The sequence below is a fragment of the Papio anubis genome, chromosome X (assembly GCF_008728515.1).
Source record: "Papio anubis isolate 15944 chromosome X, Panubis1.0, whole genome shotgun sequence".
Classification (NCBI taxonomy): Eukaryota; Metazoa; Chordata; class Mammalia; order Primates; family Cercopithecidae; genus Papio; species Papio anubis.
In genome coordinates, this window is record NC_044996.1 from 52,106,116 (window position 1) to 52,250,294 (window position 144,179).

Here is a 144,179-nt window from a genome sequence, read left to right on the forward strand (position 1 = left end):
ATTACAAGCAATTTAAACCAGCCTTCCACCTTCAGATTTTAGGTAAAAGTCAAGTATAAGTTTCCATCTTTTCATAGTACTAGAGGACATATGTGAGGTCGTCTCATGAACCCATCCTGTTTCAGTAGCAACAAAAGCTAAAACTTCTGTAGTGCAGCAAGCCTCCAGCCTGGGGGTAAGATGCCAGTCCCTCTTCGAAAGGCTTAATTAGGATCTTTTTTGCTTGTCTCGAGCAGGGGAACCATAGTGCTTTCTACTCCAATGAGTTCCCTTCAAAAAATCCTCTTTGTTGCTTCAATTAATCTCTAGAAATATCTTATAATAATTCTGGAGTTGAGTGGTGGGGATTAGTAATTGAAATACCAGTTTGGTTACCTCTTAGCAAGTCCTGTGGGAATCTGTCTAACACCCCTCTTTAGAATGTGTGACTATCCCTGGTATGTATGTCTTTAACTTTGAAGCCTCAGTCAAAACTTTGGGAAACAACAGAAAAAGTCCCATTTAACATCCTTTTCCAAATATATGTAGCAATATACACATAACCCCATATACATACAAATATACATCTTGTGTGTATGTGTGTATATGTATTATATATATATATACACACACACAGAGAAATATATATATTTATTTATTGCTGAGAAGCAAAATAGAGTACTAGTTAAGATTATGGAATCTGAAGTCACACTATCTGGCTTCAAATACTGAGTTAACCATTTGACCTCTCTGTGACTTAGTTTCCTTATCTGTAAGATGGGTGTAATAATAGTATCTGCACCATAGGATTTTTGTGAGGACTAAATGTGTGTGTGTGTGTGTGTGTGTGTGTGTGCATGTGTGCATGCATGTGTTTGTGTATCTTAGATTAGTACCTTAGAATAGTAGTAAGTGCTATATGCATTTGCTATTAGTGCTATTATTTTTCTCTGACTTATAAGTTGCATGTGTGCAAGACTTTACTGCTATACTTCTAACTCCTAAAAAACAGTGCATATAACAGGCACTAGTAAATGTAGTAAATGTTAGTGCTCTCAGATTTTTCATGAATAAATTAATATGACATTTAAGCCTTCAGTGTTAAGATATTGGCAGAAAAAGTGGAATCCAAAATATTAGGAAAGACAGTCAGAGAGATAGGAGAACAAGGAGGTCATGATGTCCAGAAACCACAGGAGAGGAGATTTTAATAAGGCAGGCATGGGCAATGGTGTCAAACATTGCTAGAGGATAAAAGGAAAATAAAACTAAAAAATTGTCATTGCCTTGTGTAACAAGCAGCCCCAATTTTTACTTTCATGTTCTGGTAAATATTGGCTTTCTTTCCCTGAAAGATGCTTTTATTAAAATGAATTACCAATGAGAATAAATCTTTGAAAATAGGTCTTAAAAGTTTTCAGCCCTGCATTTCCAACCTCCAAAGAACAAACCAGCACGTACTTGGCATTAACCGTAAAGGACCTATCCTCAATACAACTTAGTACGTTTTCCCCTGACTTGGACTCTCCTCTTGAATCAAACCATAAAACCTGCTATTTATGTCTGCATACAACTCCATGAGAATTCCCCTCCTAAGGATGTCCTTCTCCTTTCCTCCTACTCACCTCTCTTTTCAAGAATATAAATAAACTATATAAAGAACTCTTATAACACAACAACAAAAAGACAACCTAATTAAAAATGGACAAGGGTTCTGAATAGACATTTCTTCAAAGAAGATATACTAATGGCTAACAAGTACATGAAAAGTTGCTCAAAAGTATTAGTTATTAGGAAAATGCTAATCACAACCACAATGGGATACCAATTTCCACCCACAGGGATGTCTGTAATCGAAAAGACTGATAATAACAAGTGCTATTGAGAATGTGGAGACATTGGAACCCTCACATATTGCTGATGGGAAGGTAAAATGGTGCAGTCACTTTGGAAAGCAGTCTGGTGATCGCTCAAAAGGTTAAACATAGAGTTACCACATGATCCGCAGTTCCAATCCTAGGTAGATACACAAGCATTTTGAAAGCATATGATCACAAAAACAGCATGCATGAATGTTTATGGTAGCATTACTTGTAGTAGCCAAAACATGGAAAAATCTCAATTATCCATCAACTTCTGAGTGGATAAACAAAATGTGGTATTATATCCACATAGTGGAATATTATTTAGTCACAAAAGGATGAAAAATTATTTGAGTGATGTCACAGAATGATGGAGTAGGGAATTTCAAGGCTCCTCAAATGGCTGTAATTAGCTACTGGATAAAGTTCAAATTCTTTAACATGACTCACAAAGCCTCTGTTGTTCTAGTACCTACCTACCTGTTATGGATTGAGTTGTGTGCCCCCAAATTCATCTGTTGAACTTACAATCCCCAGTACTTAATAATGTATGCTAATTTGGAAATAAGGTCATAGCATATGTAATTAGCTAAGATGAGGTCATTAGGGCGGACCCTAATCCAACACGATTGGTATCCTCATAAGAAGGGGAAATTTGGACACAGAGACACATACACAAGAAGAATGCCATGTGAAGATCAGGACAGAGATTGGGATGATGCTTCTACAAGTCAAGAAATACCAGAGATTTCCAGCACAGCACCAGTAGCTAGGAGAGAGGCATGGAACAGATTTTCCTCACATCCCTTAGAAGGAACGAACCCTGCAGATAGCTCGATCTCAGATTTCTAGCCTCCAGAACTGTGAGAAAACAAGTTTGTGTTATTTATTCCCTTCAGTTTTTGGTACTTTCTTATAAATTAATACATCATCCTTTTAGCCTCATCTATCATCACTTTTTCCTTTCACCTTATGCTCCAGCAACTTCCTTGCACCCCCTTTGCACATATCCAGTGTTTCTAGCCTTTCTGTTTTTGCTTATGCTCTTCTTCTGCCTGGAATGCCTTTCTACCTTTTTGGTCTAGCTAATTCCTACTCATCCTTTAAGATTCAGAGAAGCAATTTCCTCTTCCAGGAACCCTTCACTGACCACTCTCCAATCAGGCTGATGTAAATGGCCTCCTGAGGCATTCTCCCATACCCTGAGCATCTCCCCAGCTTTGCACTTTCCACACTGTATTGTAAATTTATGTTTTTGGTTTGCCTGCCTTCACCTGCCCCATTCAATAAACTGTGAACTCCCAGAAGAAAGACTCACCAAAACCCCAGTGCCTAACTAGCACAGTATATTTATATTTGAATGAATGGCCTTTTTTTTTTCCCAGTGTTTGTTCATCTATTTTCCCATAGTACCTATTAAAGTGCTTCACATGTAGTGGGTACTGAGTACATCTTGACCAGTGGTTCTCAACTGGGGACATTGGTCAATATCTGGAGACATTGGTGGTTGTCACAACTTGGAAAGTGATCTAGTGGATAAAGGCATTTAGTGGATGGAGGTCAGATACATTGCTAAACATCTTGCAGTGCACGGGATAGCACCTTCCCCCGACCCCAAGAAATATCCATTCCAATATATCAATAGTGTAGAGACTGAGAAACCTTGATCTTGACTGAATGAGAGATTTGAATTTACTTTTTATACTTTATACTCACTGTAGACCACTGGTGTACTAAATATGCTTGTTAGGAAGCCTGTTTTTTTTTTTTTTTTATTTTGATTTTTACAAAAGTAAACTCAACATGAGATGAAAAGGGAGTGTCCTGGCAACCAGAATTAAAACTTTGGCAATTAAAAGGTACCTGATCAATGGCAAAATAGATATATAAATTGCCCTGGAATGCTCTATAGCAGTGAAAATAAATTTACCCCTATCAACAGGGATAAATCTCATAAGAATAATATTGAGTGAGGAAAGCAAATTGCAGAAGGTACATACAGAAAGATAATATTTCTGTAAGGTACTACGTATTGTTTAGAGATAGACACATATTTAGTAAATGTGTATAGACATACAAGGAATTTCATGGTATCCTGTCACCTGGGGCTGAGGAAAATCTCCATTTTTTTAGGTTTGCACTGGTCAGAACTTGCTCAGTGTGGCAAAATCAGATTTCATGGAAATAATCAAGACCAAATCTGAGATTGTGAAAGCCTTAGGATGGAGGAGGACACAGAGAGTTTCGATTGTTTTGGTAATGCCTTACTTCATAAGCTGGGTAGTGGGCATGTCCTTGTTGTTATATTATTCTCTATATGTTTACATGTTTTTGAAAAATTTAAAACTGTTTCAAAAGAGTAATTGCTCAATACCGAGGTATCCTTTCACCTGGGGCTGAGGAAAATCTTCATCTTTTAAAGTTTGCACTGGTCCAAACTCTCTCAACGTGGCAAAATCAACTCATTGAATTCAATCATTCACAATGGGTCAGGACATCATATACTATACATGGGGTGATAATCCATACATTCCTGTTTACATTTTTGCCAGGATAGTGCCTGGGTTTGCTCTCATTAGACCTCTCTCAATGTTTAGCATAAGAATTTGAACTTTGATGGGTGCAGCACACCAACATGGCACATGTATACATATGTAACAAACCTGCACGTTGTGCACATGTACCCTAGAACTTAAAGTATAATAAAATAAAATAAAATAAAAGAATTTGAACTTGTGGCAGACGAGGAGGATAAAACAGAAATGGGCAGCAGTTTGCAAAGCACAGAATGTATGTAAACAGGCCACTGACTAACTTTGCTTTGGTTCATTAGTTATGTTTGTCTCTCTGTGTATTTGAAGCTGGTCAGTGAGACTGTCTTAGAGAAGAGGGGTCAAATCCTCACATCCTCTTTAGTGAGGGGTACCTTGGACAGTGAGAAACTGCACACATATAAAGAAGTAAAGTTTAAAATTTTGCTGAGGAATAAAGGAGTTGGACAAAATGTTTCCGAAGTTACTTCTGGCTGACAGTGTTTCCAGCTCCTGCCAAGCACCAGCTGCAAAGAAGGAGCAGAGAAGTGCCTGGTCTGAGTTCCCACAGGCCAGATTTGGGGGCCGGAACACATTCAAAGTCCAAGGCTGAGTAGAGGGCTCTAGAGGGTGAGCTGAATTAGCAAAGCTAGACAGAACAAAAGGATTTCCTTTTTTTTTTTTTTTTTTTTTTTTTTTTTTTTTTTTTTTTTTTTTTTAAATTTGCTTTAAGTTCTGGGATACATGTGCAAAACGTGAAGGTTTACATGTGCCATGGTGGTTTCCTGCATCTATCTATCTATCATCTAGGCTAAGGATTTCCTTTTCAAAGTGGCCTCACACTTCAGGGTGGGGCAGTGTATTGAAGGGCTAAAACATAAAAAAGCCCCAGAAAAACAAAAACAAACAAACAAACAAAAACTCTGGGTAGAGCCTGGGAGATGGATTTTTACTGTTTTGTCTGCTAGAATTAATTTTTTTTTTTTTTAGCTTTTGAAGATTTCTCAAGAAGATTTAAAAAATATTATCAAAGCCATACATGCTCATTAAAAGAAAGTTGAAAAAGACAGAAAAGTAGGAGTAAAACTAAAAATTTGTTTAGTTCCATCCCCTAGAGACATCCACTATCAATATTTTAATAAAAATTCTTGCATACAGATATACCTTGGAGATATTGTGGGTTTGGTTCTAGACCACCACAATAAAGCAAGTCACATACATTTTTTAGTTTCCCAGTACATATAAAAGTTATGTTTACACTATACTGCAGTCTATTAAGTGTGAAATAGCATTCATTATGTCTAAAAAACCAACGACCTTAATTGAAAAATATTTTAGGCCAGGCACGGTGGCTCATGCCTATAATCCCAGCACTTTTGGGAGGCCAAGGCAGGAGGATCACTTGAACTAAGGAGTTTGAGACCAACCTGGGCAACATAGTGAGGCCTGTCTCTAATAAAAATACTAAAAATATATATATACCTGCACATGGTGGTGTGTGCCTATAGTCCCAGCAACTTGGAGGCTGAGGTGGCAGTATTACTCGAGCCCAGAAGATAGAGTCTACAGTGAGCTACAATTGTGCCACTGCCCTCCAGGGTGGTGACAGAGCAAGACCTTGTCTCAAAAAAAGAAAAACTTTATTGTTAAAAAATGCAAATGATCCTGTGAGTCTTCAGTGAGTTGTAATTTTTTTGCTGGTGGGAGGTCTCGCCTTGATGTTGATGGCTGCTGACTGATCAGGGTGATGGTTCCTGAAGGTTGGGATGGCTGTAGCAATTTCTTAAAATAAGACAACAATGAAGATTGCTGTATTGATTGACTCTTCCTTTCACAAAAGATTTCTCTGTAGCATGCAATGCTGTTTGATTCCATTTTACACGCAGTAGAACTTCTTCCAAAATTAGAGTCAATCCTCTCAAACCCTGCCACTGCTTTATCAACTAAGTTTATGTCACATTCTAAATCCCTTTTTTTTTTTTTTTTTTGGAGACAGAGTCTTACTCTGTCACACAGGCTGGAGTGCAGTGATGCGATCTTGGCTCACTGCAAGCTCAGCCTCCTGGATTCATGCCATTCTCCTGCCTCAGCCTCCCGAGTAGCTGGGACTACAGGCGCCCACCACCATGCTCGGCTAATTTTTTGTATTTTTAGTAGAGATGGGGTTTCACCGTGTTAGCCAGGGTGGTCTCTATCTCCTGACCTCGTGATCTGCCCGCCTCGGCCTCCCAAAGTGCTAGGATTACAGGCGTGAGCCACCGCGCCCAGCCTCTAAATCCTTTGTTGTTGTTTCAACAGTGTTCACATCATCTTCACCAGGAGTAGATTCCATCTCAAGAAATCACTTTATTCACACAGGAAGCAACTCCTTGGTCAGTCAAGTTTTATCATGAGATTGCAGCAATTCAGTCACATCTCTGGGTTCCATTTTTTTTTTTTTTTTTTTTGAGATGGAGTCTCACTCTCTCACCCAGGCTGGAGTGCAGTGGCGCAATCTCAGCTCACTGCAAGCTCTGCCTCCCGGGTTCATGCCATTCTCCTGCCTCAGCCACCTGAGTAGCTGGGACTACAGGTGCCCACCACCACGCCCGGCTAATTTTTTTGGAGTTTTAGTAGAGACTGGATTTCACCATGTTAGCCAGGATGGTTTCGATCTCCTGACCTCATGATCCGCCCGCCTCAGCCTCCCAAAGTGCTGGGATTACAGGCGTGAGCCACTGCGCCCGGCCTCTGGGTTCCACTTCTAATTCTAGTTCTCTTGCTATTTCTACTACATGTGTAGTGACTTCCTCCACTGAAGTCTTGAATTCTTCAAGTCATCCATGAGGGTTGGAATTAACTTCTTCCAAACTCCCGTTAATGCTGATATTTTGCCCTTCTCCGATGAATCATGAATTTTCTTAATGGCATCTAGACTGGTGAATCCATTGCCTTGAGTGGCATGTTGCCATTTACTGATATAGGAAATACTGGAGGAGGAACAAATTTAAGAGAAAAGATGATAGGTTTAACTTTGGATGTGTTGAATTTGAGGTGTCTGCAGGACATTCAAGTGGAGATGTTAAGAAAATAGAACTCAATAAAGCGGTCTGGGTAGAGTTGTAGAATTAGAGTTGTGACCATATATATGATAATTAAAGCCAAGTGAGTGAAAAAGATTATTTGGGGGAGGGAGTATATGTATCCTAGCCCTGAGAATGTCTGACTTTCAGAGGTCAGATAGCAGAAGAGTGGCCTACAAAGGTCACTGAGGAGAGGGCAAAGGAGTAGGAGGAAAAGCAAGAGTATAATGTCATAGATGCCATAGAACATTTCAAGGAGGAGGAAATGGTTAACAGTGTTAAATGTAGGGGAGAAGTCAAGCAAAATAAGGACCAAAAATACCTTACTTATTTGTGGATGTATCAACACTGAGGGTCATTGGTTTTTTATCTCATTGAGAAGTTTCAGTGGGGGAAGGAAGCCAGACTGCTGAGAGCTGAGAAATGAATGAGACGTAAGGGAATAAAAATTGCAATTTCACCTGTAAAGTATGTTTTCAATACATTTGCCCATAAAGAAGACCTGAAGAGCGACCTCCTGTGTAGGGAGGATATTGTTTTAAGATGGTAGATACTTGAGCATGTTTAATTGCTGATGTGAAATGAGGGGGAGAGGGATGGGAAAGAGAGGGAGGGGAATCTGCAATTACTGGGTAGGTATAAACATTTTAAAGTCTATTGATATATACTGCTCACATGCTTTCTAAAAGGGTTTTTAACCAACATATGCTCCTATCAGCAATTATGAGAGCTTGTTTGGTGGCTACTTTGTCATCATTAAGTGTTATTTAAAAAATAAAAAACAAAACTCTTTGCCAAATAATCTCATTATTGTTCTAATTTGCTTTTCTTTGATTACTAGTGAGTTGAATATTTTAACCAGTTGTGTTCTTGAGTGTGTATGTGTGAATTTAGTCTACTCCTTTGCCCAAAACGTTTCTATTTTAGACAGACAATTTGCCATAAAAGGCCACAAGTTAAAGGATCAGAATGGTATCATATTTTACTTACTCAAATTAGATAGTTCATATTCTTTTATCTCCTTAGAAGTGTGAGACAATTTGACAACTTTTGACTCAGCAGAACGAAAGGGGCAGGTGATTTCACCATCTAAGGGAGCGACCAACAGATGGAAGTAAGGGGGTGGGGAGGCACGGCTAGTGTTAGACCCCTATCCTCGGTCCCTAGGCTCCCACTTCTAACCTGGAAGGACATTCATTCCTCTTGTGTCTCAAGGCTTTGGGTCCCAGAGCTCCCTTTCGGGCTGAGCGGCCCCCTACTAAGGAGCCCGGGGCGCTGTGCGGCCCCTTTAAGAGTCCAGCTCCTCCCAGCTCCAGGGAAAGTTGCAGCTTTTTCCGCCTCCCGGGAGGGTGAGAAGGGCCGGCCGCCGGAGCTGGGTGGCGATCTTCCCGGAGCCAGAGACCCTCCCTCGAAACCGGCACTGGGACGTCTAGCTCTCTGGAGGCACCTGTTGCAGGTGACAGGTAGGTCAGCAGCCAGCGGCCGCCCCCTCGCCCTCGGTTGGGGGCTCCTTCTGGACCCCCAGCTCCTTTTCGCTGCTGAAGCGCCCCCACCCCCATCTCGGGGTCGTGCGTCTTCCCTACCTGCTCTCTGCTCCCCTAGTTTTTCCTTCTCCCTACCTGACCTCGTCTTCCCTCTCCCCGTCCGCCTCTCCCGACCGCACCCCCCAGGCTTGGACTCCCGTCTGCTTGGGCGGTCCCTCCCGGCCACTTTTCTTTCTCTAGGGCTTCTTCTGGCCCCTTCCCTGACCCACCTAGCACTAACGCGGGCTGTGCCCCTCTGGGAGCCGCCTCCCCTCTCCTCTCCGGCTCCCCTCGCGCGGAGTGCACGGGCTTTTCCCGCCAGCCCGAGCTGGTGCCCCTCCCGAGAGCTGGCCCTGGGGGCGGGGGCGGGGCCGAGCTCCTAGCGGGAACTGCGCCCTCCAAGGCGTGCAGTCACCTTTTCGTGGGTTTCTCTCGCAGCGCTTGGCCGTCGAGCGGGGTCGCTAACCCGCACTCTCTTCGGACCTCCGACATCTCGGCGTCGGCTTCTCTGGCGTTGGCCAGTCAGCCACAGGTAAAGGCTGGAGGCTGGTCGGCCGGAGTCCTGCCTCAGTGGGCTCCCTCTGCGCTTGGGGCTGGGGACCTGGCTACGTGCTGTGGAGCTGTTTATCTTGCCGCTCTTCAAGCAGGCTGTGAGAGACCTGGTACTGGAGGAGGGTCCTCGAGATCTCAGAAGGGGCACAGAATGCTTCTGTCTCCTGTGATGGTTTGTAATGGGGCAGAAAAAGGTGTTCCTCCAACCCTTAACATTGAGATGGGATTTGGGGTGGTGAAATCATTTGGTTAGAATTCTGGTGGCTTGAAAAGTGGTGAGTTTCTAATTAACCAAGCTTTTCTTCCCCCAGTACCCTTCTTCTTCAGGACTAGAGGATGTAAAATTCCAGAGTACTGCTCTTGGCAGGGTTGACCCTAGACCTTGTGTATTTGTGGCAAAAAAATGAGTCTTCTGTACATCCTGGACCTCCTATGTTTAACTGGCTTCTTTTCTGCTCTTTAAGCTCCCCACCCCCATCTCTCATAAATCTATTAATATTGCGGTATTAATGACTTAAGACTTTTGTCGCTGTGGGAACAATGTTCAGTGCAGAGATGTGGCCTTGATGAAGTTTTCCGCATTTTTGGTGGTTTAGTTTTTAGCACCCTAGTAGAAAAGCACCACCAACTTGGCTTGTGAGGCTCTTTTTGGGCAGGGGATGAACATTTCTGCTAACACGATTTCAGGTGTCTCACTCTTGGTCAGAGCAGTGAAATGGAGCTCGGAGGCCTGTTCTGGGGTAACTGATCTGTGAGTATATGTAGCATTCCGGCTCTCTGAGCTTGTTAGGCTCTGATTGTTAGGCTCCATTGAGCCAGACACTGTGATAAGTTCTTTACATAAAAATGCAATCCTCACAGTAACTCTATACAATAGGTGCTACAGTTATAACCATATTATGATGAAAAAGAGACTTAGAGGGTAAGTGCCTTGCCCTCACAATCTCGGAGGCAGAGCTTGTGTTCCTATCCTGTCACACCACCTCTATTGTCTTGGATGTTGGGAGCACTGAATAGCTCATGAATGAGGACTAAATGATTAAAAAATTTCCTTCCAAGTATATGTTTTGCTCCTTGATTCCCCCTTAGATTCACTGCCGATACTATGGACTACTTACCTTACTGATGTCTTACCCACTTCATTTCTGACATGGGCCAGTTGCCACATTACCACTATAAGTACACATCCCTGAGTGTACCTAGATGAATGAAATCTCCCGGGTTCTCAGCTCTGTGGTAATTGTCTTGAAGTTAGAGGAGGGTAACCCTGGATTCCAGGGATGTGCGCCTGACTCAATTTCTTCCTCTCCTGCTGGCTAGGGGAGAAATAAGTGATAGGGATTTCCTGACAGCCATACCAGAGAGCTTGAGGGTGATCGTGTGCTAGTTTTGTCATGGGATGGATGGAGTACCACAGGCAGGGATAGGAAGAAAATGTCCTCCCTATTCCCAGCTCTGGGACCTTGCTCAAACTGTTCCTTTTTTTCTTCCTAAAAAGCTAACTTTCCTCCCCCATGCCCATTCCCCTGACATTAATTCCTATCCATCCCTCAAGATTGAGTTCTAGACTATCCTGGCTAACATGGTGAAACCCCGTCTCTACTAAAAATACAAAAAACTAGCCGGGCGCGGTAGCGGGCGCCTGTAGTCCCAGCTACTTGGGAGGCTGAGGCGGGAGAATGGCGTGAACCCGGGGGGCGGAGCTTGCAGTGAGCCGAGATCGAGCCACTGCACTCCAGCCTGGGAGACACAGTGAGACTCCGTCTCAAAAAAAAAAAAAAAAAAAAAAAAAAAAAGATTGAGTTCTAAAGTCACCTTCTTTGGAACGGCCTTACTGAACACATACTTCTTCCCCCAAGCAGAATTGCCAGTTATCCTGTGTCCTAAAGCACTTTGTTTACACCTCAGTACAGCCCTTAACACTGCTTAGTTGTTTTTCCACCTGGAAGGCTGTAAATTCTCTAAGGGCAAGGTCTGGATCTTGGAGCTCCCTTTGTCTTAAATATAAGATATTGGCAAATATTTGTGCCAGTAACCGGATGTACCATGCCATTCCTTCAAGGTGCTGAGGTGTAGTGATGGTGGGGTTGAGAGTACAGAAGACACCTTCCTGAGGCGCTTGAAATACCACGGCTACAAGTTTGCCCTGATCACCCTATTTAAACGTGTAATCCCTTCTCTGAACGTTCCATATGCCCTTTCCCTACCTTATTACATTTTTCTTGCTTATTGTCTGCCCTGCCACTCCCTCACCCACCATAACATAAACACCCTGTGGGCAGGGATTGCTGTCTGTTGTATTCACCGGTAGACTCTTGGACCCAGAACAGTCCTTGGTACATCATAGATGCATACTAATATTTGTTAATGAATGAATGGCATTACCATTCTAGGAATTTGGCAGTCTTGGAGTTAGGCACTCCTGGACCTGAAACTAAGCCTACCCAGTTTGTCACCCTATAGGTGTAAGTTTGCCCCAGGCCCAAAATTCAGCTTTACTTCTGCTGATTTTTGCTTTGAGACTGCATTACTGATGCCAACTTTGACCTAGTTGGAAGTACTTACTCTCTCTTACTTTTGGTTTTTTTTTTTTTTTTTTTTTTTTTTGAGACGGAGTCTTGCTCTGTCGCCTGGGCTGGAGGGAGTACAGTGGCGTGATCTCGGCTCACTGCAAGCTCTGCCTCCCGGGTTCATGCCATTCTCCTGCCTCAGCCTCCTGAGTAGGTGGGACTACAGGTGCTCGCCACCACGCCCGGCTAATTTTTTTGTATTTTTAGTGGAGACGGGGTTTCACCGTGTTAGCCAGGATGGTCTTGATCTCCTGACCTCGTGATCCGCCCGCCTCGGCCTCCCAAAGTGCTGGGATTACAGACGTGAGCCACCACGCCTGGCCTCTCTCTCTTATTTTTTAAAAGTATGGGTCTCTGGATGGAAATCTCTAAAGTTTAAAAGTGGAAATGTAAAAATGTTGTGCTTCTTGTTGGTAGAAACAGGGCCGCACTGGGAGGAAGGGGTGTGGATTGTCAGATGTCTTGAGGCCTTTCAGTCTTTTTGCAAGATCAGTAAGAGCCTGGAGAAAGTTACTGTGCAATGGGGAAGCGAACAGCTCAAAAGAATAACGGATGGCACAAATTAGGCTTCTGGTTTCAAGTTACCCATAGCCTTTTAGGTATGAGGTGGTTATTGGATTATGGAACTTTATGGAAAAGCCGTAGCTGAGTGCTGTTTGTGTTGTATTTAACTAGTTTTCTACCAGGACGATTGTGCAGTGTGAAGAAACCACTGTGTAACATAAAGGAAAAAAGTGCTATTCTGTTTAAAAGTGTTTTGAAATGTTCAGAAAGGAAGAGGCCAGAATGTCTTAGAAGACAGACTTGGAAAGAGTTGGGCCCTTCATAAGGTGGTAAATATGTGATTCTCATCATTTAATATATGTTAACTTATTTGAAACTCAAATTTGTACAAAAAACTGACCAGCTTCTTTTTCTACTAAATTTGTCTCCCCTGCCTTTGAACATTGCAGTGACCCAGGTTTCAGTCCCTGGACTTTTCTCCATTTAAAATCTTCAGAGAGGCTCTCTTCCAAGCTGCATGGCTTTGAAGAACATCTGTCTAGCTACTCGTCACTCCCAAATTTATGTTTGTGACCCAGGCCTTTCTTCTAAGCTGCAGCTTCATATATCCAATGACGTATTCGACATCTCTCCTTGTCTATCAGATAGACCTCTCAAATGTAACGTGGCCAGAACGGCACTCCTGATTGCCCTTGTATTCCCACCCTCTTCCCTCAGCACTCCCTGTCTCAGTAAAATGTCACCATCATCCATTCAGTTGCTCAAACCAAGAACCTAAGATCACCCTTGATTCTTCTTTTTCTCTCACTGCCCTCCACCCAATTTAATTCATGAGGGAGTCCTGCTGACCTGATCTTCAGACTGTGTCATGTATTCTGCCACACGTCTCCATCTCCTCTGCCTATCACCATAGCCCAAGCCACCACAAGTCTGCCACAAACATCCTTGCATAATGCTCAAGGATATATATATGCAAGTATTTTTGTGGGGTAGCTTTCTAATAGAATTGTTAGGTCAAAGGATATATACATTAAACAATTTAAGTAGGCATCACCAGAGTGACATCCAAGAGGGTTTACCCTTTCACTATTGCGAGTGATTTTCCTCCTGCCCTTGCTGAGGATGGATGACACTTTTAATATTTTCCAATCTGATAGGTGAAAAATAGTATCTAACTGATTTAACTTGGCATTTCTCTGATCACTAGTGCGGCTGAGCATCTTTTCATTTGTGTTAGCTATTTGTATTTTTCCGAGACTTGCTCCTTTATATCCTTTGCACATTTATCTTTTCGGTTATATATTTGATTTGTTTGTAAGAACACTATATTTATTAGTTATATTTACCCATTGCCTGTTATATAGTGCAAGTTTTTTTCTCTCTAGTCTGTCATATGTCATAACTTTGTTCATGATGCGTACCCCTCTCGTAATCAGATAAAACCCACTATAAAACATTTAAAAAACATGTTCATTAGATTTGGCAATTAGGAGGCCAATGACAACATCAGTACAGCAGGAGAGAAGGCAGATTGTGGAGGGTTGGGCAGTGAGGACTGAGAAGGACTGATAAAAAATGTGGTAGATACACATGGACATGGAGAGTGGGGTGATAGACAGTGGAGACTCAGAAGGGTGAGTGGTGGGAGAAGGGTAGATGATGAGAAATGTCTTAATGGGTACAATGTATGTTATTCAGGTTGTAGATACCCTGAAATCTCTGACTTACCACTGCATATGTAACAAAATTGCATGTATACCCCATAAATTTATATTATTAAAAAATGTAGTATATACATTGAAGAAGCTTGGCTATGATGGGAAGGAGAGAGTGTCCCTTATAGACGGTAAGGCACAGGGGATAAAAAGGCTGTTTTATTTAATTTTGTTTTACTTTAAATATAAGAGAGAGATGAGCCCATTTATGTGCAGATGGCATACAGCTTGATGATGCAAGGTCCCTGAGAAAGTCAGAGGGTGGGAGTGCCAGAGTGAAAGCGGGGAAAAGGCTAGCCTTAGAGAAAGAGTGGTGGCTCTTCCATTGAGACAAGAGGATTCACTAATCCTCTTGGTAAAAACTATGGAGAAGGAGGGAGCTGTAGAGGGGCAGGATTTTGAGAGAGCTCCTGCGCCCTCAACAAGAGAGTGGAAGGTTGACCAGAGAGTAAAGAGGGGAAGAACAGTGAAGGGTTTAGAATAACATTTGAGAGAGATGAAAAGAGGAGTTCTTTAGCGGCATATCATCCAGGTTATGTATATGTATTTCAAAATATCATGCTGTATACCATAAATATGTACAATTTTTGTCAAGCATACCTCCATAAAACTGGAAAAAATTTTAAAATGGCTTGGGTAACTTGAATTTGTCTCCACCCGAAGTCGCAGAACCCTGTATCCATTCTCTCCGGCAGCACTCATCAGACCAGGAACACAGTGTGGACAATCTAGTATGAGGGATTTTTTCTGGGTGGCTGTGACAGAAATAGGGAGAGGGCTGGAGATTGGATGGCCCTGGCAGAAGAATAGTTGAAATGATGGACCACTGTGGCTTTCATATTCATATCTGTGAGTATCTAAACCTAACTTGAACTTGAATAATTTTTAAGAAGTAGAAAATTTCCATGGCATCTACACTGCTTCTTGTTTGTAGCTCTATCAATTCAGGCATCAGAATACCATTAGTACCAGTATCTTTAAACTCATCAGAAAACATGATTTGATTTACTGAGGGCCTACGATGTGCCATGCTCTGTGTTGATTTACTGAGGATTTACATTGTACCAACTGAGAGCCTACAGCCAGGATCCTACAATGTAGATTTATCCATCTATCCATCCATCAACCCAGCTAGATGCTTGAGGTATGGCTGAGAAGAAGGTAGACAATGGCCATTTTTCTCCTGGAACTTATTTCGGCAGGGGAAGTGTGTATTAAATATTGTATCACATAGTTTTTAAATTACAATTGTGATAAGTTCTGTGAAGTTCAGTTTTTTTAGAAATCAAATTGTCACATTGCTTTTTAACAGGTCTTCCTAATTTACATTTGCCAGCAAAATATGAGAATATCTCTTAAATCCTTTTTAAAAACTGAAAATTGTCTTTCTAAAATTTTGCTGAATCAATAAGCAAACATACAAAAATCTTTATTGCCAGTAAGAGTGAAACTTTTTCTTTTTGATATCTATTGGACATCTGATTTTTCCCCTTTAAGAATTATCTGTTCACACTCTCTGTCTATTGGATACTTACCTCTTCTTGTTTTTAGTAGATCTCTCATTCCATGTTTGAAACCATTAGATACACTTCTCTCCTTTCTCTCTTAGCCCTGGCGACCTTAAAATATTTTCCCCCAGTCTCTACGGCCATTCCCTTTTGATCTCCTGTGAAATTTTTTTCTTACCTTGAAGTGTTGCTGTGCTTAGGGATGGGACTACATTTTTATTACTTGACCCAATAAAAGGTAACATATAAATCTTCTGTTCCTGCTTATCCCACTCTACAGAGCTAACAAAGTTAAGATTGTATTTCTTTCTAGACATTTTTCCATTCATCCATGATCTAATCTGTCTAAAATGTAAACAAATAAAATTGGAATCATAATATATATGATTTGCAATTTTTTAACCTAATATGCTTTCAGTGTCAGTATAAATAGAACTACAGTACCTCCTTCTTTTTAACAAAGGCACGATATTCCCTAATATGTGTGTACCATAACTAGTCAGTTTCCTATTGGTGGATGTTTATGTTCTTTAATTTTTTTTTTTGCTGTTTCAAATATTGAGCATCCTCACAATATATATTTGTGAATTTACTTGAATATCAGTAGAATAAGTTTCTCAAAATGAAATGGCTGTGTTAAAAATATAGTCAGTGGTACTAAAGATCCAGAGAAATCTAGGAAGACCAAGAACTATCTGTTGGATTTAGGAAGTTCTTGGTGACCTTAGAGCAATTTCAGAGAACTGTGAGGCAGAAAGCTAAACTATGGTGGGTTGAGAAATGACTGGGGAAATGAGGAAGTGGAGGCAGTGATTATGTACAATTCCTTAGAGAAATCTGTCTGGCTTTGAAGAGCAGAGAAAGGGTAGTAGCAAGCAAAGAGTTAAGATCAAGGACCTGTTATTTATTTAGGAGGGACTTGAGTTTCTTTAAAGGTTGGTGGGAAGGAGGGAATAATTCATAGAGCAAAATCCTTGGAGGGCAGAGTCCTTATGCCAGATGGGAGGGGATCCAGATTGAGAGAGAGGATTATGCTCAATAGGCATAGATGAAAGTAGGTTCATAGATTTGGCAGCAGGAACTTGTCTGATGGTATTTCTATTTCTCTATGATATAATAGTTAAGGCCAACCTCTTAGAGCAGGGGTTAAGATGGGACAAGGTTTCAGTTAGATATTTGTGGTGTTTGAAGAAGGTTTGAAATAGTTATTGTGGAGAACAGGAGAGCAGCCTAGGGAAGCATAGTTGTAGTGCCAGGCAGGGTTAAGGTGAGCTTGGTGACCAATAATTCATATGGATAATAATCTACCAGAGTGTGATTTTCGTTTTTCTCCAGTAGATCTCAGGAGTCCTTGTACATGCATAAAGTATAACAGTTGGGCTTAGAAGAGCTATAGTTTTTTAAAATCAGATATTTGCAGTGAAATTATGCATTATTGAGGATATTGACAAGAGTGCAGTTGAAACAATAGAATTGGCTGGGTGTGGTGGCTCACACCAGTAATCCCAGCACTTTGGGAGGCTGAGGCGGGTGGATCACCTGAGGTCAGGAGTTCGAGACCAGCCTGGCCAACATGGTGAAACCCCATCTCTACTAAAAATACAAAAATTAACCAGGCGTGGTGGCACACACCTATAATCCCAGCTACTCAGGAGGCTGAGGCAGGAGAATCGCTTGAACCCAGGAGGCAGTGGTTGCAGTGAGCTGAGATCACACCACTGCACTCCAGCCAGGGCGACAGAGAAGTCTCAGGAAAAAAAAAAAGGAGAAAGAAACAATAAAATTTAAATTGTCTAGGAAAGGAAGTAAAGGTGGGAAGGAGCTGACAAGGTGAAAGCAGAAGGGTCTATGGAAGACTGCCCCCACCCAAGAAATCTGAGAATAGGAATGGGGCTAGTTGGGGGGCTCATCGACTGAATAGGCTAGAAGCACAGCAGGTTGTGGTCAGAGAGGGGGTGTTGAATCAATTATATCAAAGGTGGAAGAGTCCTAGATGATAAGCTCTTGGGTGTGGCTGAATATGATATATGGTATTCTTGATGCCAGCTCATTCATTCAACAAATATTTATTTTGTGCATATTATGATCCAGGCAGTGCTCTAGGCACCAAAGGTACAGAGATGAACAAAACAAAGTCCCTTCTTTCATACAGCTTACAATCTAGTGGGGAAGATTATTTTTATAAACTAAAAGAACATCCTTATTGATGTGCTGATTCCGGTATGTGTAGCTCTATTTGTAACTAATGATAATATTAGGATCAAATATTTACATATATAGGGCTAAGAAGGTCCATCTAGGCATTTTGAATATCTTGCTTTATCTCAAGTTATACTAACTGAATTATGAAAACTCGTACTTCTTGTCCCCTTACAACTTTTTAAGGTGTTTTTACTTACTATGTCAATATTGAAAATAAATATATACAAATCTAATTTGAACATTTTATTGGTTTTAATTTTTTATACTTTATTTCTTTAAAATATTAGGATATTGCTTCTAGCTGTAGACCAGATGTTGATAATGCATGTACTAATCTTGCTCTAGGGATTTGATGTAATGTGTAAAGTAATTATGGTTAAGCAGTTTAGGAGGGAAAGAGGGCTTGTAATAAGTTAATATTTTACATTTATTTTTATATTGTTCTCCAATTTATACCTACCTTTTAATGTACATATGTTCGTGTATATATTTATTAATATTTTATTTGAAAGAAATTAGCATTTATTTGGCATCTTATAGGCCTCAAGTAACACTTTAAAATTACCTGCCACATATGCAGTTCAATTTAAATTCAACTACAGGTTATTTTTTATTGTTTTAAGGTTTCTGTGGCCATAGCCAGATCACAGCATCCCTAAAATTAAAAAGAAACCTAATGCATGAAATCACAGTTATGTGTGAGCATGGGTTGGATTAGTCATGAACCATGATGATTTCACATTTAAGGGGACTGTGTGGGTAATTTTTAGGTGACATGGTCTGCAAGAAATAATCAGATGCCAGCTAGAGTTCAGTTTAGAAATCCCCACCATCTGTGATCCTGGCAGGAGAAGAGGGTCTTCCCTGTGGGGGTGCTGCATTATCAAAGCTTGTTGACTAAGGAAAGATAATAGTGTTCTGCGTGGGAGGTGATGAGGCTTATTGAAAAATAACAATGTGTCAGCTCTCACTGGACTTAAAAATGTTTTATACATATAAATGACCTAGATTTTAAAACAGGCCATTCTTTTAGTTGGGGATTTTAGATTTTTAAAAAAATCTAAAAATTGGGGTGTCAAGGAAGGGGCCTTTGTCAGAGAAGAGGGTAAACTGGCCATCCTACACCCGTCAACCTTATGAGGCTCTTGTGTCTGGCTCATGTTAGAGGAAGCTTCAAATGTAGATTTTGAAAGCCGGAAAGCTAAATGGGATTTGCTTTAATATATGTATTTTCCCTGTTGCCAAGTAGGGTGTTTGGACACATGGTCTTGTTTTTATAATATTTTAGATTTACTTCTATGTACCACATTTATGGAAATCTGCCATCTAGGATTGGTGGTGGGTTTAAGGCATCTTCTAAAGTTGCTGAGGAGCAAGGGAAAAAATGTGTGAATTCATGAAAGACCACATTTCCACATATCCAAAACAACCATTCTGCAGGAGAAGTGAATATATAGTATTAAGATATATGACTTCCTTCTGGGACTTGTTTTAGAGTGTTATATATTATTTTAAGTGGGAATTTCTACAAACCATTTATGAACAGAATTTGTTGGCATTGAAAGGTAGCTATGTGAATTCCATCTGGAGGAAATTGTCCCCACATATGATTCTAAGAGCTAACAAAAGAGATATTTTAGTTACTACCACTGCCTTCTTCCACCCTGCTGCCCACTCCCACCCCCTGCCCCACCATTATGCACCTGCCATCTTTTAGGAGGGATGTCCCGGATGAGGGGAATGAGTTATTTTCTTGTGTATAATGTTGCTTTGAGCTAGAGTTGTCTGGCCTGTTTCACATATTGCAGGACAAGGTCAGGGGTCTGGGAAAGTAAGCCAGACTCAGGGCCTGTCAAACATTATGTTTGTTATTAGCTGAAGACTTTTAGAAACCCCACCTCAAGTTCCTGAGGCTGATGTCCCCTTTTCCAAAAATCACTATATAGAGCAATATTGCCAGAATATGAAGAGACAGTATAATATAGTATAGCGGTTAAGAGCTTGGACTGTGGAACCAGATGGCCTGCGTCCAAAAACCAGACTGTCACAGGGCATGTGACCTTGAGCAAGTTATTTGCTCAATCTGTGCCTCACTTTCCTCATTTGTAAAGTAGACATAATAATTTAGTACCTACTTCATAGTGTGATTGTGAGGACTAAAGTGCTTAGAAAAGTGCATCGTAAATAATACATTATAGAAGTGTTAACTATTATTGTCATCATCTTCATCAGTTGGTGGATATCGTAAAAGGAGTGAAAACCAGCCAGATGAGATGGCTGACGCCTGTAATCCCAGCATGTTGGGAGGCCGAGGTGAGCAGATCACAAGGTCAGGCTTTTGAGACCAGCCTGGCCAACATGGTGAAACCGCATCTCTACTAAAAATACAAAAATTAGCCAGGTGTGATGGAATACGTCTGTAATCCCAGCTACTGGGGGAGCTGAGGCAGGAGAATCCCTTGAACCCAGGAGGTGGAGGTTGAGGTGAGCTGTCACCACCTAACTCCAGCCTGGGCAACAGAGTGAGACTCCATCTCCCAAAAAAAAAAAAAAAAAAAAAAAAAAAAAGTGAAAAGCACAAAATGCCTCAGCACCTGCAAACTCTACTTTTGTAGAATCTATTTTGAAAAGGATTGTAGGGAGCCACAACCTTAGTGCAAAATCAGAATTTTGTAAAATTAAGAGCTGATTGTAAATTTCTCATTGTTAGGGAAAAATACAGCTTTGCTTCCATACAGCGTTTGAGAATGGACTCAGCAGGCCCTAGGGGATTTTATGTGAGGCATAGATGTGCCCCATGGATGGACAGGTGGGGGTCTGGACCCCAGCTGACTCCTAGGAAGCCTTAGTTGCCCTTTGGTTTTGGAGCCTTGATACTGACTCTACCAGTTTGTCTCCACTCCTATTTTTCTTCTTTTATATCCTATTTTAAAATGTATGCTATTTTTTGATGTTTTATGCATCTTTGTAAGTCACTTTAAATCTTGTCTGGAACAGTATATAAATAAATATCCTTTAAACTGATCATATCTAATTACTAACATTTGCTTCATATTTATGCTTGTCAGCCTCCCTCCATGCAGAGAGGTACGGTGACCTTCCATCTAGGCAAGAATACTGATTAGATTTCTCAAATTTCATAGAAAGATGTCAAAACTGCCATATGCTCATATATTTTCCAAAGCATATGGTTAATAATAATTAAAACTAAACAGCTACCAATATTGGGTGCTTACTCTAGGCCAGGCACTATGCTATTCCTTTTACTCATGATGCATGCTTGAATCCTCACAGCCGTAGGCAGGAGCTCTTATTATTTATTTATTTATTTATTTTTTTTTTTGAGACGGAGTCTCGCTCTGCCGCCCAGGCTGGAGTGCAGTGGCCGGATCTCAGCTCACTGCAAGCTCCGCCTCCCGGGTTCACGCCATTCTCCTGCCTCAGCCTCCCGAGTAGCTGGGACTACAGGCGCCCGCCATCTCGCCCGGCTAGTTTTTTGTATTTTTTAGTAGAGACGGGGTTTCACCGTGTTCGCCAGGATGGTCTTGATCTCCTGACCTCGTGATCCACCCGTCTCGGCCTCCCAAAGTGCTGGGATTACAGGCTTGAGCCACCGCGCCCGGCCAGGAGCTCTTATTATTAATCCTCATTTTTACAAATGGGGAAACAGACTCACGGAGGTTAAATAACTTGTCCAAAGTTAACTCAGGGAAAAAGCAAAGCTGCGATTTAAACCCAGGCAGCTCAGATCCAGTGCTTTTAAGCACAATTCTATGCTATACTGTCGTTGATTAGAAATCTAGCACATCAGAACTCCAAGTCCTAGTAGAAGAGGCCGTACTTGTGTTACAGAACATTCACAGGTCCTGCAGATTTTCTCTCTGTGTTGTCTTTAATATGCTCCTTTCCATCTCTAGTGCCACTGCCATCTACTTTTGGCTCTTGTTATCTTTCCCCTGGATTTATGCCACAGCCTCCTCAAATCCATATTCTGCAAAATTGTCAGTGTGCCCTAACAAGTCCTTGCCTTACCTAAAACTCTTCAATGATTTCTGTTGTCAAAGGCTAATTAGCCATGTTTTTGAGCATAGCATATGGAGCACCCGCCAGCCACACGTGATGTGATTCCCCACCTGGCTCTTCCGCATTCTCCCTTACAATTTTTTTTTTTTTTTTTGAGACGGAGTCTCGCTTTGTCGCCTAGGCTGGAGTGCAGTGGTGCAATCTCGGCTCACTGCAAACTCCACCTCCCCGGTTCACATCATTCTCCTGTCCCAGCCTCCGAGTAGCCGGGACTACAGGTGCGCACCACCACGCTTGGCTAATTTTTTGTATTTTTAGTAGAGACGGGGTTTCACCGTGTTAGCCAGGATGGTCTCGATCTCCTGACCTCGTGATCCGCCCGCCTCGGCCTCCCAAAGTGCTGGGATTACAGGCGTGAGCCACCGCGCCCGGCCTCCCTTAGAATTTAAACCAACCAGCATCATTGTACTACTTGCTTATACCACGTTGCTTTATGCCTCCATGCTTTTGTAAATGCTACGCACTTTGCCTGGAAAGCCCTCGTTCTCCTGCTTATCCAGCTGAAACACATTAATTTACAATCAGTTCATATGCTACTGCTGGATATTCTCTTTCTAGTTCCCTTTCCCCAACCTGAATTACGTGCCCTCCCTTGGTATTCTTATAATATATCATGCATATATTTCTTTGGTTACCGTGTTTTGTTTTTTTTTTTAGGGATTATTTAGGTGTCTCTGCTACTAAACTGTGAACTCTGTGGGCATGGACTACGCTCTGTTCTTTTCTTCTTAGCCAGCTAGTGTATCACTTAGCACATAGTTGGCCCTCCTAACTAGTTAGCATTCTGTAACAGTGCAGAATACAGAGCTCTAGGACAGGGAAAGAAGTAGGATTTGGAAGGCCTGAAACCATGCACACATTCAAAGATAATTACCAGGACAGCAGAGGGAGCTCTTGCAGAAAAGTCTTTGGGGCCAGGTAATTTACATTATTTAACCCAAGAGCCAGAAAGGATTTGGGGAGATGCGAGCTGGGTTCTGAATCCAAAGGGAACTTTGAAACTTCTAAGAAGCCAGACTTAGCAGATTATAATTTGAATCTTCTTTGAATTTGTGTGAGTAGCCTGGAATAGGTATCTAAGACAGATATATTTTAATAAACATATTTATAGTTTTCTAGGAGAGACATCACCCTAAAATTGAAAGGGGCAGTTGATAAAATAACTAACACAATATCCCAAAGCAAATATTTTATTGACTGTAAGCAATGTTGTATGCTCACGCAAATGTTACCAGTAAGATGTTATCCATTGGCATTTTTGTGCATGGGTGGCTGGATGCAGACAAGGGAATTTTAGGAAGCCCTGCATCCCTGGAACCTTTCTTTTCTACTTGAGTGTTTTTCTTTTTTCTTTTTCTTTTTTTTTTAAGTTTTGCAGACCACCATATACTCTGGATTTGGTCTCATTTTTCCGTGCTCTAAAATCAACTTTTTTTTTTTGGAGAGGGAGTTTTGCTCTTGTTGCCCAGGCTGGAGTGCAGTGGCATGATCTCGGCTCACCACAACCTCTGCTTCTCGGGTTCAAGCTATTCTCCTGCGTCAACCTCCCGAGTAACTGGGATTACAGGCATGCGCCACCATGCCCAGGTAATTTTGTATTTTTTGTAGGGACAGGGTTTCTCCATGTTGGTCAGGCTGGTCTCGAACTCCCAACCTCAGGTGATCCACCTGCCTTGGCCTCCCAAAGTGCTGGGATTACAGGCATGAGCCACCGTTCCCGGCCAAATCAACTCTTTTACCTTTAGATTATCAAATAACTAGTCCCCCGCCCATGGGTACTGGATTTTGCTACCTTTTAGGGCTATGCTTCACCCATGTTCTGGAAACCCACACAAATAATGGATATTAGTTTTGACAGTACTTTAGCTTGATCTGCTTTATATACTGTCATTGCCTTTGTCACAATTAGTTAATAGAGTCCACTTTTTTTTTTTTGAGAGAGAGATTGAGAAAGGGTCTTACTCTGTCACCCAGGCTGGAGTGCAGTGGCCCGATCTCGGCTCACTGCAGCCTTGACCTCCCAGGCTCAGGTGATCCTCCCACCTCAGCCTTCCAAGTAGCTGGGATTACAGGCGCACACCACCACACCTGGCTAATGTGTGTGTGTGTGTGTGTGTGTGTGTGTGTGTAGAGATGGGGTTTCACCATGTTGCCCAGGCTGGTCTCAAACTCCTGGACTCAAGAGATCCTCTCACCTTGGCTTCACAAATTGCTAGGATTACAGGCATAAGCCACCTCACCTAGCCTAGAGTCCACTTTTGAATGTGTCTTATGACAGCAAAAATTCTTATTCATTATGCTGTACTACTTGCATAAGAACAACTGCATTACAATCATCAGAATGATTTATTCTTTCCTAATTAACATACATCATATCTCTCTACAAGCAGAATCATGAAAATATATGGCAATTTGTGGAATAGTTTCCCTTAACCAGCCTTTAAGTAAGGGACGTCCCAGCTTTTTTGATTACTCACCTTTATCACCCCAAATTTTTATCACTCCTAAAATAAGTATTTATAAACTACATTATTTACCACTGTATTGGTCACATATTATAAAGCATGCACAGGCCAGGTGTGGTGTCTCACGCTAGTAATCCCAGCACTTTGGGAGGCCGAGGCAGCCTGGGCAACATGGTGAAACCCCATCTCTACCAAAAATAAAAACAAATTAGCCAGGTGTGGTGACTTGTGCCTGCGATCCCAGCTACTGGGGAGGCTGAGGTGGGAGAATTGCTTGAGTCCAGGAGGTCAAGGCTATGCTGAACTACGACTGTGCCACTGCACTCCAGCCTGGGTGACAGAGTGAGACTCTGTCTCAAAGAAAAAGTACAAAAATAGAAATAAAAGATGAGAGATTAAATGAACTTTTTAAAATTAATTCTAATATTTATTAATGGTGCAATAACCTTTGCTCTCATTTTGATGAGACCAATGACATGAAGTGTGCTTCATTTAAACAAAATTTTGGTTTATGATACAGCTACTTGAACATCTGATTCTAACTTCTCTTTATTTTTATACTTGATTTTAAAGACTGATGCCTCACAAAGTATATACATTTTAAAATAAAGTATATTGTTTGGATGCACTTACTAAATAATCATACTCATATTACAGTTCCAGGCACCAGTTATGCAAACATTTTATTGCTGTTCCTGAACCTGGTGTCTTTTACATTTTTAACAAATTGAAAAGTTAAAAGGTGAAACATCTTTTAGATAACAAAACTGTATAGTAAGGGAAATATTTCAAACCTACTCTGTATTGTTTATTCTCTATTAAAAAACCTTGACATAAAATATTTTAGTGTTTCAATTAATTTAAAGGCTCCTAGTGTCTTGTAGGCATTCTGGGATTGGGAAACATGATTACAAGAAGAAACTTTAGTTACATTTAATACTAAAATGTTTAAAAACATTTTATTGAACTACAATAGACAAATTATATATAAAGTATACAATTTGACAAATTTTGATATCTGTGTACATCCATGAAACTATCACCAGAATCAAGATATTGAACATCTGTCACCTCCAGAAATTTCCTTGTGCCATGTTGTAATCCTTCTTTCTTGTCCCTCTGTACTGTTACCCTCCTCACCCCCTGTCAACTCCTGAAACCACTGATTTTGTTTGCTGTCACTATGCATTTTCTAGAGTTTTATATAAATGAAATCATACAGTGTTATTTTTTGCCTGGCTTGTTTCAGTCAGCATAATCATTTTGAGATTCATTCATGTTGCTGTGTGTATCAGTAGTTCATTCTTCTCTGTTGCTGAATAGTATTCCATTGCATGGGTATACTACAATTTGTTTATTCACTTACCTCTTAGTGGGCATTTGGGTTGTTTCCAGATTTGGGCTATTACCAATAATGCTGTTAACATTTCCATGCAAATCTGTGTGGGCATGTGCTTGCTTCCCCCCGCCCCTTTTGAGGTGGAGTCTCGCTCTGTTGCCCAGGCTGGAGTGCAGTGGCGTGATTTCAGCTCACTGCAACCTCCACCTCCCAGGTTCAAGTGATTCTCCTGCCTCAGCCTCCCAAGTAGCTGGGATTACAGGCGCCCACCACCACACCCAGCTAATTTTTGTTTTTTTTTTCTTTTGAGACGGAGTTTCACTCTTGTTGCCAAGGCTGGAGTGCAGTGGCACAATCTTGGCTCACTGCAACTACCACCTCCTGGGTTCAAGCTATTCTCCTGCCTCAGCCTCCCAAGTAGCTGGGATTACAGGCACCTGCCGCCACATCTGGCTAATTTTTTGTAGTTTTAGTACAGATGGGGTTTCACCATGTTGATCTGTTGATCGACTGGTTTGAAATTCCTGACCTCAAGCGATCTGCCCACCTTGGCCTCCCAAAGTGCTTGGATTACAGGTGTGAGCCACCATGTCCGGCCTACATATGCTTTTGCTTTTCTTGGATAAATACCAAAAGTGGAAAGCATGGATCATATGGGAGATATATGTTTAACTTTTTAAGAAACTACTAAGCTGTTTTCTGATACGGCTATACCATTTCACATTCCCATTGTAGTGTATGAGAGTTCCAGTTGCTTCAAATGCCTGCCAACATTTGGTGTATTTGAAATTTGGGTCATTCTAATAAGTGTGTAGTGATATCTCACTGTGGTTTTAGTTTGTATTTCCCTAATGATTAATGATGTTGAGCATGTTTTCATGTGTTTATTTGCTATTTGTATATCTTCTTTGGTGATATGTTTATTCATATCTTTTGTCTATTTTTAAAATGTGTGTTATTAAAAAAATTGTAGAGTTCTGAGAGTTCTTTATATATTCTGGATATAAGTCCTTATCAGATATACTAGTTGCAAATATTTTCTTCCAGTATATGGCTTATCTTTTTATTTTCTAATAAAGTTCTTACAAAGCAGAGGTTTTAAATTTTGACAAAGCCTAATTTATCAAGTTCTGGATCACGCTTTTACGTGTCATGTCAGAAATGCGTGCTTTTTTTTTCATATGGATATCTAGTTTTTCCGGCACTACTTGTTGAAAAGACTGTCATTTCTCCACTAAACTTCCCTTAACCTTTATTAAAAAAATCAAGTGACTGTAAACATAAGGGCTTATTTCCATACTCTCTATTCTGTTCCTTTTATTTATTTGTCTATCTTCATGCCCAATACCACAGTGACTTGATTACTGTGGATTTATAGTGTCTCTTGAAATCAGGTTAAGTTTCAGCTTTGTTCTACCATATGTTTTGAACTTCACAATATATCGTTGTTTTTCCTTTAAACTGTCGATTATATTTTAAAAGAGATTTAAATAATAAGAAAAAAGTATTTTTACCTACATTGTTACCATTGCATGTGCTCTGTATTTCTTTTTGTAGACCTATATTTCTGTGCAGTACCATTTTCTTTCTGCCTCAAGGACTTCCTTTAACATTTTTTATAGTGCAGGTCTGTTGGTGATTAATTCTTTCAACTTTTGCATGTCTGAAAAAGTCTTTATTTCACCTCTGTTTTTGAATAATATCTTGCTGCGTGTAGAATTCTATCTAGGTCGATCTTTTTTTTTTTTTTCTTTCGGTATTTTAGAGAGGTCGTTCTGTCTTTACACTGCATTGTTTCCAATGATAAATTTGCTGTTATCATGATCTTTGTTCATCTGTATATATATAATGTGTCCTTCCCCAAGACCCCAACCCCACCCCACCCCACCACTCTAGCTTCTTTTAAGATTTTCCCATTATTTCTGGTTTTAAGCAATTTATGGTGTGCCACATGGTGTATTTTTCTTTATGTTTCTGGTGCTTAATGTTCATAGAGCTTCTTGGATCCGTGAGTTTATAGTGTTCACCAAATTTGGGCCATTATTTTTGGTGACATCAATGACATGTATAGAAGGTAGCTTGAAGTCCTACAGCTCATTAATTCCTTTTTCTTTTTTTTCAATTTTTTTCTTTCTGCGTTCCATTTTGAATAATTTCTATTGCTATGTCTTCAAGTTCTTAACTCTTTTCTACTGTAATGTCCAATTTGCTGTTAATCCCAAGTAGTGTATTTTTCATCTCAGATATTGTACCTTTTATCCGTAGGTTTGATTTGAGTCTTTTTACATCTCCCATGTCCCCTACCTAACTTTTTGGACATATAGAATGTAGTTATAATAACTGCTTTAATGACTTTGTTTACTAATTCTAACATTTGTGTCAGTTCTTGGTCTTTTTGATTGATTTTTCTCATTATTATGGATCATATTTTCTTGCTTTTGTGCATGCCTGTGAGTTTTTTTACTGGGTACCAAATATGACTTTGACCTTGTTGAGTACTGCATATTTTTGTATTACTATAAATATACTTGAGCTCTGGCATGCACTTAAATTACTTAGATACAGAGTGACCCTTTAAGGTTTTGCTGTTTATATTTGTTAGGCAGGACCGGAGCAGTGCATAATCTGGGCTGTTTCCCACCACTGAGGCAAGACCCTTCTGAGTCCTTCAGCTCGTGTCCTGTGAATCATGAGGTTTTCCAATTTGGCTGGAGGAAACAGGCACTATTCTTAGCCCTGTGTGAATGACAGGCATTGTTCTTTCGAATCCTTTCAGGTAGTTCTTTCCCTGGCCCAGAGTAATTTCCTCACAGGCATATCATGGGCTAATCACTCCTTTGCTAAATACTTGAGTGAAATCTTCTGCAGGCCTCTGAAGATCTCTTTCTCTTTCTGTGGAGCTCTCTCAGGTCCTCTGTCCTATGAACTCCAGCTACCTGTTTTTTTCCCAGACTCTCAGCTCTGTCTCCAGAACTCAGGGAGTTTACTAGGCTCTACCTGGGTTCTTCCTTTCTGTACCATTATCTGGAAAGTCCCTTAAGACAGTAAGCTGGGAAAATCAAAGGGCTCACCTTATTTGTTTCCCGTCTCAGAAATCATAGTCCTTGATTGCCTGGTGTTCAGCGATTTGAAAACCATTGTTTCATGTGTTTGGTGCATTTGTTGTTGTTGTTATTGTTTCAGGCAGGGTAGAAGTTCATTCCACCTTGACATTTTATAATCCCCAATTATGACCAATTATAATTTGTAGCCCAATTTAAATTCTCATCTTTTGAAAAAAGTGTAGACACCATCACATTTCTTGACATAGCTAAATCAGTTTTAAATACCCATGTTCAAAAGTATACAGAATCTGGCATGCAGCAGTGTAAATCTCACATCAGTATAAAACTCATTAATCAGTTTCTGTGTAAAACAGTATCATTTTAACAAGAGCAGTTTAATTCAGGCTTCTTGGTTAAACAAATATATTTTGAAAGACTCTGGGTCACTTTTTCGTGTTCAGTGAGGTATAAAATTGTCCATTGTCTTTAGCCTAAACAGCAAAATACTGTTATTATATCACTTTGGCAGGATATGATAATCCATTAGAAGGTATTTGCAAAACCATCATATAATTATTACTTATAACTTTAGAGAAATAATTTAATACCAGTTCAGCCTTTTGGTCCTTGAGCATGGGTCAATATTTAAGAAAATTTTCTGTCATCTATAAGACTGTGAGCATGGTTCCTCACTTCAAAAACAGTGACCTCTGATGAGTGCATTGAAATTAATCACTATAAATTCATCCATGTAACCCAGACTACTTGTACCCCAAAAGCTATTGAAATAAAAAAATTTAAATAACAAAAACAATAGCCTGAAACTTTAACTGATGTCTAGACAGTTTAACTCACAATTCATCTGCATGCTTTAAAAGAAAATAAATGTCATTTTCTAAGAGCTAGTTTAAGTCTGAAAGCACAAATGAACATATACAAACTGACAAAAATAGGTAACACTTAGCATTCTTTGTGTTCTCCTTACTTTAAGCACTTTACATATTTTAAAAACGCATTTAATCTTTATAACAACAAGCCCCAAAGGGTAGGTACAATTTTTATCTTCATTATACAAGTGAGGAAATTGAGGTACTGAGAGGTTTAGTAACTTACCCAAGGTCACACAGCTAGTAAATAGGGAAGTTGGGATTCTAGTTCACGCAGTCTGGCTCGAGTCCAAACTTTTTTGTTGTTTGTTTTATTGACACGGAGTCTCACTCTGTCGCCCAGGCTGGAGTGCACTTGCACCATCTTGGCTCACTGCAACTTCCGCCTCCCAGGTTCAAGCCATTCTCTGCCTCAGTGTCCTGAGTAACTGGGACTACAGGCGCCAGCCACCACGCCCGGCTAATTTTTGTTGTTGTTGTTGTTGTTGTTGGTTTTTTGTAGAGACAGGGTTTCACCATGTTGGCCAGGCTGTTCTCGAACTCCTGGCCTCAAGTGATCCACCTGCCTTAGCCTCCCAAAATGCTGGGATTGCAGGTGTGAGCCACCCACCCGGCCCAGAGTCCAAACTTTTAACCACAGCTCACACACTGCCTCAGGAAAACAAAAACATTTTTCTCTCAGCTCTATTACAGCTCTTCAATTTCCATGGGTTTAAGTTTAAACATGCAAACACAAATAGATTTCTGGATAAAGACATTCACTAAACTTTTGTTGAACTCATACTGTGTGTCACATACTGTGCCAAGCTCCTGGGGCTATGATATCCAGATATAGTACCTACCTTCAAAGATGTTACATCTGGTAGATGTTTCTAGTTTGAGCATAAGTACAATATATTACCATCTTCACATTTATGTGTGGCCTGCATGCAACACAGCAAAATCTGTTGTATTTGCTGTTCAGGGCAGGGACATTACTTGGTGTTTTCCTAATTCACATCAGTTTTCATTTTGGGAACACCAATTATTATTTTTAATCTGAGTACTATTCTTACGAGGAATTCTGTATTTTTAGTCATCTTTTTAATATTCTAGTATCGTGCCCAAGGTCATATAGCTAAGCTATATGAGAGCTAGGATTTGAACCCAAGTCTGTCTTTCACCACTATTTTCATGATTCTATGCTTCCTGTCAGGTTTTGCCTAGTTTTTCATTTTTAAAATTGGTTTTCAGAATTTGAAATAATTTGAGATAGCTCGCCCATCCCCTTCTTGAAAACTAGTTGTGTTAGTGTTTATTTTCATTCATTGTTATTATTTCTCAATCATTAGGATTAGGATATAGACTGGATATATCCAATTGGATATGGAATTCTACATATGTCCTTTAGATCAAGCTTATTGTGTTGTTCAGCTTGTCTACATATTTACTCATTTTTCATCTGTTGTACTATCAGTAATTGAGAGAGGTATGGTAACTTCTAACTTCCCATTTTATGGTAGATTTAGTTTTTCCTTTGGTTTTGTAAGTATTTGCATTAACATATTATCTTCTTTTTTTTTTTTTTTTTTTTTTTTTAGCAATAAATAGGTATAATTGCTAAGTAAGCCATCTTTACTTTTTTTAACATTTTTTATTATACTTTTAAGTTCTGGGATACCAGAATGTGCAGGTTTGTTACATAGGTATACATGTGCCATGGTGGTTTGCTGCACCCATCAACCTATCATCTACATTAGGTATTTCTCCTAATGCTATCCCTCCCCTAGCCCTCCACCCCCCGACAGGCCCCGGTGTGTGACGTTCCCCTCCCTGTGTCCATGTGTTCTCATTGTTCAACTCCCACTTATGAGAGAACATGCGGTGTTTGGTTTTCTGTTCTTGTGTTAGTTTGCTGAGAATGATACAAACCACCTTTTCTAAAATATCTTTTTATGGGCACGGGTCCCACAAGGATGCTATATTAAGATACTTCATCTGAATCTTGACACCTCAGGACTAACACAGAACAAGTTGTCCATCTGAGCTCAGATTCTGACACTCATGTTACCTGAGCCGTGATCTTCTCAACAGATCATCTTGCCTTTTTGATTATACACCTGGGACTGAACGTAATGAAGGGTCTTAAGTTTTGTTGGGCTTTGGTTTCTCTATTAAACCCTAGTGGCCACAAACTGGGAGTATCCGAATAGTCATAGCTTTTCTAACTTCACATCTGTCTGATTTTCTTATTATGACTGTATTTGTGCCTCCATTATTTTCCTGAGTTCTAGTTTTCAAAATATGATGTACTATTTACCATAAAAATATATTGCTTGGTTTATTGCATATGAAAGCTGTATTTTTCTTTCATATTTTCCTTTTTGAATTTCTAGAGAACATTAGATGCCATACTGTGGGGATGGTAGTGAGGTAGGAGGCAGGTTTTTTCTCTAAGATGTTAAGGATAGATTTAGTACCATTATGATCTCTTCTTTGACATGTGGGTTATTTAGAAGTATCTTTTTAAATTTTCAAAAAGTATCATGATAAGAAATTATCATATTTTAAATTGGTTTCTTATTTAATTTCCTTGAAGTCAGAGACTGGTCTGTATGGGAAGGAATTTTTTTAAATTATGGAGACTTGCATTACAGCCTAGTACATGGTCAGTTTTGGGGGTAAATATTCTATATGTGCTTGAAAATAATGTAATTCCTCAGTTGGATATATAAATTTTTCGTATTTCCATTAAATCAAGCTCATTTTGTTGTTCAACTTGTCTATATATTTACTAGTTTTTATCTGTTCGTACCATTCATAATTGCAACAACAAAGAGGTATATGTTAACCTCTCATTTTGATGGTCGATTTTTCGATTTCTCTCTCTTGTTCCTTTGTATATTTAGTGATGTTTTATTAGTGGATGCATGTTTATTCTCTCTATGTAGTGATCTTATCTATCCTTTATAATGCTTTTATTATCTTTTTTACTTTTAGATATTAATGTAGCTACCTCAGCTTTCTTTTGGCTAGCACCTGGTTTATCTTTTCCCATCTTTTTACTTTCAATTTTCCCTTCAATTTATGTTTTAGATGTGCCTCTCATAAATGGCACATAACTCGATTTTTTCCTTTTATCCAGTCTGTTAATCCCTGTATTTCAAAGGGTGAATTTTGCTCATATATGAGTTTCATATTCATTGATATACTTGAACTTGTTTTTACCATTTTACCTTTTGTTTTCTCTTTGTCTCAATTTTTTCTGCACTTACCTTTGTCTTCTTGCCTTTTAATTTTTGTTCTTAATTTGTTTTCTTCTCCTTGTTACTGATTCTGCAAGATCCCATTGCAAACAAGCTGGCTGTTAACAGGGTTAGTGTTGGAAACAACAGCAACCTATGGTGGAAGGTGGGGCTTGGGGTGGGATATGGCTTTTCTGAAAGGAGTCAGATTGGCAAGTGATGGGGAAGAGGAGGCAGGGAGCTGATAGAGTCCATGGCTGATGGTCTTACAAAAATCTTTTTACAAGTATAAGACTAGCATGTCTGATGGGACTTGAGGGAAGGGAAGTGGGAGTGTGAGATGAATGAAGGCTTAAATAGAACCCAAAGGGACTAGGTAAAGGAATTGAACAGGCATAAGTAACAGGATTTATGGGTGACAGTGAGGGTTCAGCTGAGGTTGTAGACCAGGAATTATGTAGAACCTGGGTATGGGAGCAGACAAGGCAGGCTAGAGCATTAGCACAGGTTTGGGATTTTCATGGGCAGTTGTGGCAGAGGGATGAAGGTATACGGATATGGAAGGTACTGGTGAGAGTGGTTCAAATGTTGAGCCATCTGGAATCCAGGATGGGTATGGAGGGAAGATAGATCAGCAGAAGGCAAGTGGACCAAGAGACAACGTGGAGCTCAAGAGACTGTGGTCTTGATAAGGTTGAAGAACAGATACAGCGAGAGTGAGCTGTGGTTGGAAAGTGGGAATTCTTGAATTTAAGATTTCAGAGGGGCAGTTCTGGTTGGTCAGGTCCATAATGAAAAAGAAAGGGAAGATGTACGATGTTGGTAGTTCCATTTTCTTAAGATACTATCTTCAAGGATCTTCTTACTTCCCTGGATTTTGATATTACTTGGTCTCATTATTATGCCAACGTGCCTTTCTCATCACAGTATTCTGCTGCCTCTCCACAGGCACCAGTTTTTTAATCTGCTATGGTTCTCATTTCTAGTGTGCCTGTGCTATCCTTGCTTTTTAGCTGACAGGTAACTGATAATACCTCTTTTATCCAGGAGCCACTGATTTTTTCGCACAGTGTTTCAGCCGTAATCACACATATGGGAATTCATTTCCACAATGCTTTTGATTTGTCTGTTTAGTATTTTATAGTTGCTTTGGTTATAATTCTGCCGCCTAGACTGAGCCTGTAGAGCACCAACTCTAGTGTCAGATTTTCTGGGCTTGAATCCCTGCAATTTCACTTACTTGCTCTTTATTCTTGGGCAAGTTGGCCTAACCTCTTCTGAATCCTCATCTATACAATGGGGTAATAATAGTCACTCACTCTTGGTGTTGTGACAAGGATTAAATTAGTTAATATATGTAAGGTACTTGTTTGGCATATAGTCGATTCTCAATAAAGGATACTGTTGGGGTGACAATGACAGTGATCGCAATATTGGCAGCATATGCAAAATTACATACCAGATAGTGCATTAAGTTCTAGGGCAGATACAGAGGAGAAGATTGAAACAGTCCTTGTTTTCACGGAGGGTATATATTCTCCTTGGTGATAAGAACTAAGAAGACTTCCTCAAGACTAAGAAAGGGTGTGTGAAAGAGGCTTAACATCTTATAGTTCGATAAAGACCAGGAAATATACAAGTTGAGGAAATATTGCAGGAACCTATATAGCTTTGCCGTGTTGTTTATTTTCTCCACTGTCTTGTAGGGAATTAGTAAAAAAAGAAAAATTAAAAATAAAAAAGTGAAAGGGGCCTGTTGTGTAGTTTCAAAGGAGAGGAGAGAAGGTAAGTGTGATTCTCATTTCCTTTTTCACTCTCTGTCTACCTTGGGCTCTTTGGCTCCCATGACTACCAAATGTATATTTTCAGATACAGTTTTTCTTCCTGAGGTCCAGCCCTGTGTCTCCAACTATTTCCTGGGCCCAGTTACTTGGATATCAAGTATGCAACGCTAACTTAATAGGGTTAAAACAAAATTTTTTGCCTTCCAAACCTGTTTCTTTCATTCTATCTCCTGTCGCTATGAGGGCTGTCACTAGCCAGTCAGTTGTTTAATCCAGACATGTGAACTAGGCATCTTTGACTTCACCTTCTTCATCCTCTCTGCTCAGTCAGTCTCCCTATTCTGTCAATTCTACTTCTCAAACCTATTCTGTTTTTTCTTGCTGCCCGGCTAAGGCCTTTATCATTGTACTCCAAACATTGTGATTGGCCCTTTAATACACATTATTTAATTTTTTGAACAACGTTTGAGGTGGGTTGTTTTGTAGATGAGAAACGAAAGGGTCAGAAATAAAATGACTTCTGCTGGGCACGGTGGCTCTGCCTCTAGTTCCAGCTCCTTGGGAGGCTGAGGCAGGAGGATCGCTTGAGCCCAGGAATTTGAGTCCAGGCTGGGCAACATAGTGAAACTCTGTCTCTAAAAATGAAAAATAAAATGAAATGAAAAATAAAATGACTGGTCTAATTATTTAGATTCACAGTTAGTAAATCTAGGTTGTTTTTTGCTGGAGTATTGTAATAATATCTTGCCTCATTTGCATTGTTTTCTTTTTTGAGATATAAATGGAAGATATGTATAAAAACAAATTAGAACTATATAAAGTAAAAAGTGAAAGTTACCCCTTCCCAATTCTACTCACCAAGGGAAACCAATGATAGCAGATTTTTTTCTAGACCTTTCTCTTTGCATATACAAATATTTAGATAAATTCTTTATACAAGATCTTTTTTTATTGTCCTACAACTACTTTTTCACTCATGGCCATATTTTTGTGTCAATATGTGTGTATCTACTACATTTTTAATAGCAACATAATGTTCCATTATGTGGACGTATTGTTTTGTTTAATGATTCCTCTGTTAAATAACTGTTTCTGTTCTTAAAAATAATGTTGCAGTAATAGTCTTGTGCATATAATCTTGCTTGTGCATTTGTATGAATATTTCTATTAGGTAGATTCTTAGAAGTCATATTGCTTGGTTAAGTAGTATACTTATTTTAAATGTATGTACTACCAAATTGTCCTCTGGTTTGTCCTCTAAATCGGTCTTTCATATTATAGATAGAGCAATATAGCTATAATATGTCTTTGTAAAATGAATTTCATCATGTGATTTCCCAGAATCAAAAAGCAACATCAGAGATGTTTGATGGATTTCTATTGTCTATGCAGTAAGTTTTAAGATTAAAAAAAATTTCTTCCAGACAGGATCTTGCTCTGTTGCCCAGGCTAGAGTGGGCCACACGTGATGGTGTGATCTTGGCTCACTGTAATCTCAACCTCACCGGCTCAAACAATCCTCCCACTTCAGCCTCTCGAGTAGCTGGGAATGCAGGTGTGAACTTTCACACCCAGCTGAGTTTTGATTTTTCTTTTTGTAGAGACTGAGTCTCCCTGTGTTGCCCAGGCTGATCTCCCTGTGTTGCCCAAGCGATCCTCCTGCCTCAGCCTTCCGAAGTGCTGGGATTACAGGTGAGAGCCTCCATGCTGAGCCAAAATTCTTAAAATTTTTTTTAAAGTTTTTAAGAGTTATACAGGAAGGGAAGCATCACACACTGGGTCCTATTGTGGGGAGGGGGTAGCGGGGAGGGATAGCATTAGGAGATATACCTAATGTAAATGACGAGTTAATGGATGCAGCACACCAACATGGCACATGTATACATATGTAACGAACCTGCACGTTGTGCACATGTACCCTAGAACTTAAAGTATAATAATAATAATAAAAAAGAGTTATATAATCTGGGCCCAAACTATCTTTCCTACCATTCTTTCCTACCAGGAAATTTGTCCTCTGATAAGGCAAAATCCACCTCTTCTATAAAATTTCCCATGTACGCTGCTGTCTTTCCTCTCTCTATGCAAGATAGAATGAGTTACTTTCTTTCCTAAGTTCTCATAGCACTTAATTTATAATCCCTCTGATAGCACTTAATGCGTTGTACTGTATTTATGTGTGTCTGTCTCCCCTGCTACTCTGTGATTTTCGTAAGGGTAGGAACTGTGCCTTACTCATCTTTGTATCCCCAGCACTTTACAGAATGCCTGTCAGGGTAGTGCTCAACAAGTATTCATGAATTTGGGAAAGATATCCTGGAGGTAGTGCTAGAGTACTAGTATGATAAGAACTTTGAGAGATAGAGTAGGTGGTGGAAGTTTTGAAGCATAGCAGAAAGCTGACTGACTCCTGGGAGAATGGAAGCTGGTCAGGAATAGAGAACTGGGCCAAAACTGGCAGGAGCCTTCATGTGCTTTTCTCCTTCACTGCAGAGACCAGTTGCCTGGTTATTTGGGTTAATAGGCTTGAGATTTGAGAACATTTAAAGTATTAAAAATTGGATGATTGAGGACTCACTTGGTGGAGGGGGAGATTGACTCAGCTGTTCTATGTTCTTTCCAGACTAAGATGCATATACTGAATAACCAGTCCTTTTCCCAGAGTCATGAATAACTTTTTCTTTCTGAAAAATCAAGGACTCTTCATTTTCAGGGCATGATTCGGATGGGAGTAGGAAGAGTAAATAGGTCAGATACTTCTACTTTGTCTCTTTAGCTTGGCTCAAGGGGAAAGTAACCTATTGAAAGGATTTAGGGCTGTGGGCCTATTCTTGAGTAAATCATCTGTGTGAAATTAGTTCTTTTGTCATTTCAGGCAACTCTGGTAGCTCTCCTTGTCTGGTTGTTTTGAAGAAAGAAGAGCAGAAGAAAAAGTTGAATAAATCATGTCGGAGTTACTGGACCTTTCTTTTCTGTCTGAGGAAGAAAAGGATTTGATTCTCAGTGTTCTACAGCGAGATGAGGAGGTCCGGAAGGCAGATGAGAAAAGGATTAAGTAAGAGTTCCCCAAAACGAATAGGGTCCCAGGCCTTTGACCAATGATGTCTGGGCTTTTCCTTATGTCTCCCACCTGACTTTCATAGGAATTTGTATATGTGATGTTTACCACTACATATTGGGTCACATTGGGCTCTGAGTTTGTTGCTTCCACAGAACCAAATAGTCTTACTCTGTTTACCTTTCAACCCCTCTCCATCCAATCTATGCATATCCTGAATCCACTTATGCTTCTTTTTTGGGTCTTGGCAGGCGACTAAAGAATGAGTTACTGGAGATAAAAAGGAAAGGGGCCAAGAGGGGCAGCCAACACTACAGTGATCGGACCTGTGCCCGGTGCCAAGAGAGCCTGGGCCGTTTGAGTCCCAAAACCAATACTTGTCGGGGTTGTAATCACCTGGTGTGTCGGGACTGCCGCATACAGGAAAGCAATGGTACCTGGAGGTGCAAGGTGTGCGCCAAGGAAATGTGAGTGTCACCTATGGCTGAATAGAGAGGAGATGAGGCCCTGGTTGTGGTGAGAATTTCTTTCCTTAGCCTTTATTAGACAAGAACCATTCTTTATCCATCTATCGTTTTCTTTTATTTCTTCCCAGAGAGTTGAAGAAAGCAACTGGGGACTGGTTTTATGACCAGAAAGTGAATCGTTTTGCTTACCGCACAGGTAGTGAGCTAATCAGGATGTCCCTGCGCCACAAACCTGCAGGTACTGGACCTGTCTAGAGATGGTTCTTGGTATGGAATCCTAGTGTATTCTGACTGGTGGCATCTTAAATCCATGGGCTCAGCCAGTTTGTGGAGAATCAAAGATTGTATTGTCATCCCTTCTGCAAGCATGATGTACTTCAGGGGATTTGCTATGAGGGTTGTTTCCTTTTTTTCCTACTCATAACCACCACCCTGGCATACTTTTGTTTGTCTTGAAGTGAGTAAAAGAGAGACAGTGGGACAGTCCCTCCTTCATCAGACACAGATGGGTGACATCTGGCCAGGAAGAAAGATCATTCAGGAGCGGCAGAGGGAGCCCAGGTAAGAGTCAAGTAATTGTTTAAAGAAATGCTTACAATATCCCTTTAATTCTTTTACTATTCTTTTTACTTCTTCTGTTTATAAAATAATAGATGTTTATTATAGGAAAACTTGAGAAGTACAGAAAATAGTAAAGGAGGGAAAAAATCATTCCTAATCCCACTGCTCATATGTAGACATTAACATTTTGGTATATTCACTTAGTTCTTTATTTTTTATAGTTTGCAGTCAGCTTTCTCAAGTTGAATAGTTTGTTCTTTATAAGAACAATTTGAAGACAAATAAAAATAACGCATACTCATTATTAAGCAACAAATCACCCACATTCCTACTACCCCAGTTTTCACATTATGTGGAAATTATTTCATGTATCTTCTATGTATATACATAACGGGTTGACTGGATGGAAAAACTGAAAAATCCTTTTAATATTGGATCATAGTATAATAAATTAAAATCATCCTGTTTAATTTTACTTGAATTTAACAGAATAAAACACCAAAATAAAATGAAAGAATAGCTCATCTTCAGACAAATGTTTTTTTAAAGTAAAAGATACTAGTTGTTAACATTCCTCTAAGCTTAAGAAAAAATATTATGAAAGCCATTGAGCAGTTGGCCACTTTTTTAGTGGATTTTTTTTAGGTAACAGCCTTATTGAGATATAATTCACATACTATACAATTTGCCCGTTTTTTGTATACAATGCAATAGTTTTTAGTCTATTCACTGAGTTGTGCAACCATCCCCTGAATCAATTTTAGAAAATTTTCATCACCTCAAAAAAAAAACCCTTTACCCTTTTAGCTATCACCCTCTCCGATCCTTAAGCAATCACTGGTCTACTTTCTGTCTCTATATATTTGCCTATCCTGGGTATTTCATGTCAATGGAATCATACAGTATATGGTCCTTTTTGACTGGCCTCTTTCACTTAACATTAACGTTTTCAAGGTTCATCCGTGTCATAGCATGTATGAGAACTTCATTCCTTTTTATAGTCAAATAATACCCATGATATGTATTTATCACATTTTATCTGTTCATCTGTTGAAGAACATTTGGATTGTTTCTACTTTTTGGTTATTAAGAGTAACGCTGGGCCGGGCGCGGTGGCTCACGCCTGTAATCCCATCACTTTGGGAGGCCAAGGTGGGTGGATCACGAGATCAGGAGATCAAGACCATCCCGGCCAACATGTTGAAACCCCATCTCTACTAAAATACAAAAAAAAAAAAAAAAAAATAGCCAGATGTGGTGGTACGCACCTGTAGTCCCAGCTACTTGGGAGGCTGAGGCAGGGGAATTGCTTGAACCCGGGAGGCGGAGGTTGTAGTGAGCCGAGATCGCACCATTGCACTCTAGCCTGGCAATAGAGTGAGATTCCATCTCAAAAAAAAAAAAAAAAAAAGTAATACTGCTATGAACTTTCATTAAAGGTTTTGTGTGGATGTATGTTTTCTTTTCTTTTCTTTTCTTTTTTGAGACGGAGTTTTGCTCTTGTCACCCAGGCTGGACTGCAGTGGCACCATCTTGGCTCACTGCAACTTTCACCTCCTGGGTTCAAGCAGTTCTCCTGCCTCAGCCTCTCAAGTAGCTGGGATTACAGGCACGTACCACCAAGCCCAGCTAATTTTCGTATTTTTAGTAGAGACGGGGTTTCACCATGTTGGCCAGGCTGGTCTCAAATTCCTGACTTCAAGTGATCCACCCGCCTTGGTATCCCAAAATGTTGGGATTACAGGTGTGAGCCACCATGCCTGGCCTGTTTTCATTTTTCTAAGATAGATACTTTGGAGTTAGCGGTCATTTAAAATATCTACCTGTTTCAATATTTAACATTATCAGTGGATGCTTTACTGTGAAAGAGGAAGCAGTTAGCTTTCTTACATTTCCCTCCAGTTATTTTCTTCCGTCCCCACTATTTGTTACTCAAATTATTTTTCGTTTGTCAGGGTTTATAATATTTACATTCTCTTATATAACCATAAATCATCTGTTTGTTTTATCTGTTTGTTTCCTTTTAGTTTTATACTTAAAAGGATTGTATGCTTACAACCAGGCCTTATACCACAGCTTCTCTATTTCTGATTTATTTCTTGGTTTTCTGGATTTCATCATTGAGGAGTTCCTTCAAGAAGAGCTTGCAGGTGCTATATTTATTGTATTCTTACATGTTAAGAATGTCTGCCAGGTGCCTTTATACTTGAGTGGTATCTTGGCTGGATATTATATTCTTGAGCCACATTTTCTTTCCCTCAGAATGTTGTAGACATTGTTCCATTGTCTTCTTCCACTGAATGTAACTGTGAAGAAGTCTGAGGACACCTTGACTCTTGTTTTTCTTTCTTATGGATGAGAGAGAGAGAGAGAGAGAGAGATTAGACTTGCCTGAAAATTTTCTTTTCTTTTTCTTGAAGTTTAGTAATTTAACAAGATTATAACTCAATGGTGATCATTCTGTATCATTTTCCCCTATATGTGATATACCCTTGATGAGTTCTTTCTTCATTGCTGGAAAATTTTTCTGTATCATATCTCTGAACTCTTTTTCTTTCTGTTTTATTAGTTAAGTTCTCCACCTCAGAGATACTGGATTTTCTTATCCTCTATTTTTGTCATTTTCTTTTATTAGTGAATGGAATTGGAAAAATGGTGAAAGCAGCTAACTGTGATTAGCCCAACCCATTCCTCCATGCTATTAATTTGGTTTTCAGTTTATTTCCCTTCCCATGCCCCTTTTCCCTTCCCTTCCTTACTTTTTGCTGCTTCTAATTTAATTATTTGAGTAAATTATTTAGGTTTCGATTTGTTCTTTGCTCTAATCTTCTTTCTCTTATTTTGTTTTATCATCTTGTATTTGAATTCTTGCACTTTATTGAATTTATATTATTAGTTCCCCTGTAGTGTAAAGCACTCACATGAAACCTACTTGTTTTACTAGGGTTAATTCTTCTCCAGACACGGTTCTTCGGTTCTTCATCCATCTTGCAAATTATTTTCATTTCTCTCCACCCCATGGCTATTTATATATCTGCCAGACTATTTTACTTCATTTCACTCAACTTTAATATGGGAAGTTTTCTCTGTATCTTTTGTTTCCTCTGATACAGTGTATGTGAATTCTTCTGCTCACCTCAACTTGAAACAATTTATCTTTTCCCCATTCCCAGCTGTACTTTAGTTTAAGGACTGAATATTGCTTTTTATATGTCCTTCCTTGTAACCTGAAGGGGTGGGTGCAGAAGGCAACTTGGGGTCCTGAGTTTTGGTCTCTTGAAATTCTCTTAAATGTCCTGGTTCAGTGCTTACTTGTCCCAGATCTGGGTTAATCCCTTAGCTCATACCAGTGCCCTGGGAGATGACATTTTGCAGCAGTCTTGTCTGTCTCTGTTGGGGTTCTACAGTGGTACCTGGGGCTATAAATCTTGAAGACTTCTGTTTTTCTTGACTACTCACTCACTTAATCTGCAAATTGCTACATTGGAAGGGATTACTTAAGGAGCTTTGCTGAATTAAATCTTCTGTTTTCATAGGCATGACTTTTTGAAATCTGACTTGAGGCTTTATTTTTGACTCATTTGATTGTGGCGGTGAATTTTTAGCTTTTGTATGGTGTGTGTGTTTTTTCCACAAACTTTCACTCACCCAAAGGGAAATGACTTTATAATGTTTCATATGATCGTTGAAAAATAGTATAGAAATGTATAAAGTAAGTCCTCCAGTAACCTCACTGCTTCTTCCTCAGATAATTATCGTTAATAGTTGTGAATAGTTTTGGCATATGGACTACCAAACTGTCTAAATATACATATATGGGTTGGGTTCCTAAGTTTTTAATTTCTTATTTTTAAAAAAAGGATGATCCTATATACATGTTAAGTGAAAAAAAGTGAAAGAAAAAGAACTTTAAAAACTCAATAATATAGACAATCCCATAGAAAATGCACAAAATATTTGAACAGACATTTCACCAAAGACAATATAGAGATGTCAGATAAGCACATGAAAAGATGCTCAACACCTTTAGTCATTAAATAAATTTGAACTAAAAATCACAATAAGATACTACTACATACCCACTAGAATGACTAAAATTAAAAAGACTAACCATGCCAATTGTTGGTGAGGATGTAAAACAACTGGATTTAAAAAAATTTTTCTTTTCTACATTTCCTCCTTGCTATTATAAACAACTAGAATTCTTGTACACTGCTGGTGGGAATGTACAATGGCATAGCTAATTTGAAAAGCAGTTAGCAGTATTTTAAAAAGTTTGTTGTGCACCTACCTTGTGATGAAGTCATTTCATTCCTGGGTATTTACTTAAGAGAAGGGAAAATGTGTGTTTGTACAAAGACTTCTACGTGAATGTTTATGGCAGCTTTGTTTGTAACAGCCCAACCCTGGAAATAACCCAAATGTCCATCAGGAGGTGAATGGATAACCGATTTGTTTATATGATGGAATACTACTCAGCAGTGGAAAAAATGAACTATTGATACATGCAACAACATGAATGAATCTCAAAACAATCATGCTGAGTGAAAGAAGCCAAGCAGTAAAGAGTACATACTGTATATGGTTCTGTTTGTATAAAAATCTAGAAAATACAAACTAGAAAGCAGTGACAGAAAGCAGATCAACACTTACAGGAAGGGTGGGAGGGATTAGAAAGGGGCAGGAGGAAACCTTTGGGAGTGATAGATATGTTCATTAACTTAATTCTGGTGATAGTTTCGCAGATATCTACATTTGTCAAAATGTCACGTTGCACACTTGAACGTGTGCAGCTTATTTTTGTCAGTTATTACTCAAAGTGTAAAAGAAAAGAATTGTAGAAAGATATAACATGAACATCTTTCTGTGTCAGCACCAAGGATCTGTTTCATTCTTTTGACATCTGTATGATGTTTCATTGTATATATGGACTGTGATTTTTATCTGCACAGCCTTGGATGGGTGACTCATCTGTTCCAGGTGATGAGGCCCCCTTTTTTCTTTGTGAGTTAGGGATAAGAATGGCTTTTATTTGCTGAACCTGATTAACACATCTGACATCATCAGTCAGAATGTAATTTCTGAAACCTACTGCTTCTGGTTGTCTGTGATCTCTTGTCTCATTGGACCCAGAAGACTCTTATTTATCCTAAACATGAAAACAGATTAAGTGACCATAAATGATCTTTCCCATGAAATTATGGAGCCTCAGAGATAATTTAATTCAACCACTTTATTTTTGCAGAAAAGAAAGCAGGATAAGTGATTTACCTGAGATCATACAGATAGTTAGAGCCCAGGGCTCCCATCTCTTAGTCTATTTTTTACTGCACAGATGTCAAATAATTGCTTTTTTGCCCTTGGGTTGTTTGTATTAGCTCGGATTGGTATGTATTAATCTTTTGGAAAAAAATACAAGCAAAAAACACTCTCCATGGGCCATCGTTAAAAGTACCTCGCTGGAGGAATGGTTCTGCTTGGGTTTTTTTGGTGGGGGTGGGGTTGGGGGCAAAAGGGGAAAAAGGACAATTCTAAAGTAAAAAGTGAAATCAAGCCCCCCTGCTATGTCTTGTACTATACAGCTAATACATCTTTCAAGGAATGACCGACATTTCACCTCTTGCAAGTCCTAGGATTTCAACCCTGCTGTCTGTTTTCACAGAACTATTTCAAACATCATGTGCCAACTTGGAGAGTTTATTCGTTACTGGCTAAGACATTATATATTTTGGTTACTTCATTCTTTGTGCATCTATTTGTTTGTTTGTTTGACAAATATCTATGGATGTCTACTATGTGTCAGGCATTGTTTTAGACCCTGAGATACACTGGTGAATACAAGGCCCCTTGTTTGTGGGGCTTAGATTTCTGGGGTGGGAGATAAACAGATAGTCAAGTAAATGTATGGTATTTCAGATGTTGACAAGTGCTGTGGAGAAAATGAAGTAGACCAAAGGTATAGGGAGTGCCAGGGATGAATGTGTGCACATATACTGTTTTCTTTAGGATAGCCAGGGCAAGTCTTAACAAGGTAACATTTGAGCAAAGATATGAAACAAATGAGGGAGCAAACCCTTAGGGTATCTGGGGGAAGAGCATGTAGATAGGCAAAGAAGGAGGTATAAAGATCCTAGGATGACTTTTTGTTTGGCACTTTTGAGTAATCTGAAACTGAGTGAGCAAGAGAGGCTGAGGAAGGAGATGAGGACAGAGATGGGGTGAGAAGCAGATCATGTTAAGACTTTGGTGGCACTTGTAAGCATTCTGTCTTTTACTCCAAGTAAGAAGGATGGCTCTGAGGGACACAGCCTTATTTTGTCTTCTTTTAAAAAATGGAGGTAAAATTTACATAACATGAAATCATTTTACCAATTTTAAAGTATAAAGTTCTGTGATTGTTAGTACTTTCAGAATGTTGTGCAACCATCACCATGATCTAATTTCAGAACATTTTCACCATCTCAAATAGAAACCCAATAGCCATTAAGTAGTCACCTCCATTTACCCCAGCCCCTAATCTGCTTTCTGTCTTGATGGATTTGCCTAATCTAGACATTTCATGTAAATGCAGTAATGCAATATGTGGCCTTTTGTGTTTGGCTTCTTTCAATTAGCATAATGATTTCAAAGTTCATCCATGTTGCAGCATGTATCAGAATTTCATTGTCTTTTATTGATGAATAATCCATTATATGAATGTACCACATTTTGTTTGTCTAGTCATGCATTGATGGACATTTAGGGCATTTTCACCTTTTGGCTATTAGGAATAATGCTGCTATGAACATTCATGTAACATTTTTGTGTGGACATATATTGTTCAGTTCTGTTGGGTAGGTATCCAGGAGTGGAATTGCTGGGTCATATGATAGTTTTATGTCTGAAAAGCTCATTTTGGCTGTTGAGGGAAAACCAAAGCCAAGGGAAGAAGCAAGATTAGTTAGGAGGCTACTGCAACCATCCAAGAGCTAGATGACGGTGGTTTGGACCAGAGTAATGGCAGTGGAGCAGTGAGAACAGATCAGAGTCTAGGTATACATTGAAGAGGATTTGCTGAAAGATTTGATTTGTATTGTGAGAAAAAAAGGAGTAACAGATGATTTTTAGCATTTTTGACTTGAGAGATGAAAGAAGGGAATTGCCATTTGATGAGACAGAGCAAACAGCAGTTTTGGGGGGGAAGATGAGGGCTTTGGTTTTGGGCTCGCTGTGTTTGAGACATCCACGTGGAGACATTGAGTAGGCCATTGGGAAAACAAGTCTGGAGTTTGAGTAAGAGATAAATTTGAGACCGGGCATGATGGCTTACGCCTGTAATCCCAGCACTTTGGGAGGCTGAGGCAGATGGATCACCTGAGGTCAGGAGTTCAAGATCAGCCTGGCCAACATGGTGAAACCCTGTCTCTACTAAAAATACAAAAATTAGCCAGGCATGGTGGCACAAGCCTGTAATCCCAGTTACTCAAGAGGCTGAGGCAGGAGATCGCTTGAACCCAGGAGGTAGAGGTTGTAGTGAGCCGAGATTGTGCCACTGCACTCCAGCCTGGGTGACAGAGACTCCATCTCAAAAAACATAAAAAATAAGTAAAAATACATATATTTGAGTTATTAGTTTATTGAGGATATTTAAAGCCATGAGACTAGATAAGATCATTTAGGAATAATTCTAGATAGAGAGGAGGAGCAGCCCGAGGAAGAAGTTTGGACATAATCTAAATATTAGAGGTCTATGGGAGGAGGCAGGACTAGCAAAGGAGACTGAGAAGCAGCAGCCAGTGAGGTTGGAGGAGGAAACCAGGAGAATGTGGTGTCCTGGGAGCCAAGGGAAGTTATTTGAGATATTTGAGGAAGAATGAATTTTTTTTTTCCTTTTTCCTGCTGCTCTCACTAATTCTTTGAGGTAAGGGGCCCAGGAACGATGTCCTTCCTTTGAAAGATGAGAACTGGTGTTTTGAATGCCCAGAGTCATCCATCATTAAGGCGATTAAGCTAAAAAAAAAAGAATTCTGGTCACCTGAATACTGTCTTCTAGACATACTGCTTATTTATGGATATATCTCAGTCCCACTGAGGGCATTTATTCAGTAATTCAGTCAATAAAAATTCTTGAGTGCGTACTCTATGCTAGTGTCTTTTCAAGGCACTGGGAACACATCAGTAAATGAGATAGGTGGTCACTGATCCTATGGAACTTTGTTGAATGGAGGAGAAAGACATTAATTTGTTTAAATTATTGAACCAATTAAATCGTTTGTTTAAAATACATAAATAGTTACATATGTGGTGACTGTTACTAAGAAATTAGGATGCTATGGGAGCGCAGAGAAAGGTTACTAATCCAGACTTAGGATGGGGGTGTGGCCAGAGAGATCTGGAGGAATTGACATATAAGGAGAGACCTGAAGAAGGAGTAGATTGAGCCAGGTGAAAAAAAGTGGCCATTGTGAAAAGAATATCTTAGACAGATAAAAGAGGGAAGATGGAGAGCTTCAGGATATTCAGAGAAACAAAATAACTTTGTTTTTCTAAAATATAAAGCTTGAGGAGGAGTAGGGGGTGAAAGATGAGGCTGGAGAGGGTGAGCAGGGGCCAAATCATGAGGATTTTTTTTGCCATGCTAAGGAGTTTCAGCTAAATCCCAACAGCAATGGGGAACCACTGAAGAGTTTTAAAAGTATACTCAGGGCTGGGTGCGGTGGCTCATGCCTGTAATCCCAGTACTTTGGGAGGCCAAGGCGGGCGGATCACGAGGTCAGGAGATCGAGACCAACCTGGCTAACACGGTGAAACCGTGTCTCTACTAAAAATACAAAAAAATTAGCCGGGCATTGGGGATGGGCACCTGTAGTCCCAGCTACTCTAGAAGCTGAAGCAGGAGAATGGCGTGAACCCAGGAGGCAGTGCTTGCAGTGAACCGAGATCGTGCCACTGCACTCCAGCCTGGGAGACACAGTGAGACTCTGTCTCAAAAAAAACCAAAAAACAAAAAAGTACCCAGCTGGGCACCATGGTACATGCCTGTACTCCCAGCTACTCAGAAGGCTGAGGCAGCAGGATTGCTTGAGCCTAGGAGTTAGAGACTGTTGTGCACTATGATGGTACCTGTGAATAGCCACAGTACTCCAGCCTGGGCAACATTGTGAGACCCTATTTCTTAATTAATTTATTTATTATATGTTTAAAGTATACTCATATTTATTTTAGAAAGATCACTCAGGCTACGATTGTGAATGGATTGGAAAGAGGCCTGACTAGAGGCAGGAGAACCTGCTTCCTTTCAATATTGGCTCTTGGTTTTTATTCTAGTGTGCTATTTGAAGTGCCAAAGCTGAAAAGTGGAAAGAGTGCATTGGAAGCTGAGAGTGAGAGTCTGGATAGCTTCACAGCTGACTCGGATAGCACCTCCAGGTGGGGTTCCCCCCATTTCCCTCATCTCCTCTAAACCCAAGTTGTGATTTTGTTCTGCATCATCAGTGTTCCTGACTTCTGTCCTCAGGAAGTTGAACGAAGTATTTTCTGTGTCCTCACCAGAAGTCTTTTAAGTAGCACGTCTACCTATTTGGCTCTGAGCACAGCTTCTTGGAACATATTGGCATCCCTAGTCAGTTCCCCCAGTACCTTGCAGTATTCTTCTTAGCCCAGTAGCAACTGATGCTGCTGTCCCTTAAGAATGAGGGTATGAGTGTTTGTGTTTGTGCAAAGTTGCCTCTCTGATCTTCTGCATTCCTCCCAGGTAAATCACATGCGAAGTGTATCTTCTGAATTTGGTTATTACGATGACCCAAGCCACTGGCTCTCCTTCCATAGAGCTTTGATTCCTGGGTAGAAGGGGAAGGGTAGGAGGTGACTTAGTTATAACTTCTGAATCTACCTCCAGGAGAGACTCTCTGGATAAATCTGGCCTCTTTCCAGAATGGAAGAAGATGTCTGCTCCCAAATCTCAAGTAGAAAAGGTAAGTTTCAGGTTATTGAGCCACCTTCCTTCCTCCCTTCCTTCCCTTCCTCCTTCACCTCCCTGTCTCCCTCCATCTTTCCCTCCCTCCCTCCCCCTGACTCTTCTCTTCCTCTTTCTTCCCTCCCTCCCTCCTTCCCTCCATTCTCTTAGGCAGAATTTAAATCAGGAATTTCAACTAAACACATTTCAGTTCAGATTCATTTGGGAGCATTTTCTAAAGTTTTGGTTGAAATGTGTGAGAAAATAGGTTTTGTACTATTTCTAGGCATTTAATCTTTCCTTTAAGTTTGTCGTAGTTTAGCGAAAATCTGAGCCTTATTCTTCTTAAGACTGTCATTCCTTACTCACTCCTTCTTCCTATCCATCTGTCCTTTTCCATTTTCTTGCCCTTGTTCCTTCCTAGGAAACTCAGCCTGGAGGTCAAAATGTGGTATTTGTGGATGAGGGTGAGATGATATTTAAGAAGAACACCAGAAAAATCCTCAGGCCTTCAGGTAACTGGTTTTCCTTACTGGTCTTTTGAGACTGAAGTTCTGAGTACCCTTGATGGGCTCTTGGTATGAATAAGTCTCTTTGATTTGGCTTTTTTGGTCTTCCCCTCAGAGTACACTAAATCTGTGATAGATCTTCGCCCAGAAGATGTGGGACATGAAAGTGGCTCCTTGGGAGACAGAAGCAAATCCGTCCCAGGCCTCAATGTGGATATGGTAGGTGCCCTTATATTTTACTTGGTCACTACATGAAATTTTACTTATCTGGAGTTGGCTTTAGTACCTGATATTCTCAATCAACCTATTTAATTATTTAGGAAAAGGCAACATGAAACTTGATACCCCCAAGTTTCTAAAGGAAAGGACTGTCTTTGCTATCTCTTTTTTTTTCTGTTTTCTTTTTCTTTCTTTTTTTCTTTTTTTTTTTGAGACGGAGTTTCGCTCTTGTTTCTCAGGCTGGAGTGCAATGGCACGATTTTGGCTCACTGCAACTTCCACCTCCTGGGTTCAAGCAATTCTCCTGTCTCACCTGGGATTACAGGTGTGCACCACCATGCCCGGGTAATTTTTTATATTTTTAGTAGAGATGGGGTTTTACCATGTTGGCCAGGCGACCCAGGCTGGTCGCAAACTCCTGACCTCAGGTGATCCACCTGCCTCGGCCTCCCAATTTTTTTTTTTTTTTTTTGAGAGAGCATCTCACTCTGTTGCCCAGACTGGAGTGTAGTAGCACAATTATAGCTCAGTGCCACCTTGAACTCCTGAGCTCAAGCTATCCTCCCACCTCAGCCTCCTGAGTAGCTGGGACTATAGGCGTGAACCATCATACCCGGCTACTTTTTTATTTTTTATTTTTTTGAGAGATGGGGGTCTCACTGTGTTTCCCAGCCTGGTCTGGAACTCCTGGGCTCAAGTGATCTACCCGCCTCTGCCTCTCAAAGTGCTGGAATTACAGACGTGAGCCACCACACCTGGCCATCTCTTTTATTTTGTAATAAATTGCTGGATATATGGCTGGGGCTCAAATAAATACTTCTTTTGATTAAAATGTAAAGAGGGTTGGGGAAAGTCAAATGGAAAAGAGTTATAGCTTCTATGAAAAACATTAAATATTCTTATCTTATTCTTTTGAGATATGAGAAGGATGGTTGGAATAGAGCTGGGAACCCTGAAATGGGAAGACATGTAAAAAGAAGGATATGAGGCCGGGCACGGTGGCTCACGCCTGTGATGTCAGCACTTTGGGAGGCCAAGGCAGGTGGATCACCTGAGGTCAGGAGTTCGAGACCAGCCTGGCCAACATGGAGAAACCCCGTTTCTACTAAAAATACAAAAATTAGCCGGTTGTGGTGGCGGGTGCCTGTAATCTCAACTACTCTGGAGGCTGCGGCAGGGAGAATTGCTTGAACCCAGGAGGCAGAGGTTGCGGTGAACTGAGATTGCGCCATTGTACTCCAGCCTGGGCAACAAGAGTGGGACTCCGTCTCAAAAAAAAAAAAAGAAAAGAAAAGAAAAAAAGAAAAAAAAGAAGTATATGTGCATATGCATACACACGACAACTCAGAGCTTTAAAGGAAAGATATTATTCTTTGAAGCTAAAGAAAAGTCTTTCTTTTATTAACTCTGAATCTACATTTATTATTCCAGGAAGAGGAGGAAGAAGAAGACATTGACCACCTAGTGAAGTTACATCGCCAGAAGCTAGCCAGAAGCAGCATGCAAAGTGGTTCCTCCATGGTAAGTTCTATTAGATCTGTGGTTACAGGCATGTTGGGGTACTAGGAAGAAAAGCACCTCCCTAGAGCAGACTCGGAACCTGGGGAAACCATCCTAGTCACTCTTTTCAGGTAAGTAAGATCATTTGTTTGTTCCTATCCTCAGTTTAGACTATAGGTGCTTAGCGTACATCTAGGTGACTTCCTGAGTCCCCACCTGGAGATTATGACATTGGATAATTAAGGCTTGGGACATTTTTCACAAGCTTTGTGAACAATAACCTTAACTTATCCTCTGAAGGGGGTACCCAGGCTATGAAGTGAGCAAGATCAGATTTCGTCATCATAGCCCATTCCAAATTCTCAACATTAGAGGAAAGTGACTGTCATGAAAGGGGCTCTGGAGGGTTAATCGACATCAGGGTATGGTTAACAAGTAGTAATACCAGTCAGGATAATGAAGTTAAAGGAACATTTAAGAATCAGGGCCTGGTTCTGTCATAAGCATGAAGATTGATATTTAGGGAAATAGGAAAAAGGGTGAACAGAATTTGTTCACACTCACACATGGGAAGAGAATGTCAGCTCACATGACCGATTACTACCAGAGAGGAAGGTGCCTTTTCACTTCTGGTGGGGTTTCCTCCCTCCCACTCACTTCCAATTCTGGCCAAATCTCTTTTCTCTATAGGCCCTGATAGACATAAGGTGGATAAGAGAAACCCACAGATAATTAAGGCACCTTGTTTTAGTTAGTGACTAGCCCCCTTCTAGCTGGTGTTTTAGTGTATATAACGCATTCCCCAAATGGACTTACCTGCGCCTTGCCTCTGCTCCCTGCCCACCTCCTGGGGCAGGTGAAAATGAACACTAAAATTTGTAAAAAGAGGAGAGGAAGAGAAGCTAAGAGGTAGGTGAGCCATGAGCTGATTTATTCACCTGAACAGTTGTAAGTGCTGGTAGTTCTCTCTTACCCTCTGGGTCAAGGAATGTCAGCAGCACTGGCTTATTGCAGGGGCTTCTGAAACTTCTGTTGAGTGACTGTGGCTTTATCATGAGGGAAGATGTGAGTGATGTGGGCGGGGGAGTGTGCCTTCCCCAGATGTTCGTGGGTGCTTTATCTTCAGAGTACAATCGGCAGCATGATGAGCATCTACAGTGAAGCTGGCGATTTCGGGAACATCTTTGTGACTGGCAGGATTGCCTTTTCCCTGAAGTATGAGCAGCAAACCCAGAGTCTGGTTGTCCATGTGAAGGAGTGCCATCAGCTGGCCTATGCTGATGAAGCCAAGAAGCGCTCTAACCCGTGAGTGCTTCTGGAACCTGACTGATGCTCTGAGACCAGAGACCAGACCCCGGCATCTGTCTGGGCACTCTCGAACAGAGCTTATCTGTTTCTGGGGGAGCAGGGAGGTGTGATGTAGGAAAAGAACCAGGATTGGGAAGAAGCAAGAATGGCATGTCTAAGAGGGCTTGAGGTGACTTTTCGGTCATCACATGTCACCATGGCATATTTATATGGAGAGCAGGAAAGTGAAAAGCAGGCTTGAGAAAGGCCAGCAAATTACTTAGTACTCTCTTTGGTTTCTAGATATGTGAAGACTTACCTTCTGCCTGACAAGTCCCGCCAAGGAAAAAGAAAAACCAGCATCAAGCGGGACACCATTAATCCACTATATGATGAGACCCTCAGGGTAAGTATCTAGACCCCAAGGGTAGGAGAACTTGTTCTGTCTTGTGCCCTAAGCTGTAGCTATTCCTCTGCAACATGGCCAGGTGACACGGATTTCAGTGGGCCATATCTGTGTCTGAGGATACATCGGGTATCTGTTCACATCCTGAACTCCCAGTGAAGAGAACAAAGGCGATCTGCCTTTCCTGGATTGTTGTGAAGTTGGAGATTCACATGACCACAAATCTCATTTTAAAAAGACATTTGAGATAAGGCGTCTCCTTGGCAGTTCTTTTTGGACGATCCAGTGTTATCTCATCCACTCAAGAAAAAATTAATTTTCCAGGTCCTTCTATGGAATATGGTAGGTTTTTATAAAATGGGTTAAGTTGAGGCTTTGAGTCAAGAAACTCAAAGTGCTTAGGGAATATAAAGTAATTTGGTATTCAGGACTAGTGACTTCAGGAATGGTTGCTCAGGTTTTGGAATAATCTTGTCTGAAGAATTACCCTAAACTAATCATCTTGGGCTTCTACTTTCCCTTCACAGTATGAGATCCCAGAATCTCTCCTGACTCAGAGGACCCTGCAGTTCTCAGTTTGGCATCATGGCCGTTTTGGCAGAAACACTTTCCTTGGAGAGGCAGAGATCCAGATGGATTCCTGGAAGCTTGATAAGAAACTGGATCATTGCCTCCCTTTACATGGAAAGGTAGTCTGCTTTAACAACTCCTGCAGTTTGGATCTGAGGTAGAATTGTCTGCAGTAGCCTCTGCTGGTCTATGTTGGTAGCGTCTTTGAATGTAGTCTTCTCTGGAGTTCTAGTGCCCCCTGCTGCTGTTTCTGAGTTTGACAGCAATTTCAGAGGCATTTGTATATCAAGTGTGAGTTCTGTGTAAACCAGGCAAAGTATGAAGCCATGGTGTTGCTTTGAAAAAATTTTCATATGTGTACCAAGCTTTGTCTCCTAACCTTCCAGAATCTGGGTGTATCCTAACATCCTAACTCGCACCTCTTCTCCAAGCTAACCTTCTGTGTATATCCTAATCTGTATCCTTTTGCCAAGCCACCGCTTTACTTCCAAATGGGAAGTAAAGCAATTCATGGAGCTCCAATTGCTATGCTCTTGGTTACAGAGGCCAGGGAAATATTACTTTGGAGATGGCACCTCGGGCCAGGGTGTAGCAGTATGGCATAATCATGCCTGGGATCTGAGTGTTGACCTGTATTGGAATCCTGGTTCTGTCACTGGCCAACTAGATGAGTCCCTTAACTTATAAAATAATGTAGGGAAATCATCTGGCTAAGAAGAAACTGCTAAAACAGAGGACTTATTCAGCAACTTCTTGATTATCAGAACTATACAATGACATGACAAAGTTCATCTTTAATTTTTTTTACACTAGCGTTTTAAATGTGGGATGGTTTTACATGGTCCATAGACTATCTTTGGGAAGTTAGATGAGAAACTAGTCATAGTGGCTGCCTCTAGGAATGGAGACTGAGGTAGAAGGAATATTTAGTTTTCTCTATATCCCCTTTTTAAGCATTTGAACTTTTTACCATATTAAGAAAATTAAGCAAAAAAGGACTTAGGTACACATGGTTCAAAATTAAAACAACATAAAGTATATTAAAAGGAAAGTAGGTTCCATTCCTTAGAAATAACCAGTGTTAATGCTACTTGTGTATCCTTCTATAAATTTTTTATGGCTGGGTGTGGTGGCTCACGCCTGTAATCCCAGCACATTGGGAGGTGGAGGCAGGCGGAACACCTGAGGTCAGGAGTTCGAGACCAGCCTGACCAACATGGTGAAACCCCGTCTCTACTATATACAAAAAAATTAGCTGGGCGTGGTGGCTCAAGCCTGTAATCCCAGCTACTTGGGAGGCTGAGGCAGGAGAATCGCTTGAACCCAGGAGGCGGAGGTTGCAGTAATCCAAGATTGCGCCTTTGCACTCCAGTCTGGGCAACAGAGTGAAACTCCATCTCAAAAAGAAAGAAAGAAAAAAGAAAAAGAAATTTTGTATTAAGCAGCACAGATATGCATCCATGTATTTACATGTATATTTTTTCTTTTTTTACACAAGCGGGCTCACATGCACCTCATTGTACACATCTTTGTTTTTTCATTTAACAATATATCATGGGCATCCTTTTGTGCCATCACATACAGATCTATCTCATTTTAATTGCTGCTGCATAGCGTTTTTTCATGTGCCTGTATTATAATTTATTTACCATTCCCCGACTAATAGGCATTTAAGTTGTTTGAATTCTTTTTCGCTCTTAAGACTATGCTGTAATATATCTTGGTCTTCTTTTGTGAATGTAACTGTCAGAGAAATTCCTGTTGGTGGAATTGCTGAGTGAAAGGAAATATACATCCAATATTTTGATAGCTGTTGCCCTTGCAAAAAAAAAAATAGTGACAACATTAAATTTGTCCCTTTAAATACTAATAAAAACAGGAATTCGCTCAGTAGCACAGTAGGATGACTATAGTCAACAAAAATATGTGCATTTCAAAATAACTAGAAGATTTGAAATGTTTCCAATGCAAAGAAATGATAAATGTTCAAAATGATGGATGTAACAAAATATCACATGTACCCCATAAATACATACAAATATTATACATCAGTAAAAAGACAGGAAAGAAATTATTACCAAACTATAACATATTATTACAAATTTAGAATTTCTTAACCATTTGGCACCCAAGTCATTCTCTACAGTCAATATAATTATATTGGAAATGTCACTGTAAATCATCATGAACTACTGCCATGAAACTGTTTTATATAAAGAGAAGAAATCACATTAACATGGAGGTATTTGCTCTTTGCAAATATTTGGAGCCAGAATAAAAATGTGCTACTAAAATAAATATGCCAGTTTCTAGCTAATGCTAAACTCCAATTTTTAAGAATCCACTGAAACTCACAGAACTTTTCTAAAAAATTAATTTTCTAGAAATGAATAAATTGTGTAGACATTTTATAAACAACGGAAAGACCACTCCCATATTATATATCGATTTTAACTTCTACATTTGTTGATTCTGGTTTTGTTTTTTTCCCTAGCAATCCATTTGCTCGTATTCAGTTTTCCCTTGCCTGCATCTACCTCCTGATTCTTTTGTCTCTCTCACATACATTAAACTGTGTGTTCTGGGTGTGTGGTATGTTGATCCAAACCTGTGGGGATTATGCCTTCCTAGCATTGGTGAGGACCTAGGTTAGAGGAACCCCAATTAACACAGGCAAGGCCAAGTGCGGTGGCTCTTGCTTGTAATCCCAGCACTTTGGGAGGCTGAGGTAGGCAAATCACTTGAGCTCAGGAGTTTTGGACCAGCCTGGGCAACCTGGCAAAACCCCACCTCTACAAAAATTAGCTGGGTGTGGTGGTGTGCGCCTGTAGTCCCAGCTACTTGGGAGGCTGACGCTGGAGAATCACTTGAGCTTGGGAGGCAGAGATTGCAGTTAGCTGAGATTGCACCATTGCATTCCAACCTGCCTGGGCTGTGGGAGTGAAACCCTGTCTCAAACAAAAACAAGAACAAAAACAAAAACAAAAACAAAACAAGCAGGTGAAAGGGCACCTTTAGTCTGCATCAGCTCATGCTCTGGATACTAAAGCATAAGGAACAAAGTCATGCAGAGAGATCCAGTAGAGTAAACCAGTTCTGCCAATCAAAGCCAAAGACAATAGGCCACTTGCTGCTCATCCCAGAAATTCATTCGTTCACTCTTACATTCATTCAGTAAATATTTGTGGAGCACCTACTATGTGCCAGATACTTTGCTAAGCGTTGGGCATACTAGGATGAACAAAAATAGGCTTGATTTCTGTCTCTTGGCACTTCGACTCTAGTGGTAGAGACAGACATTGATCAAAGGTAATTTACATAAATGCAAAATTTATAATTGTGGCATATTCAAATTCGTGTAACAGAGTTTCACCTATCCTTCAACTCCTTGCAAGCCCTCCTTTTTTCTTTTTTTGGGGGGAGGGACAGGGTCTGGCTCTGTCACCCAGGCTGGAGTGCAGTGGCACGATCTTGGCTCACTGCAACCTCTGCCTCCCGGGTTCAAGTGATTCTCATGCCTCAGCCTCCCAAGTAGCTGGGATTATAGGCCCACACCACCCAGTCAGCTGATTTTTGTGTTTTTTGTAGAGACGGGGTTTTGGTATGTTGCCCAGGCTGGTCTCGAACTCCTGGACTCAAGCATTTGCCCACCTCAGCCTCCCAAAGTGCTGGGATTACAAATGTGAGCCACTGCCCCTGGCTGAAAGCCCTCTTTCTCTCTTTTTTTCCCCCCAACAAGCCCTCTTTTTAAAAATACAAAGTATTTGAAATACCATACAAATGATATGAACTATTCACATTAAAAAGACACTAAATGTTTATTTGAGTAAAAAGGGGAACATCGTCTTTCGTTTCCCTATTCTGTTCCCTCCCTAGAGGAAACATTGATAAGTTTGTTCGTATCCTGGGTTTTTCTATGCAGTGTGGTATAGTGTTTAAAAGCATGGACTCTGGAACCAGTCTGTCTGAATTTGAATCTTGGCTCTGCTGATTACTAACTGTGTGACCTTGGGCGAGTTACTTAGCTTCTCTGTTCCTCTCTTCCATCACTTGTAAAATGGGGATAATAGTACCTATCTCATAGAGACAGTCATCAAACAAAATGATACACCCAAAGTACTTATAACAGTGCCTAGCACATAGTAAGGGCTAACATAAGTGATAATGGTAATCGTTATTTACATACATTTATAGTCACATATACAAATATGAATATATTTTAATATAAGTGGAACATTTTTCTGCATCTTGCTTTGTTGACTTGACCCTATGTCTTGAATATCTTTCCATGTCAGCATGTACAGATTCACTGCATTCTTTTTTGATGATTGCGTGCCATATGCCATACAAGGACACTACAATTATTCATTTAACTCTTTCTATATTGATTGACATTTAGGTCATTTCCACTTTTTGGCTATTACTAACAATGCTGGTAGCAAGATTCTCCGTCATGCTGTCAGTCCTTCGTGAGTTTGTATGGCAACCTTGCTTGAAGATCTTTGAGAGTATTTGGAATAGAGTAACTATACCCCCAAATAGTGGGTATTGCAGAAGACTTTGTTGGTTCTGCCCTGTTTCCTTATAAAGAAACTGCCATAGAAACCTGTGGCTGCCATGGCCTAGGGACCCTGGATTATATTCATATGAAGAAGGATCCTCTTTTGCCCTGATGCTGTTCTTGGGGGGTAATTTTAGAATTTTCTCAGGGAGAAGTCCCAGCAATTCCTGAGAGACCCAGCTTGACCTGTTGGGTTTCCCTGTGTTTCAGATCAGTGCTGAGTCCCCGACTGGCTTGCCATCACACAAAGGCGAGTTGGTGGTTTCATTGAAATACATCCCAGCCTCCAAACCCCCTGTTGGAGGTGACCGGAAAAAGAGTGAGTTTTCTTTGGGGTCCTGGATTTAGCTGTCAGTCTTCCGCACAGGATCTGTGCGAGGCCGGTGCTTGCTACTGGCTAGCACTGTTGAAGAGACCAGATTGGGGTGCTCCCTGGATCTGCTAGGGAGGTTCCTTTACTAAGGAAGCCTCTCTGCGTTTTTCCAACCAGAAGAGAATGCCTTAGGGTTGGCATTCTTTTCTTTTTTTAGGCTATTAAATGGACTTGGTCTTGGTCCAGCTGTGGCAAGCTACTAAGAGGGCAGAAGAGAACAGAAACTTTGGGGCTGAGAAGGGTGGCTGGGAGAGGTGGTAAAGTATGAAGGACAGGAAGTTGAAAGCTGGGGAAGAATAATTCAACATGCCAGCCACTGGGTTAGTGACTACGGTTGTGTAGATGAGTAAAACATACTTGCTTTCCCTTGAAGAGCTTAAGTTTTGGCAAGAAATACTGTCATGTGCTAAAAGGACACAGATATAGGAGTCGTCAATTATGTCTGGTTACATTTGGGAGAGTTTTGAAGAAGTAACATTAAAACTGGATCTTAAAACTTTACCAGACAGAAAAGGAGCAGGATGAGGAGAGAAGGGCATTTTTAGAAGAGGGGATAACATAAGCAAAGGTTTTAAAAAGGCATGGTAAATGTGGGGTTGTGAGTGTGTCCCTTATTTTAGTGGGACTGGAGTTTTGGTACACTAGATGTGGGTGTGGGGCTGGAATTGGACATGAGGTGGGAACCTGACTGAAGAGGGCCTTGAACTTAAAGAGTTTCACTTGATCCACTGGCAATGTGTTGCCTAAGTTCTTTGAAAAAATACAGCTTTGGCAGAGTCACATCTAGAAGGTTTGGGGGAATCAATGATATCCCCAATGAGGGTATGTAGAATGACTAGAGAAGAGAGGCAAGTATAGAACCAGAGAGATCAGCAACATTTTGAAGCATGAAGAGAGAAAGAAGCACCAGTGAAGTAAAAGGTGATCAGGAGAGAGCTTCAAGAAGAAGGGGCGGGGGTTATCAACAGTATTGAAATACTACAGGGAGGTCAGACCAGATGAGGTCTGAGAAGACATGGCCAATTGGCATTAGATTGCATTTTCAGTGGATCAGTGAAAGCAGAAACCAGATTTCACTAGAAACTAGGGTGAGTGAATGGGCAAAGAAGTAGAGGTGGTAAGTGTGGACTTTTTTTCCCTCAGGATAATTGATGGTGAAAGAAAGTAGAGACATGGATAATAGCTTGAAGAAGAGATAAGGTTAAAGGGAGCTTTTCTTTTAGAAGTACTTTTTCAAAGAGATGAGATTAGTATATATTTAGACTGAGGGGTAGGGACTAGTGGAGAAAGAGATATTTCAATTGGGAGGTGGGGATTGAAATTGATGATGCCTGGTGTGTCCTGTGAAGTAGGGGTGGAATCAAGAACTCAAACGGAGTTCCCTCTTTTTTAAATAATTGAACAAATATCAGGCAACTTTATGTCTCTAAACCTCAATTTTCTCATGTACAAAATGAGGACCAAAATAGTGTGACTCTCCTAGAGTTGTTTTGAGAATTAAATGCTTAACATGGTATCTGGCACATAGCCAGTTTTCAATAGGCATTTATTGATATTGTGGTTGTTATTAATACAGCGCCTATTGCTTACTGGCAGGCACTGTGCTAGGCACTGAGGAAACAGGACAGGCATGGTTCTGTTATGGAGCTCGCTGCCTTTAGGAGCAAGGAAAGAAAGTGCTGCATAAACAAAGCTCAAGATAAACCTAGAAGTGTAAGGGGCTCACTTGCTATGGCTGACATCCCTTGCAGGTAAAGGTGGGGAAGGGGGAGAGCTCCAGGTGTGGATCAAAGAAGCCAAGAACTTGACGGCTGCCAAAGCAGGAGGGACTTCAGACAGCTTTGTCAAGGGGTGAGTCCCTAGACCAGCCCCAAACTAACCAGTTTCAGAACAAGAGAGCTAAGAGAAGAACCCAATTTAACTTTCTCTGTGGATATTATCCAGTGTGTCTTACCACTCCCGGCAACAAAATTTGTTCCTGAAATTAGGTAATGACAAAACCTCCACCACCTTTGCACTGCTCTGAGCCCAGTTTGGACTGGGCTGTAGACTTGATATTCCAAATAAGAGGGTTGTAGACAGGTTCTGACTTTTGTCTGACTCATCCTCTTAATTAATTTTGGGTAAAAACCTGTGCCTTCTGACTGTCTAGATATGGGAGCTCAGGGCTTTGTTTCCCACAATTTTTAAGCTTTCCCCAAATGACAGATTTGACTTAATTTATCTAGAAATCATGTTTGGCTAAGGTTATAGATATTACTGTTGGTTTTATTTAAAGAGATAAATTGTCTAGTAGAAACAGAGCCAAATATTTAAAACCCATTTTCAGTGGAGCACAGAATAGCCTCACTAATACTATTACATTCATTTTCTGTCTAGGTTAAAGGAATTGAATCAGGTGAATGATCTAGTAGAGATAGTGGGAACTCTGCTTCAGCAGATTCAAGGAGGGGCGTGTGTACTAGGATCTGGATGTGGGTTCATCTTCCTGGGCTAGACCTGTGGTAGGGGAAAGGGGAATTTAGAGAGATAACTGCCAGCTTTGAGTAGGCTGTTGATTACTCCCCACCCTCTGCCAGATACCTCCTTCCCATGAGGAACAAGGCCAGTAAACGTAAAACTCCTGTGATGAAGAAGACTCTGAATCCTCACTACAACCATACGTTTGTCTACAATGGTGTGAGGCTGGAAGATCTACAACATATGTGCCTGGAACTGACTGTGTGGGACCGGGAGCCCCTGGCCAGCAATGACTTCCTGGGAGGGGTCAGGCTGGGTGTTGGCACTGGTGAGATCCCCTCCCTCATCCTCACTTGTTTGAAGGCTTCTTGTCTGTTTGACTCCTATTACCACCCCCACCCCCCCAACACAAAGCTCCTCTGTGATGACAGTTGTCTTCTTTCCTTTCAGTTAACATTCAGCCAATACTTATTGAGTGCCTACTATGTGCCAGGACTAGGGGAAGGCTGAGCTCATACACTGATATATGCACAGATAAATGTAACCCTGATTGCCAGGAACTCCATAATCTTCCCACCAAAAAAATCTACAAACCTGCCTATATGTATGTACCTATACATTCCATCTTCCCTCCTGTTAATAATGAAACAAGAGTCCTTGCTAGCAAAAGCCAAGCTCTCTCCAAGTGCTCTGGGCCACCTCTCCCCACCCTTCTCAATGACCTCGCTTCTATAATCTTCATCTCTCAGTTTCATCCTCCCTACCTACCAGTGGTGAATACAGATATGCTCTGGTATTTCCAATCTTATGAAACAAAAATAAACCTTCCCTTGACCACATGTTCCCCTTCTAGTTTCTTAGAAAGAATTGTCTCCACTTCTCACCTCTCCTTCAGCTCTCCTTCACTGTGATCTGCTTTTGTCCCATCACTCTGCTGAGCAGTTGCTCTTGCCAAAGTGGTGTTCTCATCTCACTAGAATTTTCAGCACTATTTAACATAGTAGATCACTCCTCTTCACTTGAAACACTGAACTTCTATTGACACTGCATTCTGATTCCCTTTTAAGTTACTGCTGACCCCTTCTCAGTTTTCTTTGTAGTTGCTGCATTCTATACCCAAACTCTAAATGTTGGTGCTTGGTAGAGCTTAGTCTCGGATCCTCTTCTTTGCCCTCTGTCCAGTCTCTGCACTTGTATATTAATATACTTACATATTAATAATCACACAGAACATTTAACATGAAGCATATAGACTGATGTTTTTACACATGTAAGTCAATTCATGTCAGTCCCCTGTTAAAACCCCTCAGTGGCTTTCTGTTGTGCTTAGAAAACAATCCAAAGTTCTTACCATGCCTGCAGGTCCCTGTGTAACCTGTGCCCTCTATTCCTTTCTGATCCGTCTCATATCACTCTTCCCCTTGCTCACTATGCTTCAACCACATAACTTTCTGGTCTCCAAATATACCAAGCTCATTCCCACTTCAGAACCTTTGCAATTATTGTTTTCTCTGAATGGAAAGTCCGGTTCCTTCTTATCCTTCAGGTCTTGGTTCAAATGTCACTTTCTCAGAGAGTCCTCAGACCACTCCATCTGCACAGTAGGTCCTGAATCAGGCACTACACATCACCCTGTTTATTTACATCATAATGTTAATCTCACTATCTGAAATACTCTTATTTACTTGTATGTTTTCTGTCTTCTGTATTCCAATGAAAGTTGCCTGAGGACAGGGACATTTTCTGCTTTGTTTACTAGTGTCTCTAGAGCCTAGAAGAGTACCTGGCACACAGTAGGCACTCAATAAATGTTTGCTGAATTAATGGGTGAATATACAAGATAATAGGAATGGGGCCACATACGATCCTTACTTCTGACCTGGAGTCTGCAGCTAGAGGAAAGGTGTTTAGCTTTAAAAGAAAAAAGTTGGCCGGGCGCGGTGGCTTGCGCCTGTAATCCCAGCACTTTGGGAGGCTGAGGCGGGCGGATCATGAGGTCAAGAGACTGAGACCATCCTGGCCAACATGGTGAAACCCTGTCTCTACTAAAAATACAAAAAAATTAGCTGGGCGTGGTGGTGCCGGCCTGTAGTCCCAGCTACTCTGGAGGCTGAGGCAGTAGAATCGCTTGAACCCAGCAGGCGGAGGTTGCAGTGAGCCAAGATCACACCACTGCACTCCAGCCTGGTGACAGAGCGAGACTCTGTCTCAGAATAATAATAACAATAATAATAAAAGAAAAAGTTTAAGTACATTTGGCAATAGCTCTGGCATGAGGTGTCAGGCGCTAGAACTCTGTAACAGCCTCAGAATACAGTCTCTAGTAACTGCGTGCCATTTGGAGTCTGATTTCATCAACCCAGAGTCTCTTGACAAGAGTCTCAGGAGTACAGATGAGGGAACTCTTCCCAGACTGCTGCGCCCATCAGCCCATCTTCACAGGAAACTGTCTATTATGGGGTGGCTACTCTTGCTGTACAACCCATCTTCCCTGGTGGGCTGAGAGTGGGGCCCCTCTTTAGCCTCCTCTGGTGTTTCTCCTCAGGGAACAGTAATGGGGAAGTGGTGGACTGGATGGACTCGACTGGGGAAGAAGTGAGCCTGTGGCAGAAGATGCGACAGTACCCAGGGTCTTGGGCAGAAGGGACTCTGCAGCTCCGTTCCTCAATGGCCAAGCAGAAGCTGGGTTTATGAGTCCCTGTCCTCTTCTGCAGGTCCAGCCCTGGCAAGGGCCAGGCAGAGGAAGTGAAGAAACCAAGAGCAAAGATTTATAATTTAATGTGTGTGTATAGATGTGTGTGTGTGTGTGTGTGTGTGTACGTGTACAAACATGTATTTTCTGCAAATCTCATTATGCTGGCTAGAGTGATGCAGACTTGTTCTCCTTTTTAAAGCAGTCTCAAGAATAAGCATCTCTTCAAAATGTTTCTGTGTATAATCTAGTATATTTTCAGAGTCCATTTTTTCTTATGTCTTTATAAGGTTTACTTAACTTAAAAACATCTTTTAAAACAAGCTTTTATCTTCTGTCTTGCTATCATTGTTCCTACTTCCCTAGGAAACCCTGGCTACCTTTGGCATTAGGACCAGTCTGGGTTTTAAGGCTCTGGGAAGCAGGGTTGGGTTACTAAAGACAGAGGAATGTGGAGGAGAGGTGAGTAGTTCCTTCCTCTTTCTCCTCTCCAGTTTATGCTTTTAACTTATTTTCTACCTTGATAAACTTCTGGAACTTGGCTTTTAAATTTAACTGTTCTAGTTTTTAAGCAGTTTCCACCTTGCTTTGGTCTAATGCTTTTCTTTGAAATGCTAACAGAATTCCCAAGCTTTTTCCAGTTCTAGACATCTTTACTAGACCTTTGGGGGACTCTTATAATGGAGCTGCTTTAGAAAAGCACTTTAATTAGATAATGTATTTTGACTAAAAGTCATGAGCATGCCCAGTGAGAGCTTCTAGCTGATCTCAGAGGACTGGAGTGACTGAGGGTAAAGTGTCTCACAGCCCATGCTGAATTTTCTGTATTTTAAACTGATATTGCAGTCATTGGAGAGAGAGCTCCTCATTTCTCGAATGAAAGATGAGATATATTCATCCTCATGTACCACATCTGTCTTAGTGTTTGTGTCTAGGGTGTGTTATCAGACAGCATGGTCTACATACCACTGTGTCAGTCAGAAGAACCAAGTGTTATCTCAACTGGCCCAGTGTTTCTCCAGGCTGGGGACTGTTAAGGGCTCTAAGGGAATGTAGACAGTCTCCCTGTGGTTCTGACTTCCTGCTTGATGAGCTTTCAGTTCCTGTTTTTGCTATTGTTTCCTAAATTTGACCTACATATTACATGGGTGTAGTGTGTTGAGGCTTTTCAAAGAAGAGTCTAGTGAGCTAAGTTTCATCTTCTGGTACTCACTGATCCAAACTAACCTTTCTGTTCTTATAAGCGTTTCTAGCCAAAGTTGTGTGTGGAAGGAGTGTATAGCAGAGAGGAAATCCCTTTCAACAGAGTCAGCTGCTAACTGATTTCCTATAAGGACACTGGATTAAGGGCAGCTACAATGGTTTCTATTGTATGTGTGAACCGAATGGAGGAATGTTTTCAAAGATTGATTTGGTGTGGATTGCAATTGTAATGGAAGGCATAACTTGGGATCCTAGGCTGTAACTTGCTCTTTTGTTTCCCACCCCCCGACATGTACGTGTGCTTTAATAAAGCTTTCTCACTTGTCAAATGTTTGCGTTTGTTAGTTCTATAAATGCTTTTGTCTCTGATGTCCCAACTCACTGTTGCTTTTCCCATGGCTTGAAGGATAAGAACCAAAGTGATAAATGCTCTTCCCTAACCATCCTGTGCTGATTGAAGAAAGTTTGCCTTTTCCCGCATTGCTGCCTGATACCTTAAATGCCTGATACCTTTGCTGAGCTTGATCCCTTGTCCTTTGTGTTTAGTATCTAAGGAGAGAACTGAGAAATCATCCTAAAAGTGGCACCACTTTTCTATCTCGTAACAAAGGAACCCTTCCTTTAGCTTTGTAGACCCTCCTATACTGGAGGAAGGAGAGAGATGTTCATACAGGAGGTGAGGGAAGACATTCCCTGCTATAAGCACTTCTTTCTGGATCCTTCAATTTCTCTGGGAGGCGGGGACTTTTTCTTTTACTCCTCCTACCATTATGTAGTTTTGAGAGAGAAATAACACAGGTGCCAAGTAACCCAGCTCAGAAATAAGGCTCTTGATTTCTAGGTAGAACCCAAGCAATTCTTGACCTCTTGTGCAAAAGGGCATTAATAGATGTCAAATGCTGCTTATGTACAAGGCTTCATATACTATTTCTTTAATTTCTCCAACCACTTTATGAAGTAGGAAGTCTTCCCTTTTTACAGATGAGGAAACGCAAGCCCACTGTCACGTGACAGAGTTGGGCTTTGAACCAAAGTCTGACTACTGCACCATGCGGCCTCCTGTGAGAATGATATGTGTGTTATGGGTGAAGAGTCAAAGGAAGAGATGACTTATCTCTTCTAAAATATATTAAATAAGTTCAATTTACAAAAAGTAGGACAATCAGAATGCTTTGGATATTACCTAGCCAACTTAGTGACTGTACTGCTTGTGAGTGAGTGTGTGTGTATGTGAGAAAGAGACAGACAGAGAAGTAGGGGAGAGGGACAGGCAGGATAAGAGAGAGTGGGGCATGGGGGAGAAGTGGGGGAGAGGTGGGTAGAGAGAGAGGTACAATATATACAGGGGTCGGGGTAGCCCCTTTGGGTCTGGCTGTGGGCCTTATTCTGCTGCTGTCTCTCCCCTACTTTAGAAGTTAGGATTTCTCAAATCCTCATCTTCAAAGGACTACAAAGGAGGTTACTGTAAAACTTTACATAAAGAAAGCAAGATTGACTTGCCTTGACTATTCAAAATGAAATTAAACAAAAGCTCCTCAGTTGCATATAAATGTTCCTTGAGTCAGGTCCAGGTGGAGCTCTGTTTCGCAGATAGCGGGCCTGCTCTGTTTGGGCCTTTGACCTGCTAGCATGTCCTGGCTTGCCACTTGAAGTGTTAGCGATAAACACAAGGAAGGGCATTCATCTCGCCCAAGGTGCAGCCTTTGCCTTTGGAACCATAGACCTAGTCTGACCAGAGATTTCCCACATGAACTCATTGTATCTGCCTTCTGCCCAAAACTTGCCTGCTGCCTCTCACAGTTCCCATATTTCCCTGGAGGGAAGAGGGAGAAGGGACCTTTTTGCTCCAACTTTGAACATTTCCTCCATGTTCCATTCTACCCAGCAACTCCCTAATTTTTTATTTTGCATTTAAAGAATGAGATTTCCACTAAAACTCCAGTGGAAGGAGCTTCTCTCTGACTCACTGCTCCCCCCATTTGTTCTGGGCTCATGATTTATGTCCCATCACTCTGCTTTCAAGACTGAATTTTCTCAGGTTGAGAGCCTTTCATTTCCCTCTTTCCTCCTGAGCCCACTCTGAGCCTTGTGTCTGGGTAGGATTATAGAACATGGAAACTTTCTCCTTGCTTACAGCTTTCAGTTGTCTTTAAATGGAAAGTAGGAAAAGAAGTAGCATCAGGATGGCATAATGTCTAAGAACATTATGCCTCTAGAGCCAGGCTGCTGGTGTTGAAATCCTGACTCTGCCACTTACTAGCTGTCTGATCTTAGGCAAATTGCCTAATCTCACTCAACTTCAATTTCCTCATCTGTAAAATGGGGTTAATAACAGTACCTACCTCATAGAGTTCTTGTGAAGACTTCAGAGGCAATCAGTAGAGTGTTTAAAACAGCACCTGGCACATAGTGCTCGAGCATGATGAGCTCTGCCTCCCCATCCAGCCTGCTTCCTTCTCCCCTGAAGTCATCCACTGATGACCCCCTGAATAAAGCTGAAGGAGAGAGGCTGCTGAGTCTTAGCTATGACTCTGGGTTTCATGACTGTATGAAAGAAGCTTCTCAGCAGCAAGGGAGAGAACACTTTTCTTTCAGACACTGGCACACCATTGAGAGGGACTGCAGTCAGAGCAGGGATCTGTGTGTGGCTCCACCTCGAATTTTAGGCCTGGTAAGGCTTGATTTTTGTGCTGCTATAGCTCCCACCTGCTCTGTGCTCATCTCTCAAAAGGGGATGAGTATCTGAAGAAGTGAATACATGAGGCGGGTCTGTTTTGCTTTTCTTTCCCTGCAACCTGCAGTGGTGGTTTTGAAGTTTCCTAAGTAACAAGCTGGGAATTCCTCTGAAGAAGGGAGAGAATTGTTTGCCTTCTGCTACAGAAACGGGAGGCCTCAGGAAGAAGGGGTTCTTTTCCGTGAGCCAGCTGGAGGGCCCCAGAGAGCATTCTGCTCTGATTGGATACATCTTCCCAAGCTCTCTCCCACTGCAGGGTTTTCCTAACAGTGAAGTAATGGTTCAGATAACATTTGCTGCCCAATGCCCTAGAAGGGGAAATGACAAACAAGTTCAAGAGTGTTTTGGGCCGGGCACGGTGGCTCATGCCTGTAATCCCAGCACTTTGGGAGGCCGAGGTGGGCAGATCATGAGGTCAGGAGATCGAGACCATCCTGGCTAACACGGTGAAACCCCGTCTCTACTAAAAATACAAAAAATTAGCCAGGCATGGTGGCGGGCACCTGTAGTCCCAGCTACTTGGGAGACTGAGGCAGGAGAATGGCATGAACCCGGGAGATGGAGCTTGCAATGAGCCGAGATCACGCCACTGCACTCCAGCCTGGGCGACAGAGTGAGACTCCGTCTCGGAAAAAAAAAAAAAAAAGTTTTGTACCCTGCTACCTCATCCTATAAGGAAAATCCAGCTACACTTGCTTAAAGTGTAAGCTGGTTTCTGTTGTGCTCATGCTGCCCTCTGCTGTCACCTCAGGGTAGAGGAACCAGTTAAAACAGCCAGTTCGTGAGTGAATTTAGGATTTACTTTTCTGAAAGACTTTGGAGAGCTGGGCAGGGGCCCGGGTTAGGAAAGGAAGAACTTCTACCCCCAACCCACTGCCCAAGGCCTGTCCTCAGTCCCTACCTAGCTTCTAGGGAAACTATTAAACAGCCCTAAAAGGATGCCTGGAAACGTTGTAGGATTTGGCAAACTCACCCACCTCAGAGTCCTGTCCCTAGAACTGTGGGAAACCATTTCCTCCTTTTATTAGGTCTCAGTTTCAGCTAACTAGAGGAGCTTTTCCGTTGACTTCAACCATGCCCTGGCTCAAGTTCACTCGCATATGTCCCTTTGCTCCCGGCGCTGGGTCAACTCCTGATTGCTCAGTAGGTAGTCATCAATGAATGTGAAGATTTCCTCGGGGGTGACAGGTTCCATGTAGCGGTCTCGGTCGATGCCCTGCTTGTCAATCAACACCATATTGAAGTAGGAGCGAGTGAGGCGCTGAAATTGCCTAGAGAGAGCAGCCCAGGGAGGTATGAGACCTTGTCTGGGCACCTATCCCCCCAGGCTCTACTACCCTCTGACTTTTTGCACCTCCACTCATGGACTAATTCCTTCCCCACCTCATCCCTGGTCCCCATCCCCTCTACTTCCTGTCTCAAGTCTCTTTGTTTTTCTGTGTTCAGACTCTACTCTTGCTGCCTCTATGCATCTAGTTCTGCTAAGCAGTCCCTTCCTCACCTCAGCTGCGACAGCTTTGTTATTAACAGGCAGTGCTTTCATTGTAGGCCCTTTTAAGCAGGGCTATCACATATTGCTGTGCAGGCTGCACAGGGTGACTCCAGGGGCCACCCGCTGCAGAGACTGTGCTGTGTATGCACATCATACATGGCAGTCCTTAGGTTGATAAATACCTTCTGGTTAACTCTTCCATCTGTAGCTGCAAGTCTGCAGTCTCCCTCTGAGTGTTTTCTAGTCTCTTCTCTAATTGGGACTGAATCTTTCTGTCCCCACTGAGACTGCGCTCTAGAGGCAGATATAGTTTCTCTATTGTTTAGAGGCACTGCTCTAAAACACAGCAGTAATGGCTTTCTTGGCCCTGAATATATGTGAAGGTATTAGAAGGGTGATACTGGATAGATAATGAGAAAGACCCACTTCTTCCATTACCTGTCACCTCTAATGTTCTCTTCCCCTGGAGTTGATAGATATGACTCAGATTTCAGTGCTTAAAGATGCCTTTTGTGATGGGCATGGCAGCTCATGTCTGTAATCCCAGCAGTTTGGGAGGCCGAGGTGGGCAGAACACCTGAGGTCAGGAGTCTGAGACCAACCCGGCCAATATGGGGAAACCTGTCTCTACTAAAAATACAAAAATTAGCTGGGCATGGTGGCGCACACCTGTAATCCCAGCTACTCGGGAGGCTGAGGCAGGAGAATTGCTTGAACCTGGGAGGTGGAAGTTGCAGTGAGCTGAAATCGTGCCATTGCATTCCAGCCTAGGCGATAAGAGCAAAACTCCATCTCAAAAAAAAAAAAAAAAAAAAGATGCCTTTTGCTCCTTTGGAGACTGAAGGCAAAGAGATGAGGCCAGAAAACAAGAGCCGGGGCTTATCTGAGTCAAGTTTGGGTTTACTGTCTCAGCCCTGGCTGTGCTTCAGAGTCCCCTCAGGTGCCTTTGTAAAAGCACATTCCTAAGGTGGTGTAGGGTGGGCCTGGTCATCTGTATTTTAAGCCCTCATTTGATTCTGATGTTCTGCCAAAGTAAAGAACTCTCTGGTCTTACCTAATGCATCCATAAGAGTTCAAACACAAGAAGTGCCCCGAGAGAGTAGTGTCTGATGGTTCCCCAGTAGTCTGCTTTTGCCAGTGTCCTGCCTAGGGTTTCTCCCCCGGCCCCAGCCATCCTCCCCGACACCGCGCTTGGCAGCCTCCCAGCCTGGACCTGAGCTCCTCGATGATGTTGGCTGACAGCTGTTGCTCCCGGATGCGCCCCACCTCCTGAGGTGGCTGTCCCACCAGTTCAATGATGGTCACATGCCGCAAATCCAGTCCACAGGTGGATTGCTGGGAGGGAGAGAGAACGTTTTACACAACAGGGCCGTGCGTTCAAACCTAAGGCTACTTGGCTGATTCCTCGTGGGACCACATGAAGCAGTGTGGGAAAGGAGCCCCTTCTCCCCCAGTGATCACGTAATCACGCTGTGGGGTCTACAACAACCTGTTCCCTGTGTCATTCCGGAAGTACTTGCCCCAACGGTGCTTCCTTCATTCTACTGAAACCAGTTACACAAAGTGGGGTAGAGAAGAGAAATTCAATGACTAAATTGCAGGAACATAATCATTGTTTAAGTTTGCATAGGTTTTAAATTACATAAGTTCTTAATGAATAGCCAATGTGATATGATAATGGCTGTTGTTTATTGAATACACAAACCTAATGCTTTGTAGACTTAATCTAATCCTCATAACACCCCTCACAAGCCAGGTGGTGACAATAACATGCTGAGCCAAGATTCAAACCGAGGACTGATGCCCCCTGCCCAAGCATATGCTCTTTACCAATAGGCTACCTGGCCAGGGCCTTCACTCAGTCTCCAGGATTTCTCCAAAACTGTGCCCAGTGCTCTTTTCATTACCCCTTGTTACCTTCCTCGCACTGGGCAGCGCAACTTGCAGTCCAACCCCGGATCTCCGTCCTGCCTTGTCTTGCAGGATTACCTACTAGCCAGTTACCAGGGTGAGGTTTAAAGAGACCTTGAATACTCCTCGGCACCCCACCTCTGTTTCATCTTTGGGCTTCCCTTCTAGTCCTCACCCTCAGGGTCACTATGCTTGCTGACAGGTTCCTTTTCTTGTTCTTACTCCCTTGCTTCCAACTGAACTGTTGCCTTTGTCATCCTTTTTGGGTCTCTGGATGAATAAGGTCTTTTTGGTCTAGACCCTCCAGCTTTTTTTTTTTTTGTAAAACTACTTCCATCCTGGGCCCCTGAATATTCACTCGGCAACTTCTAAGATTCAACCTTTAGAAACCTCCTAAGTAGCTTTTTCTCCCACATGGGTATCCAGCCCCTTGCAGCTCCCCAGAGCTGCTTCTGTTAGTTTTGTCAGCATACCCTGAATTATCTTCAGTAACCTAGCCTGTTCTTTTATAAGTCCCCATAATCATATTTATTCTGTCCTATCGACCTCTCCCTACCAGTGGCTTTGGCTAGGTATCTCTTATGTTAAAAACTGTCATGCAACTCTCATTTTACTTTGAGATATCATAACGCTTTTCCTTCTTTTCTGCTACTGGTAGTGGCTAAGAGCACAGATTCTGCAGCCAGACTCCCTGTGTTCAATCCCAGCTCCACCACTTACTAGCTAGTGACCTTGGGCAAGTGACTTAATCTCTATGTATCAGTTTCCTCACCTATTTAATGGGGATAACAATAGTATCTACCTCCAAAGGGTTGTTGTGAGAATTAGATGAATATGTGTAAAACCCATAGATCAGTACTGGATACCTACGTAGCACTTACTGCATAAGTGTTCGTTAGTGCTCTTATTCCTTGAAAACATAAACATAGTTAATTCCCAACATTTACATTTGATCATAGCTGTCTTGCAAGTCTCTTCAGAGTGCTTTGCCACACTCCCTTCCCATCTTTCACCCAGCTCCCTGCAAGTCACAGCCACCACTCCAGTGACTTTATTGCCTTTTCAGTAAAAGCAGTTTCAAAAATGTGCTAAATATGTCTATGGTAAGACTGATCAAATGCTATCCACAAAAAGTTTCAGGAAGTAGGTAAGGTTTGTGCTGCAGAGAACATCTCTGATTTGGAAAAGGTAAGGGGTAATTTACAGGAGATAAGCCCTCATTAGGGGAATGGGCCTTACCTGTAGCATAGAGATCTGCATTTTATAATATCGGTTGGAGGGATCAGGAGCTGAGATGATGAGGAGTCGCTGTTTCTCATAGAATTGATCCAGGAGACCAGCAGCTGAGTTGACATTGACGTTAATCTTCATAGCTAGGGCAGAAGCAGGTGACCAGTCAGAGTACGGCTTCTCCTCCATCCCAGCTTAGGTAACCTAACATCTTGAGGTGTTCCAGTCTTTCAGGTTACCTCTCTCTGGCTGTTTCTCCTGTCCCTTGGGGGAAATCCTAAAAGAACACTTGGAGATTTTAAACCCTTCTTCTTGGGGTAGGAGTAGTCTATGGGGGAATGTTAGTCTTTAAATTAGACACATCCCAGAACCCCCCATTCCCACATCATATACATTGTTACTGGACCCCTGTGCCATGAGGAAGATCCTCCAAAGTTCCCCAGATCACCACATCCACTTGCCCCTGTTTCACTCACGAGTACAGATTGGTGGTGAACCTGACCACTGGCGGCTGGATTGACAGACCCGGGAGGGTGTCCCCTGGCGATCATAACCGCCATCACAGTGGTATTCACAGGTGGCACCATAGTTGTCCCCTGCTGAGGTGCAGGTGAGGTAGCCGTGCTGCGGAGGTTTCAGAGTTGGGCAGCGTCTCACTGTCAGGGAGGAGCTCAAGTTAGAAGTTATGGTGTTCCTTATAAGAAAGAAAGGCTAAGAGGGTGCCCATGCTGGGCTTTCTAGACCAGAAGACAGGATGATCAGAAAAATGGCCTTTCTATATTTCCAGTGGCTGGAGATGGAGCTGGAATTTTCCTTTCTTAAGGAATTAAATCTGAAATGCAGACAAAGGTTTGTAAAGTCTGGAAACACAGGTGAATATACATGTTGTCATCAAAAGACTGACAATCTTTAAAAGAAAATATTATCTGTTTCCAGACTTTATGGACATGCTGTGTAAAGATGACTACCTTGCAGAATTCCTCTTAATAGCAGAAATAAGTTGGAGGAATCTTAAATGTTCATTGGTAGGAGAAAGGTTTAGCAAATTATGATATATTCTTAGAGGAGAATATTATGCTGTCATTAAAAATATTTCTGAAGAATTTAAAAATAACATGAGACAATTACTTTGTTAATGAAAAGTGAAAAGGATGATTTATGATTGGATATACAGTATAATCGCAACTATATATTTTTTAAAGTATGTATAGAAAAAAGACTGGAAGGAAAATACCAAAAAGCTAATAGCAGTTGCCTCTGGATGATGGGGTAATACATTTTTCCCCTTTATATATTTCCTTATTTATCAAATGTTCAACAATAAGCATGAATTATCTTTATAATGAGAAAAGCAAAACAAAACAATACAACACAAAGCAAAGAGGAAGAATCAGGTAGCCAACACCACCAATTTTAGCAGAGGTGAATGATAGAATGAAGGCAGATTACATGTGATCATTTTGAAGTCTAAGAAGAGAAATGGATAAAGAATATCCTTGTGAATTTTATCTGGATTTAGGATAACGAGAGTCTTGTTGATGAGAGTCTTGTTGGAGAGTCAAAGTTTCAGAAACATGTGTATGCACATGTAATGTTGGCTTCCTAAATAAGCCTGTTTGGTGAACTTGTTTTTCTCCCTCCCCAGTATAAATGAGGTGTGTCTCTTCCAGGCATAGAGAGGAGAGACATGGGGTGGGTCAGGGTAGAGCAGGATTAATGAACAATATGGAAACTAAAGAATTCTTTCTGACCTTGTACTTTCACAATGAACTTGCAGCTGGCCCGGTTGTAGGCTCGGTCATAGGCAGTGTAACGAATCACGTGCTCCCCTTCAGGAAAGTGAGAGCCAGGCTCAGGGCCCCGAAGTGTCACCCTGCATGGGACAGGGTGAAAGAAACACTGAGGAAAGAAACCCTTAGAACTGAAGTCTGAGGCACATCCCCACTGTCACCTTAGCCTGTGCAGTTTCAGTGTGACCAGCCTGAATGACTGAGAGAAGCCGAGGGAAGGCATAAGCGGCATCCATTATTCAGGCTCACCTGGTGATGGTACCATCAGCAGAATCTTTCACCAATGGCGGGTCCCAGTATACTCGAGCAGTCAATTTCTCTGGCTCTGCCATCTTCTCACGTGAGTGGGGACAGCGGATCTTGGGGGGATCTATGTCTGCCAAGGTGAAAAATCAAGTGCTGACTCGTGGGCCCCCTGCTTTCCCTGGAGGGAATCCATTGAAGCAGTGCCACACACCACACACCACATGCTGGGTAGGTAAAAAGTTCAAGGTGCTCAAGGAAACTGGGGAAGGAAGCCCAACTCCAGGGGAGAAGATCATTTTGTTCAGCAAATACCCAGGGTGCTACCCTCATAGCTAAGAGGAATGCCTTCTGTGGTGAGAATTCCACATCTCTTGTCGATATAATGCTGAGGTGGCTCTTTGCACCAGGACAACTGGGAGCAACCAGCATTTACCTACACATACAGGCTCGCCTCCACTCCATCTCCCATCTTCCATGCAGATTCGGCTGCGATCACCTTCCAGGTGGTAGCCACTGGAACAGCTATAGTCACAGCGAGAGTCAAGAAGCACTCCATTTGTGCAGGTGTAAGTGCCACTAGTGATGAATGGCAGTGCGTGGCATCTCATCTCTAAGAGAAAACCAAGTGGCAAGCTCAGTGGCTTGTGCAACTATGTGGAGGTGATGTCTGGGCATCTAGCACAGGGAGAAACGTATCAGAGAGAGCAGAAAATACAAAAACCCTACCTGAACTGCCCTTACATTTTTGTGCCTAACTGCCTTTTCCCCTAATTGTCTTTGTATTTTCGTAAAGTATAGCAGCACCCTTGGGCAGAGGGGTGTCAAAAAAGTAAATTACTTGTCCAACCATATAGACTTCAAAATCAGACCTAACATTGTACATTGCCAAAATCCATAGAATATGCAACAAGAGTGGGCCTTAATGTAAACTATGGAATTCAATGATATATTAATGTATGCTCATTCAACTGTAAAAAGTGTAACACTCTGGTGGGAGATGTTGACAACAGGGGAAGCTGTACATGTGTGGGTGCAGGGGATAAATGGGAAATATCTATATCTTTCATTCAATTTTGCTGTGAACTTAAAACTTCTCTAAACAAATAGAATCTATTTTAGAGGGGGAAGTAAAACAACTTATCAAGAGTAAAAAAAAAAAATCAGACCTGAGTTTGCATCCCAGTTCCACTTCTTACTAGCTCTGTAACTTTAAGAAGTTGCCTCATCTCTTTGAGTCTCAGTGTTTTCTTCAGTGAAATGTGGATACCTCATAGGATTGTTGTATAAATTAAAAGAGACAATGCATATATCCTCTGGGCTCATTTAGGGCCTTAGCAACTGAAAATTTTTGTCTCTTATTCCTCAAATGCTAGATGCCCTTGAGCACGTTCAAAGCTGCTTTTCTCCTCCAGGCAATACTCATATAATTTTGGGGCTCCCTTAGGCACTGCTCAGCTGAGGCTCACTTACATGCCAACTTGGGCTGACTGTCTGGGCAAGAATACAAGTCAGAGCAGTGCCTGGAGGGCCAGGTGTGGTATTTGGTAAAAGAGGAATCCATGTGCCTTGGACACCACATGTGGCAGAGGTGGAGCCTGTCACCATGGATTAATTGTGAGCCTATGCTTGCTAAAGTCTTGTTGGAGATACCTGATACTTGAGAGAAGGAGGCCATATATTCCTTTAGGTTGTCTAACTTCTAATCCTGACTAAGTTCAATTGTTGAAGCTTTGAATAAAGATCTGTATTAGCTATATTCATTCTGTTTCTTGGCAAACCAGACTTAAAGATTATTGCATTTTCTGTTTTCCAGTGTCCCTTTGTAAAGACCTATGCAAAAATGACCTTCTTGAAATCAGGGCGAAGACAAAAGATTTGTCTCTTCAGATGAATGTGTTTGCTTAGTATCATATGACAGGAAATATGATAGATCCAAAGCATTTGCCCTTTTGTCTCTTATGAGGAAAGTCAAAGCCAGATTCAATGCTCAAATGTAGTAATTGACTCATTGTAGGCACCTGGAAATATGTATGTCACCATTCTTTTTTTTTTTAAGATGGAGTCTCGCTCTGCCGCCCAGGCTGGAGTGCAGTGGCGCGATCTCGGCTCGCTGCAAGCTCCGCCTCCCGGGTTCACGCCATTCTCCTGCCTCAGCCTCCCGAGTAGCCGGGACCACAGGCGCCTGCCACTATGCCCGGCCAATTTTTTTGTATTTTTAGTAGAGACAGGGTTTCACTGTGTTAGCCAGGATGGTCTCGATCTCCTGACCTCGTGATCCGCCCACCTCGGCCTCCCAAAGTGCTGGGACTACAGGCGTGAGCCACCGCGCCCGGCCACCATTCTTTTAATTGATTTTATGTTCACTTGTACTTTACAGCTCTGTATTTTTCAATTGTATCAGACCGATTCAAATTCCTGTTGAAAATGATGGGATCTAAGTCCTGAAACAATTTAATTCCAGTCACCGAGAGGGGTATGGTGACTGCCTGCTTTCTGGCTATCAAGCTTCTCTTCTCCTCTACAGCATCTTCTCTGACTAGCCCCATTTCTATATGAATGCTCAGCACTTCTGCATCCAGTTACATGACATTCATGTGCACACATTTGTGTTTCTATCCCATTCATCTATAAGCAGCCTGGGAGTATTTGAAGAATTGAGTAATGCCGGAAGTGACCAATACAGGGCTGTGCATACATGGGTGTCCTACAAATGGTGTTCTGCCATGGACATATGGACAGGAAAAGCTCAGCTGCTGAAAGGCTGTGGAACTTGAGTAAGAGGTAGAGATTTGGAAGCTGAAGGGGGAAATGATTTGGAATGTGTATATATCAGCATTTTCACATTCTAGACTTAGGGATTTTTCTTCTGACTTTCAGAAGAAAATGAAGAATAGCAGATGTTTCATAGCTTCACTGCCAAGGTCTTCTAAGGCTATAGGCCAGGAAGTACAGCAGTTGACCACAAGTGGAAAAGAGTCTAAGACCACACGTCCTTAGGAGCTCCAGAAGAAGATCTAGGTCCACATCAGACCTCAGGCCCAAGCCCTCGCTCTGGCTGTGCACTCCTGGGCTCCCCGAGTCAGAAGAGATGGTTGCTCCTTAAATGCTCATATTGCTTGGACAGTAACCCAGAGAAACTGAACTCGAATGTTAGGATGGGGAAAGGCCCTGCTGGGGGGCTTGTGGAATATTCTCAATTTGCACTTGAGAGAAGGGCATATTAGTAACACCTCCAGGCATATACCCTCAGCAGCTGGCTGGCTGGCTTCTCTCGAATACATGCATCAGCATATGCACACACACAACTTACGCCTGCAGTAGGCAGTTCCAGACCAGCGACGGCTTGGCAGGCATTGCACCGACCTTCTTCCAATCAGTCGAAAGCCCCGGTCACAGGAGAGCTCACAACGTGTGCCCAGGCTGCTGTGATAATTTCCTCCCCTCGGTGAGTAGCATGTGGCTTCTCCATCCTGGATATTTAATGTATAACACCATCGGGGAACTGTAGCAATAGAAGAAAGACAAGCTAGAAGTACAGTAATCAAGACAGTGTGGTGTTGGTGAAAAGACAGACAAATAGGTCAATGAAAAAAAATAGCCCAGAAGTAAACCCACACAGGTGTGTTGAAATTATTTTTGACAAAAGTGCAAAAACAATTCAGTGGAAGAAAGCCTTCAGACAAATGGTGCTGGAGCACTTGTACTTCCATATGCAAAAAAAAAAACCCACCTCAACCTAAGTCTCACACCTTATACAAAAATTAACTCAAACGGGATCATGGACTTGAAAAAACAGGAGAAAGTCACCGGGATTTAGGGCTAAGCAAAGTGGTCTTAGGTATGATACCAACAGCACAAATAATAAAAGAAAAATTAATTTTTTTTTTTTTTTGAGACGGAGTCTCACTCTCGCCCAGGCTGGAGTGCAGTGGTGCAATCTCGGCTCACTGCAAACTCCACCTCCCGCGTTCACCCCATTCTCCTGCGTCAGCCTCCCGAGCATCTGGGACTATAGGCGCCCGCCACCATGCCCGGCTAATTTTTTGTATTTAGTAGAGATGGGGTTTCACCGTGTTAGCCAGGATGGTCTCGATCTCCTGACCTCGTGATCTGCCCGCCTCGGCCTCCCAAAGTGCTGGGATTACAGGCGTGAGCCACTGTGCCCGGCCAGAAAAATTAGATTTTAATAAATTAATGAATTAATAAATTGGACCTTGTCAAAATTAAAAATTGCTCTGCGAAAAGACAAAGCCATAAAAAGGGACTAGTATTTAAAATATAGAAAGAACTCTCAAAACATTGAAAAAGCAAACAGTCCAGTTAGAATATGGACAAAAGATATAAACACACATGGCACTGAAGAGGATATACCGATGGCAAATAAGCACATAAAAAGATGTTCAGCATCATTAATCATTTGGGAAATGCAAATTAAAATCATAATGAAATACCACCTATATATCCATCAGGGAGGGTATCCTTTAAAAAAAAAACGGGTAATACCAAGTGTTTGTGAAGATGGAGAGAAACTGGAATTCTCATACATGTCTGGTGGAAATGCAGAAATACAGCCACTTTGGAAAATATTTTGGCTATTTCTTATAAAGGTAACACGATACCTTCTTATAAAGAAAGGTACACTTACCATATGACTCTGCAATCCCACTTAAAGGTATTTATGCCAGTGAAATAAAAACCTGTGTCCACACAAAATCCTGTACATGAGAGTTAAAAGTAGCTCTATTCATAATTGCCAAAAGCTGGAAACAACTCAAATCTCAAATTTTTTTTTTTTTTTTTTTCAAGACAGAGTCTCCCTCTGTCGCCTGCAGTGGTGCAATCTCGGCTCACGGCAACCTCCGCCTCCCGGGTTCAAGCTTGATTCTCCTGCCTCAGCCTCCCCAGTAGCTGGGACTACAGGCGTGCGCCACCACGCCCAGCTAATTTTTGTATTTAATTTTTGTATTTTTAGTAGAGATGGGGATTCACCTTGTTGGCTAGAATGGTCTCGATCTCTTGACTTCTTAATCTGCTCGCCTTGGCCTCCCAAAGTGCTGGGATCACAGGCATGAGCCACCGCACCCGGCCTCAAATGTCTTTCTACGGGTGAATGGCTGAACTAACTGGTGTATTCATACAAAAGAATGAAGTGCTGATACATGATGCAACAACATCAATCAATCTCAAATGTATTTTGGGAAGTGAAAGAAGCCAGACTCAAAAAACTACATACTGTAGAATTCCATTTATATAACAAAAATATAGGGACATAGGCAAAAATACAGTGACAGAGTACAGATCAGTGTTTGCCAGAGATTAGGGGTAGAGGTAGGGAATAACATCAGAGGGGAAGCGCTGGGCAAGAGTTTGAAGTGATGGAACTGTCTCATACTGTGGTGGGAGTTATGTGACCCTATGCATTTGTCAGAACTCACAGAACTGTACACCAAAAAGAGTGAGTTTTTCTGTGTGTATGTTTAACATAAAAATTTAAAGGATAATACAAAAATGTAAACTAGAGAGAGGAAGGGAATGTGACATCAAAGAAGGCTTCTTTGGAATGAAAGTCTAATCCCAGTTCAGTACTGAGCACAAAAGGTTATAGGGCTGTTAAATCATAAAGGCATCATAAAGATGCCTCACAGGCTATACAAAATAACTGACTCTTTAGTGGGTTCAGAGTTTAAAGGGGCACATAAAAACAAGCAGAGAGCCACCTGCCCAAGGATGCACACACACAGCATGGCATGGGTCTGTTAGCCTAGGGTTGGGAAGGCTAAAGCCCCATATGAGTTGATTCAGTTCCCACATCCTAAGGGACATTCAGTTCCCACATCCTAAGGGACAAAAAAAAAGGGGGAGCTTTGAAAAAAAAAAGTAGATGAGACACCAAAGGAACAAAGAAAAGCTAGAGCCTCTTTCTGAGTGCAACTGGAGAATGAAGACAGATGACAGCGAGAAATCTTTTCTTCAGTAAACACTACTCTTGGGGCTACCAGCATTACTTTTGAGCCTGTGGCAGTGACACATGGCTGCCATCTGGAGACACCATCTCCAAATTACAGAAAGTCTTTTAAGCACTACAGTTGCAGAGCTGTTGATTATAAGGCCACAACACATATCACAAAGATCTTACTTGGCAGGCTGGGACCTCAACAATCACTCCCATTCTATATCTCTCCCACAGTCTGTCAAGGAAAATACACATCAGATTGGAATGGGTAGAATAAGTAAGAACGGTAAAGGGAAATATAAAGGTCAGGCTAAATGCTGAGACAGTAGAAGAGGCCCCAACTATTGTAAATAAGTTCAAATTTTCTGACCCAGAAAAAATCCTGGCATAAAGACAAAAACGTTGAAAGGCTGGAGAGGAGCAAACACAATCTCAGTTTTCAAATAAGGAAGAAGTCTCTGGGAGCTATAGTCTAGTGACACTGACAGCACTGATAGCATAGTGTTCTAGAATATTTAAACGTAAGGCGTATGCGTTACACAGAGAAGTAGTGATCTCCAGGAACCCTCTGGAACAAGTAATTCCAGATTGACCTAATTTCCTGTTTGGGCAGGGTCACCAGACTGGTAGAGCAGGGGAAATAGTGGATACACTATGTGGAAGTAAGTGAGGCATGTGACAATGCTTTTCATGTCATTGATGTGGATGAGATGAAATACAGGAGAGGTGACAATATGGTTAAAATTTCATAAGTGGCTGAGCAACTGTACCCAAAGAATGCCCATGGGAAGCTGATCGAGGATGTGGTTAAAAGAAATCAAGAAGGCAATTCCATTTACAATAGCTACAAAGAAATCTAGAAATAAACTTAACCAAAGAAGTGAAAACCTATACACTGAAAATTATAAAACATTGATGAAAGAAATTAAAGAGGACACAAAAAATAGATATCCCATGTTCATGGATCAGAAGAATTAATATTGTTAAAATGACCATATTGCTCAAAGCAATTTACAGATTCAATGCAATTTCTATCAAAATACCAACATCATTTTTCACAGAAATAGAAAAAGCAATCCTAAAATTCATATGGAACTAGAAAAGAGCCAGAATAGCCAAAGCAATCCTGAGAAAAAAAAAAAAAAAAAAGCTAGAGGCATCACATTACCTGACGTCAAAATATATTGTAAGGCTATAGTAACCAAAACAACACGGTATTGGTATAAAAATAGATATATAGATCAATGGAACAGAATAGGAAACCCAGAAATAAATTCATTTATTTATAGCCAACTGATCTTTGACAAGGCCATCAAGAACATACACTGGGGAAAGGACATTCTCTTCAATAAATGCTGCTTAGAAAACTAGATAACCTTTTACAGAATAATGAAATTGGACCCCCATCTCTCATATCCAAAAATTTACTCAAGATGGAGTAAAAACTTAAATGTAAGACCCAGAAGTACAAAATTACTAGAAGAAAACATAGGGAAAACTCCTCAGGATATTGGTCTAGGCAACAATTTTATGGTTAAGACCTCAAAAGCACAGGAAACAGAAACAAAAATAGACCAAGAGGACTATATTAAACTAAAAGGCTCCTGCACAGCAAAACAACAACAACAAACAACCGAGTGAAGAGACAACCTCTTGAATGGGAGAAAATATTTGCAAACTACTTATCCATCAGGGGACTAATAATGTCCAGTATATACAAGGAACTCGAACAACTCAACAGTAGAAAAACAAATAATTCCACTAAAAAAATTGGGCAAATGACACGAGTAGATATTTCTCAAAAGAGGACACACAAATGGCCAACAGATATATGAAAAAATGCTCAACATCACTAATCATCAGGGAGATGCAAATCAAAATCACACAATGAGATATCATCTCACCCCAGTTAAAATGGCTATTATTAAAAAGTCCAGGTGCAGTGGCTCATGCCTGTAATCCCAGGACTCTGGGAGGCCTATGCAGGTGGATCACTTGAGGTCAGGAGTTTGAGACCAGCCTGGCCAACATGGTGAAATCCCGTCTCTACTAAAAATAAAAAAATTAGCCGGGCATGGTGGTGGGCGCATGTAATCCCAGCAACTCGGGAGGCTGCAGCAGAAGAATTGCTTGAACCCAGGAGGTGGAGGTTGCAGTGAGCCAAGATCATGCCATTGCACTCCATCCTGGGGGACTGAGTGAGACTCTGTCTTTAAAAAAAAAAAAAAAAAGGACATAAATAACAGATGCTGGCCAGGATGCAGAGAAAAGGGAACCATACATTGTTGATGAGAATGTAAATTAATATAATCACTAAGGAAAAGAGTATTGAAATTTCTTAAAAAATGAAAACTAGCTGGGCGTGGTGGCTCACACCTGTAATCCCAGCACTTTGGGAGGCCAAGGCAGGTGGATCACCTGAGGTCAGGAGTTCGAGACCAGCCTGGCCAACATGGTGAAACTGTTTCTACTAAAAATACAGAAATTAGCTGGGCGTGGTGGCAGGTGCCTGTAATCCCAGCTACTGGGGAGGCTGAGGCAGGAGAATCGCTTGAACCCGGGAGGCAGAGGTTGCAGTGAGCCAAGATCACACCACTGCACTCCAACCTAGGCAACAAGAGTGAGACTCCATCGAAAGAAAGAAAGAAAGAGAGAAAGAGAGAGAGAAAGAGAGAAAGAGACAGAGAAGGAAGGGAGGGAACTAGCACTACCATATGATTCAGCAGTCCCACTACTGGGTACCTATTTAAAGGAAAAGAAATCAATATATCAAAGGGATCTGCATTCATGTGTTTATCACAGCACTATTCACAATAGCAAAGATATGGAATCAACCTAAGTATCCATCAGTGGACTAATGGATAAAGAAAATGTGCTACATATACATAATAGAATAGTATTTGGCCATAATAAAGAATGAAATCCTATCATTTGCAGCAACATGGATGGAACTGGAAGTCATTATGTTAAGCAAAATAAGCCAGGCACAGAAAGACAAATACTGCATGTTCTCACTTAATTGTAGGTGCTAAAAAAGTTAATCTCATGGACATAGAGAATAGAATGATAGATACCAGAGAATGGGAGGGGTAACTAGATGGCAGGGGGGATGAAGAGAGGTTTGTTGTGGATACAAATCTACAGTTAGAAGAAATAAATTCTAACGTTTGATAGCAGAATAGGGTGACTGTACTTAGCAACAATGTTTTGTATATTTCAAATTAAGTAGAAGAGAGGACTTGATAACAACACATAAAAATAGTAAATACTGAAGGTGATGGATACCGCAAATACCCTGACTTGATTACTCCACAGTCTATGCACATGACACTCAACATGTGCCCCATAAATATGTTAAGTATTATGTATCGATAAAAGAAAAAAGAATGTGGTTAAATACTGTATTGCAGGCTGGGCGTAGTGGCTCATCCCTGTAATCCCAGCACTGTGGGAGGCCGAAGCAGGCGGATCACCTGAGGTCAGGAGTTCGAGACTAGCCTGGCCAACATGGTGAAACCCTGTCTAGTAAAAATACAAAATTAGCCACGTGTGGTGGTGTGTGCCTGTAATCCCAGCTACTTGGGAGACTGAGGCAGGAGAATTGCTTGAACCTGGGAGGCAGAGGTTGAAGTGAGCCAAGATCACGCCATTGCACTCCAGCCTGGGCAACAAGACCAAAACTTTGTCTTAAAAAAAAAAAAAAACTCCCTTGCCCCACCTAAAAAAAACCCAAAAATACTGTATGGCAAAATTGTCTGGTGGGAAATGTGTAAGTCTTTATTGTGTATCTCCTGTGTTCTAGGCACCATGCTACATGTTTTCCTTTTCACATATATCATCTCATACAGTTCTCCCAACAGCCCTGTAAGGTATGTAGGTGTCTTTCCCTCTTTCGCAGATGAGGAAGTAAATTGCCCAGGATCCCTAAGCAAGTAGTGGGTAGAGCTGAAATTTGAACCCAAGCTTTGTCTGCTCCAAACCCCATGTCCTATGTAACCGCAGTGTCTGCCACTGCAGATATAAAATAGGCTACTACTTTGAAGTAAACACTGACCTTGTTGAATAGATAATATATCCACATGACTCAAAACCTCAAAAGTATAAAAAGTTACAAAGTACAATGTCTTCCCCCAACCCCTGCTCCCATGCCCACCCTGACTTAGTCCCCTCCCAAAGAACTACTTTTAATATTTCTTTGTGCAAATAAAGCAAATGTTGGCATAGCTTCTTATTTTTCCTTCCTTTTTAATACATAGGGTAGCATATTATGTCCACTCTTCCCTCCATTGCTTGTTTGGTAAACTTAACAGTTGTATTTAGAGATCTTTCCATATCACTACATAGTAAGCGTGCAATTTATTTAAATGAAATAACATTTATAAAATACATAGCAGTGACTGGCACATAATAGGTGTTTGTCCAGAGTCCAAGAGCTGGAAGGGGGAGAAGCTGAGATTTGAACTCAGGCCCATTGTCTCTGCTTTCTGTAGCTATTCATCTGTCTATCTCTTTTTAAGGTGTATGCAGAAAATAAAGTGCTGACAACAGTTTTGAAAGGGCCTTCTCTGTTATCTTCTATTATCTTCAGATAACCCAGGCAGTGTGACTAGCTTGCTCACAGATGAGGCAAGCTGCAAGGAAAGCAACAGCCCAGCTGACTCCAAGCTAGGAGTCAGGATAAGGGAATGACAGAAAGTGCAGGATGAGTGAAGATGATAGCAAATGACATGCCAATTTGCTTTGAAATAATGATCTGGTTGTTCTGGGTTTTTTCCCAGTCTTCTTTTCTAGAACAATGAGTTATATTTTTGATGAAAGAGATGGATTAAGCATGGCTCTAGAGTCAGACAGATCTGAGTTTAAATTCTCTGTGACTCTCTGAATCTAAAACTTCCCTGAACTTAGTTTCCTGGTTGGTAAAATGGGGGATAATAAACCATACCATAGGGCTGGTTGTGCGAACCAAACGAAATTTCATGTGTAAAATATTCAACCCTGTGAATGTTTTTCCCTAAGTCAGTGTCTGGGTTTGAGCCAGTGTCCCATCTTTCCTGAAGCAGCAACATGCTGTGGTTCCCAGCATTCATTTGGAGCACGTGACTGAGACACACGACTGCCATCTGGAGACACCATCTCCAAATTACGGAAAGTTCTTTAGCACTACAGTTGCAGAGCTATTGATTATAAGGTCACAAAGACTTTACATGGGAGGCTGGGGCCTCAGGTTGTACTTTTCCTGGACACTCCCTCCCCCTCATCATTGCTAACTTCACTCAATTCATTTTATGCCAAGACTAAGTCCTAAAAGGAGCTTTGAGACACTAGACCTCCAAACCAAAGGCCCTTATGCAGCTTATATTTCTCCAAAGGGCTTTATGCTCATTTAAGAAGAACCAATGAAGAAGGTTAATGTTAATAATAGGGCTGCAGACTCTGTGAAAGTACCTTCTGCATCTGTTGCTTTTTACTAGCCACCTCTCCAAACTATAGTCTCCCATAATCTGGCTTCTGCTCCCAGGATGCTAGTGGTCAGCATCTACTTTTAACCATGGCTGTGTGAGAGTAACACACATGACTCCTTAAATATAGTTAAATACAGTTGAAAACAGTTAAATACACAAGTACAGTTAAAAACAGTTAAATACAGGAATACAGTTAAAAACAGTTAAACACACAAGTACAGTTAAAAACAGTTAAATACAGGAATACAGTTAAAAACAGTTAAATACAGTTAAAAACAGTTAAATACACAAATACAGTTAAATACAGTTAAATACAGAAATATAGTTAAATACAGTTAAATACAGAACTATTTTCTTGAGGGTAATGAAAAGTAAACCAAAGAGGCAGTGCATAATGAAGGCCAAATAAGTGTGTCTAGACAGTAAACATTTATTTCAGAAGAGGTACCTAATAAGTACTCAATAAATATTCAATGAACGAATAAATGGGCAAGGGAAAGCTCAGTGTGGGCTAAAGCAGTTGGGAACACAGTACTGAACACAGCCTGACCAAAGTGCAGATTTCGTGTGGGGAGAACAGGTAGGAAGTTGTTAGTCTGGGAAGCTAGGCCGAGGCCAGATTCTGATTTAAAATGATCATTGTGGGTCACTAGGTCTGGGGGAGGGGGAAACATGAGTCAGATAATCCAGTTAGAGGCAACTGTATTATCCATGTGTGAGGTCAAAGTTTTATTCCCATGGATTAATAAAGAAATGACAGGTCTTTGTGACTGACTGGCAGGAAGTGATGAGGAAAAGGGGGCTGTTAAAGGTGACAGGACCTATTAGAGGTGACACTGAGGTATTCTGAAGTCTAAGTAACTAAGAGAATGATGGTAGTGTTATCAGAAGTAGGAAGGTCACTAGGTGGAACTCTTTTCAGGAGAGAGGAAATATTTTTGTTTTAGACATCTCCAAATGGAAGTGTGTATCAGCGGTTGGAGATGTAGTCCATCAGCTCAGGAGACAGGTCAGGGTTGACCCAAGTTCAGATCCTAGTCTCATTCTCTCTATGGTCACCACCAGAGAGTCCATCTCCTTTCCCAGTTTCAGCTCTGACCAGAATTGTGAAATGCCATGGAGCCCAAGGAAGGGGGATTAAGAAGAAAGGAAGGTGCTCACTGCTGCTAGAGAGACTGAGAGACACGCTCAAGAAAGGGTCATGGAAATTGGTTCTCTCATGGGAGAAAACTTTTTTCTTCAAGAGATGTCATTTCAGGTTGTAGATTTGTGAGTGGGTGAGAAACAGACTGTAGAGAGTTTAGGAGTTAGTGGGTGCTGAGAGAGAGAGGGAGTGGGTGTGGACCATTTGGCAGTGAGAAGAACATGAGTAGAAGGTAGCTACGAAGGAGCTCAGAGGAGCTCAAAGCTGATAATTTCTCAGTTGAAACTGTTTTTCTTAAAGGTCACTGTTTACCTCCTTGCCAAATAAAATCTTTTCTCTACCCTCAATTAGATTTCTTTGCAATATTTGACACAATTTATCTCTTACCCCTTCCTTTCCTTAAAACTCTCTTCTCCTGTGGCTTCTGTAATATGACAGGTACTGCCCAGATATCTTCCTACATGACTGACAACTAATTCTCTTTTTTTCCCCTTGCTGGTTCCTCTTCTCCTACTCATGTCTACAGATGTCTTCTAAAGCTCTGACCCTGGCCTTCTGCTCCCTCAGACAACCCATCTATCTAAGCTGATGACTCACACAACTTCATCTTTCCGCTTCCAGCTGCCGGTAGGGCATCTTTACCAAACCAGTTTTCTTTTTTAACATTGTCTTTTTGAGAGGGGTCCTACAATTCTTCCAGGTGTACAGACTGAGTGCTTTCAGACATCAGTTTGTTTCTTAGCCTCTTGGTACATCAAGTCTGTACTAAGTCTTGTCGTCTCTTTCTTTGAAACATTTATGGGGTTCATCTGTACCTTCCATTTCTTTGCCACCACCCTCAGTCATCTCTAGCCAACATTACTGTAGCTGGTTCCTGGAGAGTCTCCCTGACTCAGGCCTAACCACTGAACCCCTATTTCTGCATAGAATAATCAGGTTAATGTTCTAAAATGACAATTTATTGTGTCATGCCCCTGTGCAAAAACATGTGATGGGCTCCCTGTAGATCCTAGTACAACAGCTAAACTCTTCTGCCTGGCTTGCAAAGCAAAGAAACAAAGAATCAGAAATGGAAGGGATATCAGATACCACCTGGCCTAACTTCCCTTTTAATGCAGGAATTACTTACTGTGCAGCATTCATCACAGATAGTTTTCCTGCCTCTCATTAGTATTGTCCCTAGATCACGGAGTCTTTCCTAATTTGGTCTCACTCTTTATATTTAACTTTTTTTTTTTTTTTTTTTTTTTTTTTTGAGACAGAGCCTTGCTTTGTCACCCAGGCTGGAGAGCAGTGGTGCCATCTCAGCTCTCGGCTCACTGCAACCTCCACCTCCCGGGTTCAAGCGATTCTCCCGCCTCAACCACCGGAGTAGCTGGGATTATAGGCACGTGCCACCATGCCTGGCTAATTTTTTGTAGTTTTGTTAGAGATGAGGTTTCACCATATTGACCAGGCTGGTCTCAAACTCCTGACCTCGAGTGATCCACCTGTCTCGGCCTCCCAAAGTGCTGGGTTTACAGGCATGAGCCACTGCACCTGACCTATATTTAACTTTCTTTGATACTACTCCCTCCACCTTCCATCTCCTCCAGTCAGGCCGGTTTCTTCTTAGCTCCCTCCTCTACCAGGTTTGTTCTTACTTCCACATTTTTAGCCATCTGCTTTTCTGGGTGCTCTCCCCTCCCCTTTCTAGTTCTCAAAATCCCACCTATCATTCTAAGCTTAGCCTAAATGTCATCTTTCGTGACCCCTTTCCTGACTTCTTTTTCTTAAATCCTACTGCATTTACTGCTATCACATAGCTTCACACTTACTTGCCCTACATGTGCTAATTTTATACACCCCCATCACCCCCAACAGAATGTCAGCTACATGATGGGGACAAAACCCTATCTGAGACCTTGTATCACCCACAGGCTTACCTTGCACAGGATTAGGCATTGAGTAACTAGTCGATACTTAATGATTAATAATATATGGAGAACCTTCAGGCTGGAGAGGTGAGGTCACACAGTAAGTCAGTAACCCAAGTTCATGACGAGAAATCACAGCCCCTGATTCCCTGTGCTGCAGTTTGGGCACATGTGAGCCAAGCCTGATGGGGATGCTTCAGGGAAGGGCCTAGGTCTGAGGCCAGAAAAGAGCTTTTCTGGGCTTGAGAAGCAGGGTAGATTACCTCGGTAGTCCAGGGCAGGAGCCCGTGGGACCTCCTCTGCATATACTTCATTGTAGCTTTCATCTGGATAGTAGCCAGAACCTAGAATAAGGAAGACAATATCAAGATGGTGTCTTGATTTCTCACTCAAGTCCTTCCCAACCTTCCCCCTCTCGTCCAACTTTGTCACTTCCTTAGGACATGGCATTCCATGGGTGGGGAGCCAGGTGGATATTTAGTGGGGGAAATCCTGTGTTGTAAGGCAGCAGAACTATTGTGGGTGAATCTCAGCACCTCAGTTGCATAGAGGGCAGGCTCATGGTTGTGGGGCCAGTTATTGCGAGCACTAGAAGACTCCATCTAAAAGCAAAAAATTGAACCTGACCATACATCAATCCTGTCAATCTGGACTATAAATGACCCATTTCCTTGAAGCAACACATGAGTCTTGGTAAGACACTGAGGACTAAGCTCTGAGAATGGACTGTGGTCCCAGATAGGAGGAAAAAACAGAACTTGTGTCTTCCCCCTAGTGACAGTCCTGCTCACAGTCCTCAAAAAGAAACAGTTACTCAGGTTTCCACTAGCCCACAGGGCACGGGCCTTTTTGTCATTGGATTACCATTGCTGGGGGTGGCGTGCCAAGGCCAAGAGGGGTGACTTAAAAGGCAAGAGGAAATGAAAGCAGTTTTGTGAGCACTTTGCCCTGGTTTGGAGAACAGAGACGGCAGAGTCCTTCGGATAAATTTTCTGTTTCTCTAATCACAAGGAACGTTAATGGAGCTGCCGAGCTAGGGAACATTCCTAATCTATCTCCATCCAGTTAAGTGGCCCAGTCCCTAGTGGAGGCAGGTCTGCAGCTGTCTGGGAGACTAAACAGTGTGTTCCACCAGACGGCAGGAAATCGGTCATGAATACGAACTAATTGGAAAACAACTTGGTCCTTTCCGGAGCAAAGTTTCCGGAAGCCTTCCTTCCAGCCTCCCTGAGCCCTAACGCACGCACAAGAATAGCGTAGCCAGCTGTGTTGGAGTCAAGAGACAATTCCGTTATTTCCAGGAGAGGGTGTGCTTCCAGGACAGGGCTGGGTTTTAGTGCTGGAGCCCTTTGGCCTGTGTAAACACTCAGGCCACAAGCTCGCCTCCTCCTCTTGGGAAGAGGCACAGGGCCCCCTGCACTAAAGGGCAGAGCAGAGGGCGAGATGATGAAGCTCCTCCATTCCCCACAAGCCCAGACTAGGGGTGGGGGAGGTGAGGTATTGGGAAACCAGTCCAATTTCGTGAACAAGGGAATGAATCAATTGAAAGTTTGCCTTATGAAATCATGTCCTCGTTGGTTTGCCCTCATTCCAAAGGAAAGAGTTCATTTTTTCTTTTTCCCCTCTTTCTTTTTTTCTGTTTTCCCATTTCAGTTCTTCTGGCTTCTGTTTATTTCTTCTCAGGCCTCATCTCCCCTGCTCTCTTTTCTCCCATAACGGGAGGTTTCATTGGTGGGCGCGGGGGAGGAGGGGGGGGTCATGGAATTCTCGTCAGCGGTTTCAGTTTGGTATTAGCCTCAAAGCCTTATAGGTCTTGTAAACAGGAGGCCAGATGTGTGTGATTCCCTAAAGTATTAGGTCTCCCTGCTCGGGTTACAGAGTCCAGCTTTTGAAGAAATGCTCAGCAGGGAGCAAAGGACTGTTTACCAGAAGAGAAAACAGGAGTGTCAAAGCCCTGTGGCTTGATAATGGTAACAACAACAAGAAGACATGACAATGGCTGCTAACATCTCTCAGCTCACATTCTGTGTTAAGCACATGACATATGTTAGCTCATTATGTCACCATAACATGTCAGCAGGGTAGGTATTACTAATGTGCTCCAATATAAAGCCGAAGAAACGGGCTTGAGGAACCAAGGGGGTTGTCCAAGGTCTCCCAGTTATTAAGTAGCAGAGTAGGCATTCCAGCCCAGGTCTGCTTGACCCCCTAGATACCAAACTCAGACACTCCACTGAAGATGGTGATTAGGGGAGAGCTTTTGACGATGTCCAACTGGGGTAAAAGTCCAAAATCTCTTTTGCAATCCAGCTTTTTTACTGTGTGTGTGGGATCGAAGGCCACCAAGCATTTTACATCATTCCAGATTTACAGGGGATGTAGGAAAACTGTGGGGGAAGACTCAATAAGATAATTACAGTCTCCATCAGGGTGCGGAAGTACACTTTGTGTGGAGAAAGTTCAGACCACCTTGCCACTTTACACCTTTCCATTTTCCCATTTCCCCTCTTTGCCTATCTTTGAGTATTTTTTTCTTTTTTGCAAATGGTGGAATTCTTAGATGGGTATAAGAATGAAATTAAAGGGGAACACTCCCTACATTATTCTGTCTGCTTGTCCCTCTTTAGCCCTGGGGGAAGGACTTGGGGAGCATTCATCAGTTCCTTTAGATCAATCAGTGCTTGGTTACTGTGTGGTCTGTTACTGGGCTCCTCCAACCTCCATAGTACAGTCAGGCCCTCTAAGCACTGCCCTTCACAAAAGTATAGTTAGACATGTAATTGATAGTTAAAAGACTATTTCAAGATTCATATTAATCCTTGGTTTATGATGACAAATACAGTCTGACTTTCTGGGCTGCACAGATACGCCAGCACACACTTTTAACCCATTCTTTGCTTTATTTATATTCTTAACTTTTCCCAACCACTGCTGATTATTCCTGGACCCTTTTTCTGATTAGCCCTGAATCCACATTTGGCTGCTTTTCTGTGCTATGCTCATTTGAAGACAAGGCTGTAGAAGTAAACAAAACAGTCCTGGATGCATAAAGAGTGCTCAATAAATATTTGTTGAAGGAATGAATGAACAAATGCATGAAGGCAAGCCCAACAGCTGAGCTAGCAGTGTAGGGGAAATGTCTCTCATCATGTGGTCTCCTAAGGATAGAAGAGGGAAGGATGAGTGGGATTGCAGGGCTGGCGGAGGCCTCACCAATCTGAGCTCCTCAGGAGTGGTGACTTGTGATTCATGTGGAAGTGGGGAGTTCCATCTTTTCAAATAGCCCTTTGAGAACCTCAACTGAATCTAACTTTTAAAAAACTGCTCTGTGCTCACGACTCCAACAGCTCAGGCTTCTGTTTTGGGAAAGGTAAAGACCTTTGCATGCCATGAGGTTTCATACAGGTGTTCAGAACTGGGCTTCGAGCCATGTAATCTCCACTGCTTTAGTCCTGTGGTCTTTGGCTGGATTTTGGTCTCTGTAAATGAACTGAAGCTAGGGGAGGTTGGGGAGGACAGTTGCATATTTATCTCCTGGAGACTTGGGGCACCTTTAACCCCAAACAGGATATGCTCTGCCAAGGGCTTGACTTGAATTTTTTCATCTCAATGTCAGTCCTTGTGCTTCACCCCCTACAAAGCCAGGTTAAGCCAAAAAGGGGAAGAAGTTTGCATATTTGTTTGAAAACTTGATGCAGCTGTTCCAGACAAACAGAGCTACTGCCAAAGGCCTCCACCAGGAGCTAAGGGCATGTGGAAAATTTTAGCTGCAATGACTGTGGCTGTGATGGGAGCAGTTTGTTATTTACTCATCTCTGGATATTTTCCTAACCCCATTGGTTGGGCCTGTCTCCTTCCCCCACTCCTCCCTACTGGCCCCTGTGAGGGCAGACACTGCAGGCCACAGAATATTCTTAGCACTTGGAATGCCAGCTGGGCCCCATATAAAACCTCTGTATGCCACTTCATTATCCTGCCCTCATCCCTTCCCTCTCCCCTTTCCCTCTTCTCACTGAGTTTGTTCTCTGGCTCTCTGGGTGAAGAATGAAATGTTCAGGAATCCAGAAAACTCCATCCCTTCTGAAGTAAAGAACAAATGAAAAGAAACTGGGAAATTCCTGATTAAAAGGATGTGATCTGTATTACCACTAACAGCTTTGGCATAAAAGGGCTATAAAAATCTCATTTTATAAATAAGGTCAGGGAGGGAGGGAGGGAGGGAAGAAGTCTGATGGATTCTTGTTTCCCTTGAATAGATTGCCTGCTCCCTTATTTTTCCCAAATGAGATTTGTGGTCTAAGTCCATTTTTGTGGTCTTGACAAGGGTATTTGACTCATAAAAGGATTAATATTAATAAAGATTTGATTCATAAAGGATTTCATATTAGAAAATGGTTTTCAGGAAGCTAAGTACACAAGCAGGTGAGACAATGGCCTCAAAGGTGATGTCCAACCTTCTCATGTTTGTACTAGTGTGGCCTATTTCAAATAGCTCTTGTTAGACTGCCTTAAAAGCCTCCTTTGGTAGTCTGTTGCAATGTTTAACCATCTTTATTGTCCTTTAATACTTCTCTGTATAGAAAATAAGTGTCTCTTTTTGTAGTCTAACTCTTTCTTCTCCAAGTCTTGGTCTAGGACTTATCCTTCCGGGAAATAACAGACAACAGCTCCTAGAACTTACCTGCATACCATGTTGGTGTCACTGCTGGAGTCAGGAAGAACAGCAGAGAGAGAGCTCCTCTTTGAGTTAGTTGACTGGCCATCCTTGAAAGGGAGGATTATGGAGACAAGAAAAGATGTATGTATGGCCTGAAGTACCAGGGTAAAGGAAAGGGACTTTCAGAAGTCAGCCATCAATTAACTTCCAAAAGTGGGGAAGCAGAAATATGGGATCTGTGAGGAAGAAGAGAGATTTTATAATTAATGAATGCTTTTTATATTATCTCCCTCATAAGAATCTTTCATGTTATAGAATAACAAGACTCTGTTTGTTATTTGTGGTCCCTTTTCCTCCCAGGAGGAGGAGGACGTAAAACAACCAATCTTCAACTGACCCTGGTGGGATCAGATGCAAATGCTCCATGGTCCAAGTTATAGAGAGGGACACTGAAGTACTGAGACTAGGAAAAGGCCAACATAAAATTACATGGAACCAGTAGGGAACCTGGTGACCTAAAGGCTACCATTAGGTTTCATTCATTCAACTAACATTGCCTAGCCACTAATCTGGGAAAGTGTTAGCATATGTGGTCTAAGAATTTGAACACTGACGTTACACAGGTCTGGATGTGAATCCAATTCTGTCACCTGTTAGCTATGGGGTCTTGGACAAATTTTTTAACTTCTCTGAGCCTCGGTTTCCTCATCTATAAAATCGGAATAATAATACTCTCTACCTCATGAATTGATTATTGCCTGTCATATAGGGAAGTAATTTATATATTAGACAATATTATTACCAATTTTGTATTGGACAGGACTGAATGTTTCCCTTCTTTAGTCTCCCAGGCAGTAACTATACTCTGGCTCTGTTCTTAGCTTTGGGTTTTAAGGCTTAGTGGTTTGGTAGTGGCTTCTGGCTTTCAAGTCCAGCCTAACCCTCTAGTTTTACCTTGCTGGGCCAGCAGGAAGTCAGCGAGGTAGAGGAGGACCTGCTGAGGTACATGAGGAGAGGGTGAACAAGCTCCAATTGCCCTCTCACTTCCTGCCCTGTCCTCACCCTAATGGGATGAGAGTTTTGTGGTTCCCAGTAGGCAAATACTTTGTAAATGACAGTATTAAAATTTGCTGCCCATTGGTATAAATTGGCCACTGGGCATTTCAGCAAGCACCCATTCACTCACATGCTTTCAATGAAATGCCATGCTCAGGGGAGGAGTCAGTCGTAGAAATAGAGAAACAAAAAGGTGGTAGATTCTGGCCAGAGTTCCTAAGGGACATGCAAAGCCCAAGAAAGGGAAAAATTTATTTTCTAATTCATTGCTACTTGGTTTCAGACTTTGTCTAGAAAGTGACAGGGAGGCAGGATGGAGAAAAAGAGTAAACGAAGGAGAAAAGGGAAGTAGAAGGATGTGGGATGGAAGGAAAGAAAATCTGACAGAGCTGAAGGAAAGAGATGGATAAACACAGAAAGAGGCAACAAAAGGAGGAGAAAGAGGAGATTAAAGAGAGATCTGGGAAAACAAACAGTTAGATAACTAATCACCAACCCCTCTCCCACATCTAGCCTCCATCTAGTTCCTTTGTTCTGGAGCAGAGGCATTCCTTTTTCAGACCCAATACTCTGAACCTGTGACCTCTTACGTGTCCAGCTTCTCCCCAATCTCAGGCTTAATACTTGACTCACTAGAGTCAACCATCCCATCCCTCTGCTGTGGGCCAAGAAGTTGCTGGGAACATGTGTTTGCAGTCAGGTCACAGCATAAATGAAAAGCAGCATATGATCCAGCTTCATAAAATAACTTCTCCCCCGACCTCCACCCCCAGCCATGTTGCCCAAGTTCTGGATCTCCTTATCCCCTTCACAATTGTGCATTGGGGTAGTGGAGTGTGGAGGGATTAGTTGCAGATCTTACCTGTTTTATGGTATTTTGTGCCCTTTTTCTCTCTCCTCTTTCTCCTTCCTCTCTGCTCCTCTCATCAATTGGAAAAAACCTTCTACTTCAACATTCCTAGAACGAGTGGCTCCTGGTCTGTCCCGACCTCCGGGATTCTGTTAACACTGCCCAGATGTTACGACGTCCGCATCTGCCAAAAGTTTCCTTAAAGCTATATTATCCCCGAAGCTATAGTTATTCCTCTCTCAGAGAAGGGTTTTAGAAAGATGGGGGAGAAGGAACACAGGGATTAGAGGAACTCAGTCTGTCTGCTGCAGAAGAGGGGGAAGTGTGAATGGCACTGGCTCCAAGCCTGTGAGTATAGTGATGACTAACACAGAGGCTGGCTTAAGCGGCCTCCAGAGATGTGTTGCACTGAAGAACACTTCTTTTTATGACTCAGCATGACATAAGAATTGAATGAAAAGGAATTTCACAAACACAAACACCAAAGAGAGGGGAAGACTGTAGCTGATTTTGACATTCCCTAAGATTTCTCCTGTAATTCCTTAGGCTCCCAACTCTGAATTATCTTGCAATCTATATGGTATCAGGTCAGATACACTTTGAAACCCTCATGCCAGTGACCTAACTTCTCTGGACTTCAGTTTCTGTTAAGATTATATTGTTTACAAAAAAACCCCATGTACTTCTTGCCTGAAGAATCAAGACTGATTTCCCTTACTAAGAATGGAAGGAAAGCATGCCTGGAGAGGCTTTAGTGGGAGGCTGTTTGAGCAAATCTAGCTGCATCCCAGTGGTCTCTGATGGAGGGTTACATTTCACTCAGCAAGATTTTTTCATTTTAGTATCTGATAATAAGACTGTTCTGCCATAGCACAGACCAGCTACTTACAATCTCCCTCCCCTCACAGTTGACATTTCCATCTCTTGGAAAATCAGTGGTTATAGAAGGAAGAATTTTAAGCTGTTGTAGAAAGGGTGTTTCTCCTGTGTATGCAAGCAAATTGGTAACCCCTTCTCAGTCATAATGGGAAGAATTGTACTTATGAGAATACAAAGTTCAAAAGCAAGCCTGAGCCTGCTTCATTTCCAATCCACCTGTGACAAATATGTATTGAGTATCTACCATGTGCTTAACAGAGTAATACCTATGTAAAGAAGATGTGGCTGGGCGCAGCGGCTCACGCCTGTAATCCCAACACTTTGGGAGGCTAAAGAGGGCAGATCATTAGGTCAGGAGTTCAAGATTAGCCTGGCCAACATGGTGAAACCCCATCTCTACTAAATACAAAAAAAATTAGCCGGGCGTGGTGGTGCCTGTAATCCTAGCTACTCAGGAGGCTGAGGCAGGAGAATTGCTTGAACCCGGGAGGCAGAGGTTGCAGTGAGCTGAGATCACGCCACTGCACTCCAGCCTGGGTGAGGGAGTGAGACTCCATCTCAGAAGAAGAAAAAAAAAAAAAAGAAGACGTGATCGTCATGGCCTTATTCATTCCATAAATTTATCAAGTATCTACCATGTCAAGAGTGGTGGATGTAGTGGTGAACAAGACAGACAAAATCCCAGGCATTGTAATTCATAATTAATTCAACAAGTACTTGTTGAGCATCTATTATGTGCCACACGTGGTTCCAGGTATTTGAGAAACATCAGTGAACAAAACAGACAAAAATCCCTGCCCTCATGGAACAGAGGAGACAGACATCAAACAAGCATGTTCTTAATTACAATTGCGTGTGTTTAGGGAATCTTTATTGGTCATCTACTATAAGCTGAGCAGTGCAGATACAGTGGTGAGCAAGTAATGTGTGACTCTTGATCTTATGGAGCTTACTCTCCAGCTCCCGGAGTTTATGTTTAGTAGGGGAGAGAAGAGGGACGCAATCAATTATAAAACAATACAACTCCCTATGGTAATAAACTACCAAAAGCTGCGTTACAGACTTTAAGGGCGCTAGGAGGAGGTCAGGGGAGGGGGGCATCTGAGAAGAGATGGGCCTTGGTCTAGTCTCAGGCAAAGGAAATGCCATCAACAAGAGCTCACTGTTAGGTCAGAGGAGGGAGGGGCCAACTGCTAAGAGGTTTCAGGGAGAGACAGAAAACAAAGTTGAATAAATAGGGTAGGGCCAGAAAATCAGATATAGGAGGTTATTTTAAACTTATATGTGAGAAAATAGTGAATATATTAAATGTGTGTGTCTGTGTGTTTGAGTGTGTGTGTGTGTGTGTGTGAGAGAGAGAGAGAGAGAGAGGAATATGAGAGAGAGAGAGAGGGAACAAGTAAAGTAATATATTCTACCAGAGTTTTTCTTTCTTAAACCCCCCTTTACTGGCTCCCTCTTGGCATAGCGTACAGTCTGAGTTCCTTAGCATTGCATACCATGCTCTTCACAAGCAAACCCCATCTATGTCCTTAGCCTAGTATTAAGCACATCCCATGCCTCCTAATTCTGGACACACTCCGCCTCATGCTCTTCCTTGAGCTTCTTGTTCTTCCTTTCGCACCCCGGAGCCTCTGCACAGACGTGTTCACTCTGCTCTATAGTCCCTTCCCTCCTTTCTTGGCTTATTGGAGTTCTACCCACCCTTGCTGCTGAGAAGCTTCCCCCAGCCCATCCCAGCCCAAGTTGGTTAACTTTGCCTTCCTTTTCTCTCACAGCACTTTGTACATATCTCCATTTTAGGACTTTTCACACTTATTGACATTGTTCTTTACTTATCTCTGACTCCTACTAGACTATGAGTGCTTAGAGGGCAAGAACCTTATCCTAGTCTTCTTCATATCCCCAGCCATCCAACACAAAACCTAGCACATGCCAGGGTGAAGATGCTGCGTAAGGCCTCAATCCCACTGAAAGCTGGAAGGAGTGGGATAGAGGGGTTCCAGAAAGAGGTTAAAGAAGAAAGTGAAGGGGGAGAATATGGAAATCATAGGGAGATCAAAGTAAGGGGATATGTCAGAGGAGAGGGACAGCATTCTTGTGAAGCATTGGGATTAATAATATAAAGAGCTCACTCAAAACAAGTGAGGTTAATCATAATAACCCCAATGTTTCTGCAGCATGTACTCAGTGTGTAAAACACAATGTTAGACACTGCAAGGCTATAAAGTGAAATAAAACACCTCTCCCTATGGTTTGGTTGGGAAGATAAGACAAAGCTAGATAAGGAGACTGACAGCATCCAGGCATAGTCAATTTCTTAAGTTTCTTAAAGTTCAGTACCATTTTCAACTTTAAGACTTTTAATATGCAGCCCCTCAGCAGTAAATAAGGTATTGTTTTACGAAATATTAGATATGGAAACTGACTTCCCTAGTTGAGATCTCAGGAAAGCTCAACCAGGCTAGACTAGAAACAACTTTCTTAGAAAATGGACATAGAATTGTGAATTTTAATACCATTTAAAAGTATTTATCATGTCTGTGTGTCCCAAACTATATATTATGAGCTTTTTTGAAGAAGGCAAGATCAGGGATGGAAAGGGAGTAAAGGTTTCACAGAGCATCTGAAAGGAGTGGATGGGGAAAAAAAGGAATAAAAATAGACAAAGAATAGAATTTCAGAGAAAGAGAATGGGAATACACAAGAGACAATAGAAATAAATAGATATTCCATTAACGCAACGGATTTTTTAAACTGTACATATGAATTAGCTGTTTAAATAATGAGGTATCTGATGGCTGTAATACAAAATGTGAGACATTAAGAAAACAAGTAGGATGTGCCTTTAAATTCTATGATAGTCACTTAGCCAAAGGTAATTGAAGGGATGCTAGAAAACGGATTAGAAAATGAAAATGGTAAAGTTATTATGTGAATAAGAGATAAGATGTACTCTCAGTGATACAGCTGATTTTTTTTTTTTTTTTTTTTTAGTGGTTCCTAAGAGAGACAGTAGGAATGTCCCAAGACATTATCTAGGTACTCAATTTAATTTTTTCTGTTTTATGATAGTGTGATACTGGGATGGCTTAGACATTTAATTTTTTATTTAATTTCAACAATCAGTCCTGAGTAATTACTGTGTGGTTACTCCCAGAGACCAGTTATGACCTCAGTGAGCAATCAGCTCAACAGGGATTGGCCGAGCAGAAAATGAACTCATCAATAGGGCATTATGTCCTAGGGTACTGAGGACAGTATAAAAGGGGACACAGGGGCCCTGCCACACTAGCTCTTCAGTAGTTTCTGAACATCTAGACGGTAGGATGTAGAATAGGTAAGTAGAAATGCAAAGCAGATATTGCAGTGATTGACTAAACGGCTGAGTTAATGGGAGTGAGTGTGTAGTTTAGACAGTTATGCTGTTAGAGAAAGAGGTGAGGGAGGAGGGGCTTTTTACTGAGTTGGGATTGAGCTGGATATTCAGTAGAAGCAGAAAGTATGAGTGAAGTAGAGGGTGGGCAGGGACTAGGAAATAGCACTTGTTTATTGGGGGGTTGATCGTACTTACCTGGTACAGAGCGGAAAATTCACATTGGAAAAGCAGTAGGAAATCAGTTGAGATTGTATTGGGATGAGGGGCTTGGTAGGGATGGAGGGAGGTTGGAGGTGGCACAAGGGAGGTCTGACTTAACAGTGAGCCCTTGTTTATGTCATTTCGCTTGCCTGATGTCTAGCAATGAAAAACATTTACACCTAATCTTGAAGGTTACAGGAAGTTAATTGGGAAGGGAGAGTACTAAATGTTCAATGTAAAACAAGCAGTAACAATACTTAAAGTATTTTCCTTTTTTTCCTACGTGGTTGGTATCAAATTGTGTTTCTGTGCTCAGAAAGAGGGAGAAATTAAGAGGTTGAACAAGAAAAAGTACTGAACTCTCTGCCTTATCACTCTGGGGCAGGTAGGGTTACTTCCTAGGTGACTGGGCTATTGGAGTGAAGGCAAAAGCCAAACTCAACCAAAAAACCCCAAGTGCAAGGCAGAATTGGGGCAATCATTGAGGTTCTTAAGCTTCAGAGGTTCCGAGGAGCCCTTGTTTGTGGTTAAATGTCTGTGCAACAGCAGTCTTTACTCAGGTTACTCTGAGAGGAGGCAGCTGTGTGTACAACAGCAGCTATGTTTCATCACAAAGTGGGCCCCATTTCTGATGAAAGACACAGAAGTTACCCAGGTTTAGTCCTAGGCAGCTTACCTAGCCTCTTTCAATCTGTTTCTTCATCTGTAAAATGAAGGTGCTAGGTGTGTCAACCTCATAATAGGGTTTTTGTGATGCGTGCATATGAGGTAACGTGTATCAAGCTCTTAGTGATAGTGGTTGGTATATAGTCAATGCTCATTATCACAGTCATTATTAATACTTTAAAGAATACATTTATCTAATGGCCTAGGGAAATACTTCTTAAATTGCCTTAAATGGGATTAGATGCCCCTTTGGTCTGGGTTTGTACCCAGACCCAGGCCTAGGTTTGAACTAAATTGAATTTCTGGGTTTGGTGCCATGGTGGGCGTGGGGAGATGGAAGTGGGTGTAGCAGAGTAGGAGGCAATGGTGCAAGGTGTTGTGGCCATAGGAATATGAATTTCCAGGTCAGCATTTGGTTTAGTTTGGCACCGAGTGTTATTCAAACAAAGCAGCGTTGTGAGTGGTAGAGGAAGGGAGAGGAGGAAAGTCAACACATTCTTGGAAATAAGATGTGGCTTTTGCTTTGCTATTTTGTTTTTTCTTCAGCTACAGATATATTTCTTTGCTCTTGGGCTCACATTGTAAATCCCTTCCAGTACATAGTACAAATCTAAATTTCAGAGAAACTTCTCTTTAAGATGACAAGAAGTTATCAAGACTTCCCTTGATCCTTGTTTTTAGTATAAGAACCCCTCAGTTGGGGTCATTTAGCCTAGGGAGAAATCTTTGCATGTACTTAGACACCCCCCTCCACCATGTTGAATATCTGCTATTTCCTAACGACTTTACCTCAAAGTGTTTGAAGGTGTATGTAGATGTACATTTATCCATTCTCCATGTATTTGTGTATTAGGCCTTTCAAATTTTAGTAAAAAATTTTAGTATAAAGCCTGGCAGTGCAATAATTAATTTTCCAATAGTTGCTGCCTTGCACCTCAGACGTCTGGCAAGATGTTATAGGATCTGGTCCTAGGTCAATATTCGAAGCACAGGGAAGCTCTGTGTGACCAAGTCAATGGAACTTTCCTGTGTTCTGGTCCTGAGATGTACGTTTAGAGCAACGTTTCAAGCAGAAAAGTCTGAGTATTCATCTCTCCTCCACAAATACAGGTCTTTTTGCAATGGCAATAAAGTAAATAGCCACTTGTGATATTAAGCTTGTGTCAATGATGAAGGGTTGGATTGCATAGGGAACTGATATAGCCTTCTAACCCCATTCCTCTAGAGATAACACATACTCACTTAACACTCAGTCTTTGCCCTCAAAGAGCTGACGTTTTTGTTGAGAAATCAGACCTTAACACACCTCCTGTGCTGTAACAACATAAACCGATATGTTCACAATACATAACATTAGGTTTTAACCTCTCTGTAATCAGCTGGGTTTTGATGGGAAAAAACAGGTGGCTGGAATATACAGTGCCTTTCTGTTTTAACATTTAAGAGGAGGTCACACTCACCAGGGATGAAATTTCCATAGCACTCTCTTTTTAAAAGTTTGCAGCGAATAGCTGAACTTACATTTCACTATTATGTAAAAATACTTTCCTTCAACTTTCCAATTACTTAGGGGATAAAAGAAGAGAGGAATACTGAGGTTTTGCAAAGTCCTACAGGGAAATTCTAAAAGTCATTATTATCTTTAATACCTAGCTTAGAAATTCTTTCAACAAGTGGTGATTATTTTCCTCAATTCATTCATATTTCCCCTTCCTACCCCATAAAACAATGTTCACAAACCGAAAAGCACACAAGTGAGAAAAAAATCAGCCTAATTCCACCAGAGGTAAATTTCACTGTTCCTTTCAGTTTTTGTCTAAGCACACGTGACTGTATGTATTGCTTTGCAACCCGCTTTCTTTTTGCAAATATATTTCTTGTGGGTATTTTCCCATGTATTTTCCTAGGTCACTTTTAACCTCTTCATTCTTTTTCTTCTCTCTAGGGCACCAGGGGCCAGGGAGGCCCAATCTCAGAGCGCTGCGGGCTCTGCTGGTGATATAAACAATATGGTGAAGTTATAAGGAGAGGGGAGGGGTGGGGGGGACGGGAAAGATTCCTTAGGATAGAAAAAAAAATGAAGAAAGCTCCACTAGAAGACCTACGAAATTTCCGACACTAGAACCTTTGTATATAGTTTTCGGTAACCTTCGGCAGGGGGCGCTTGGAAATTGTTGCCACTTTCCGGACAGCCTCCCGTACTTTACCCTCAAGAAAATTGTACAGTGTTTCCGGCCCTTCTCAGTTGTGGACGCTCGTAAGTTTTCGGCAGTTTCCGGGGAGACTCGGGGACTCCGCGTCTCGCTCTCTGTGTTCCGATCGCCCGGTGCGGTGGTGCAGGGTCTCGGGCTAGTTATGGCGTCCCCATCTCGGAGACTGCAGACTAAACCAGTCATTACTTGTTTCAAGAGCGTCCTACTAATCTACACTTTTATTTTCTGGGTGAGAGACGAAGGCGCCTGGGGCTGGCAGGGGATCCCGGGCTTTTAGGTGTGGGGGGGGTGTGACCCTGAGCGGCAGGTCGGGGATGGGGTGGGGTTTGGGCGGCCATCGCGCCTGGGACCCTGACGCCGGCGACCAGTGACTGGGCCTCGAGCAAAGAGCTCAGGCATCTCGCCGGCGCTGGGGTCGGAGTGCGGGACGAAGGCAGCCGACAGGCTGAGCTGGGACCCAGACGTACCAGCGTTCGAGTTCGATACGGGAGGCGAGGTGGGCGTTAAGCCCCCAGAGCAAGCAGACGGTGACCGTGGACATTTGCAGAGGCAAGCAAGGCTTGCCCGGCCCCATTGAGGGCTCACTTGCATAATAGTGTCTTTCTTTTCACTGCTTCATAAGAGAGGAGTGTTTCGCAGGTAAGTATGGGTATGCCTCCACTCCCGCCAGTCTATCCTTGGGCTTGCTTTTGTGTACCATTCCTTTGTACCCTGTGCTCATCCCTAACTGGAGAGGACGGGGGAAGTTTCTGGAATTCATAAAATCACTTTTTTTTTTTTTCACCTTCAAGGTTTTCTTCCTAAGGTTGGAGTAAGACAATTAAGGAAGTTTTGATCCCTAGGGTAAAATATGCCATGGGCTAGTGTTTACACACAAAAAGATGAATTTTAAGAATTTTGATAAGATGCCTTGTCCACGGCCTACTCTTGTGTGCAGCTCCGCTCCTAATCCCTTCTACTCTTCCCCCTTATCTGCCATATCCCAGAATATCACACCTATTGTGCTTTAAATACCTCATGCTTTGTGTTTTGAAGATGCTGCTATACACAGTGCGTAACTGTTTATATTCTCTGAATTCCCACATAGATCACTGGCGTTATCCTTCTTGCAGTTGGCATTTGGGGCAAGGTGAGCCTGGAGAATTACTTTTCTCTTTTAAATGAGAAGGCCACCAATGTCCCCTTCGTGCTCATTGGTACTGGTACCGTCATTATTCTTTTGGGCACCTTTGGTTGTTTTGCTACCTGCCGAGCTTCTGCATGGATGCTAAAACTGGTGAGTCCTTGTTTTCATTAGAATTGATTCTTGGTTTTAGAAAAGTTTTGTATGTTATAGGATTCCTTTCTTGGAACTGGCCATGGCCCTTTACAATTTTTCCTGTTCCTTATGAAAACTTGTCAAGTAACAGTTCAGCTGCCAGTTTCCACTTTCAAAATAGACATGTTGTTATTTTCCCTGCCCTTTTCAATGAAAACATGATGAACCAATTGAGAAGACGACCATTATTTTTTTCTTTGACTCCCTTTGCAGCTGTGCTATATCTTATTTATGCTGACTTGGACTTTCTTTCTTATCCTGCAGTATGCAATGTTTCTGACTCTCATTTTTTTGGTCGAACTGGTCGCTGCCATCGTAGGATTTGTTTTCAGACATGAGGTAAGCCTGAATTAGGGAAGCTTAGCATGTTAAATTTATCCTCTAAAAGATAAAAATGGATTTATTTAAGTAGAAGAGTCAGACCTCTGTATTTAAACCTGTAGCTGACAGTAATGGCCTTCTTGTAAACATTCTGGTTCACTTCTAATTTAAAAGAAAATTTAGAAAATTGTAAAGACTGATAGTCACCAGAAGAAAATTACTTGTATTTCCTGTCATTTTTCTGTGTGTAAGTACCTATTAAAACAGAGATAGTATAATTTATAACTTTACTGATAGGAAAGTATTCAAAGCACAAAATTGATAACCTTCTTATGCCTTGCATTTTGAAAAGATTAGATATACTTAATGCAAATCATCAAAAGTTTAATATTGGGCCAGGCGCGGTGGCTCACGCCTGTAATCCCACCACTTTGGGAGGCCAAGGCGGGTGGATCACAAGGTCAGGAGATCGAGACCATGCTGGCTAACATGGTGAAACCCTGTCTCTACTAAAAATACAAAAAAAAAAAAAAAAAAAAAAATTAGCCGGGCATGGTAGTGGGTGCCTGTAGTCCCAGCTACTCGGGAGGCTGAGGCAGGAGAATGGCGTGAACCCAGGAGGCGGAGCTTGCAGTGAGCTGAGATCGCGCCACTGCACACCAGCCTGGGCGACAGAGTGAGACTCCATCTCAGAAAAAAAAAAAAAACAAAAAACAAAAAAACAGTTTAATATTGAATTAGAAATCAGGTAAACTTGGGGTAGTTCAAATATCATTCGGTGAGTAGCAAAGGCTCATCAATGAGAGTTCTTATAAAGTGGTAGCACAGTCTCCCAAAGTAAGGTTTTGTAGCTTACAAATTCCATAGGCATCGAATTTGTACTCAGTTTAAAGTGGAAAAAGATTAGCAGGGTGCAGAATACAGCAGTACTGCATGGCCACTCAGATAAATACATATTCCCACAGCACTTTGAACTTGTAGTGGTTCTCATCATATATTTTAATGTTTTGCTTAGTAGTCCCCTCAGCTAACCTATATCCCTTAGAGGACAGGATTGTACCATGGAAGTTAATTACCATACATGTTGCTGCTGTCAAAGATATGACCATTGGTCAGATTCAAGAACTTACTTGACCTGAAACCAAAAGAACTTTCTAGAGGGTTTTCTTACTGACATTGTGTTTCTTTGCTATAGATTAAGAACAGCTTTAAGAATAATTATGAGAAGGCTTTGAAGCAGTATAACTCTACAGGAGATTATAGAAGCCATGCAGTAGACAAGATCCAAAGTACGGTAAGTGGTAACCACCACCTAGAGGGGAACACATTCCCTGCTGCCTCAGAGAAAAGAGTAGAATCTGGCTACTAGATGCTATCCACTTGTAGGGGAAAGAAGTGTGATGTGTTCCATTTTCCTCACATGTGCACCTGTTCTCTTCTGTCCCTGCTTACATCATAGTCCGGGTACTGTTAGTACCAACTATAGCAGGAAAGTAAAGCCAATACAAAACTGTCATGCATGGTGCTAATCAAGGACCCAGTGCTCATCTCTTGAATCAATTCAGGAGAGAGATCATTGAGATTAGTAAATGTTTTGAGCACAAATTGCAATATTAGGTTAAATGTTTGACTACAAAGTTGTAATACGAACTGTAAATGCTTTTGTTGGGTTTTTCAGTTACATTGTTGTGGTGTCACCGATTATAGAGATTGGACAGATACTAATTATTACTCAGAAAAAGGATTTCCTAAGAGTTGCTGTAAACGTGAAGATTGTACTCCACAGAGAGATCCAGACAAAGTAAACAATGAAGTAAGGTGCCTTTTAAAACTTTCTATTTGACAATATTTGAGGACTTAACTGAATGCAAAATTGACCCAGTTTTTAATTTTTTTTTTTGAGACGGAGTCTCGCTCTGTCGCCCAGGCTGGAGTGCAGTGGCGCGATCTTGGCTCACTGCAAGCTCTGCCTCCAGGGTTCACCCCGTTCTCCTGCCTCAGCCTCCTGAGTAGCTGGGACTACAGGCGCCCACCACCACGCCTGGCTAATTTTTTGTATTTTTTAGTAGAGACGGGGTTTCACCGTGTTCGCCAAGGTGGTCTCGATCTCCTGACCTCGTGATCTGCCTGACTTGGCCTCCCAAAGTGCTGGGATTACAGGCGTGAACCACTGCGCCCGGCCAGTTTTTAATTTTTAAATATAAGCTGAAATAAGGCAGGTAAGACTTGAGTTCAGACAGCTAGCAAGTAACACTTTTTTGTTTATTTTTTGTTTAGTACTTTTTCTAAAGACAGTGTTTCTCTCTGTCACCCAGTCTGAAGTGCAGTGGTGTGATCATAGTTCACTGGAGCCTTGAACTCCTGGGTTCAAGTGAAGTAACACTTTTAAATATATAATCCAAAAGGTGGAAATAGTTGGGAATAATTATTTGTTCTGTTGAGAACATATGGAAGAGAGTAGATTTCAATAAAATGAAAATCAAAGGCTCTGATACATACATCTTTCTGCAGAGGTATATGATCAAAGTATTTATTACCCTAAATATATCTTCCTGCAGTGGTATATGATCAAAGTATTTATTACCATAAAGAAAAGCACAGGCTGCTTGTACTGTATTTAATCTTTGTTTTTTTCCTCCCATTAGGGTTGTTTTATAAAGGTGATGACCATTATAGAGTCAGAAATGGGAGTCGTTGCAGGAATTTCCTTTGGAGTTGCTTGCTTCCAAGTAAGTCTTTGTAGTTACTTAGGAAATATTTCATCCCTCTTGTAGGTGTAAGCTAGAAATTTTTTCACTTTTTTTTTTTTGAGTTGGCATCTTGCTCTGTTGCCCAGTCTGGAATGCAGTGGTGCCATCTCAGCTCCCTGCAACCTCTACTTCTTGGGTTCAAGCAATCCTCCCATCTCAGCCTCCCGAGTAGCTAGAATTACAGGTGTGTGCCACCACGCCTGGCTAATTTTTTTGTATTTTTAGTAGAGATGGGGTTTCACCATGTTGGCCAGGCTGATCTCGAACACTTGACCTCAAGTGATCCGCCCACCTCAGCCTCCCAAAGTGCTGGGATTACAGGTGTGAGCTACTGCATTCAGCAATATTTTCACTTTTAAGGCTTAAAGTTTTTGCTTCAGGGGCCCGGATAGTGAGGACATTTTTAGGGAAGTTGCATTTTCACAAAACTCCCAGTCACTGGTCACAATATAAAAATACTTTATTTAGGAGAAATACCTGATGTAGATGACGGGCTAATAGGTACAGCAAACCACCATGGCACGTGTATACCTATGTAACAAACCTGCACGTTCTGCACATGTAACCCAGAACTTAAAGTATAATAAAAAAAAAAAAGAAGAAAAAATGTAAGATTTAGAATTAACTGGCAGCAGTACATATCTTTTGAAAGCAGTTAACTGTGGAAAGACTCAGTGCCCTCTTAGTTATGGCAACTTTCCAGTATCATAGTTCATTAAACAAAACATTAGATAGGAACCTTGGTTCTCTGTGCGGTCAGTCAAGATTCTAAAACGTTATCAGGATCTTTCCTGGGCTGCAACTGCCTGATGAGCTGCATACAAGTTCCAACCTATTAAAATTTAGATGATGCTACCCCCATATTCATTATGCACCAGTTGTTTTGGGTTGATTCCACGTTGTAGATCAAATTATGTTTCTCAAGTTGTGTTTCTCACTGTAGCATGAAGTTTGTTTTATGGCTCTGAATGATTTTCTTTTTTAGATTAAACACTAGAAATAAGACTAATTCAAGTTTAGCCTTGATATATTTTTAAAGTAGCCAGCAAAGCTATATCTAAATCTATGCTAATGCAGTAGCCACTAGCCACCTTTGAGTTGTTATAAATTATTAAATAAAATTAAAACCTCAGTTTGCTGGAGATTTGAAATACTTAGTAACCATGTGGCTGCTGCCTACTATATCAGACAGTACAGGGATTCTAGAACGTTTTCATTACTGTAGCACTGCTCTGGATCTTTCCAGGAAAATCTCTGCCCTCGTTGATGGAGATTTCACTTGTTAAGATACTTACTGAAAACCATGTCTTTGTTTTTTTCTGGGAAATGAGAGTAAGAAAAGTTTCTCCCAAACTTGTGACTGAATCTTCCTTGAGTGACAGTTTGCTGGATTTTCCTTTGGTAAGAGTTGTGAAATTCTGGGTCATAGTGGCAATAAAACTTCACTTACATTCTTTGAATGTGATCTAGATGGTGCAGAGTATTAAACATAACTCTAGAAAAACTCAAGGAAGAAAATTTATAGGCGAATTACAAGTGAGAGGGGAATATAGTTTGAGGTCTTCAAGCTGTTTTGTGTATGTATTTAATTTTGTTCCTATTTTATTTCTAGCTGATTGGAATCTTTCTCGCCTACTGCCTCTCTCGTGCCATAACAAATAACCAGTATGAGATAGTGTAACCCAATGTATCTGCGGGCCTATTCCTCTCTACCTTTAAGGTGGGTTCATTTTGGTCCTCAGCTCTGTCAGTGTTGATATTTATTCTAGCCTGTGTATATGATGCATGGACTAAGTTTGCCAAGAACGTCTTGTCTAGTAGTATATTTAAACCTAGCTGGTGCTATGTAAGCCCTGTGTAGGCAGGTTAGGTCTCTATACACAGGGCATGGTCAGAAAGTAATGACTTAGCTACAGCTTCTCTATGCATGCTCTCTGTTTTTATGCAACAGAAGAGTCCCCGTGTGGGTTTATATATTTACATACACATGTCAGCCTAGAGATCATAAGTGGTCCCTTTTCTAACATGTTTCAGCCTAGAGAGAAGAGAAGCAAAGAATCCCAATAATGACCTTACTTGTGAGGTTCCCTGGCAGGTGCACTCTGCTCATCACCAATATTGACATTTTCCCTAGTCCTTTTCATAGTTTTCATTTACCACAGTCCATCAGTCGTTGAGAGTGTGGCTTTCTTGGTAAAAAGATGTTTTTGGTGGGCTATCGTTCAAGCTGTAAACTCATCTGGTCTAGTAAGGAACCAGATTTTGGGAAGACGTGTGTTTCAATGGCATTAGTATTTGAGTGGTAAAATACTATGAGAACTGTTGTTGACTGAATTGATCCCTAGGGCACACTTTGCATTTTACTTGAGCCACTGACTAGGAGCACATAGGAAGGCCTTCATTAGCAGGAATAGATTAGAATGTATGTAAGCAAATACGGATGTTGAAATTTGGGTAACAAGTACATTAACTGTTTTTGTTTAATTTTAGGACATTTAGGTTCCCCCCGTGAATTAGAAATTGCCTGGTTGGAGAACTGACGACACTACTTACTGATAGATCAAAAAACTACACCAGTAGGTTGATTCAATCAAGATGTATGTAGACCGAAAACTACACCAATAGGCTGATTCAATCAAGATCTGTGCTCGCAATAGGCTGATTCAATCAAGATGTGTGTTTGCTATGTTCTAAGTCCACCTTCTGTCCCATTCGTGTTAGATCGTTGAAACCCTGTATCCCTTTGAAACACTGGAAGAGCTAGTAAATTGTAAATGAAGTAATCCTGTGTTCCTCTTGACTGTTATTTTTCTTAGTGGGGGGCCTTTGGAAGGCACTGTGAATTTGCTATTTTGATGTAGTGTTACAAGATGGAAAATTGATTCCTCTGACTTTGCTATTGATGTAGTGTGATAGAAAATTGACCTCTCTGAACTGGCTCCTTCCCAGTCAAGGTTATCTGGTTTGATTGTATAATTCGCACCAAGAAGTTAAAATGTTTTATTACTCTCTGTTCTGATGACAGGCAGAGAGTCACATTGTGTGATTTAATTTCAGTCAGTCAATAGATGGCATCCCTCATGAAGGTGCCAGATGGTGATAACAGTAAGGGACTACTGATGTTCTGTGATACATCAGGTTTCAGCACACAACTTACATTTCTTTGCCTCCAAATTGAGGCATTTATTATGATGTTCATAGTTTCCCTCTTGTTTGAAAGTTTCTAATTATTAAATGGTGTCGGAATTATTGTATTTTCCTTAGGATTTCAGTGGAACTTATCTTCATTAAATTTAGCTGGTACCAGGTTGGTATGACTTGTTAATATTATGGTCAACTTTAAGTCTTAGTTTTCGTTTGTGCCTTTGATTAATAAGTATAACTCTTTTATACAATAAATACTGTTTTCCTCTAAAAAGATCGTGTTTAAATTAACTTGTAGAAAATCTGCTGGGATGGTTGTTGTTTTCCACTGAGAACGCTAAGCCCTACATTTCTACTCAGAGTACTGTTTTTAGATGTGAAATATAAGCCTGAGGCCTTAACTCTGTATTAAAAATATTAATGTTCTTGTTTAAAAAATCTGTTCCCATAGGTACAGCAAACCACCATGGCACATCTATACCTATGTAACAAACCTGCACATTCTGCACATGTATCCCAGAACTTAATGTAAACAAAAAATCTTAAAGTGCAAATATTAACTGTTCCCTGTGAAAAAATTATATTCCATGTTATAAAATACCATATGATTAGTGTTCTCCTAGAGATCAGACTTTTTTGATTGTATAGTTTGCATTAAAAAGTTGTATAGGGAGGGATGTAACCTGTATCTTCAGGATAATAAGGAAATAAGGAAAATAATTACTAAAATTTGTGTTGAAGTCAGGGAATTATTTCTTTGGTTTTGAGTCTTTTTATACATCCATTAGTAGAACCTATCTAGTCTGATTGCCACAGTCCTTGAATTGATGGTAAGGGGGAGTTAGTTACAGTTAGAAAAAAAAACTGGGCAAAAACTACTAGTTAAATAATCATTAATTTTGAGTATGGGTTTTAAAATGCTTGGAGTTATTGCAGAAAAAGGATATTCTCCATTAGAACATTTGACGTGTGGCCTTTGACGTAAGATAAGAAAATTAAGTTGAAAAATAGTGACTCAAGTATAGCAAATCAGATTTTTGGCTACTGAGATTAAAGAAGCAAATATTTAAAGGATTATCAGCAATTTTCAAATACATATTTTTCACTGCAGTGGTTTTGAAGAACGTTTTAAAGTTATATTTAGAATTTTTTTAAAAAAAGTTTTCCCTCAGCTGGCATGGTGGCTCACATCTGTAATCCTAGCATTTGGAGAGGCTGAGGTGGGTGGATCACCTGAGGTCAGGAGTTCTAGTCCAGCCTGGCCAACATGGTAAAGCACCATCTCTACTAAAAATGCAAAAATCAGCTGGGTGTGGTGGTGAGCACCTGTAATCCCAGCTACTTGGGAGACTGAGGCAGTAGAGTCACTTGAATCTGGGAGGCAGAGGTTGCAGTGAGCCGAGATCGTGCCGCTGCACTCCAGCCTGGGCGACAAAAGTGAACCTCCATCTCAAAAAAAAAAAAAAAAAAAAAAAAAAAGTTTTCCCTCATTATTAAAAAGGAAAAATTATAGAAAATTAAAATATAGAATGTAGAAAGAGGGAAAACACCACACATCACTCTTAGGTGGATTGGTTTATTTTTAAGATGGTTTTATTTTGGATAGCCAGTTAGAAAACTCACTTATAGCTGATATGTGCATATGCGTGCTGAATTGTATACTTAATTCTGAAAGTAATGAGGAAACATTTCACCTGATGATAACAGGTACAAAGGAAAGTTCACGTGTCTTTAATAGTTTGCTAATTAGACTAGCCGGTTAGAAAGAGGGATCACTAGATGGGAGAGAGAGATCCAGTTTCCACAGGAGACGGTAGGTCTGCTCGTTTCCATGGTGACAATCCTAATGGCAGAGGGAGTGAGTTTCCCTTAGTGGCACAGGCTGGGGGTTTTGAGCTTTTGAGTTTTATTTTATAGAAATCTGGAGAATTTTACATTTTACTTCATTTTATATCCATGTTTAAAATAATTCATTTTTGATGTCCCAAAATTGATGTGGGTTGCCTTATTTCCAGGCACCAGGTTCCTCACTGCAAGGTGACATTTTGAGAAGCAGAGATCTCTAGGTATATCTTCTGAAAGTGTGAAAAGCTTGGTAGATTTCAATGGCCTATTCCAGGTGGGTTGTTGGGTTTATGTTGTAAGCATCAAACTTTTGTGGAAATAAATACCTAATACAAGGTATAAATACCATTTCTGGTTTTCCTCAGAGCTCACAAAAGAATCTCTGGGACTTGATGTTTTCAGCCTCCTGTCAGAATCCAAGCTGGTGATGCACCCAAGCAAACCTGTTAAAATATGAGATACAGGGCCGGGTGCGGTGGCTCACACCTGTAATCCCAGCACTTTGGGAGGCCAAGGTGGGTGGATCACGAGGTCAGGAGATTGAGACCATCCTGGTTAATACAGTGAAACGCCATCTCTACTAAAAGTACAAAAAATTAGCCAGACATGGTGGCGGGTGCCTGTAGTCCCAGCTACTCGGGAGGCTGAGGCAGGAGGATGGCGTGAACCTGGGAGGCGGAGTTTGCAGTGAGCAGAGATCGCGTGTCTTTAATAGTTTGCTAATTAGAGTAGCTGGTTAGAAAGGGGAATCACTAGATGGGAGGGATCACTAGATGGGCACTCCAGCCTGGCTACAGAGCAAGACTCCGTCTCAAAAAAATATATAATAAATAAAAAGAGACACAAAGCATATATGCATTTTCTTGTGAAACAGTAAACTTTGGTTCCTTTGAACTATTCTGTGAGGGTTTTTGTGTTTGCAGAAAAAAAAATTAACCTAAGATATTAATGCCGTTTCTGCTTTTCCTCACAGCATATATAAGATACTTTGAGATTTGATTTTTTTTAAGTTTGCTACTTTTCTAGGTTGACACTTTATGATGTGGCAAACCAAACTTTACTAATTTAAAAAGGAAAACAAAAGGCTAATGTGTCAGAAATGAATATATAAACTGAAACAGCTATAGGGAAATAAGACTTTCATTTTTAAGTCATTGCTTTAAAACTTCACCCAGATTGCTTGTGAGAGAGAAGCCACTATGATTTAATTATGGTTTTTCTATTAGGTACCCTGACCCCATGGAGCTTAGTAGCATCAGGCACTTGTAAGAGCACAGTAAATGCTAATGGAGTAAATGAATGAATTAGTGAGTCTAATTATAATGGCCCTTTAATGTTCTGTGTGAAATAAGATGATCTCAACATCTCATTCTATGTAAGCCACCATTTATATAATAGAAACCACCTTCCCAGTCAGAAACCACTTAACCTCAGAAACCACTGCTAACTTCCTCCTGGTCAAATCGCTTTTTGCTGCTTCTCTTTCTTGAAGTCTTTGTTGCATTTGGTACCACTAAAAATATTTTTCTTTTTTTTGTTTTGACTGTGTAACATCCTGATTTTCTTCCCTTTTACTGCTCTTTCTAGTTTACTTTGTTGTTTGAATTTCCTCCTCCTTTTCAAGTGTGGCTGACCCCAAGGGCTTATATTTAGCTTTTTGCTCTTAGATTATGCTGACCTTACCTTGAGGAAGTAAATGTACATGACCATCAGGCCTAACATCTTATTCTTAGGACATGCACTTTAGTTATGTGTTGGTCATAGCAGCTTGCTTATATTCCTACCCCTCTCCAATACCTAAAAGTTTAGTAGCATTCCAAACACTTAAAAAATTTTAAATATTCCTCCTGTAAACATCTAACACATGAACAGTAAGTACTTATTTGACATTAACCTACCTGGCTCTTTCACCAGGGAAGACATGGCTTATGGAAACTGGGGAAAATGGGTCACCTGTTCTAACCACAAGCATTTATCAAGTGCACATCAGTTCTTTGGGATTGTCATGCTTCCTCTGATGGTGTTCTCATTACCATATCCTCAAAATTTTCATTAAAAAAAAGTGAAGTGGTGAGTTGGTAAGGGTCTTGTTTCTTCCAGTCGAAGTTTCTCACCACTTCTTTTTCTGGGAAAACACAAACCTATTAGCAACATTCACAAAGCAAATCAAACTGACATAGCACTTGCCTGGATATAGACAATTCACCAATGGCTATATACAGCGTATATAGGAGGGTACACAACTACTCAGAATCATGACTAGAAAGGTAAAGTATGTACACAGGGCAACATTATGTACACAGGGCAACCTAGGGTACAGCGTAAGAGATTCTGCACACATTTTCCTGTCCAGAAAGGCCGTGCACTTCCTCAGCAGGAAAGTGGCAGATAAGGGCCTGTAATCCCAGCACTTTGGGAGGCCAAGGCAGGCGGATCACCTGAGGTCAGGAGTTTGAGACCAGCCTGACCAACATGGAGAAACTCCATCTCTACTAAAAATACAAAATAAGCGGGGTGTGATAGTGTGTGCCTGTAGTCCCAGTTACTTGAGAGGCTGAGGCAGGAGAATCACTTGAACCCGGGAGGTGGAGGTTGCAGTGAGGCGAGATCATGCCATTGCACTCTAGCCTGGGCAACAAGAGCAAAACACAGTCTAAAAACAACAACAACAAAAAGAAAGTGGCATATAAGAGAAGGTAGGCCATTTGAAAAGACCCTTTTTCCCCTGTGTGTGTGTGTGTGTGTGTGTGTGTGTGTGTGTGTGAGAGAGAGAGAGAGTGTGTGACAGAGTCTCTCTCCATCACCCAGGCTGGAGTGCAGTGGTGCGATCTTGGCTCACTGCAACCTCCACCTCCCAGGTTCAAGCAATTATCCCTGCCTCAGCCTCCTGAGTAGCTGGGATTACAGGCTCCCGCCACCACGCCCAGCTAATTTTTGTATTTTTAGTAGTGACGGGGTTTCGCCACGTTGGCCAGGCTGATCTTGAACTCCTGACCTCAGGTGATCTGCCCGCCTCAGCCTCCCAAAGTGCTGAGATTACGTGTGTGAGCCACCGCGCCCAGCCCCCTCTTCGGTTTCTTCTCCTATAGTGGGGAAATAAGATAACTAATGTGTATTGAGTATTTACTAATTGCTTCAGTGGGGATGTAGTGCTATCCTCATTTTCCCTAAAAACAAAAAAGTTGAGGGTTAGGTTAAATAACTTGCCCAAAGTCACGTAGCTATTGAGTGGCAGATCTGGAATTTTAACTGAAATCTGACTCTGAAGCCTATGCTTCTTTTATTGGATTTTGGTGCATCTTAATAGCAAAGGGGATTGTGTGACACTGGCCCATAGCCAGAGAATGGAAGGAAGAAACAAAAAGATTCTCTTCTCTAAATATCCTTTAAAAAAAAAAAATTATTAAGGCAGAGTCTCAATCTGTTGTCCAGGCTGGAGTGCAGTGGCAAAATCTCGGCTCACTGCAACCTCCGCCTCCCAGGTTCAAGCGAGTCTCCTGCCTCAGCCTCCCAAGTAGCTGGGATTACAGGCGCCCGCCACCACGCCCAGCTAATTTTTTGTATTTTTAGTAGAGACGGGGGTCTTGCCATGTTGATCAGGCTGGTCTTGAACTCCTGACCACCTCAGCCTCTCAAAGTGCTGGTATTACAGGCATGAACCACTGCGCCCGACCTCTCCAAATATCTTTTAATCAGTCTTTATTGAATGTGAAATCTTTAAAGAAAAAACCTTCGTGAAAGAATATCCTATTCTCTCACAATATGCCCTTTGTAGGGTGTTAGTGTACAATAATTACATATTAAAAACAAACCAACCAACCTTGTTATTACTCCTCAGCTCCACAACATTATCGAACCAAGGGAATGATTACAAAGAGTTAATAGCAGTCTAAACATCAACTCTTTCCATTTTCTTTTAAGCATCTTGACAGTCTAATGCTTCCTAAAGTTTATAAACTACTATTTCCTATGTTAGGAAAGATACTCCACAACACTTAGTTGCTTTCATAACATATTCCCATTTGAGTATCTTTAAATATTAAGTGAAACAAACAAGAACAAAAACACCTGTGCTACACACTCACACATGGGGGCAGAATCACTCCTACCCTTTAGGTACAAGTCCAAACTCCCGCTTTCATTAAATGGGTTTATTCGCACATGTGCACATGCATGCAGATAATCTATTCCCCTACAGAACAGAAGCAATTTCTGAAGCAGCTAGCCCCACCTTAGAGTGCGCCAGGGAATCCAGGGAGTTCAGAGCTGCACACTACAGCTCAGGACAGCCTTGAATCCAGCCCAATCACAGTCTTGCCCAAGCAGAGCAAGCAATACAGGCCCTTCTTTCATGATGTTTTCCTTAGCCTCCTACCCGACCCTTCTTGGCCTCAGCCCCATCTTGGGACTCTGACACTGTCTTAGACAAAATGTAGCAGAAAACATGTCACGGTAATTATTAGAGAACTTGGCCCGAAGACACACATATCCCAAAGAACAAAGTAAAAATGTTCAGGGAAATTAAAAGTGTATAATGTAACAAATCAAAGATAACCAGTTTTGATTTAAAAACAGAAGTTTCTTATCTACAAAATGAGTACATGAATTATTAGAAAAATGTATAAAAATTTCAGAGTTCAAAGAAGTATAAAGTAATAAGTGAAAGTCTTGTTTTGCTGCCCACCCTCATTATTCCCACTTCCCAGAGAGGATCACTGATTAAAGTACCTTATGATTCCTTCCACACATTGCCATATACATGTGTATTTGTACAGTTTTTTCTTCCCACAAATGGAAGCCATGGTTAAGATCAGACTCTAGAGCCAGACTGACTAGGTTTGAGTTCCATCTTTACCAATTACTGGTTGTGAGCTCTTTGGCAAGTCACCTAATCTATCTGTGCCTCAGTTTCCTCATTTATGAAAAGATAAATAATATTACTTGCTTCGTAGGGCTGTTATAAGGATTAAATGAGTTGCTTATATGCCAGACACTTAAGACAGTGTTATATAAGTGTCAGTCTAATATTTAAAGGGTCTTTATTGAGATATATTTTGCGTATCATAAAATTCAGCTTTTTTTTTTTGAGACAGAGTCTTACTCTGTCACCCAGGCTGGAGTGCAGTGGCGTGATCACGGCTCGCTGCAGCCTCGACCTCCAAGGCTCAGGTGATCCTCCCACCTCACCCCTCCAGTAGCTGGGACTACAGGCACGCGCCACCATGGCCGGCTAATATGTTGTATTTTTTGTAGACACAGGGTTTCGCTATGTTGCCCAGGCTGGTCTCGAACTCCTGGGTTCAAGGGATCTGCCCGCCTTGGGTCTCTCAAAGTGCAGGGAATACAGGTATGAGCCACTGCATCCAGCCGAATTAACCCCTTTTAAGTGTGCAATTCAATGATTTTTAGTAACATTACTGAGTGGTACAATCATAAATGAGTTTTACAACATTTTCACTCTCCTAATAAGGATCCGTCCTGCTCATTTACAGTTAATCTCTGTTCCCACCCCCAACCCTAGGCAAGCATTAGTCTACTTTCCATTTCCAAATATTTGTCTTTTACAGAAATTTCATGTAAATGGAATCATACAATATGTGGTTTCTTTTGCCTGGATTCTTTCACTTCACAAAATGTTTGTGAGGTTCATCCATGACACAGCATGTGTTAGTAGTCTGTGATTTTTATGCTGAGTAGTATTCTATTATGCCACACTTTGTCCATTTGCCAGTTGATAGACATTTAGATTGTCTCCGGTGTATGACTACTACGAATAATGCTCCTGTGAACATTTCCATGCAAGTCTTTGTGTAGTCATATGTGTTAATTTTTCTTGGATAGATATCTAGGAATGAAATTGCCGGGTTGTATGGAAGTTATATGTTTAACATTTTGAGGAACTGTCAAACTGCTTTCAAAGTGGCTGTGCCATTTTACGGTCCTATCAGCATTTCATGAGAGTTTGCATTCTTGCACAATCTCACTAACATTTGTTCATTTGTTGTTGTTTGTTTTACTTTTCATTCTCATTCTGCCGGGTGCAAAATGGTATTAATAGTGGTTTTAATTTGCATTTTCCTAATGACTGATGTTGGGCATCTTGTCATGTGCTTATTAACCACTTGTAGATCATCTTTGATGAAAAGTATGCTCATAGCTTTTGTACATTTTAAAATTGGGTTGTCTGCTTAATAACTTGCAAGAGTTCTTTCTGTATTCTAAATAGAAATTCTTTATTGTATATGTATTTTGCAAATATTTTCTTCCAGTCTGTTGCTTGTCTTTTTGTTCTCTTAATAGTGTCATTTCGAAGTGCAAAAGTTTTGAATTTTCCTAAGGCTCAATTTATCAATTTTTTTCTTTGATGGACTGTGCTTTTCGTGTCATATCTAAGAAACCTTTACCTAACCTAAGGTCTTGTAGATTTTATCCTATGTTTTCTTCTAAACATCTTACTGTTTTTAGCTCTTACATTTAAGTCTATGAAAAATTTAGAATAAATTTTCCTGTATGGTGTGAGATGAGGCTCTAACATAATCTTTTTCATGCACTGATCATATATCCTGTGGCCTTGGTGTACTTCTAATAGTTTTTGTTTTGTTTTGTGGATTCCTTAGGACTTTCAATATACAAGATTATGTCATATGCAGATAGAGTTATTGTACTTCTACCTTTTCAGTCTGGATGATTTATATTTGTTTTTCTGGCTTAATTCTCCCGATAGAACCTCCAGTACAATGTTCAATAAAAATGGTGAGCGCAGATATTCTTGTTTTGCTTTTGATTTTAGGGGAAAGTTTTCAGTCTTTTACATTTAAGTCTGATTTTAGCGGTGGGTTTTTTTGGTAAATACCTTTTATCAGGTTTAGGAAGTTCCCTTTTATTCCTAGTTCGTTGAGTATTTTTATCATAAAAAGGTATTGTATGTTGTCAAAAGCTTTTTCTGTGTCTACTGAAATGACGATGCAGATTTTGTCTTTTAAAATATTTTAATTGATCATTTTAGGTATAATATGTTGATTGATTTTCATATGTTGACCTAACCTTGCATTCCCAGAATAAATCCCAACTGGTTATGATGTATAAATTTTTCTTTATATTGCTGGGTTTGGCTTGCTGATATTTTGTTGAGGGTTTTTGTGCATATATTTATAAGGGACATTGGTCTGTAGCTTTCTCGTTATGTCTTTGTTTTAATTTGGCATCAGGGTAATATTTGCCTCATAGAATGAGTTGTGAAGTGTTTTCTCCCATTCCAATTTCAGAAGAGTTTATGAAGGATTTGTATTAATTCTTCTTTAAACTTTTAATAGCATTAACCAGTGAAGCCATCTGAGCCTGTGTTTTTCTTTGTGGAAAGTTTATTGATTCCCAATTCAATCACTTGTCATAAAGCTACACAGATTTTCTATTTCTTTCTGAATTCGTTTTGGTAGTTTGTGTGTTATTCTAGTAATTTGTTCATTTCATGTAGATTATCTAATTCGATTCCATGCAATTGTCCATAGTATTCCTTTATAATGTTTTTATTTCTCTAAAGTTGATAGTGATGCCTACTCTTTCATTTATAATTTTAGCAATTTGAATCTTTGTTTCTTGGTCAGTCTAGCTAAAGGTTTGTTAATTTTGTTGATCCTTTCAGAAAGTCAACTTGAATTTTGTTGATTTCTATTGTTTTTCTGTTTCCTAGGGTAATTAGTCCTACACTATTTTTTAAATCAGTATATTTATTAAAAGTGGTTACTTATTCATTTTTCCTCATGTACCCTTTTTACATTATACATGTTACATGTTCTGTTTGACATTCATCTGAAAAATATAATTTATATTTGATATATTGGATGATTTCATAATTGACAATAAAATGCTTTCTTTTTTTACCCTCAAATTTATTTTAAGTTCTGAGGTACCTGTGCAGGATGTGCAGATTTGTTACATAGGCAAACAGGTGATTTTGCTGCACAGATCATCCCATCACCTAGGTATTAAGCCCAGCATCCATTAACTATTCTTCCTGATGTCTCTCTCCCTCCCCTAACCCCCTGACAAGCCCCAGTGTGTTGTTTCCCCCAATGTGTCAATGTGTTCTCATTGTTTAGCTCTCACTTGTAAGTGAGAACATGCAGTGTTTTTTTTTCTGTTCCCGCGTTAGTTTGTCGAGAATAATGGCTTCCAGCTCCATCCATGTCCCTGCAAAGGACATGATCTTATTATTAGTATTAGTATTAGTATTAGTATTAGTATTTTGAGACGAAGTCTCACTCTGTTGCCGGACTGGAGTGCAGTGGCGCGATCTCGACTTGCTGCAACTTCTGCCTCCAAGGTTCAAATGATTCTTCTGCCTCAGCCTCCCAAGTAGCTGGGACTACAGGTGCATGCCACCACACCTGGCTAATTTTTGTATTTTTAGTAGGGACCGGGTTTCACCATGTTGGCCAGGATAGTCTCCATCTCCTGACCTCATGATCTGTCTGCCTCAGCCTCCCAAAGTGCTGGGATTACAGGCATGAGCCACTGTGCCCGACCAATCTTGTTATTTTTTATGACTGCATAGTATTCCATGGTGTATATGTACCACATTTTCTTTATCTAGTCTATCATTGACGGGCATTTAGGTTGATTCCATATCTTTGCTATTGTGAATAGTGCTGCAATGAACATATGCATGCATGTATCTTTATAATAGAATGATTTATATTCCTTTGGGTATATACCCAGTAATGACATTGCTGGGTCAAATGGTATTTCTTTCTATAGGTCTTTGAGAAATCACCACACTGTCTTCCACAATGGGTGAACTAATTCATACTCCCACCAACAGTGTAAAAGCATTCCTTTTTCTCTGCAGCTTCACCAGCCTCTGTTTTTTTGTTTGTTTTGTTTTGTTTTTACTTTTTAATAATCGCCATTGTGATGGATGTGAGATGGTATCTCATTGTGGTTTTGATTGGTTTTGATTCACATTTCTCTAATGATCGGTGATGTTGAGCTTTTTTTTTTTTTTTAATGTGTTTGTTGACCCCATGTATGTCTTCTTTTGAGAAGCGTCTGTTCATATCCTTTGCCCACTTTTTAATGGGTTTGTTTTTTTCTTTTCTTTTTTTTTTTTTTTTTTTTGCGACAGAGTCTTGCTCTGTCGCCCAGGCTGGGGTGCAGTGGCCAGATCTCAGCTCACTGCAAGCTCCGCCTCCCGGGTTTAGGCCATTCTCCTGCCTCAGCCTCCTGAGTAGCTGGGACTACAGGCGCCCGCCACCTCGCCCGGCTAGTTTTTTGTATTTTTTAGTAGAGACGGCGTTTCACCGTGTTAGCCAGGATGGTCTCGATCTCCTGACCTCGTGATCCGCCCATCTCGGCCTCCCAAAGTGCTGGGATTACAGGCTTGAGCCACTGCGCCCGGCCAGGTTTGTTTTTTTCTTGTAAATTTGTTTAAATTCCTTGTAGATTCTGGCTGGATATTAGACCTTTGTCAGATGAATAGATCGCAAAAATTTTCTCCCATTCTGTAGGTTGTCAGTTCACTCTGATGATAGTTTCTTTTGCTGTGTGGAAGCTCTTTAGTTTAATTAGATCCCATTTTTCAATTTTTGCTTTGGTTGCGATTGCTTTTTGCATTTTCGTCAATAAATCTTTGCCTGTGCCTATGTCCTCAATGGTATTGCCTAGGTTTTCTCCTAGGGTTTTTATAATTATGAGTTTTACATTTAAGTCTTTAATTCATCTTGGTCTTATTTCTGAGATCTCTATTCTGTTCCATTGGTCTGTGTGTTGGTTTTTATACCAGCACTATGCTGTTTTGGTTACTGTAGCCTAGTAGTATAGTTTGAAGTCAGGTAGTGTGATGCCTCCAGATTTGTTCTTTTTGCTTATGATTGTCTTGGCTATACAGGCTCTTTTTTGGTTCCATATGAAATTTAAAGTAGTTTTTTCATAGACAGTATATAGTTGAATTGTGTTTGTTTTATCCACTCTGTCAATCTCTATATTTTACTGGAAAGTTTACTCCATTTAAATGTAATGTAATTACTGATTTTAAAGAAAGGACTAGCATCTGCCATTTTTCTATTTGTTTTCTGTATGTCATATCACTTTTGTACCTCTGTTTTTCCATTATTTCCTTACTTTGTGACATATAGGCATTTTCTAATGCCCTATTTTAATTAATTTGTCATTTCTTTTACCACATATCCTTAGTGTTATTTTCTTAGTGGTTGCTCTGGGGATTACAATTATTATTTTAAAACAATCTAGGCTGGGCAGTGGCTCACGCCTGTAATCCCAGCACTCTGGGAGGCCGAGGCAGGCAGATCACCTGAGGTCAGGAGTTCAAGACCAGCCTGGCCAGCATGGTAAAACCCCATCTCTACTAAAAATACAAAAATTAGCTGGGCGTGGTGGCGGGCGCCTGTAATCCCAGCTATTCGGGAAGCTGAGGCAGAGAGAATCGCTTGAACCCAGGAGGTGGAGGTTGCAGTGAGCCGAGATCGCGCCACTGCACTCCAGCCTGGCGACAGAGCAGAACTCTGTCTCAAAAACAACAACAACAACAACAACAACAACAAACCAATCTAGCAATCTACTTGAGATTAATAGAAATGTAATTTTAATAGTATACGGAATCATTTTCCAATATAGCTCCATTCCCACTCTGTTTTTTTTGTGCTGTTATTGTCATAGAAATTATATATTTTACATTATTAGTCTATCAACACAATTTTATAATTATTTCTTTATGCAATTATATTTTAAATAAGGTAGGAGAAGACAAAAGTTACAAAAATATGTTTACATTATCTTTTATGTTTACCTACATAGATACCTTTACTGGTACTATTTATTTATTTGTGTGGATTTGAATTACTGTATAGTTCTTTCATTTTAGACTGAAGGACTTCTTTTAGTATTTCTTGTAGGTCAGATCTGCTAGTGAAAAATTCTTTCAGTTTTTGTTCATCTGGAAATGTGTTAATTCTCTTTCAGTTTTGAAGGATAGTTTTGCCAAATACAGAATTTTTAGTTGACAATTTTTTCCTTTCAGCACTTTGAGGGTGCCATCCCAATGCATTCTGTCCTCCATGAAGGCAAGAAGGCATTCTGTCCTTTTTGATGAGAAGTCCACTGTTAATCTTATTGAGAGTCCCTTATATGTGACGAATTGCTTTTCTCTTGCTGCTTTAAAGAGTCATTGTCTTTCAACAGTTTGACTATGATGTGACTGGGTGTAGATATCCTTGTGTTGACCCTACTCGAAGTCTGTTGCACTTTTAGCTGTGTACAGCAAAGTTTTTCATAAAATTGGGGAAATTTTTGGCTATTATTTCTTCAAATATTCTATTTGTTTACATCTACCTCTTCTCCTTCTGGGACTTACATTGTATGTCTATTGGTATGCTTGATGGTATACTACAGGTCTCTGAACCTTTTTGCTTTCTATTACTCAGACTGACTTACCTAAATTAACCTATGTTTGAGTTCTCTGATTCTTTTTTTCTGCCAGCTCAAATCTACTATTGAACAATTTTAGTGAATCTTTCATTGCAATTACTGTATTTCGCAACTCCATAATTTCTGTTTGCATCTTTCAAACACTTTTTTTTTTGAGGTGGAATTTTGCTCTGTCAGCCAGGCTGGAGTGCAGTGGCATGATCTTGGCTCACTGCAACCTCTGCCTCCTGGGTTCAAACGATTTTCCTGCCTCAGCCTCCCAAGTAGCTGGGATTACAGGCATGCGCCACCACACCTGGCTAATTTTTGTGTTTTCAGTAGAGATGGGGTTTCGCCATGTTGGCCAGGCCGGTCTCAAGCTCTTTAAAGTCCACTACAAACACTGCATTCCTTAGATCTTTCTTTTAAGTTTTTGGACAGGCCCTGGCTCGCCCAAACTGGTATAATCACCTCAGGCAGTTGTGATGTTAAACAATTGCAGCTGATTACTTTTGATAAATGCACTAAAGATAGGGCTTTTCTTGTCGAGCAAGCTCAGAGTCAGGTCACATATGAAAGCATTGTATAAATGGGGCTTTCCCAGAGAGATATGAGACAAGTCAAACAGTAACAATGCTGTGGGATAGTTTTTTGAGGAGCTCCAAACCCCTCTACTGCCCCCTCTAGTGGCTGTAAAGCTGTTGCTTTTTTTTGTTTTTGATTTTTTTGTTTGTTTTGTTTTTACAGCTCCTCAGGCTGTGAGTTGGCTGGTTTTCAAGGGAACTGTGGAGCTGGGGAGAGAAACATGGGAGTAGGCCAAGTTAAAAATGTAAAATTTTCTTACATAGGTGCTGTGGTTTTTCTTGACTAAATGCTCCTCAGATTGCTTTAGACCTTTGGTTAATTTCCAGATTTGTGTAAAAAAAAAAAAAAGTTGATTAAAAAAAAAAAGTTGATTTTTATAATTTTGCCAGTATTTTCATTGATTTTATAGAGGAGTGGATTTACAGAGATCCTTACTCTGCCATTCCAGAAGTCTCACCTGGTTAGCTATTATTTTATTATACAAGCTGTTCCTTGCCTTGCTTTTTCCTCATTTTAAAATGCCTCTTACATTTTTTTTAACACCAGGTCATGCAGAGCTTCTGTAGTGTTCCAGAGTAGGGAAACAACATAATTTATTTAACCATGCCCTATCATTAGACCGAGATTTTTTTTCTACCATAGTCAATGCAGTTTAGGTTTTTTCCAATTTTTTTCATATGACAATCAATGCAATGAATACCCTTTGAATTATATTGTTTTATATATTGAAAGTATATATATTTAGATTAGATTCCCAATTGAAGAACAGCTGGTCAAAGAGTATATGCAGTTCTAATTTTGACTGATATTGCCAAATTGCCCTCAAGATAGCTACACTAATTACACTCTTCTTACTGCTATATCAAAGTGTCTGTCTTCACATACATTTACCAACACTGAAAATCTTAATTTTTGCTAATTCAATAGTTCATAAAATAGTGCCTTATTCCATTAATTCACTTATTTACCTTAGGATAAGGATATCTATTTACCTTACACGTGGTTTGAAAACTGCTTTGAATTGAGGCTTTGCTACAGCAAGAGGAGAGAAAAAAAATGGTTTTAGATGTGGGGACCATCACAGAGCATACCCTGTTACCAACATGGTTTTTGTCCAGTGGTTTGTAAAAACCAGTCTGGGGATAAAGCTATCAATCAATCCCTTTTATTACCATTGTTTTATGAATTTGGGTAATTTCACACTCTCAAGACTCATGGCAATTGACGGAAGGATGAAGTTCTACATCTTGGAATTTGGCATGATGACTCAGGATATAAATGCAGCCCCCTCTTGCAAATTGTTCTGGGGCATTGATAAACCCTGGCTGGAACTTATAGTTGCTCACAAACATTTTAGCTAGCTAGTGCTAACCTTTTTCTTTCATAGTTGCAACTAGAAAGAACTGCACATGCTTTGGGCTCATGAATTGTTTGTAGAGGGCAGGAGAAGGATACTATTGTGTCCAAGTTGCTTTAAAAGTATTTTATGAGGGAGGTATAGAGAAGAAAATAGTGATATTTAATGTGAGGTTTAAAAAGACAGGGAAGAAATTAAAGGTCTGCACTTGAAGGTCTAATATACCTAAATGCCAAGTAAAGTTCAGAGAGAGATTTATTATGACAACCGTAAAGAGAACACCTCTTTTGTCTAGGCTGACGTCTTCAATTACATTGTTTGTCTTTTGGGCACTAGCATGGTTTCCAAAAGCCAGGACAAGTTTGCTTAATACACAGCTTGTTCTTTTATATCTTTCATATATGGCCATTCCTAGGCTATGGATATTATGCTACTTAAATCAAGCCAGTATGTAAAGGGATTGAGTGGTGAGCATGCAAGGATTGGGTGGGGAGGGCCAACATGGAGGATGAGTAGAGGTCTTACTACACTGCTGTAGGGTTGAAGAGGGAAAGCCATCTGAAGGGTCACAGAAAATGAACTGATAAAAGACAGATTAATGGGAGAAAAGGGCATGTAGAATTTCTTTAACATGCACGAGAGGGTGGGGAAATCACCAAAACGTGATTACCCAATAACCTATGAGGCCCAGAGGTGTATATACCCTTCTTCATAAGGGAGGAGGAGATAGGGAACATAGGCAATTCTTTTGAGGGGTAGTAAATAATTATTAGGGAGAATGAATGAGCCTGGGAGACAGAAATTAACTTGTAAATGACTCTTGGGAGTTTGAATGAGCCTGAGAAACAGACATTTTGTGAAAAAGTCTGTCCAGGTGTGGCTGTATTCCTGTCTTCTTTTCTGGGATAGATAATGAAATTTCAGGGAAGAAATGGAAGGCAATTGTGTTCTTTTTTGCAGGTCCTGTCTTAATTCAGATGAAGGAATAAAACTTCTTCCAGCATCTACTGACCTTCAAGGGCCTTTAATTTAAAATAATCAACATACCAGGGTGACATATTTTGAAGTGAAATTCCCTGGGCTCTTTCATTGCTGCCATCAACTCCTTGGTGATTTCAGAAAAGTTGCTTAATGTGTCAGTTTCCAAATCTAAGTGAGGCAATGAATTTGTAGGGAACACAAAAAGCATTACAAAAGCATTGTAGCTGTTACCAGAAAGGGGTCCTGATCGAGACCCCAAGAGAGGGTTTTTGGAGCTTACACAAGAAAGAATTTGGGGCGAGTCCACAGAGTAAAGTGAAAGCAAGTTTATTAGAGAAGTAAAGAAACAAAAGAATGGCTACTCCATAAACAGAGCAGTAGCATGAACTGCTTGACTGACTATACTTATTATTATTTCTTGATTATAGGCTAAACAAGGGGCGGATTATTCATGAGTTGTCCAGGGAAAGGGCAAACAATTTCCTGAACTGAGTCCTCCCCTTTTTAGACTATATAGAGTAACTTCTGAACGTTGCCATGGCATTTGTAAATGGTCATGGTGCTGCTGGAAATGTCTCTTAGCATGCTAATGCATTATAATTAATGTATAATGAGCAATGAGGACGACGAGAGGTCACTTTTGTTGCCATCTTAGTTTTGCTGGGTTTTGGCTGGCTTCTTCACTGCATCCTGTTTTATCAGCAGGATACCAGTCCTGTCGACCTCCTATCTCATCTTGTGACAAAGACTACCTAACCTCCTGAGAATGCAGCCCTGTAGGCCTCAGTCTTATTTTACCCATCCCCTATTCAAGATGGAGTTATTCTGGTTTAAACGCCTCTGACATAGTGGATATTGCTGTGATCACACACTATTCAGGGAAACTGAACTTGATCAAGTAAGCCACTGATAAAGGACTACATTTTAAAACCTTTTTTCTACTCAATAATTTTGTGCCTTAGTGGGTAGAGTCAAAATATAATCACAAAGAAAAGAAGGCTCGTATTTTCCCTTTGAAATGTATATAGTTAGTATAGAGAATGGTTAGGTACGTGAGTTCTGGAGCAGACCTGCTTGCCTTCATATCCTGGCTCTGCCACCTAAGAGGGTGTATAATCTTGGTCAATGTCTCTGTTTCTGTATTTGTAAAATAGGAATAATAATAGTTGTACCTCATTCATAAGATTGCTATGAGGATTAAATTAACATAAGAAAAGCAGTTAGTACTGGGCAAATAGTAAGCATTCAGTAAGTGTTAGCTTTTATTATCACTATTAATTAAAAATACTTTCCTTTGCTTAAACACCAAACAGGAGTCAGTAAGACAGGTGGAGGCAGAGAGCTGGCACCTATGAAAGCAAGGAAACCAAAGGCTTTCCTCCAGTCCCACCAGAGAGATCATAGTTCTGAAGATGGTGTTGCTGACATACTAGTTTGTAATTATTCTGACCACACTATTAGGGTGTTACTGGAAGGGGGCGTTCCTGATATAGACCCCAAGAGAGTTCTTGGATCTCGCACAATAAATAATTTGAGATGAATCTGTCAGAGGCGTGTGAACCAGAGCAACTCCATCTTGAATAGGAACTGGGTAAAATGAGGCTGAAACCTACTGGGCTTGCATTCCCAGGTGGTTAAAGCATTCTAAGTCACAGGATGAGATAGGAGGTCAACAGAAAATACAGGTTATAAAGACCTTGTTGATAAAACAGGTTGCAGTAAAGGAGCCGACCAAAACCCACCAAAACCAAAATGGCGACGAGAATGACCTCTGGTCGTCCTTGCTGCGACGCTACCACCAGCACCACGACAGTTTACGAATGCCGTGGCAACGTCAGGAATTTATTCTATATGGTCTAATAAGGGGAGGCATGAATAATCCACCCCTTGTTTAACATATCATCAAGAAATAACCATAAAAATGGGCAACCAGCCACCCTTGGGGCTGCTCTGTCCATGGAGTAGCCATTCTTTTATTCCTTTACTTTCTTAATCAACTTGCTTTCACTTTGCACTGCAGACTCGCCCTGGATTCTTTCTTGCACAAGATCCAATAATCTTCTCTTGGGGTCTGGATCGGGACCCGTTTCCTGTAACAAATTCATAAAGTGAAAGCAAGCTTAAGAAAGTAAAGGAATAAAGAATGGCTACTCCATAGGCAGAGTAGCCTCAAGGGCTGCTGGTAGCCCATTTTTATGGTTATTTCATGATTATGTGCTAAACAAGAGGTGGATTATTCATGCCTCCCCTTTTAGGCCATATGGGGTAATTTCCTGACGTTGCCATGACATTCCTAAACTGTCACGGCACTGGTGGGAGTGTAGCAGTGAGGAAGACCAGAGTTCACTCTTGTCGCCATCTTGGTGTTGGTGGGTTTTGGCCGGCTTCTTTACTGCAACCTGTTTTATCAGCAAGGTCTTCAAGACCTGTATCTTGTGCCGACCACCTCTCTCATCCTGTGACTAAGAATGCCTTAACTTATCGGGAATGCCACCCAGCAAGTCTTAGCCTTATTTTACACAGTCCCTATTCCAGATGGAGTTCCTGTGGTTCAAACACATCTGACAAGGGTGTTTTGCAAAATTTATCAATGTTACTCAAAATGTATTCCTTGGGCCGCTTGCACCGGAATCATCAGGGGAGGGAGGAATTGATAACATGCAAATTCCAGAACTTCATCCCAAAGCTGCAGAATCAGAATTTCTGTACCTCAGATCTAAGTCTGTGTATTTTTCACAGGCAACCCAGGAGCTTCTGATACAGACTAAAGTTTGAGAACCACTGGACCATTGTGTTTGGTCAGAACACATTAAGCAACTAATAACACATTGACAATGATATCAAATGGTACTAGTATATGAATCTGTATTCACCTTGATCCTGGAGCTGCTCTGACTACACTTGCCTCTACTCTCAGGCTAAAGAATAATCTTTTCATGTAATTTTTGAACTCAATTGGCAAGATATCCTATTTCTGGGCACAGTAAACAATTTTTGAATTCCTAGTTCCACGAGGCTTTCATAAAGTAAATTTTTGATGCTGGTTGTAGCTCTTGATTTTACCAGTAGAGAGCACAGTCAGTCTATTGATGTTAAGCTTTGTATAACAAAGAAGTCTGTGATGATCTTTTTTCTCTTTAGTATGGAAATCTTATCCTTCTGGTTGGATAATTAGAGACAAGGGCCACTTCTGTGTGGGGTAGGAATGTGACCCTTGGGGTGGGATTACTCATTTTTCAAAGATGACAGAGAATGAAACCCATCTAAAACTTTTATAACTGAAAAATATGGTCTCCTGGACATGTCGCTCCATGAAATGAAATAGAGCACTTCTTTCATGAGTAACCTGCACTCCAATTGAACACTTTGGAATAGGGTATGAAATGTACAGAAATGTGTAAGACAAATTGTGAGATGTTGAATTACTCTATTTTTGAAAACAACGTGCTTTGGAATGTGGAATTAGACACCTGGAGGGAAATACTTGCATGCCTGATAAAACATAGATTTCAATTTTCTGCAGTTTGAGGTGTTTTTTCTCAGCTCCAGCAGACTGCTTAGTTATCATCTAAAAGGAAACTGGATGGGCAATAGTTTGGAGGCTTTGGGGAAAGCTAAAACATGGATTAGCTTTCCCTTACCTTCCCTCAAGTCCCGAAAGTCAAAATATCTGCGACCATGATAATAACACCCTCAAATGAAAGAAAACTTTTCTCAGTGTTTTCTGTACAACTTCTCATAAGCTTAAAGTGAAGGACCAGTTGATTAATAAAATGTAGACACTGGGTAAAGAAGGTTTAGCATAAAAATAATTTGATTAAATATCAAGACAAATAAAATTTCTGTGAAGCAATCTCTCAGTACTTAAAGTGGGCTTCATTCTTAAGATGCCTAAATGTAATACTGGGTCAAAACACTGGGGAATGTTGGTTAATATTTACTGAGTGCTCAGAATGAATGTGTTGTAGGGAATCAGTTTGTGTTCTTTGGCCTGAAAACTGTGAACAAGTTTCAAACTAATATTTTTTTTTTTTATTTTTTCTCTAGTGGCCTAAATTGTCATTGTAGTTTCTCTGAATATAAAAGTTTATGCTCTTGGGATTGGTCTATAAATTGGTTACAGCCTTTTATTATCTCTAAAGCCATATTCATTGCCATGACTGATGGGATCCACTGATGGTGCAAAAAAAAATCAAGATTTAGAAAAATAAGTATGGATTATCGGCTACTTGAAAGAAAAGGGAAATTTCCCTGGGTGACAGTAAAATGGAACTTGTTCTCACATCTGCTCTGTGTATGATGTGTCGTGAAATTTACTCTGCTCTGCTAGAGACATTTTGATTCTCCATAATGTAGAACTTGAACTTTCTCTAGTCAATTTAAGTCTGTCAAATCAAAATCCCTTTGATGAATAATATTCATTTTATAAAGGTCTTATTCCAAAAACTAACGAGGATTTTTGAAAAGAAAATCCTGTCCTCATACTTTTCTTCAAAATGGTGCTCTATTTTGATTCAAGAGCAAGAGCTATAGTTATTAGAAAGATTTTTTTCTTTCCTTTTTCCAACCAGTCCTACATCTCCTAGTACCACTTTTCCCTCTTGGTTGGTAAAAATGAAAAACAAACAAAAATCTTGCAAAAGATAATAAATGGAATTGTTTGCCTTGTGATATACTATCTTTGGGTATTATCTGCAGACTGTAGCAATTCCATACCATTATATCAACCCATAAGTGTGGGGTCTGTTTGCAGCAAAATTGTGATGTAAGCAAAATTGGTTTTGGCTCTCTCCCCACCCTCAGTCTTTTGACCTGTAGTGTCTTGACTTTACAGAGTCCTCTAGATGCTTTCCTTTAACCTATCCTTTATTTATTTTTCCAGTAGGGTTTTTAGTTCTCTTTATTTATGCTCTCATTCTTCAGAGAAAAAGTTCACCTCATCGATTGGTTTGTGATCATATGAGAATGGGCCTTAATTCGTTAATGTTTGATCACTTTCGGAGTAATATATTTAAATTTAACAGAGAATTTGAGAGACAGCAACTTAATACAAAAGGGATAACTTTTTAATAATAGGGACCCTAGATCCTGTGATAAGTTACTAGATGTTGCCAAGATTGCCAGTTACCTCCTCCAGCATGTCTTCTCGCCTTCTCCCTCAGTGACAGAATCTTGATTTCATTTGAAGTGATAATGCACCCAGAACAAAGAATGCTACCAGTCTCCCTTAAAGCTATGTTTGGCCATATGTCTAAGTTCAGGCTTATGACGTATAAGTGGAAGTCTCCCTAAAAGTTAGGGGGTGTGCTTTTGTGGTGTCCAGCTTCTTTCTGAAGCCAATCTAGAATGTAGACATGATGGCTAGAACTAGAGTTATCCTTGACCATGAGGCGACCTTGAGGATGAAAACTACATACTGAGGATAGAAGAACAGAAAGATAGGTACATGGGTCAGTTGACTGGACAACCTAGACTATCTACTTCTACTTTGTTTAAGTTACATCATTTTAGGATTTCCTTTCATATGCAGCTGAACTTGATTTTAACAGTAAGACAAATATCTTTGGGAAATCAGGGCTTTGCAGATCTCTGAGTGGATATAACTGATAGGCTGATTCTGAGAAAACCAGCACTGTTGGTTTTTGAGGGACAGAAGTTCTTGGTCTCTGAGAGCATATGAAGAATTCTTGTTCTCCTGAATCCTTCTGAAAATCATTCTGTCTTACACTTTCTTAATTGTTTAAAAAGCACAGTTTTATCATGCCAAGTATTTTGTAAATGACTAGACAACAAAGAGGATAACCTATTTTCTATCTGCCATGCCACAGTTTCTAGCAGGTTTCTGGGTTATTCATATCTTGTTGATCATATTAGTTTACCAGTTACCCTATATTGACATGCCCTGGTAACAAGAAAGTCTCAAAAAGAGAAGTAGTTTGGAGGAACAGGAAATATAAAAGGTCAACCACAAACCATTCTGATTTCAGCATGATATGATTTAGCATAACCCAAACATCGAAAGCTATTATTGGAAACATGGAAGATTTACGTCATGGTGGCTCACCAGATACACAAGGCTGGAGCAATATTGCTGTGTAGAGACAACCCTTACCTTTAAGAACAAATTTCAGTGGACACAGTGAATTTGTGAGTTGATAGGCAACATGGATCCTTTGCAAAATAAACAAGCTCAAATCCTTATGTTTTATTTCTAAATAGTCGCACTGCTGCTTTTTTACTCTCTACTTCAGCAGCTCAACTATGGCTGCGGCCTGTACCCTAAATCCCTTGCCCTTGGCAGGTGTCTTGCTTTTGGCTCACTGGTGACTGATATGGGTGTGAGCCTGAATTGTGTTTTAGAAAGCAACATCTCCGTAAGACCAGTAGAAATACTGCTGTCAGTGGAAAATTCAGAATGGCAAATGATAGCATCAGCAGAGAAGGATAAATATAAACAATATATTAATATCACTGTCAGGCAGAGATCATCTCAGGACTATGGAGAGGCTGGGTTTTTTTGTTGTTTGTTTTGCTTGAGGAATTTATTGTGGCTTGCTCTATTTCCTTTGGTTCATTCTGCCTCTCTCTTTCTGACCCCCTTTTAGCAAGGACAATAGGCCTGAGTGTGAAGTTAAGAGAATGGAAGAGAAGATAGACAATGGAATACAAATTTCAAAGCAGTAAGTAGACAAGTGACTATCCAGTCACTGGGTTACAAATGCCAGAACTGAATATTGATCTAAATAAATGATCAATGCAGTCATTGGGTAAGGAGCTTTCATGCAAATTGATTAGAAATAGTAGAGGAGACTTAGGAGCAGGACTTTGGAATGCCAGGGACAGTATTTTTTGTGTATACATTTATACCTGGTTTTTAATACTTTTCTTTCTTGTTAGGGAACAGCATTCTGTCAGCAAAATTAAGCCCCAGAATTAAACTTCTTCAAAGAAGGAAAGCCAAAATGAAATCATTTTTAAGGGTATAAATAAAATAGATCCACGCATTTCCTGACAGCCTGAATGAGAAGGTCCATATTTATCTCAGTAAGCTTTCAGCGTTAGACTCTAGGAGCCAAAGTGACAGTTTTGGACTCAGCCAGACAGTGAGCCTTATATATAAAGACTCAAAATAGATTTCCCTTGCCCCTAGTCCTGCCAAAGAGCCATTTTAGGTGTGCAGGAAGGTGCTGAGCACACTAATGCATAGTGTCCTTATGCTGAGTGGGAGCAATGAATGGCTTTGCCTCACCTGACTTTTCTTGATTGGAATTTAGATCCCCAAAGAATCTGAAAGGTAATATGGTATTTCTTGTGGTTTCATAGCAGATGTGCTTTTTGGCATTTTCTCTTTTTTATGCATAGAATCATTGAAAACTGAGATGAAAATGCCAAATGTCTGCATTCATATAATGGAAATAATCGAGCTGTGGGCAATCATCTATGCTTTTCATCATTCTGGGATTAGAGGAATTCCTTACACTTACGGAATTCAACTGTGTCAAAAGATGAAGAATAAAAAAATGAATTTAAGTAAAATGAGAACTTGTATCCTAAATTTGAACAGAACTCAAGGCCAACTTTTTATAATAATATTCTGACTGGGCTTTGTAACTATGCTCTTTTACAGCCTCTTCTTTTTCTTCTATCTTCTTCCCCGTCTTCTTTCTCATTGGACTCAATTAAAAACACACATGCAGAACATCTAAAGGCCACGTATAGGCTTTAGATATGGTGCTGGGTTCTAGACAGAGCAAAATGGGAGAGGATATGGGCCCTTTTCTTTTTGAACTTACACATTAAAATCATATATAAGGAGTATGTGCATTGAATGGTATATAGTCAGCTCTCCATATTCGTGGATAAAAAGCATGTGGAAAAACCACAGCAAAAAATAATACAACAGTAAGAAATAATACAAATAAAAAACAATACAATATAACAACTATTTGCATAGCATTTGTATTGTGTTAGGTATTATAAATAGTAATCGAGAGATGACTTAAGGTATAAGGAAGGATGTGTGTAGGTTATATACAAATACTACTTCATATTATATCAGGGACTTGAGCATTCGAGGACTTTGGTATCCATGGAGGTCTTGGAGCCAATCCCCCACAGATACCAAGGAACGACAGTATTAATTCATACAGGCATAGAATGAAGTAGAGAGAATTTAGATTCCATGTTTGGGGAAGAGGAAAATGGGATTTGAAAAATCTCTTCAAATAGTGAGAGACAAGTCTGTAAAGGAGATGGGATGACTGGACAAACAGAATGAAACTAAAATGCCTGAGAAAAGCAAGAGTGGTAGGTAGGGTAGTAGGAGGAGAAAAGAGCTACAAGGTGGTAGTTTAGGGTTGTTTGAATCAGGATGTTTTGAATGCGAGGTAGGCCTGATCCTTAATGTAGTAAGTAAGTAGCTATTGTAGACTCTCAGGAAAGGAAATGGCATTAATGAAATCTATGAGTGAAAAACAAATTTTGTGTGTAAGCATTTTTACTTTACTTTCCATCTCCAACCTGGGAACTTCAGCAGGGAGGAAGTTGTAACAAATGATCTAAGAAATAATCCAGTGGGGAAGGTTTAGAAGAGAAAACATTTGGCAACAAAAGACCTGGAGTGGGTGACAGGGATAGATTATAATTACTGCAAGGTGTCTGGCTTGGGAGGTCAGAGTTACTTTGATGTTGCTCTTTGAAGAGGCTGGGCTTAGGGAAGGGTGTAAGGAAGAGAGGCAGCTCTAGCTTAAGTGGGTTGAATGTGAGGAAGTCTAAGGCACCGAATAAGGAATCTCTACACAGGATTCACATGAGGGGTAAAAATTTGTGATGAGCGAGGTATTTATACTTTTTCCTTTCCAACCTAGCCTGGACCTAAATTGAAGTGACAGATGAGTGTGTTTAGATTTGTTTGTTTGCTGTGCTGTTCCCCTCCCCCTGCAACTCCCCCCTTCTAAGCATGTGATAATTTAAATGCCTCTTCCTCTTCCTCTTCTTCCTCTTCCTCTTCTTCTTCTTCTTTTTTCTCTGTTGCCTGGGCTGGAATGCAGTGGTGCCATCTCGGCTCACTGCAACCTCTGCCTCCCAGGTTCAAGCGACTCTCCTGCCTCAGCCTCCTGAGTAACTGGGATTACAGGCATGCACCACCACTCCCGGCTAATTTTTTTTTTTTTTTTAATATTTTCAATAGAGACAGGGTTTCACCGTATTGGCCAGGCTGGTCTCGAACTCCTGACCTTGTGATCCCCCTGCTTTGGCCCCACAAAGTGCTGGGATTACAGGCGTGAGCTACTGTGCCCAGGATTGAATGCTTCTTTCAGCATGCCCTTGTATTTTTTTTTGAACTCATTCTGGCTCATTAAGAGGATCACAATTTCCCACTGTGAAATTATTTGGAGGTTGAGGTATCTCATTTGAGCAAGAAATGCTTCCTGAATGTGAGTAGGAACTCTGAGTCCTAAAATGTGATATGGAATCATCTATACCTCTTAGAGTGTATGTGTGTGTGTGTGTGCACATGCACACAGCATATACAACTGTAGTTAGTTGTGTATAAGTTCCTACGTTAGGGCTTATGTATTTTGGGTGTCTCATCTTTCTTTGGAAATAGGGAGTATATTTTCTACTTCATTTATGTCCCTTATAGAGCATGGTATATATAGTATACTGTAGACTGCATAAATTTGAGTGTCTCAGGAATTTAAAATTATTGGCTGATCTACAGGGAAATGCAAATCAAAACCACAATGCGATACTACCTTACTCCTGCAAGTATGGTAGCAATCAAAACATCAAAAAACAGTACATGTTGGCATGGATGTGGTGATCAGGGAACACTTCTACACTGCTGGTGGGAAAGTAAACTGGTACAGCCACTATGGAAAACAGTGTGGAAATTCCTTAAAGAGCTAAAAGTAGAACTATCATTTGATCCAGCAATCCCACTACTGGGTATCTACCCAGAGGAAAAGAAGTCATTATACGAAAAAGATACTTACACACGCATATTTATAGCAGCACACTTCACAATTGCAAAATCGTGGAACCAACCCAAATGCCCATCAATCAACCAGTGGATAAAGAAACTTTTATATATATATATATATATATATATATGCATGTATATATATGCACATATATAGACACACATATGTATACACACATATATACACGGATATATATACACACATATACATATATATCCATATATACACATATATATGTATATACATATATACACATATATATGCATATATGTACACACACACATATATATGATGGACTACTACTCAGTCATATAAAGGAATGAATTAACGGGATTTGCAGTGACATGGATGAGCTCGGAGACTATTATTCTTTTTTTTTTGTTTTTTTGAGATGGAGTCTTGCTCTGTTGCCCAGGCTGGAGTGCAGTGGTAAGATCTCGGCTCACTGCAAGCCCCACCTCCCGGGTTCACACCATTCTCCTGCCTCAGCCTCCCGAGTAGCTGCGACTACAGGCGCCCGCCACCACGCCCAGCTAATTTTTTTTTGTTTTGTTTTGTTTTGTATTTTTAGTAGAGATAGGGTTTCACTGTGTTAGCCAGGATGGTCTCGACCTCCTGACCTCGTGATCCACCCACCTTGGCCTCCCAAAGTGCTGGGATTACAGGCTTGAGCCACCGCGTCCTGCCAGAGACTATTATTCTAAGTAAAGTAACTCAAGAATGGAAAACCAAATATTGCATGTTCTCACAGATATGTGGGAGCTAAGCTATGAGGACACAAAGGCATAAGAATGATACAATGGGCTGGGCGCAGTGGCTCACGCCTGTAATCCCAGCACTTCGGGAGACCAAGGGGGGCGGATCACCTGAGGTCAGGAGATCGAGACCATCCTGGCTAAGACAGTGAAACCCTGTCTCTACTAAAAATACAAAAAATTAGCCAGGCGTGAGGGCGGGCGCCTGTAGTCCCAGCTACTAGGGAGGCTGAGGCGGGAGAATGGCGTGAATCTGGGAGGCAGAGCTTGCAGTGAGCCCAGATCGTGCCACCGCACTCCAGCCTGGGCGACAGAGCCAGACTCCGTCTCAAGAAAAAAAAAAAAAAGGAATGATATAATGGACTTTGGCGACTTGGGAGAAAGGGTCGGGGTGGGAGGGCAGTGAGGGATAAAAGACCACAAATAGAGTGCAGTGTATACTGCTTGGGTGATGGGTGCACCAAAATCTCACAAATCACCATTAAAGAACTTACTCATAAAATCAAATACCTCCTGTACTCCAATAACCTATGGAAAAATAAATAAAAAATAGAAAAAATAAATAAAATTATTGGCTGATCTAAAAAAGCAATGTTAAAAATGGGTAGTCTTATTAAAAAACAATGATAGAAACATCATGAAATTCATATAACCTCAAAGTAATTTCACATCTTTTACGTTTTTCTATTTCAGCTATAAATTAGTGCTTGTTATGATAATCAAAGTACTCTAAAACAATCAGATGTCTTCTAAATCATCAATTAAAAATATTTTCAGTAATGTGCATTGTTAGATATATTTTATTGTGCTCTCATTCTGTGAAAATTGGTAATCCAAGTATGGCATATATGCTAATTACCAATTAATGACTGACTAATCGCAACTCAACCTTGGGCAAAGCCATTTTCTATGGATTTCCTCAAATATTAACTGGGAGAAAATGACTCCTGCCCACAGGCATCTTGGTGAAGAATTTATTTGAAAATACTTTTCTGATAGAAAGTTCCAGACAGACATTTTCATGACACAATAACTTTGAAGTTGAGCAATGAAGTATGCTACCTTCAAATGAAACTAGAAGGGGTGACAGATTGGTAGAGCACGAATTTTGAAACTGAAACTGGCTGGGACATCAAGGTTAACGTTACCCTTTAACCTCTTTCTTTCCCCTTTGCCCCCTTTTCCTTTCCCAAGCAAAGTATGGAGTGATTGGGAAGTAGGCCCTTACATTTTCTTTAAGAAAGTGGTATAGTGCTAGTTCCCTGTGATTTGGGAGGGAAAATCTCATTTGATTCCTCACCTCAACAATTTCCTATGATGCCTGTTTCTGCGAGTGGTATTTATGAGTTCTTGTTTTTTAGACAATTGCCTTGGAAATGTATCTAATCAAATACTGATATAAAGAGGAGCCAGATGGGAAGGCTATGGAATGTTGAATTTGTCCTAAGTTGAGTTCCTGTTTATAGGAGGAGAGCCTGAGACCCTTTTTGCTAGTTTAGCTTTCTCCTTTGCTGAGTCTGCACATTTGAAATATTTTAGTGTTAGCCCGCTGTGACACACTGCCTGTCCAGCAGCTTAATTGATACTTAAGCAAGTTCACAATATGTCCTTCATATAATTAAACACTGGGGCTATGCACAAAAGGATATGTTTTTAATGCATCAGTTATGGAGACATTTTATCATCAGCCCCTTATTTCCACTGTCTTAATACAGCAGAGTAAAATATGATACTTAGGTATCATTATGCTTTGCCCTTTTCTACTTCCAAACCTGTTGGATCCTCTCTGGAAAGGGAGTCTTATAACCTACAGTCAAACAAGCTAGGTCAGATAATTTCCTTATGGCCAGCTTTTACCCAGAAAAGCAGAGGAAAAATCAGAGTGATATTTTTAGGTTTAATGACTGACTTTGGAAAAAAGGGGTTCTGATTTCTATGACACACCTTGAGGAAGAGGGATTCTAGTTTTTATGGCTATCCTCGGGGGAGAATGGGACTGAGAGACTGGCAGTTAGGGGAAGGTCAGAGAAAAACTTTTGCTTCTGACGCTTTCATTTTGGGGCATTGTTTTCTGAGCCTTCAGCATAGTCATCTATGTTTGACAGGTCTGCTCCATTTCAGCTGCTGGGAATATTCTCAGCAAACACTTACCCAGTGTGTTCAGCAGCAATCAGGCTGTTGGTGATAATGTAGAAGTTTATTAGAACATGAAGAGAGGAATTACCTACAAGTAATTCTGGAGAGCTGGCTACCAGGAGCCAAATGCCTCATAGGCAGAAATTCATTGAATAGCATGCATTTATTATATGTTGCCAGCAGTTTAAGCATTTGAGCTCAAACCTCCTATTAGACCCTCCCCAGCATGCGGGCCACCCACCAGTTACAAGGCATGATGACACGACAGATGACCCGTCCTCCTTGGTAGCAGTATGGATATGGGTAGTAACCTAGTAAAGGTTCACAGACGCGGCGGCAGTAGCGGTTGCCTCGACGGCAGTAAATACAACAATAACCTCTCTCATCCAGCATGGGATCAAATTCTATTCCATTTTCAGTCTGAAAGAAGAAGAAGCCAGTGTTGGGGGTGGGAGAGGAAGGTTCACTAGCAAGAGTTCTCACCAAGCAGGGGAGAACTAGAAGACTGTATGAGTTGGGGGCTTGTGAGAAATTAAGCTCCTTAGCCTGATCATGGAGATACATCTACAGAGATTGAGATTGATTTTGAATGAGCCTCCCGGAGATTTCAAGTTGCTTAAACATTTTTTTTTTTTTTTTGTTAAAGCCATGATCATCCTCCTTCCAACGATTGTGATCTGAGGGGTAGTAAGTTTTGTGAGGGCTCTTTTTTTCTCCTCTATCAAGAGTTTACATAAACATAACTCACATAGTCATTTATTGGAAGTTCTTCCTCACTTGCTTGTCTGGCGTGACGGGTCTTCTCTACCTTCACTTGAGGGACCACCCACTGTTCATTTTGTTCAATCCCTTTTTTTTCGTTGGCAGGAAAGTGAAGATCTTCTCCATCCTCCTCAAAGTCTTGTAACTCGGAAACTAAGATAATAAATGCAAAGTTGTGATGCAACTGCTTTGCAAATGTTCCTGAAAGAAGTGCTTGGGGGAATAGCAGCTGGGGATAGAGATATTCATTGTGTCTTTAAACTGGCATCATTTAGGCATGGACCACTTTTCCAAGCTCCTTCAGTTGATATTTTAGAGTAGTTTCCAAAACAAGCCTGATCATTTCTACATACACAAACTTCTTTGCTTCTTTGGCATCAAACATTTACTGCTTTGCCTTACCAGCATACTAAATTAAAAACTGAGAACAAGGGACTTCTGTATCTCCTACAGTGATGATTTTACCCATGGTAGATGCTCAATAAATATTTCTCGGTTGCCTGAATTGATTTGACATCCTCTGTCCTCCCACTTTCCTTATGTTTCTTGTCTTAAAATTTTTTTTAAAAACTTTCTGTTTAGAAGTAATCTTAGATTATGGAAGAGTTGCAGAAATAGTACAGAGTTCACATATTCTTCACCCAGTTTCTCCTAATGTTATCTTACATAACCATGGTACAATGATAAAAAATCAGAAGTTAGCATTGGTGCAATGTTACTAACTAAACTACAGACTTTATTCAGATTTCATTAGTATTTTTACTAATGTTCTTTTTCTGTTCCAGTATCCAGTCCAGGATACCACACTGCATTTAGTCACCTTTTTTATATCTCTAAAGAGTACCCACAGATGCTTACATTGGTGAGAATAACCTCTCTTGGGTAATAGAGTAATCTATGCTGTGCAGAATGAGGGAGGCCAAATTGCATGTTAGCTAAACAGACTAAGACATCCGGGGGCCTTTACCTTTTCTATGGGCTGACTGGAAGTTGAGGGCTGGACTCTTCTACTCTGGACGTCTAGCCCTCAACTACTTTTATAGTAATTCCTAAAAGAGCGACAAAGAAATTTGTATTGCAGTGATTGTCTTATTTTCTAAGGAAAATGCCACCATTTGACATAGGGAATCCTTCTTGACAGCAGAGTATTGTTTTTGCCCTTCTCTCCTCTATTCTTGGGTTGGACCCACAGTGGTTTGAGCAACGGTCTGGTATAACGACTGCAATGAATATAGATGTGCAAAGAAAGATAGATTAGTTTTTTGCTATCACTAGTCACATTAGGATGGTGTTACCTTTGCTGGGATATTTAAAAGCCTGTCAACATTAATTTTTCTGATTTATAACTTGGCTGTGAAAAATTCCCTCCTCACTGGCAGTCAGCATATATAGACTCATCCAAGAAGGTATAAACCAATCATTTGTTTTCCTAGAAACGTAGCCTCTAAATGCTGGGAATGTTAACCTGTTACTGTCTTAGAAAATAGGAGGAGGATGAGGGTAAGGATGTCATACCTGATATTAGAGTGGGATTGATCCAATACATGGTCACGTTGTCACAAATCTCCAGAATTTTGGAATTTTTAAGAAAATCTCGGTTTTCAATAGGCTTTTCTGCTGGGACCCAAATCACTGACTGTTCAAAAAAAGTTGTGGTAATTTCTTCATTCTGAAAGAAGAAAGTAGCTTAGGGTGGGGATTGGCAGAGAAATTAATAGAACAAGTGAGACATTATGGGATGCTGGAAAACAACATATTTTGAGTGTGAGTAACAATTTTAATCCTAGTGCTGCTGGTGAACTAGCTCTGTGCCTTGCATTCAGTGGGTGTTGGGGGAGTTAACAACTGATCCTTCCTCCATCCTGGGTCTAACAGCAAGGCTGCTTACTAAACTAGGAGCCTTCTCTGTTACCATTTCACTCAAAGTCAGAAAGGCGCTTCATTATTTTCAGCATGTCCTGGGTCTGTGTATGTTTTAACTTGAGCTTCTGGAACCCTGAGTGATTTACATTTGTTTTCTTTTTTATAAATACATTTTGTTAGCCTGCCTTATTTAGGCTTGCATCTTGGGTGGCAAGCAGGATTTGATCTGGAGCTGAAAAAACTCCTATAATCCAAACTCGTGAGATCAATTCAATAACAATGGGATCTAATATTTGGGTTTTACAAGATTTGCCTGTTGATGGTAGCCAGTTATCATACAAAAGATGTCTTTTTATGTTTTAAAGTGAGGTCTCCAGTTTTTGACTTCACTGGCCTTCCTACTATTGCATTCCTTTCATTGTAGATGCTTAGAGTTTATCTCACAGAGCGTTTTTGCTTTAAGCAGCTTTTTGTATACTGTGAAGGACGCCACTTTCTCTTCAGTTTCTAGTATTGAGGTAATTGTGTTGTATACCTAGTTCTTACTAATTTCTCCCGGAATCATTTACAATTCTAAAGTCTTAGCACCTTTGTCCTTGAGTCTGTAACGACCTTGAGATGCATTGAAAGGAATTGTATAAAATGAGGTTGGTATGCTGACTAGCTTTGTTAGCAAAATCAGGGCTATTTATATACCTGCTCTGCATGTTTAAAATACACATGCCATGGATACAGTGTGGAGGGAAGTACAGAAGAGGGTTTTGTCATTCAGGACCACAAATTTGTCTCATTAAAAGAAAATCTGTGGTGTGTATATAAAAAATAAGATTTACTTGAAGCTACAATATTCTTACTATCATGAAATGAATATTTGTGTTATTTAAAATATTTGGTGAAATTAACTGAAGACTAAATTAGGGCCAAAATGAGACATTATGAGCCTTTTCCTTTATTTTTTATTTGTTTATTTATTTTTTGACACTGAGTCTCGCTCTGTCGCCCAGGCTGGAGTGCAGTGGCGCGAACTCGGCTGACTGAAACCTCCACCTCCCGGGTTCAAGCGATCCTCCCACCTCATCCTTTTCAGTAGCTGGGATTACAGGCACGCGCCATCATGCCTGGCTAATTTTGTTTTGTTTTAGTAGAGATGGGTTTTCACCATGTTGACCAGAGTGGTCTCGAACTCCTGACCTCAAGTAATCCCCCTCTTCAGCCTCCCAAAGTGCTGGGATTATAGGTGTGAGCCACCGTGCCCAGCCCCCTTTGCCTTAATCTTTCAGAAAAATAAATCCTATTATATCACTTCAGGTTCTCATTGCTGTCTGGCCTACTCAAATGCTTACATTATTTTCTGAACGTAATTAGCATATGTTATTGTGTATAGTAGCTTTTTAATCCTATTGATTTTCCTTTTATCTTACCTTTGCCTACTGTAGTCATTCCTAATATCCTGAACGTTGATCTATTCCTCAGATGCATCTAACTCATGCTTACTTTAAAAAAAAAAAAAAAGTCTCCAAACTCTGTCACTACCATAGACCTTGGGAGCAGAGCATCATCTTTGGGAGAACGTTCTTTGTTTTCTTGGAAATTCTAGTAACAAGGGTCTGTAACTTCTCTGGCCCTGAGGAGACCAGTAGCATGAAAGAGTAAAATGGGAGCCAATGACAGCTCTAAGACTTGGGTAAGGGAAGGAAAAATAGTCCTCCCCACCCACTACCCCCAAATAAAGAAAAAATAAAGGAAAAGAAATGGGTTAGTGAGAATCAAGATGGAGGGAGCTGGGTGGGAGAAAAGTGAAAAAGAACAGGGAGAGAGAGAAGAAAGAAAGAGGTTTTTATAGTTTGTAGAAAGATCACTCTGCCATGGCCGCGCGCGGTGGCTCACGCCTGTAATCCCAGCCTTTGGGAGGCCTAGGCGGGCGGATCACGAGGTCAGGAGATTGAGACCATCCTGGCTATGGTGAAACTCCGTCTCTACTAAAATACAAAAAAAGAAAAGAAAAAAAAATGGCGGGTGCCTGTAGTCCCAGCTACTCAGGAGGCTGAGGCAGGAGAATGGCATGAACCCAGGAGGCGGAGCTTGCTGTGAGCTGAGATTGCCCCACTGCACTCCAGCCTGGGTGACAGTGTGAGACTCCGTCTCAATAAATAAATAAATAAATAAATAAATAAATAAATAAATAAAGAAGGATCACTCTGATATTGCCATAATTCCACTTTAGATTTTCCAGCTAAGCAGTAAACTAAACCAATGCTTGTTTTTTTCTTCCTATAGTGGGGATATGTTGTCACAATATGACCTTAACTGAGGTCCCCCTTCTCCCACTAATAAAACCATACTGTAATTATAGACAAAATAACAGGAAACAATAAAGAGCCTCAGGGACCTTACAGATAGTTGTATTATAGGCAATAACATCCATCTCCCATTAGGTTTTCAGGGGCCATTCAGTGATTGCACCAGCACCCTAGGTTGCCTTACTTTGGCCTAGCAGGGTGTTTTTAGAGAGTTTGTATCACATTTCAGTGTTCACCTTCTT

At 40.9% G+C, this 144,179-nt stretch overlaps 4 protein-coding genes across 12 annotated transcripts in view; 2 read left to right on the plus strand and 2 right to left on the minus strand.

The window, feature by feature from the left end:
- The first annotated feature begins 8,757 nt into the window (after positions 1–8,757).
- Positions 8,758–64,963, plus strand: SYTL4 (synaptotagmin like 4). 7 transcript variants are annotated; one of them, XM_009197923.3, is made up of 19 exons: positions 8,761–8,897; positions 9,396–9,489; positions 36,436–36,526; positions 37,710–37,889; positions 38,144–38,359; positions 38,488–38,597; positions 38,818–38,920; positions 48,227–48,328; positions 48,798–48,873; positions 49,279–49,369; positions 49,479–49,582; positions 51,014–51,103; positions 52,209–52,387; positions 52,673–52,775; positions 53,303–53,464; positions 58,117–58,225; positions 60,031–60,130; positions 60,859–61,067; positions 63,285–64,963. In XM_009197923.3, the coding sequence occupies exons 4-19, from the start codon at positions 37,780–37,782 to the stop codon at positions 63,431–63,433; spliced, it is 2,013 nt and encodes a 670-aa protein (XP_009196187.1). In that variant the 5' UTR covers positions 8,761–8,897; positions 9,396–9,489; positions 36,436–36,526; positions 37,710–37,779; the 3' UTR covers positions 63,434–64,963. The 7 variants fall into 7 exon arrangements, with proteins under 7 accessions (XP_003918022.1, XP_009196185.2, XP_031516486.1 ...); XM_003917973.3 differs by lacking the exon at positions 9,396–9,489 and having other exon boundaries at positions 8,758–8,897; XM_031660627.1 differs by lacking the exon at positions 36,436–36,526.
- A 3,191-nt stretch (positions 64,964–68,154) lies between these two features.
- On the minus strand, positions 68,155–100,238 carry SRPX2 (sushi repeat containing protein X-linked 2). The gene is made up of 12 exons (XM_009197927.4): positions 100,211–100,238; positions 95,088–95,259; positions 93,194–93,405; positions 88,776–88,856; positions 77,348–77,539; positions 74,471–74,647; positions 74,041–74,167; positions 73,753–73,874; positions 72,478–72,657; positions 72,011–72,144; positions 70,074–70,195; positions 68,155–68,639 (listed from the first exon to the last, which is right to left on the minus strand). Exons 3-12 carry the CDS (start codon positions 93,273–93,275, stop codon positions 68,459–68,461), a joined length of 1,398 nt encoding a protein of 465 aa, XP_009196191.1. The 5' UTR covers positions 93,276–93,405; positions 95,088–95,259; positions 100,211–100,238; the 3' UTR covers positions 68,155–68,458.
- On the plus strand, positions 99,204–110,220 carry TSPAN6 (tetraspanin 6). 3 transcript variants are annotated; one of them, XM_021932427.2, is made up of 9 exons: positions 99,204–99,294; positions 102,146–102,457; positions 103,501–103,689; positions 103,996–104,070; positions 105,248–105,346; positions 105,731–105,865; positions 106,698–106,781; positions 108,415–108,522; positions 109,293–110,220. In XM_021932427.2, the coding sequence occupies exons 3-8, from the start codon at positions 103,678–103,680 to the stop codon at positions 108,481–108,483; spliced, it is 474 nt and encodes a 157-aa protein (XP_021788119.1). In that variant the 5' UTR covers positions 99,204–99,294; positions 102,146–102,457; positions 103,501–103,677; the 3' UTR covers positions 108,484–108,522; positions 109,293–110,220. The 3 variants fall into 3 exon arrangements, with proteins under 3 accessions (XP_021788119.1, XP_021788121.1, XP_021788120.1); XM_021932429.2 differs by lacking the exon at positions 99,204–99,294 and adding an exon at positions 103,036–103,052 and having other exon boundaries at positions 102,271–102,457; XM_021932428.2 differs by lacking the exon at positions 99,204–99,294 and having other exon boundaries at positions 102,271–102,642.
- A 28,834-nt stretch (positions 110,221–139,054) lies between these two features.
- TNMD (tenomodulin) overlaps positions 139,055–144,179 on the minus strand; it is a 17,023-nt gene continuing 11,898 nt past the window's right edge. The window contains exons 5-7 of the mRNA XM_003917971.4: positions 141,290–141,443; positions 139,761–139,927; positions 139,055–139,432 (exon numbers count right to left, since the gene is read on the minus strand). Coding sequence (XP_003918020.1) covers positions 139,223–139,432; positions 139,761–139,927; positions 141,290–141,443 — 531 coding nt within the window. The 3' untranslated portion in view covers positions 139,055–139,222. The remainder of the gene's footprint in view (positions 139,433–139,760; positions 139,928–141,289; positions 141,444–144,179) is intronic.

Excerpts from the sequence above, each read along its gene's own strand:
- TSPAN6 (XM_021932428.2), top strand. The coding sequence starts at position 102,556 with ATGGCGTCCCCATCTCGGAGACTGCAGACTAAACCAGTCATTACTTGT. Across the intron at positions 103,690-103,995 it reads CTGCATGGATGCTAAAACTG|TATGCAATGTTTCTGACTCT; the intron begins GTGAGTCCTTGT and ends CTTATCCTGCAG. Across the intron at positions 105,347-105,730 it reads TAGACAAGATCCAAAGTACG|TTACATTGTTGTGGTGTCAC; the intron begins GTAAGTGGTAAC and ends TGGGTTTTTCAG.
- SRPX2 (XM_009197927.4), bottom strand. The coding sequence starts at position 93,275 with ATGGCCAGTCAACTAACTCAAAGAGGAGCTCTCTCTCTGCTGTTCTTC. Across the intron at positions 77,540-88,775 it reads TCCTGCCCTGGACTACCGAG|TTCCCCGATGGTGTTATACA; the intron begins GTAATCTACCCT and ends CTATTGCTACAG. Across the intron at positions 72,658-73,752 it reads GTTCATTGTGAAAGTACAAG|TGAGACGCTGCCCAACTCTG; the intron begins GTCAGAAAGAAT and ends CCTCCCTGACAG.
- SYTL4 (XM_009197921.4), top strand. The coding sequence starts at position 37,780 with ATGTCGGAGTTACTGGACCTTTCTTTTCTGTCTGAGGAAGAAAAGGAT. Across the intron at positions 49,370-49,478 it reads AAAAATCCTCAGGCCTTCAG|AGTACACTAAATCTGTGATA; the intron begins GTAACTGGTTTT and ends TCTTCCCCTCAG. Across the intron at positions 51,104-52,208 it reads TGCAAAGTGGTTCCTCCATG|AGTACAATCGGCAGCATGAT; the intron begins GTAAGTTCTATT and ends CTTTATCTTCAG.